This window comes from Physella acuta, unplaced genomic scaffold (assembly GCF_028476545.2).
Source record: "Physella acuta isolate Inbredline_101_S28 unplaced genomic scaffold, ASM2847654v3 ptg000699l, whole genome shotgun sequence".
Taxonomy (NCBI): domain Eukaryota; kingdom Metazoa; phylum Mollusca; class Gastropoda; family Physidae; genus Physella; species Physella acuta.
Window position 1 is genome coordinate 148,308 of NW_026732218.1, and position 144,179 is coordinate 292,486.

General features: G+C 34.9%; 2 protein-coding genes, 6 non-coding genes and 2 pseudogenes across 8 annotated transcripts; 6 read left to right on the forward strand and 4 right to left on the reverse strand.

The window, feature by feature from the left end:
- Positions 1-16,412: 16,412 nt before the first annotated feature.
- On the reverse strand, positions 16,413-16,484 carry Trnag-ucc (transfer RNA glycine (anticodon UCC)). Its single transcript has one exon. It is a non-coding gene; the product is annotated as a tRNA-Gly (tRNA).
- Positions 16,485-20,457: 3,973 nt separating this feature from the next.
- Positions 20,458-20,529, forward strand: Trnag-ucc (transfer RNA glycine (anticodon UCC)). Its single transcript has one exon. It is a non-coding gene; the product is annotated as a tRNA-Gly (tRNA).
- A 7,591-nt stretch (positions 20,530-28,120) lies between these two features.
- On the reverse strand, positions 28,121-28,192 carry Trnag-ucc (transfer RNA glycine (anticodon UCC)). The gene has a single exon. It is a non-coding gene; the product is annotated as a tRNA-Gly (tRNA).
- A 5,128-nt stretch (positions 28,193-33,320) lies between these two features.
- LOC131949492 (ras-related GTP-binding protein C-like) lies at positions 33,321-35,274 on the forward strand (annotated as a pseudogene).
- Positions 35,275-36,411: 1,137 nt separating this feature from the next.
- Trnag-ucc (transfer RNA glycine (anticodon UCC)) lies at positions 36,412-36,483 on the forward strand. The gene has a single exon. It is a non-coding gene; the product is annotated as a tRNA-Gly (tRNA).
- A 17,411-nt stretch (positions 36,484-53,894) lies between these two features.
- On the forward strand, positions 53,895-86,253 carry LOC131949493 (ras-related GTP-binding protein C-like; annotated as a pseudogene).
- A 2,628-nt stretch (positions 86,254-88,881) lies between these two features.
- LOC131949494 (EKC/KEOPS complex subunit TPRKB-like) lies at positions 88,882-89,289 on the forward strand. Its single transcript, XM_059311392.1, has one exon. It carries the CDS (start codon positions 88,882-88,884, stop codon positions 89,287-89,289), a length of 408 nt encoding a protein of 135 aa, XP_059167375.1.
- Positions 89,290-91,493: 2,204 nt separating this feature from the next.
- Positions 91,494-91,565, reverse strand: Trnag-ucc (transfer RNA glycine (anticodon UCC)). The gene has a single exon. It is a non-coding gene; the product is annotated as a tRNA-Gly (tRNA).
- Positions 91,566-101,806: 10,241 nt separating this feature from the next.
- On the forward strand, positions 101,807-102,286 carry LOC131949508 (NADH dehydrogenase [ubiquinone] 1 beta subcomplex subunit 10-like). The gene has a single exon (XM_059311401.1). The coding sequence runs from the start codon at positions 101,815-101,817 to the stop codon at positions 102,250-102,252; it is 438 nt and encodes a 145-aa protein (XP_059167384.1). The 5' UTR covers positions 101,807-101,814; the 3' UTR covers positions 102,253-102,286.
- Positions 102,287-107,504: 5,218 nt separating this feature from the next.
- Trnag-ucc (transfer RNA glycine (anticodon UCC)) lies at positions 107,505-107,576 on the reverse strand. The gene has a single exon. It is a non-coding gene; the product is annotated as a tRNA-Gly (tRNA).
- Positions 107,577-144,179: the final 36,603 nt, after the last annotated feature.

Sequence of the window (144,179 nt, forward strand, 5' to 3'; positions counted from 1 at the left end):
AGTTACCTCCTCTAAGTTTAAAATCGTTTCAAACTACATTATCTGTCCCTAATAGCCGTCACCAAACCCGTCTCTATGATTGTAAACTGTAAACAGCGTGAACCATTGCTCACCAGACCATGTGGGGGGTGGGGGGTGGTAGCGATAGAGAGGAAGAGAGGGGACTGTATGGAGCGCTTGCAGCTTGTTTTCTAACGGCTCCCAGAAGAGAATTATATATATACGAGCCGACCCGCTGCGTATCATACGCCGCTATTTAGTTTTTTTTTCTACTTTTCAGTAATTTATAATTTGTGAATTCGACAGTACCAATGCTGCCATTGAAAATATTTGCTTAAAAACACTAACCCCCCCCCCCCCCACGTGAAAGCAGCCTCCTCTTAGTTACCTCCTCTAAGTTTAAAATCGTTTCAAACTATTATCTGCCCCTAATAGCCGTCACCAAACCCGTCTCTATGATTGTAAAATGTAAACAGAGTGAACACCGCTCACCAGATCATGTGGGGGTGGGGTGGGGGTGGTAGTGATAGAGGAAGAGAGGGGACTGCAAAGGCGCGCTTGCAGCTTGTTTTCTAACTGATCCCAGAAGAGAATTATATATATAGATAGATGATTGTCTAAGTGCAGTCAATTATCTCCCATATTGAAATACAACAATGTTAAAGGGAAACTAGAAACGTAATCTCGTTAATATTTTAATATTAATAAGTCGCGAAGTACAATATTTTTATAATATTTATGAATGTTTACTTTATTAACAAAAACACAATTTGGTTGTTTAATTTAGTAATTGGAGAATTTTATTTTTGAAATTAATAAACAAAGTTACTACATACGAAAACAAAAACGCGTTGTTTTATTGCATTTTTATCCTTATAAATTAACACGATACACTTTTACGGGTGATTGGCATTTATAGCATAATGGAGAGCTAATAATTTTTTTTTTAACCTACAAGTCAACAGCCACAACAAAACAATCGCGTTATCAACAAATATTAACACCTTTATTATAACAAACTTTATACATTCAATTAGAATAAAAAATTAAAACAAACGTTGTCCTTTTAATAAAAGATTGTGTTGCTAAAATATGTAATTTCTCATTTCCCATTATAGCATTTATTTTTGTAAACAAACATTTTATTAAAAAACAGTTCGTCAGGCGGGAATTGAACCCGGATCGACTGCTTGGAAGACCCCATGCTGACCTTTACACCACGACACTATGGGAAAAGATAATTTCTAATGCACAAATTTGGGAATACAGCCTTCTGATCATTTGCTGACGGTGATTGAGTATTCTTACCTTCAACTGATGTCACACACCTTGAAGTCAAGTTTAAGTGTACTTGCGACTACAGACCAGAGCCACTGAACAACTAGAAATAGAACTTTACTGTGTTACCAAAGTGATTGATTTAGACAATGACGACGTCAATACAATACTGAAAATATCAAGTTCTTGAAAAACAACCATTAACACTTCCAGACGGTAAAACGATGATTTCTATATACCTATTTGAGGTCAACCAAAAACCACATCACAGTAGTGGGGGGATAGGGAGGTAGAAAATAAATTCAAAAAATTACTATTCGTCAGCCGGGAATCGAACCCGGATCGACTGCTTGGAAGGCAACCATGCTGACCTTTACACCACCGCTGCCGATACACGTACCAACTTAGATTTATTTGAAATTCCGATCGGACAGTGGTTGAATCGCCGGTGATTGATTTGAAGATTGACCTGCTTGGTGTCACAAGTCACTGGAAAGCCCCTGAGTCCAACCAGCTCTAATGGGTACCTGACTCACGATAAGGAAACAAAAGGCGGCTGGGCATAGAACTGATCACATTATCCCTACATATACCGAGGTCAAGTAACATGAACTGTACTTTATCTGCCCAAAAGATCGTTTGATCTAAGGAGGAATCTTAACCAAAAGTAAATTTTTTAAAATGTAATAGGCCTATGATAACAATCATTTAAAAATTAGAACATGCAACTTGATTGAAATAAGGCACTGAATTTAAAAACTAATGTAGATTTTATTTTTTTAGTATTAAAATTTAAATTTAAATCAACAATATTTTGATAGGCAAATCGAAAAATTCTCGTAAATAAGCCGGGGTTTGTTACAAAATGAAAATAAAAATATAGACAATAAAATTATAATAATTTTTTATAGGGACGTAAATGATTTATTAAAATATCTGCGATCGAGAACATAAGACATCACCCCTATCTAACCTTTATGATGTAACAATATGAGCGAGTTGAATTGTCTTGAGTGTAAGCGATATTTTCCTAACAACACAACGAATAATTTTATTGATTGCCTAAGAGCAGTTAATTATCTCCCATATTAAAGTACTAGGCATACTGCCTAGCTCCGCTTAGGTTTTCAAAAGCATTTGTTGATAATTTGAATACTAATTATTTAGTGATGGAGAAGGTATGGGGTGCTTAAATTTAAACAGTAATGCTAATATTAGAGAAGATGTTGTTGATTGTTGCTTATCATTCGTTGTAAAGAAATTATTTGAAAGTACGCAATTTATGACTAAAATGGAAATAGAACTACAAAGGTTCCATGAACAGTATATTCATTAATTTCTATTACATTGACTTTTAAAATTATTTTTTTAATTTAATTATGATACGTAGCTTAATTGGTAACTTAATTTTATACTAAAACAAATGCTATACATTGTCATTTTCTGTTTCTGTTTAAAATAGTATACAATTATTTGAAAAATTATTATTTAAATAGGTTACCTCCCTTGAAATTAGACCGAGTGACGTGTGTCTTTGTTTTCTTTTTTTAAACAAACAGTTGCTATTCTTATATAAGAAAATACGATATATGAACATATTTAACGACTACAATGGCTTTTTTCCGACGGAAATAAAGTTTTTTTGTTATCCTCCAGGGTCGGTTTACGACCTCAAATAATATTAAGGGGATCGTTCGTCAATTTCTTTATATACATCTCATATAAGGAGAATTTCACTCGCGGTCATCTTTTAGCCCTGGTCGAGGGCTTTGAGTCTGACCAACGGTTTTTCCATAGGGCCTAGTCATCTATAGAAGTGTATGCAAAACATTAGCATGATGTACAGAGGTTAAGTAACCTAAAAATTGTGTTGAAAATTCCCTGTTTTCCCCATAAAATACAAAGATTATATAGCGAAATACAACTGGTCAGTTTTGACCGCTTTACGAAGTTTTCCCAGATATGCCGAGTTTTTTGTGACACCCCTAGGTGGTCTTCTACCACCTCACAAAATATCAAGGGGGGTCGTCGGAGGAATTTTTTTTTCGTAATAGAGCTCATATAAAGAGAATTTCACTCGCGGTCACTTTTTAGCCCTCGTCGAGGGCTTTGAGTGTAACCGACAGTTTTGCCTAAAGGTCAAGCCATTGACCTAGGAGCGTGCAAAAAATTAGCCAGATATACTGAGCTTAAGTACCCTAAAGTCTGCGTTGAAATGACCCTCTGTTTTTCCCATAAAATACAAAGATTATATAGGGAAATACAACTGGTCAGTTTTGACCGCTTTACGAAGTTTTCCAAGATATGCCGAGTTTTTTGTGACACCCCTAGGTGTTCTTCTACCATCTCACAAAATATCAAGGGGGGTCGTCGGAGGAAATTTTTTTTCGTAATAGAGCTCATATAAAGAGAATTTCACTCGCGGTCACATTTTAGCCCTCGTCGAGGGCTTTGAGTGTAACCGACAGTTTTCCCTAAAGGTCAAGCCATTGACCTCGGAGCATGCAAAAAATTAGCCAGATATACTGAGCTTAAGTACCCTAAAGTCTGCGTTGAAATGACCCTCTGTTTTTCCCATAAAATACAAAGATTATATATGGAAATACAACTGGTCAGTTTTGACCGCTTTACGAAGTTTTCCCAGATATGCCGAGTTTTTTGTGACACCCCAAGGCGTTCTCCTACCACCTCACAAAATATCAAAGGGGGTCGTAGGAGGAAATTTTTTTTCGTAATAGAGCTCATATAAAGAGAATTTCACTCGCGGTCACATTTTAGCCCTCGTCGAGGGCTTTGAGTCAAACCGACTGCTTTCCTTAAAGGTCAAGCCATTTACCTATAAGCATGCCAAACATTAGCCAGATGTAAAGAGGGTTAGTGCCCTAAAGTCTGCGTTGAAATGACCCACTGTTTTTCCCATAAAATACAAAGATTATATAGGGAAATACGACTGGTCAGTTTTGACCCATTTCCCGATTTTTCCCGGACATGGCGAGTTTTTTGTGACACCCCAAGGCGTTCTCCTACCACCTCACAAAATATCAAGGGGGGTCGTCGAAGGAATTTTTTTTTCGTAATAGAGCTCATATAAAGAGAATTTCACTCGCGGTCACTTTTTAGCCCTCGTCGAGGGCTTTGAGTAAGACCGACAGGTCTGCCCTACGGTCAAGCCATTTACCTATAAACATGCCAAAAATTAGCCAGATGTAAACAGGGTAAGTGCCCTAAAATCCGTTTTGAAATGACCCTCTGTTTTTCCCATAAAATACAAAGATTATATAGGGAAATACGACTGGTCAGTTTTGACCCATTTCCCGATTTTTCCCGGACATGGCGAGTTTTTTGTGACACCCCAAGGCGTTCTCCTACCACCTCACAAAATATCAAGGGGGGTCGTCGGAGGAATTTTTTTTTCGTAATAGAGCTCATATAAAGAGAATTTCACTCGCGGTCACTTTTTAGCCCTCGTCGAGGGCTTTGAGTGTAACCGACAGTTTTCCCTAAAGGTCAAGCCATTTACCTATAAGCATGCCAAAACTGAGCCGGATGTAAAGAGGGTAAGTGCCATAAAATCCGTTTTGAAATGACCCTCTGTTTTCCCCATAAAATACAAAGATTATATAGGGAAATACGACTGGTCAGTTTTGACCCATTTCCCGATTTTTCCCGGACATGGCGAGTTTTTTGTGACACCCCAAGGCGTTCTCCTACCACCTCACAAAATATCAAGGGGGGTCGTCGGAGGAATTTTTTTTTCGTAATAGAGCTCATATAAAGAGAATTTCACTCGCGGTCACTTTTTAGCCCTCGTCGAGGGCTTTGAGTGTAACCGACAGTTTTCCCTAAAGGTCAAGCCATTTACCTATAAGCATGCCAAAACTGAGCCGGATGTAAAGAGGGTAAGTGCCTAAAAATCCGTTTTGAAATGACCCTCTGTTTTCCCCATAAAATACAAAGATTATATAGGGAAATACGACTGGTCAGTTTTGACCCATTTCCCGATTTTTCCCGGACATGGCGAGTTTTTTGTGACACCCCAAGGCGTTCTCCTACCACCTCACAAAATATCAAGGGGGGTCGTTGGAGGAATTTTTTTTTCGTAATAGAGCTCATATAAAGAGAATTTCACTCGCGGTCACTTTTTAGCCCTCGTCGAGGGCTTTGAGTGTAACCGACAGTTTTCCCTTAAGGTCAAGCCATTGATCTAGGAGCATGCAAAAAATTAGCCAGATATACTGAGCTTAAGTACCCTAAAGTCTGCGTTGAAATGACCCTCTGTTTTTTCCATAAAATACAAAGATTATATAGGGAAATACAACTGGTCAGTTTTGACCGCTTTACGAAGTTTTCCCAGATATGCCGAGTTTTTTGTGACACCCCTAGGTGTTCTTCTACCACCTCACAAAATATCAAGGGGGGTCGTCGGAGGAATTTTTTTTCGTAATAGAGCTCATATAAAGAGAATTTCACTCGCGGTCACATTTTAGCCCTCGTCGAGGGCTTTGAGTGTAACCGACAGTTTTCCCTAAAGGTCAAGCCATTGACCTAGGAGCATGCAAAAAATTAGCCAGATATACTGAGCTTAAGTACCCTAAAGCCTGCGTTGAAATGACCCTCTGTTTTTCCCATAAAATACAAAGATTGTATAGGGAAATACAACTGGTCAGTTTTGACCGCTTTACGAAGTTTTCCCAGATATGCCGAGTTTTTTGTGACACCCCAAGGTGTTCTTCTACCACCTCACAAAATATCAAGGGGGGTCGTCGGAGGAAATTTTTTTTCGTAATAGAGCTCATATAAAGAGAATTTCACTCGCGGTCACTTTTTAGCCCTCGTCGAGGGCTTTGAGTGTAACCGACAGTTTTCCCTTAAGGTCAAGCCATTGATCTAGGAGCGTGCAAAAAATTAGCCAGATATACTGAGCTTAAGTACCCTAAAGTCTGCGTTGAAATGACCCTCTGTTTTTTCCATAAAATACAAAGATTATATAGGGAAATACAACTGGTCAGTTTTGACCGCTTTACGAAGTTTTCCCAGATATGCCGAGTTTTTTGTGACACCCCTAGGTGTTCTTCTACCACCTCACAAAATATCAAGGGGGGTCGTCGGAGGAAATTTTTTTTCGTAATAGAGCTCATATAAAGAGAATTTCACTCGCGGTCACATTTTAGCCCTCGTCGAGGGCTTTGAGTGTAACCGACAGTTTTCCCTAAAGGTCAAGCCATTGACCTAGGAGCATGCAAAAAATTAGCCAGATATACTGAGCTTAAGTACCCTAAAGCCTGCGTTGAAATGACCCTCTGTTTTTCCCATAAAATACAAAGATTGTATAGGGAAATACAACTGGTCAGTTTTGACCGCTTTACGAAGTTTTCCCAGATATGCCGAGTTTTTTGTGACACCCCAAGGTGTTCTCCTACCACCTCGCAAAATTTCAAGGGGGGTCGTCGGAGGAATTTTTTTTTCGTAATATAGCCCATATAAGGCGCCGGTCAGTCGAGGTCAGTCTTGACCCCCTCCCCGTAGACTTTTCGGCCAACCGTCACCGGCCCTCGTGTTCTATCACCCCAAGGCACCATCGTGCCAAATTTGACGCGCCTGCGGCGCCGGGAAGTGCCCTATCGGGCACCCGACAACTTTGCTTTATATATATAGATAACATTATTGAAGGAAAAATGGAAAATTATTCTCGGTAATATTTAATTAATACTTCGGAAAATACAATGCTTATGTAAAGTTTTTAAGTCTAAGTATAAATGAAAAAAACATTTTGTTGTTCAATTTAGTATTAAGAGTATTTTTGCCCAAAATTAATGAATAAAATGACAATATAAGAAAACAAAAAAGCTTTTTTTTACATTATTATTGTTTAAAATTAAACGATACATTTTCAATAGAACTTCAACTTTCGTATACAATGGTCAACACTTTTTTTTCATCTTCAAACTCAACATACATTCATGAAAAAAAAAGTTAACAGCCACTACAAAAAAAGCACATCTCAATTCATATTAATAACATTACTAGTTAAATAACCAATATAAAAACCTTTAAAAGAGCAAACTTTTAGAATGCAATGAAAATAAGAAATTAAAACAAACTTTCTTTTTTTAATAAAAGCTTATGTCGCTTAAATATGTACTTTCCCATCTCCCATTATTGCATTTATTTTGGTGATCAAACAAATAATCAGAAGGTTCAAGGCTGTAGTCCCCAATTTACGCATTAGAAATTATCTCTCATATTGAATGTCGATGGTGTAAAGGTTAGCAGTCAAAAAGGGTTTGATTCGTGACTAACACATTGATTTTTAAAATTTGTTTTTTTATTTTTTATTTCCAAATACTATAATGGGAATTTTAAAATGTTGGTTAACATACATGAAAACAATAAAGTTTTGTTGAACGTTCAACCTACAGATAATTTTAAATTTACCTCATTTATTTAAATATTTGACTGTTTTTATTAAGCTTTTTCTGCTTATCTGTCAAAATCATCGTTTTTTTTTCGTCTGAAAATGACAATTGAGAGATTTGTGGGGAAAAAAATTAAACCCTGCCATTTTTAGCGTAGACCATGTCAAATGTTCACCTTAGTCCAGACTAATGTTAAACAGTCTAAGCTCAGTGTTTTCCCGTCCTAGTGTTTGTTTTCACCAGTTGCCTACTTTACTAGATCACCTTCAACCGAACAAAAAAAAATGTCCGTACGTCAAGAGGGTCATCCAAGGGTGACAGGACAAATGATCTCAAGACAAAGGATCTCAGGACAAATGATCTCAGGACAAATGATCTCAGACAAAATATCTCAGACAAAATATCTCACGGACAAATGATCTCACGGACAAAAGATACCAGGACAAAATATATCAGGACAAATGATACCATGGACAATTGATCTCAGACAAAATATCTCAGACAAAATATCTCACAGCAACATTTGAATAATGTGTACGATTTTAGTTGATTCGAAAAAAAAATTACTGACTGTCAATATGGTTTTGTTCACTTTTCTACGCATAATAATTGTTAAACTTATCAAAGCATCAAAAGATTTATTAAACTTAATCTTTGTAATAGCATTTGATTTGAAAAAGTAAAAATAATTTTTTTGTCTGAGATCATTTGTCATGGAACCCATCCAAGATACAACGTCACGATTTAAAAAAAAAAAAAACGAATTTTACAACCACCTCTCCATTATGAAATATGGTCCCAAAAACGCAGTCCTCAATCCTCCACTGTCACAAATATTCCCAAAACGTCAGCCCCCACTACCCATTGTCACATATAGTCCTAAAACGTCAGTCCTCCATCCCAGCTAATGCAGTCACACCTCAGCCTATACCCCCACTATGCCTGCGAATCGAAATTAAAAAAAAAAAAACATCAAGTTCTTTCTTAAATATATTATGAGCTTAATCAACTATAAATATTAAATTTTAGAAAAACATCCTTTTAAAAGCGAGTTACCAGCTCAGTGTGAAGTTTCAAAATTAACTTTTTAAATAAAAAGTGGTCCTCATTTCCTGAACCCCACTCCACCCTTTAGCCTTAATCAATGGCAACACTTCGACACCACATTCCACACTGATTGAGGACTACAAACAGGTCAATAGTCAAATCAATCACTGTCAAATTTATCATTAGCCAATTAAAATTTATTTTTTTTAATTGCATAGATCAAAGATGTATCTCCAAATAGATTCAACATTCCTAACCCTGTCGTATACGCAGTTTCAAGTATCGAAGACGTCTTGTAATAAACCGGGAGTGATCTCCCCTAAACTTTCTCGAATATTCTAATATAACACTACAGGGGAATGGCAACTCGGGATATAGACTTCTAGACCTGATTTTTAATCCATTTTAATTACTCAAACTTTTTAAAATAGAATATAATCTCATAGAAAAAAGAAATGCACACCAAGTGAACGCTAAATAAAGATGTGCATAATAGTGCGCAATATTATTAGTACTTTATAAATTTACATGCGTTTTTTGAGAAATCGGAAATAGCGTAAATAAGTACTTTCGGTCAACGGAAATTACTCAAAATGTAACAGAAGGTAGAAAATTAAATCTTTTACTTACATGTGAAATTTCATTTATCTATCTGAAATAGTACTCAAGTTATAGGCTTTTGAAAAATTCAAAGTAGGAAAAGTACCACTTCCTGTTATCGGAAATCGCTCAAAAGTTGAAACTGATCAACAATTTTGATAAAATACTTATATATGAAATTTCATCAACCTAGCTCTAACGGTACTCAAGTTATCGTGATTACACACGGACACACAGACAGACAGACAGACACACAGACACACGGACTAGATTGCAAAATTATGTATTTGCGAATCAGTTAGGTGTAAAACGTCGAGATTTGTAAAAATCTCGATTTTTTTTTTTGCACGATTACAAGACTTTCTCTATACGTCGTATATACGAGAAAGTAAAAACATGTTAAGTGTCTGCTTGGAGTACCGTTAATAACACCTACTAAGGCTTATCGCATTTATTTATAAGGATAAAAATGCAATAAAACAACGACTTTTAGTTTTCGTATTTAGTCAATATGTTTATTAATTTAAAAATTAAAATACTCCGAATGCTAAATTAAACAACAAAAATGTTTTTGTTAACAAAAATCAAAATAACTCATAAACATGATATAATTATTGCACTTCCCGAAGTATTAATTAATATATTAACAAGAATATATTTCTAGTTTCCCTTTAACTTATTTATATATAAATATGGGAGATAATTAACTGCACTTAGGCAATCATTGAAATTATTCGTTGTATTGTTAGGAAAAAATTCCCTAAACTAAAGACAATTTACCCATAAGGGTTAGATGGGGGAGAAATCATTTACGTCCCTATTATAATTTTTTTTGTCTATATGTTTATATTCATTTTGCAACTAAGACGGCTTATTTACGATTATATGTTACGTATGGTTTTAATTGACTTTTAATTATCAGGTATTTAATGTTATAAATCATATTAGTCGACTTACGAATGTATAGAGTAAGAAGAAGTTATCTTTTTTTATTCATATTGGAATTATTCGATATTTTAACAATGTTGACATTATACACGGAACATACAATTATGTTGTCTTGCAGTTTTCAATAAAGGTTTCAGGCTAAACTAATAATAGTAGCAAATACGGGTTTAAACTTTATTTGCATGTCATTTATTCCACAACCCGTACCAGTCTTACTTGTTTTATGTTCTATCCAATAATTTGTCAAATTTTAGACAAGTCTAATTTTATCAGAAGCGTTAGACTGGAGTCCCTAGAGCAAGAGGAAAGAAGACAGGTCAAGGAAATTCTTGAGAAGGACAATAGAAGAGGCAAGGGTTGCCGGGCTTATAAAGAGGGCTGCCCAAAACAGAGTACGGCAGAGACGTGTGACGTCAATGAAAGTAATATTACTCCATCATTGTCATCAGCTGATCCGAATGCTTTAGAATTGTTCTTTAGCCTTTACATGAAAGCGTCGGTGGTGTAAAGGTTACATTTTACAAAAAAAAATATTTAAAAACGAGTTAACAGCTGAGTAACAAGTTTCAAAAAAAAAAAAATTTAAATAAAAAGTGGTTCTCACTTCCTGGACCCCAGTCTACCAATTATCTCTGATCAATGGCAACACTTTGTCACTGTATTCCACCCCACCTCCTCCTCTCCCCCCCCCCACCCCACACCCTAAACATTAGTAAAGGTATGGAATGGATACTACTGTGACCCACGCTTTTCTTTATAGTTATTTAAATAGTAGTCTCTAATTTATTTTCTACTTTTTAGTGCATTAGTCCATAAAAGCTTGTTATTAATACGTTTGTATGATATTTTTTTGTCTACAAACCCATCCCCCACTAGAGTGATGTGGTTTTTGGCGGAACTCAAACAGGTCAATAGAAATCATCGTTTTTACGTCTCAAAGTGTCAATGGTTGGTTTTTAAGAACTTGATCTTTTCAGTGGTGTATTGACAGTGGCGGAACTAGAAAAAAAGGGCCACCCCGTAAAAATATTTTTTAGCCCCCCCCCCCATATATATGTATATATATATATATATATATATATATATATATATATATATATATATATATATATATATATATATGTATATATATATATATATATATATATATATATATATATATATATATATATATATATATATATATATATATATATATGTGTGTATATATATGCAATCACAAAATACGAACATGGGATGCTCATTGCTGGCCTCTTCGGGTTTTGAAAAACATCAATTAAAAAAATGTCATCATCATGTCATGTTTGTAAGGGCATCAGTGTGTTTTGTGAATATCAGTTTTAATTGATGTTTATTATAATAGCTGCTAGTCTCTAGTCGGTCAAAAAATAATATAAAACATGGAAACTTTAGATTAGTAATTGTGTCTCTTGTTATGTTTATTTTTATGTTTTTTGTATTTATATTATTAATTTTTAAAATATTATTAATTTAATACATCTCTTTTTTATACAATGTCATTCTTTACTAATTACTTTATAAAAAAAATAATAATTAAGAGAAATAATTGCTTTTTAATTTGTTTAGTACAAATCTATTAAAAGGAGATTATGATCACCCCTATTTGACTATTTTTTTAAAAAAGGGAAATTAGTCATGGAAATGGTTTAAACATTTGCTTATATCTTTGATAAGTTTAATTGTAGGAGAAAGTCTCGGCTTTCACAGTGGTTTAAAAACAAAGAGAAAAAGAATATACAAGAGCGTGGGGTGGTGTCTATAGAATAAAGATAATCCAACCGCAGCTTCTGTAATTTTTTACAAAACAACCATCAAGTCAAAAATGAAAGAAAATTTACTTTTTTTTTAACTATAAAAAAATGTATTAATGGTCGGCTCTGGGCCCCTAAATGGCGTGCCCCCCCCCCCGCATTGCGGGGTCTGGCGGCACTGTAGTTCCGCCCCTGTGTATTGACGACGTCATTGTTGAAATCAATCACTTTGGTAACTCAGTGAAGTTCTATTTCTAGTTTTTCAATGGGGATGAAATAACAATAAAGATACACCTTCGTATCAAGGCTACCACCCGCTTTGATAGCAGAGACGCCTTTAGCGAAAGACAACCGCCCTCCATGGACAATACAACTAGCATCTAATGTCAATAGTTTTGCGTAGGTCACCCCTTAGTGATCAGGTGACAAATGCTTATTTAAACGACACCGGTCATCACATGTCGTAGTCTGCATGCAAACAAAACAGTATTAATGGTGCTTACTCAGCTATGGCTCATTAGTTACCTAGCAGAAAGGTTTTAGGACATTATTTTCTGGTGAATTTATGTTTATTAAAGCCATAAGTGGAGCAGCAGGCAAAGAGGTTTGGAAAATGTGAAATTAGGACGCATGTTTTGTTTAATTTTTTATATTTTAAACGGCGTTTTGTGATAAATCAAGTTTAAACCATAACTATAACCCCCCCCCCCCCCCCCCACTATTTGTGAAACCTTGGAGTTACGTTTCACAAGTCTTTTGAGTAAAATAGACCAGTAAAGAATATTATTAGCCATTTTATAACTTGATGTTGAAAACTGAACAGTGAACAATGATTTAGTAAATGAAACAGTTTCTGATTTAATTTTATTATTGTTTATTGTGTACATAAAACATCGCGTACAAAACAACCCAAATCATGTTTAAAAAAAATGTGTAATACTGTTTAGTTTAAAAACATTAATATCTACGAACATCATTAACTATAACAAATGCAGTTTTCTGAACAAGTTATCTTTTGCAATGTAGAGCAGTGGTTCTTAACCTGAGTTCGATCGAACCCCTGGGGTTCGATGAGTGAGTCTCAGGGGTTCGGCGGAGGTCGAGACACACACCCGACTCACGATTGTAATGTGTCAATGCTGATCATAGAATATTATAAAGGGTTTGGTGAATGCATGAAACAGGTGGGGTTCGGTACCTCCAAAAAGGTTAAGAACCACTGATTTAGAGTGTGTATATTGCTGGTTGCTACACCATCTTTTAAAGCTGATTAGAAGTTGATTAAATGTACTCAGGAGGTTATTAATGTAGGGTACTAATAGCTGTTTACTATTATGCCACTACGTTCAACAGTTTTGTAATGTTTTGTATTTATGTCAAGTAAAAATAATACAAACTCGAGAAAGTTGGGCTAGCAGTCAAGCGCTCTTCCACCAAACCAGGTATCAGGTATTTAATGTTTTTTTTTTATAAATCATACCAGTCGACTTACGAATGTATGCAATACGATGAAGTTATCTTTGTATTCATTCTTATTGGGATTATTCGATATTTTAACAATATTGACATTATATACGGACCACAGTTTTTTTTTTTTTTGTTTTTTTTTTTTTATATTTATTAATTCAATTGTTTTAAACATTTAAATCAGTAATAATAATTTATTTGATAGTTTTACACAGCATCAAAGACATGAACATCAATTGCATATATAATAATCAAATGGAGAAAATAAAATGGCATAAGAACTAGACTAAAATAAGGTGTGCAAACTAGGTTTCTCTTGACTGCTTAGTTTACTGTGCTCCGTCTTTAACTGCAGAGTTAAGGACGGCTGCAGTTAAGGACGGAGTCAAAAGTTCACATTGTAGCCATCCATGGACCGAAATAGAAACGACCGTGTGAGAAGTGTCTCTGTAATACTCATTCTGATATCATTCTAAAATTTAGCCTGAAGCCTATCTTTATTGAAAACTGCAAGACAACAAAATTGTATGTTCCGTGTATAATGTCAACATTGTTAAAATATCAAATGATCCCAATATGAAAGAATAAAAAGAAAATCTCATCTTACTTTATACATTCGTAAGTCGACTTATAACATCAAATACCTGATTATTAAAAATCTATTAAAAAAACAATACATAATATATGATCTTAAATAAGCCGTCTATGTTACAACATGAATATAAAAATATAGACAATAAAATTATAATAATTTCCTGATAATTAAAAGTCTTTTAAAAACCATACATCTATATATACAATTCTCTTCTTGGAGACCATAGAAAACACCAAGCTGTAAGCGCGCTCCCTACCACCCCCATCCCTACATGGTCTGGTGAGCTGTGGGTCACGCTAAATGTTTACATTCGTAGAGCCGGGTTTAGTAACGGCTATTAGGGGCATATAATTTAGTTTGAAACTATTTTAAACTTAGGGGAGGTAACTAAGTGGAGGCTGCTTTCCGGGGGGGGGTATGGTAGGGGTTGGGGGAAAGGAGGGTGGGGGGGGGGGGGGGGTTTATCGTCCATAACAACCTACTGATCGTGTTTTAAAGCAAATATTTTCAGTGGTAGCATTGCTACTTTCAAATTCAAAATTATGAATTACTGTAAAGTAGAAAATAAAACAACTAAATAGCGGCATATGATACGCCGCAGGTCGGCTCGAAACTTATAATCGTAAATAAGCCGTCTTTGTTACAAAATGAATATAAACATATAGACAATAAAATTATAATAATTTTTTATAGGGACGTAAATAATTTCTCCGTCATCTAACCCTTCTGATGTAACAACCTGAGCTAGGTAAATTGTCTTTAGTATAGGGGATATTTTCCTGACAACACAACGAATAGTTTCAATGATTTCCTAAGTGCAGTCAATTATCTCCCATATTGAAATGTAACCGAATTAAAGGGAAACTAGAAATATATTCTCGTTAATATATTAATTATTACTTCGGGAAGTACAATGCTTATATAATGATTATAAATGTTTACTTTTTTGACAAAGAGCAATGTTTGGTTGTTTGATTTAGTAATTAGAGTATTTTATTTTTAAAATTAATAAACAACGTGACTACACATGAAAACAAAAACGCGTTGTTATATTGCATTTTTATCTTTATAAATTAACACGATACGCCTTTACAGATGTTCCGTGCTAAATACTGAATGAGCAGGTAATAATTTTTTTAGACTACAAGTCAATACTACAACCAAACAATCGCACTTTTTTTTAACATAACTAGTAAATTAATAACAAACTTTGTGCATGCAATGAAAATAAGAAATTAAAACACACTTTCTCCTTTTAATAAAAGCTTATGACGCTAAAATATATAATTTTCCATTTCCCATTATAGCATTTATTTTGGTAATCCAACATTTTATTAAAAAATAGTTCGTCAGCCGGGAATCGAAATTGGATCGACTGCTTGGAAGATCTATGCTGACCTTTACACCACAACACTCATTAAGGGAAGAGAAAATTTCAAATTCGGGAATACAACCTTCTCATCATTTGCTGACGGTGATTGAGTATTCTTACCTTCAATTGACGTCACACACCTTGAAGTCTAGCTGAAGTGTACGTACGACTACAGACCAGAGCCATTCAATAACTGGAAATAGAACTTCACTTATATAACTAAGAGATTGATTTGAACAATGACGTCGTAAATACACCACTGAAAATATCAAATTCTTGAAAAACAACCATTGACACTTTCACACGTAAAAACGTTGATTTCTATTGACATGTTTGGGGTCACATAAAAAAAACATCACAGTAGTGGGGGGATTGGGAGGTAGAAAATAAATTTTTCATAAGATATCACCCATATATAACCCTTATGATGTAACAATCTATGCAAGGTAAATTGTCTTGAGTCTAGATGATATTTTCTGACAGCACAACGAATACTTTCAATGATTAATTGTTTCCCATATTGAACGATAACTTTGTTACAGGGAAGCTAGAAATGTATTCTCGCTAATAATTTAATTAATACTTCGGGTAGTACAATGCTTGTATAGAGTTTGATAGTATTCGTTTTTTATTAACAAAAACAATGTTTAGTTGCTTGTTAGTAATTGGAGTATTTTATATTTAAATTTAATAAACAAAATGACTACATACAAAAACAAAATGCTGTTATTTTATTTTATTAATATCCTTATAAATTAAAAGAAACGCCTTGTAATCTTGCTTGGATTAATTTTACCAGTGTTGAGCTTAAATTATTCTTAAATGTACAACCTCAGAATTTATGTAATGACCCAGGGAAGGCAACCACATCACAGTAGTGGGGAATAGGGAGGTAGAAAATAAATTTAAAAATACTATGCGTCAGCCGGGAATCGAACCCGGATCGACTGCTTGGAAGGCAACCATGCTGACCTTTACACCACCGACGCCGATACATAGCGATCAATTTCATTCAAATTCAAATCGGATAGTGATTATTTTGACAATTTAATTTAGCATTTGGAGTATTTTAGTTTTTAAATCAATAAACAAGGTGACTAAATACAAAAACAAAAAGCTGTTGTTTTATTGCATTTTTATCCTTATATATTAATACGATACGCCTTTGTAGGTATTTCTAAATACACTCCAAGCAGACACTTAAGGGAACAAGATACCCATGTTTTCGATAAAATTGTAATTTTGCTCCCCAAAATTTTTATTTCTTAATTCGATACTAGTACCTTTTATCTATCTAACCCGAACATTTCGGACTTCTACAGCTTACGGTTATCCGTTTATTGCGATGTGAAACATGGTACCCCCCGGCAAGTTTTAACACTACTACGCGGACAGCGGCTATCTTCGAACGGGTATTACATGTATTTATGGCCCGCGAGGCACCATAAACTTTACAGCAATCTAAGGGCCAAGCACTCGTGTACCCGCTGGTGTAGTGACCTTTTCTTTTGTTCTAAAAATAAGTGAGATAGAAGTTGTTTTCTACAAAGTAAAATTTTATATCAAACTCCATATAAGGGCATGCGCGTAAAAATTATGAATGGGAAGAGATTTATTGATACGCTTGACCAATCATATTATAGTACAGTAAATCAAAATAGTTCAAGATAGGCTGCAACTAACCACGTGTGCTAGGCAGCCATCTTGTTTCTAGATAAACAAAACAATCGCCTGTCTTGTTTGTTTACCTCATTTGCGTATACTCTTCTATTTGTTGTTTTAAAGTTATACAACAACATTAAGTTTAATAATTGAAACTTTGCCTAGAAATGTACTGTTGATTATCACTGGAACAATATCAAACACTGTTTCGTACGCTTTATACTAAGCTGAAACAATGCGTCATGGACATGACTATCAGTTTGAAGAATGTACTGTCCATCCCCTTTACCCCCTTCATTCCCTTCTCCCCATTCAACCAACGGCCGGTTTATAATCTTGTTACGGCATGCTGTGATAGGCTTGAACGCGTTCATCAGGCTTTACACCGGACTGTATACGACACATATGTGTTAATGTGTATGCCCATCTCTCCGTATAGGGTTTGCTAGCAACGAATGTAAATACTAGATAGTAGTAGATAGGATAGCTGAGAAGCATTCACTTAGGCCCTGTACTTGACCCTATCTACACAGATGTGTTATTCGCGGTTGAATGAACATTGGTAATCTATGGCTCATCGGTTCTTCACGCACTATCCAGCGGTGGGGTGGGGTGGAGGGGGCGTGTCTAGCCTCAAGCGTTGTACCCAGTGTTGTGTTGTAGGCTATTATCATAAGGCAATAAACTTGTGTAAGCTACAATTTGAGTAGAGAAAGACAATATTTTGAAGTGAGAAGACCGGCTAACAAACAAAACTTGATTTGGTTTGAAGATAGCTGTTCTGAGAATACCGCTCGATTGATAGGATGTGTAATACTTAAAAGTCATACATTCATTACCTGCTGTATACATATTTTCTGCTTACATAGAAAAAATCTGTCTAAAACTTACAACATAAATCAAAGCGTATGTTATTAGACAAATGGTTCTTCCACATATAACAAGACGTTTTTTTCTGTTTTCTATAAGAGAAAACGCACAGTGCCTTTTCCCGCTCTTCTTTTCACGTTTTCTCAACTTTGCATTTTTACTCAAAATTCAACATTCAAATCGCTAAGGCTTTGGAACCCTTTGTCATACAAGAATAAAACATTCCACGTGCATTCAGCATGATACCATCTACAAAACTACGTTTGTACATTAAGTTTACTACAATACTTTAGGAAATATTGATATTTATGTAACACCACCCCCTAATTTTTGTACATAAATTTACGTAAAAATTTGTATTAAAAATTGAGTACAAGCTATCGCAATGAGTAAACGTAGAAATGTATAGTTTGGTTTGAGAAATCTAAATCTTTCATCCGCTTTTTAAAATCTCTTATGGGAACAAAGCCTTAGCGATTTGAAAAGGTGTTAGTTTTCACACCTTTTCGCGGTTTCCATGGCAACCAGTACTGCTATTGACGGCTATATATTATTTTTGTCGATAGTTTAACAACTATAATTATATAAACTTATTAAAAAACCAGACATGTGTTAAATAAAAAAAAATTTTTTATCCGTGGTGCCTATCCTTAACTATTTTTTTTAAATACTAGTCAGTAACTAGTCAACAGCCACAACAAAAAAAAAACAGGTTTTATTTTATTTCTTTAACTAGTAAAATAACAAATATAAACTCCTTTATTATAACAAACTTTGTGCATGCAATGAGAGTAGGAAATATTAAAACAAACGTTCTCCTTTTAATAAAAGATTTTGAAGCTAAAATATGTAATTTCCCATTTCCCATTATAGCATTTATATTGGTAATCAAACATTTTATTAAAAAAGAGTTCGTCAGCCGGGAATCGAACCCGGATCGACTGCTTGGAAGGCAACCATGCTGACCTTTACACCACCGACGCAGATGCACTTACCAACTTAGATTTATTCTGATCGGACAGTGGTTGAATCGACGGTGATTGATTTGAAGATGGACCTGTTTGGTGTCACAAGTCAGTGGAAAGCCCCTGAGTCCAACCAGCTCTAATGGGTACCTGACTCACGTTATGGAAGCAAAAGGCGGCTGGGCATAGTACTGACCACATTAAAGCTTTTAAAATTTAATAGGCCTATCATAACAATAATTTTAAAAAGTAAAACATGGGACTTGAATAAAATAAGGCACTGCATTTAAAAACTAATGTAGATTTTTGTCCTTAGTATTAAAATTTAAATCAACAATATTTTGATAGGTAAATCGAATGTTAAAGGGAAAATGAAAATTATTCTTGGTAATATTTAATTATTACTTCGGAAAATACAATGCTTGTATAAAGTTTAAGTATTTTTTTTTATCAATAAAAACATTTGTGTTTAGTTTAGTATTAAGAGTATTTTATGTCCAAAATTAATAAACAAAATGATAATATAAGAAAACAAAAAGCTTGTTTCTTTTTACATTATTATTGAATAAAATTAAACGATACGCTCTCATTAGCGTTAGAAGTCTACAATTAATGATCATCAATTTTTTTATAAGAATTAAAACAAACTTTCTCTTTTTAATAAAAGATTATGTTGCTAAAATATGTAATTTCCCAAATCCCATTATTACATTTATTTTGGTGATCAAACAAAAACCTAGAAGGCTGTAGTCCCAAATTTACGCATTAGAAATTATCTCTCATATTGAGTGTCGGTGGTGTAAAGGTCAGCATGGTTGCCTTCAAAACAGACGATCCGGATTAGATTCCCTGCTAACTAATTACAATTCAATATAAACGAGCTGACCCTTTATTTCGTTTTTTTACTTTCTATTTTTCAGTAATTCATAATTTGTGAATTCGACACTACCAACGTTGCGACTGAAAATATTTTGCTTTAAAACACTATCACTAGCTCGTGAAGGACGATTACCTTCCCCCACACTTTCTACTCCTCCCCACACCCCCCCCCCCCTCCCGATAAAGCAGCCGTCCGTGACGACAGTTTACAGGCGACAATGAAAAGATAATTCAGAACTTGTTTTTTTTACCTCCCCTTAGTTTAAAATCTTTTAAAAACTAGATTATCTGCCCTTATTAGTCGTTTTATTTTAACTATACAGTCAACATACCATTGTTACAGAACCACGGAAGACTTCTGCATGACTCAAGACAGGTGAAATTTATCGTTTGACGTCTATAGTGTCAATAGTTGACTTATACAAAAATGAAATTTCCAGTTGAAGTTTCTCCCCCCCCCCCCCCACCCCCGGAGTGTGACGTGGTCGATTGAGGACTACAAACAGGTCAATATTCAAATCAATCACTGTCAAATTTATCATTAGCAAATCAAAATTTAAATCAAATTGAGAGTGACCATGTATCGGCGTCGGTGGTGTAAAGGTCAGCATGGTTGCCTTCCAAGCAGTCGATCCGGGTTCGATTCCCGGCTGACGCTTGCTATTTTTTATATTTTACTTTTTTTTAAAATCTATAATAGTTAATTTGAACTTATAACGATCCTATAATAATAAACAAATATCCGCATACCTCACTGTTGATACGTAGACCGAATGACCCCAACGACCCCTCCTTACAATTCAGATAAAATTAAGTCACATGTCACATAACAACTTCGTTCTTTCTCTTACTCACCCCCCCCCCCCTCCCACAGACATACACACACATGGATATGTTGACTGTATAGTTAAAACAAAATATTTTAGCTACATTATCCTCAGCGACAAAATGTTTGTAAAGGATAAATTACAAAGACTAAAGACCCAAACTTTTGGTTTACTGAAATGGTTGTGAATTATTATAAATTTAAAGAAAATCAGTTTATTTTACTTTTCATGGCATTCAAAAAGCTTTTTATTATTATAGTTGTTTTTTGTTTTTTTTAATTTCATTAAAACGAGTTTGTATTTTTCTGGATAAATTTATTAGAAATGTGAATTTTTTCGAAAATATGCTACAATTTATCAGTTATATGTTATATGTCATATTAGTCAACTAATGGTGTAACGTGGGGTTATATTTGTATCTAATTAAGATTATTCGATATTTTAACAATGTTGACATTATACACGGAACATACAATTATGGCTTTTTCCAAACACGAACAAGCTAAACTACGAATAATCTCATACTGCTTGTGGTTTAAACTTCATTAGGGTGTTATTGGCTCCACAACAATTGTCAGTCTCAGCGTGTTGCTTTATGTTAAATCAAACTTTAGACCTGTATAATTTCAATAGTCGCCTAAGACTGGGATCCCCGGGGGAAGAGGAAAGTAGACAGGACAAGGAAATCCTGGAGAAGGACAATAGAAGAGGCAAGGGTTGCCGGGCTTATAAAGAGGGCTGCCCAAAAGCGAGTTCGGTGGAGACGTGTGACGTCAAATGAAAGTAATATTAGGTCATTCATTGTCATCAGCTGATCCGAAGGGTCAAGAATTTATCTTCAACCATTTAAATGTGAGCGTGTAAAGGTCAGTATAATTGCCTTCCGAGCAGTCGATGCGGGTTCGATTCTCGGCTGACGCACATTTTTTAATTGCATAGATCAAAGATGTATTTTCAAATGGATTGAACATTCCTAACCCTGTCGTATACGCAGCTTCAAGTATAGAAGACGTCTTGTAAAAAGGGCTAAAATCGTTTTACACCTCATGGAGACCGTCAATATTTCAGAAATAAATCGATTAAATAATTTATAAGAAAACAAAAACTGGCACTTTTAAAGCCGGGTGTGTATGTCTGTGGGAGGGGGGTGGGGTGAGTAAGAGAAAGAACGGAGTTGCTATGTGACAGGTGACTTAATTTTATGTGAATTGTAGGGAATGGCTGTTTGGGTCATTCGGTCTACGTATCAACAGTGAGGTATGTGGATATTAGTTTATTATTTTAGGATCATTAAAAGTTCAAATTAACTATTATAGATTTTAAAAAAAAGTAAAATATAAAAAATAGCATGCGTCAGCCGGGAATCGAACTCGGATCGACTGCTTGGAAGGCAACCATGCTGACCTTTACACCACCGACGCCGATACAAGTACCAACTTCCGATCGGACAGTGGTTGAATCGACGGTGATTGATTTGAAGATTGACCTGATTGGTGTCACAAGTCAGTGGAAAGCCGCTCTGATGGGTACCTGACTCACGATATAGAAACTAAAGGCGGCTGGGCATAGTACTGACCACATTATCCCTACATATACCGAAGTCAAGAAACATGAACTCTACTTTATCGCCCCAAAAGATCGTTTGATCTAAAGAGGAATATTAACCAAAAGTAAGTATTTTAAAATGTTATAACCCTATCATAACAATAATTCTAAAAAAGTAAAACAAAAATAAGGCACTGAATTTAAAAACTAATGTAGATTTTTTCCCTTAGTTTTAAAATTTAAATCAACAATATTTTGATAGGGAAACCGAAAAATTCTATTAAAAAACCGTTCGTAATATATACTCGTAAATAAGCCGGGGTTAGTTACAAAATGAAATGATTTCTCAAAATATCTGCGAACAAGACCAAAAGATATCACCCCCTTCTAACCCTCATGATGTAACGATCTGAGATGGGTAAACTGTCTTGAGTCTAGGGCAGGGGATATTTTCTTGACAACACAACGAATAATTTTAATGAGAAGTTAATTACCTCCCATATTCAACGACAATTTTAATAAAGGGAAAATAGAAATGCATTCTCATTAATATTTTGATAAATACTTGGGAAGTGCATTGCTTAAACAAAGTTTATTAGTGTGTTCTTTTTAATTAGCAAAATACATTAATAATTGTTTGATTCAGTAATTAGAGTATTTTTTTTAAATTAATAAACAACGTAACTATATACGAAAACAAAACAGCTGTTGTTCTATTACATTATTATCCTTTAAGAAAAAACGATACGCCTTCAAATGTGCTGTTACTTAATCCCCAATTTCCAAATTATTTTAATCAAATCTAAAATTAAAATAATAAAATCCTCAATTAAACGGAAAGGAAAAAAATGGAAAGTTAAAGATAATTACAACACATTAACAGACAAACACAGGATTTATGGAAGAACGTATAACAGCGATCCCACAAAAGACGACCAAGAAACTTAGGCCATACTCAACAATAAAATAATTCTCAATCCGGAAAAAATACCAATACTGCAAAACAACCATCTTTGCCACAACTGCATTAATAAACAGATACATCATTCCAAAAATAATTTTCGCAGCGACATACTCTACAATATCCAACTCGTTTATTAAACAAACAAACAAGCATATTAGATAATTCATTTTCAAAAACACTATTAGAAACATTAGCCCCAAAACCTTAATACAAAACAAATTAAATGGAGGTTTAAGGCTACACGACTTTCATACTAAAATTAAACACCTTCCGATTAAAACATCTGGATAGAATAAGGATATAACTACATTATCATCCATTAGCACAATACTACATTGGGTTAAACATAAAGAGCATTTTATAATTAAACATCACAGCACCACAGTATGGGGGAAATGACATAGGCAGCTTTTATAAAGAAACGCTTGCAACATTCCAATGAAACAAAAGCATTATTGGGGAAGACACACACAAAATATACGACATCCCAATTAAACAACAAGCGACAACCTTATACACCAGGATTAGTTGGCCCAAGGAACGCAATATAAAGATACATATTTTAGAAACCTACATAATAAACTCATTACACCAAAAGAAAGGGAATTAGCGTACAGACTGATTTTTAATACACCAGTGTTACGAAGTACAAAGTCAAATCAAAATGTTAAAATAACATGTCAAACGTCAAACAAAATATACAAGAAACCGAGATACACATTCATTTAGATTGTATGTTAGTACAGAAAGCAAAGCAAACACTTGAGAAAATATTAAAAGCCACCAATCAAACAGCCACAAGAAATAAATGAATCACACTTAACTTAATTATTGTAATTAACACGACTAGACAAAGAACAGAAGACGAAAACAGACTAGTAGCAAACGGCTATTTATAGATCGACTATGTTGGGAAATAGAAATAAATTCAGATTTTATTTTTAAAAATACACTGAAATCGATTTAAAAGGAATATTTCATGCAAAGCTAAGACATAGACTGGGAACTCTCACCTAACAAAAAAAAAAAAAAAATTAATCAGCCACAACATGGCGACGCAGCACAACAGCCAGGAACAAGCATGTATGCAGTCATCATACAGATATCGACACCAAAGAAAGAAACATCCTACCCTCAAATCTCACAACAACAAATAATCTTGCTGACATCAACAACCAAAAGGAAGTAAGAGGACAGCCAAGAACCGGAGAAAACATCAAAAGCAGCTCACGTTAATGTAGGAGAAAACGAGTCAGCAGCCGCCACCCCGTCCAAAACAACGACTGAAGACCGACTCAACAATTGCCTACTCTGCTTTTGTTTGTTCTTCGTACCACGGGCAAACTTTATGGTTAAGGTAAACTTAGACGCCTTAAACTGTCGCATATGCAAACTTACAAGATACAAACATGCTCAAACGTTTTGCAACGAAACACCCACAGGACATTTAGATACAAGTGCTCGTATTGTGAGGCTACAGACACCCACTTTACCACAAAGAAACAACTAAAAAACGCACCTCAATAGCTGGCACCCAGAGAACGAAGCAGCACACATCGAAGTTTATTGTAGACACGACTCAAACAACGAAGTGACATATATCTACAGAGATGAAGAGGACTAGTCCAACCAAGTCCAACCAACAATAAAACAGAGTTTCTTCCAGGCATCTCCCCCCCCCCCCCCCAAGAAAGTCTACCGCCCGCCCGATCGAGATGGAATTTATATAGAAAACACATATGCTTTTACAGGTTGTCAAAACAAATCTAACGTCAGTGTCATATTTTTCATATCCTCAATACTTTGCAACTACCTTTAATGATATGTTCAGAGAAACTATTATTAAATACCTTAATGTATAAACTTACAATAAATGTTTGATGTATAATATAGAATGATTATTTTGATTTACTTGCAATAAAATAGGCCTTTCAAGTCCAGAAAAAAATAGTAAACTAGACCATTTGCGGTAGAGCGCTAGGCTGCTAACACAATAGTCTCAAGTTAGAATCCAGGACCAAGTCATTAGAACGTCCCCGAGTCCACCCAAATCTGATGGGTACCTAACTCTTGTTAGGGAAAGTAAAAGTAAAGGCGGCTGGGCTAAGTGCTGACCACATTATCCCTTCATATGCCGATGTCAAGAAACATATGAACTCTCCTTCATCTGCCCAATTGATTGATAGGTCTAAAGAGAATTCTTTACTTTTTTTAATATCGTTAGTATAAGTTAACATTTTGACATAAAAAACTACATGTGCAGAGATTCTTAGTTAAGATAGAGTAAAGCTCATTTAGGATTGTATTGTATGTATCAAGACATAAATACTTTCTGCAAAGTGTGTTCTTTTCAGTATTCAAAATATTGTTGTTGTTTTTTTTTTTACTTATAAAAATATTTAAGTTACATTTTTTGGTATTTTTTATTTATTTTTAAAAAATTATTCTAGCTTTTGACACAAGCACCTAAATTATAAACACAAATATATTTGTATTTGTTTAACATCTGAAGTAAACAGAAAGCTTTTATTCAGATTTTTTTCAAGTTTACTAGCAACGTTAAATGAAAACATCCATTGTGAATGACAGTGACAATACATTTTTCTAAATTACAAAAATGGTCTTTTAAAATCTCAAGTTGTGATTTCTATTTAAAGTAAAATTGTCGCAATAATTATATACACTGCACACACTTTTTTTTACACCAAACATCACTTGGTGTTGAATGTTCTGTGTTATTTGGCACAGTTAAATTTTTATAAAATGTATGTATCGTGACATTGTGTTCAGGAAAATAGTGGTGAGCTTTTTGTTTGTGACCTTTGTCAGAAATGTATTTTTAAGAATAATGCCGAGAAGGATATAGATCTAGTTTTGAAACTGAAATCAGAGAAATGTATAAAATAAATAATACTTTTTTTGTAGCTGAAATTTTAAAACTGAAATCCAAATAATGTTGTTGTTTTTTTTTAGAAATAATGCATTGTATGTTATAGTTGTGAAATCCTAGAAATTACTTTAAGAAAATGTATTTATTTATTTTATATATAACTCTTGAGATTTTAAGTTTAAAATTTGTAAAGGTGGAATGTTGCTTTGGTTTACAGATCATCTGTATTTTTTTATTCTGATATAGACCTATATAATATGTCAAAATGTTTACAAAGCCAGTTACGTGTTTCTCATAGTGTGTGTATATAATTATATAAAATCTGTTTAGGTATGGGTGAAAGGGTTAGATTTGTTTTTGGAGAGTAAACGAGCTAATTTAAGTTTTATAAGATACAATGTTATTAACGAATGTAGTGACTCACACGTGTTGTGAGATGTATTTGTATAGAAATGTGTTGTATCCGGTGAAGGTTTTATTACAGTAGCGTTGTTTAAACTAGTGGAGTAGTTCGAAAAGATCAGTTGTCAGTGAAGCAGAAGTAGCCGAAATGTCATGGACCCAACTTGGAGGAGTCGCCCTAAAACCGAGTGAGATTGAGAGGTGTAAATGTGTCCATTTTCCACAAGGGGCCACAGGGATGATGATGATGATGATGATGATAATGATGATGATAATAATGATGATGATGATGATGATGATGATGATAATGATGATGATGATGATGATGATAATGATGCTGCTGCTGATGATGATGATGATGATGATAATGGAGTAATTCTCACACTGATCATGGACAAGCCTGCACTTGATGTTATGGGATGGCGTGGTTTGGTGGTAGAGCGCTTGACCGTTATCCCAACGGTCTCGAGTTTGTATTATTTTTACTTGACAAAAATACAAAACATTACAAAACTGTTGAACGAAGTGGCATAAAAGTAAACAGCTATCAGTACCCTACATCAATAACCTCCTGAATACATTTAATCAACTTTTAATCAGCTTTAAAAGATAGTGTAGCAACCTGCAATATACACACTCTAAGAGACTAAATCAGTGGTTCTTAACCTTTTTGGAGGTACCGAACCCCACCTGTTTCGTATGCGCATTCACCGAACCCTTTATAATAGTTCTATGATCAGCATTGACACAATCCGATCGTGAGTCGGGTGTGTGTCTCGACATTTGCTGAACCCCTGAGAGTCACTCAGCGAACCCCAGGGGTTCGATCGAACTCAGGTTAAGAACCACTGCTCTACATTGCAAAAGATAAACTTGTTCAGAAAACTGCATTTGTTATAGTTAATGATGTACGTAGATATTAATGTTTCTAAACTAAACAGTATTACACGTTTTTTTAACATGATTTGGGTTGTTTTGTACGCGATGTTTTATGTACACAATAAACAATAACAAAATTAAATCAGAAACTGTTCGATTTACTAAATCATTGTTCACTGTTCAGTTTTCAACATCAAGTTCTAAAATGGCTAATAATATTCTTCACTGGTCTATTTTACTCACGAGACTTGTGAAGTGTAACTCCAAGGTTTCACAAATAGGGGGGGGGGGGGGGGGGGAATGGTTTATAGTTACAGTTTAAACTTGATTTATCACAAGACGTTGTTTTAAAAATAAACATGCATGCGGCAGCCGGGAATCGAACCCGGATCGACTGCTTGGAAGGCAACCATGCTGACCTTTACACCACCGACATCGACATATAATAATTTGTTAATAGTGATTGAATAATAAACATTTTTATTTCTTTTAGATGTCATCTATAAATGACATTAAGCTTTTTGGACGATTTTTACCTGCCTCCGTCACAAAAAATGACGTCACACTTCAGCCTTCAAACGCCCTCAAACTTACAGTTGAATTTTTCTTAATACATTGGTATGTTTTCCAAAATCCTGTCTAAACTCTGTCAAAATAAAGTGTTCTAATCAATTTCTATTACGATTTAAAAAAAAAAAACTTTTCTAAAACAAGAAATAAAGTAAAAAATTAAAAATATAATTGCGTCAGCCGGGAATCGAACCCGGATCGACTGCTTGGAAGGCAACCATGCTGACCTTTACACCACCGACGCTGATACAATTTAGTAATCAATTTCATTCAAATTCAAATTTGATAGTGAATAATTTGACAGTGATTGATTCGAATATTGACCCATTTATAGTCACAGTCCTAGGGGGGTGGGGGTGGGGGGTGGGAGGGAGAAACTTCAACTTAAAATTTCAATATTCTAGAAGTCAACTATTACCACTAAAACAATAAATTTGAGGAATCTGAATATTGACCTGTGTAAGGTTATTCATAAACCACATCACAATGTGGGTAGGGGGAGGGTGTGGAAAGAAGGATGCGTCTAATACAGTGACAAAGTGTTGCCATTGATCAGAGTTAATTGGTAGAGTGGGGTACAGGAAGTGAGGACCACTTTTTATTTTAAAAAATAATTTTTCAAACTTGCTACTCAGCTTTTAAAAAAAAAGTTTTTATAAAATGTAACCTTTACACCACCGACGCTTTCATGTAAAGGCTAAAGATATATTCTAGAACGTTCGGATTCGTTGATGTCTGTGATTGAGTAATATTACATTCGTTTGACGTCACACGTCTCCACCGAACTCGGTTTTGGCCAGCCCTCTTTATAAGCCCGGCAACCCTTGCCTCTTCTATTGTCCTTCCCCAGGATTTCCTTGACCTGTCTACTTTCCTCTTCCCCCTCAGGATTCCAGTCTAACGCTTCTGATAAAATTAGACTGGTCTACGATTTGACAAATTATTGGATAAAACATAAAACAAGTAAGGCTGGTACGGGTTTTGGAGTCAATGGCATGCAAATAAAGTTTAAACCCGTATTTGCTACTATTATTAGTTTAGCCTGAAGACTATCTTTATTAAAAAATGCAAGACAACATAAGTGTATGTTCCGTGTATAATGTCAACATTGTTAAAATATAGAATAATCCCAATAAGAATTAATACAAAGACAACTTACTCTATACATTCGTAAGTCGACTAATATGTTTTACAACATTAAATACCTGATAATTAAAAGTCTATTAAAAACCATACATAACATATAATCGTAAATAAGCCGTCTTTGTTATAAAATGAATATAAACATATAGGCAATAAAATTATAATAATTTCTGATAGGGATGTAAATGATTTCTCCCCCGTCTAACCCTTATGATGTAACAATCTGAGCTAGGTAAATTGTCTTTAGTATATTTTCCTGACAACACAGCGAATCATTTCAATGATTGCATAACTAAGTGTAATCAATTACCTCCCATATTGATATACAACCGTGTCAAAGGGAAACTAGAAATATATTCTCGTTAATATAGTAATTAGTACTTCGGGAAGTATGATGCTTAACTAATGTTTATAAATGTCTACTGTATTAACCAACAAGCGATTAGGTTGTTTGATTTAGTAATTGGAGTATTTTATTTTTAAAATTAATAAACAACGTGACTACATATGGAAATAAAAACCCGTTGTTTTATTGCATTTTTACCCATATATATTAACACGATACGCCAAACAGGATATTGGCAAATTTGAATAAATTTGAAGCTGATAATTTCTTTAGACTACAAGTCAAAAACAGTCACACAGAGGCAAAACAAAATAAACCGGGAGTGATCTCCCCTAAACTTTCTCGAATATTCTTATATAAAATAACAGGGGATGGGAACTCGGGCTATAGACATGATTTTTAATCCATTTTAAATACTTAAAGTTTTAAAAATAGAATAAAATCTCGTAGACAAATTAATTGCACACCAAGTGAACGCCCAATAAAAAAGCGCATAATAGTGCGCAATATTATTAGTACTTTTAAAATTTACATTAGTTTTTTGAGAAATCGGAAGTAGCGTAAATTACTACTTCCAGTCAACGGAAATTACTCAAAATTTAACAGAAGGTAGAGAATTAGATCTTTTACTTACATGTGAAATTTCATTTATCTATCTGAAATAGTACTCAAGTTATAGGCTTTTGAAAAATTCAAAGTAGGAAAAGTACCACTTCCGGTTATCGGAAATCGCTCAAAAGTTGATACGGATCTACGATTTTGATATAATACTTATATATGAAATTTCATCAACCTAGCTATAACGGTACTCAAGTTATCGTGTTTACACACGGACACACAGACACACAGACACACAGACACACACACACACACAGACATACGGACAAGATTGCAAAATTATGTTTTTCCGCATCAGTGAGGTGTAAAACGTCGAGATCTGTAAAAATCTCGATTTCTTTTGTTTGCACGATTACAATACTTTCTCTATACTTCGTATATACGAGAAAGTAAAAAAGTCTAAAACCCGCAAAACTAATTCATGACAAAACACAATGCAAATTTTGCACCCTGCGTTTCAAAACAATCTTGGAAGTGGAAGTGCACGAAAACAGTATACATAGAAAGTACAAACAATCCGAAATTTGTCCTTCGAACAGAGTCTACACGGATATACTCAAACACTTCGAAGAAGAACACCCCAGCGAAACAATGTACAACTGCAACATTTGTAACGCATCCCTCCCATTAGAGGGTATGCGGCTGCATGCAGAAAACCACCACACGAACGCTCAACAGTAAAAAACAAAGAAACACTAGTTACTGGTTAAACTTAGACGTTGTTGTATAAAGAAATATCTCAGTAGGAAAAGAAGTAAGAGAACAAGCAACATGGAAAATATAAAACACTGTTAACTAACCACTGTAGACGTTTTGTATTAGCCACATAATATAACTCGTATATAATCTATATATATAATTCTCTTGTGGGAGACGCTAGAAAACAAACAAGCTGTAAGCGCGCTCCCTACCACCCCCACCCCTACATGGTCTGGTGAGCTGTGGTTCACGCTAAATGTTTACAAGCAGAGCCGGGTTTAGTGACGACTATTAGGGGCAGATAATTTAGTTTGAAACGATTTTAAACGTAGGGGGGAGGAATAACTAAGTGGAGTTTATTTTAACGGAGGGGGTGGGGAGGAGGAGGGTTGGGGTAGTATCGTCCTTAACGACCTACTGATAGTGTTTTAAATAAATATTTACAGTGGCAGCGTTGGTACTGTCGAATTCACAAATTATGAATTACTGAAAAGTAGAAAACAAAACAACTAAATAGCGCCGTATGTTATGCCGCGGGTCGGCTCGTATGTACATATATGTTCATGTAAACCTGCTCTTGCTGTCAACCCCTGCTCTAGTGGGAAAGCAGCAAGAGAGGAACACTATTAAAATACAAAAAAAAAAAAGACTACAAGTCAACAGCCGCAACAGAATAATCGCACTTTTTCTTATTAACATAACTAGTAAATTAATAACAAACCTTGTGCATGCAATGAAAATAAGAAATTAAACAAACTTTCTCCTTTTAATATTAAAAGTTTATGACGCTAAGATTTGTCATTTCCCTTGTCCCATTACAGCATTTTTTTTTTGGTAATCAAATATTTTATTAAAATCAGTTCGTCAGCCGGGAATCGAACCCGGATCGACTGCTTGGAAGACCCCATGCTGACCTTTACACCACGACACTCAATATGGGAAAAGATAATTTACAATGCGCAAATTTGGGAATACAACCTTCTGATCATTTGTTAACGGTGATTGAGTATTCTTACCTGCATTTGATATCACACACCTTGAAGTCAAGTTGAAGTGTACTTACGGCTACAGACTAGAGCAGGGGTCGGCAACCTGCGGCTCGCGAGCCGCATGCGGCTCTTTTGGTGTCAAAATGCGGCTCTCGAGTTCATGCGCAAATATTATTAATTATATTATTTTATTTTCAAAACTCATAAAAATATTTTGTAACACTCGGTAATGAACAACATAATAATAAATATAAACAATAAACTCACACTATTTAATTAGAATATTTAGTTACTACCTATTTCAATGTACTTCCTTTTAAATTGTTCGTCCCAAATTGAAAAACTCAACGTGATTGTTGATATCACGAAGAAAATAAACGAATTAAATGTAAAACTGTGAGGAAAGGAAAACCCAGCCCGTGCCTTGTTGTAAGATGTGGTTTGTTTCGAGAAATAATTACTTGTCTTTTTTAATGACCCGGAGAGCGGTAAATTACTTAATTTTGAAAAATATGAAAAAAATATCGTAATGAAACATGGAACAGTGGTTGAATCGGCGGTGATTGATTTGAAGATTGACTGTTTGGTGTCACAAGTCAGTGGAAAGCCCCTGAGTCCAACCAGCTCTAATGGGTACCTGACTCACGATAAGGAAACTAAGGCGGCTGGACATAGAAATGACCACATTAAAGCGTTTAAAATATAATAGACCTATCATAACAATCATTTTAAAAATTAAAACATGAGACTTGATTAAAATAAGGCACTGAATTTAAAAAAAAAAAAACAATAATGTAGTTTATATTTCATTAGTATTAAAATTTAAATCATCAATAGTTAGAAAGGTAAACCAAAAAAATTCTATTATAACATACACTCGTAAATAAGCAGTCTTTGTAACAAAATAAAATAAAACAGACAATAAAATTGTAATAATTTCTAAGAGGGACATAAATGATTTCTCAAAATATCTGCGAATGAGACCTCCATCTAACTTTTATGATGTAACAATCTGAGCGAGGTAAATTGTCTTAAGTATAAGGAATATTTTCCTGACAACACAACGAATAATTTTAATGATTGCCTAACTTCGAATAATCGTATTATCTCCCATGCTCTTATATAACTACGCTAAAGGGAAAATAAAATGTATTCTCGATAATATTTTATTAATACTTCGGAAATATAATGCTTATATTAAGTTTATAACTTTAAGTGCTTTATTTATTAACAAAAAATAAAGATTTGTTGTTTAGTTTAGTAATTAGAAAATTTTTCTAATCATAATTAAGAAGATGACCATATAAAAAAACAAAAACGCTGTTGTTTTATTACATTTTTATTGTAAAAAAATTAAACGATACGCCATCAACAGCGATTCCCGGAACTCAAAAAATATTGAATTTTTTTAAATTTTCAAGTTAGCAGTATATTTTATATTTATAAAAAAAATAATAATTTCGGAGTAAAATTTATTATTTATTTTAGGCTAACTGATTCCTTTAATAGTTTAGTAACCCTGTGTTTCTTGAGTACCCTAATTATCTTAAATCACAACTGTGCCGTAAATAAAAGTACTGAATATTTCGATATATGGGAAGTGATAGATTTAGATTTTAGATCGTAAGTCACATGATGAGGAAAGAAAAACACGATCTCTTGAAAACTATCAAGATATCTAAAAAAAATGTTACAGTAATTCTTTGCTGAATATAGAGAATCACATGAACAGCTAAACAGTAAAAATGTCCTTTGTGGACGATCAAGCAGACACATATGTGGGGTCATTCCCCAAAGTGTTTGGTTATGGACCTGAAGAGACTGACATTGATGGAGCAGTGAGTCCTGGGGATGAGAAGCCAAGGATTTTGTTAATGGGTCTTAGAAGAAGTGGGAAGTCATCAATACAAAAGGTTGTCTTCCATAAAGTGTCACCTAATGAGACTTTGTTCCTGGAGAGTACCAATAAAATTGTCAAAGATGATATTTCCAATTCATCATTTGTCCAGTTTCAAATCTGGGATATTCCTGGCCAAATTGATTTCTTCGATGCTGCCTTCGACTCAGAATATATCTTTGGTGGATGTGGCGCCCTAATTTTTGTTATTGATACTAAAGATGACTACATGGAAGCATTATCCAGGTTACAAATGGCAGTGACCCGTACCCACAAAATTAATGAGAATATAAAATTTGAAGTGTTTATCTACAAAGTGGATGGGATGTCTGATGACAACAAGATAGAAACACAGAGAGACATTCTGCAGAGAGCAACAGATGAGCTAGCAGACGCGGGGATGGATAATATCAGACTAAGTTTTCACTTAACCAGCATCTACGAGCATTCAATATTTGAAGCCTTCAGCAAGGTTGTACAGAAGCTGATCCCCCAGTTGGCTGTCCTGGAGAACCTATTGGACATTGTCATCTCTAACTCAAAAATTGAGAAGGCTTTCCTCTTTGATATCACCATTTGATATGCAATGTTACGAATTGTGCTGCGATATGACTGACGTTGTCATTGATATGTCTTGTATATACGGTGCTGGTGATGATGGTGCATTTGACAATGAGTCGGCTTCAGTGTTTCTTCCAGACTTTTTTCTCCGGGGGCACTTGAAATTTTCGGGGGGGGGGGGGGGGTGGGGGCGATAGACTTTCTTCGGGGAGGGGCGGACACTGTTAAAAGTATATATTTTCTATATAAATTATATTAATTTCATTTCGTTCGGAATAAACTCTGGTCGGCTTCATTTATCAAACTAAACTCCAGTACAGTGCTTTTTCTTTGGGAGGTCAACCGGCACTTAGCACTCTTATGTATACTCAGAGAGGATGGCTGCGAGAACAGAGGTGTCATTGAGTACAACTTTAAGTGTTTTCGGGCAGCTTGTGATGACGCAAGGTTGCGTCGAGCTCAGGTAGGTAGCAGAAGCAGGCTATAGCAAGTTGGTCAGACTAGTCAGAGAGAGAGAGACCAATAAGAATACGTGAACTGACCGGTCACGTGGGACGGTCAGCTGACCACTGAAGCGTGGGCCACTGTTAGGCCGGCAGATGATGATTAGCTAGCGAGGGCAGAAGGTGTTAGGTTGTAGAATGGAGCAGACGTAGTTATGTAGAGAACAGTTAGAATGTAGATAGTGGTAGGATTGGTCATGGAAGGGCGTGTTAGTAGAGTTAGTAATAGTAGTAGTAGTAGATAGTATCTAACAGGCTAGTTAGATAGGAAGTTGATTTATAATTTTAATAAAGAACTTTGTATTTGAAACTTGAACTGTGTGTTATTGGATTCATTCGTTCCGCCTTCTTAAAAATCCCCACCCTCACACAGCTATTCAAGAAGATTTTGTGGCTCGCAATAAACAGGCAAACAAAAGCACTGGCCATCCACAGATGGACCAACTTGTAAATGGACAAACGGACGGCTTGCTGGACTCTTCATTGGCTGGACAAACAAATGGGATACCTGGAGCTATCGGACATTCGTTATTAAATGGCTCTGTTTTACAGGAGGACTATGATGATTAAGTGAATTCCTAAATCCTTTCAACAGGTGAATGGATGACAATTCTATGAACCTACATTTTAAAATCTCTGTTCTCTGATGATAATAATTTAGAAATGGAACAGTGTGTGCCAAGAGTTCGATAAATCACTCATGAAATGTCACTCTAGAATTTGAAGCTGGAGCTAGAAGAAAGAAATATGCTTTATTAGTATTAGTAGCTTACATAAGCTACCCTTTATAGCTGCCACTTGTTTTTACTTTACTGAATTTCTTGGTTTAGATGTAATAAAGAGAAAAATAAATTATACATTGTTTAGTTTTTAATGCTAAAACCTCATGTGTTTACCTCTGTTTACTAATGTTTTTTGACTTAAGTAGTGATTGTCCAGACATAATAATTTCAGATTACCCAAGGCTATCTTAGATTTTTCCTAGCATGTTTCTTATGCATGTCTTTAAAACATGATATCAAAGAAAACATAACATGGAATTCTTATTTAAAGCTGCTAATTACATTAAAACATTTCAAGCATGTTTCTTAATCATGTCTTTAAAACGTCTGATATTGTCAATAGTTGACTTATACAAATTGGAAATTTCCAGTTGAAGTTTCTCTCCCCCCCTCCCCCCCCCCCCCCCCCCCCCCCGCAGTGTAACGTGGTCGATGGAGGACCACAAGGTCAATACCCAAATCAATCACTGTCAAATTAATCAATAGCAAATCATAATTTAAAACAAACTGAGCGTGACCACGTATCTGCCTTCCAAGCAGTCGATCCGGGTTCGATTCCCGAAGCTTACTTTTTTAAATTCCATAGTTATTACAACCAAAACAATCAGATTTTTCTGTTATATATTACAACTTTCGAGAATTAACAGAAATACAGGATGTAAGTTCAAATATTGATCAACTGGTGTTTCTGTAGGATGTTTTTGTTTTGTTTTTCCAAATGACAAAAATATATAAGGATGTACCTAGCCGACAATATTTTAGTTTTACAGTTTTTCACTTCGGATAAAATATAGATTAATTAATTCATAATAAACAGGATAAATCAATCAATTAATCATTCAATCATTGTCAACGTGTGATTGGTAGGCGGTGTAGTCATACATCTGAGTTTCACATTTCTTTTCCATTTTTCCAACTTGCATACGCGTCGGTGGTGTAAAGGTCAGCATGGTTGCCTTCCAAGCAGTCGATCCGGGTTCGATTCCCGGCTGACGCAAGCTATTTTTTATATTTTGCTCTTTTTTTTAAATCTATAATAGTTAATTTGAACTTTTAATGATGCTAGAATAATAAACTAATATCCGCATACCTCACTGTCGATTCGGGTTCGATTCATGGCTGACGCATGCTATTTTTTATATTTTACTTTATTTAAAAAATCTATAATAGTTAATTTGAACTTTTAATGATCCTAGAATAATAAACTAATATCCGCATACCTCACTGTTGATACGTATACCGAATGACCAAAACTACCACTCCCTACAATTCACATAAAATTAAGTCACACGTCACATAACAACTCCGTTCTTTCTCTTAATCAACCCCCCCTCCCACAGACATAAACATCCGGCTTTAAAAGTGCCAGTTTTTGTTTTCCTATTAATTATTTAATCGATTTATTTCTGAAATATTGACTGTCTTAATGAGGTGTAAAACGATTTTAGCCCTTTTTACAAGACGTCTTCTATACTTGAAGCTGCGTATACGACAGGGTTAGGAATGTTCAATCCATTTGAAAATACATCTTTGATCTATGCAAATAAAACATGTGCGTCAGCCGGGAATCGAACCCGCATCGACTGCTTGGAAGGCAATTATACTGACCTTTACACGTTCACATTTAAATGGTTGAAGATAAATTCTAGACCCTTCGGATCAGTTGATGTCTGTGATTGAGTAATATTACTTTCATTTGACGTCACGCGTCTCCACCGAACTCGCTTTTGGGCAGCCCTCTTTATAAGCGCGGCAACCCTTGCCTCTTCTATTGTCCTTCTCCAGGATTTCCTTGTCCTGTCTACTTTCCTCTTCCCCCGGGGATCCCAGTCTTGGGCGACTATTGAAATTATACAGGTCTAAAGTTTGATTTAACATAAAGCAACACGCTGAGACTGACAATTGTTGTGGAGCCAATAACACCCAAATGAAGTTTAAACCCCATGCAGTATGAGATTATTCGTAGTTTAGCTTGTTCGTGTTTGGAAAATGCAAAAAGCCATAATTGTATGTTCCGTGTATAATGTCAACATTGTTAAAATATCGAATAATCTTAATTAGATACAAAGATTACCCGACCTTACACCATACATTCGTAAGTTGACTAATATGACTTATAACATTATATAGACCTAACTGATAAATTGTAGCCGAAAAAAATCACTTTTCTAATAAGTTTATCCAGAAAAAAACTCGTTTTAATAAAAATTAAAAAAAAACTATTATAATAAAAAGCTTTTTGTTTGCAATGAAAAGTAAAATAAACTGATTTTCTTTAAATTTATAATAATTCACAACCATTTCAGTAAACCAAATGTTTGGGTCTTCAGTCTTTGTAATTTATCCTTTGCAAACATTTTAACGCTGAGGATAATGTAGCAAAAATGTTTTATTTTAACTATACAGTCAACATATCCATGTTGCAGACCCACTGAAGACTTCTGCATGATGACTCAAGACACGTAAAGTGGCTTCCCCTTACTTCTCTTCTATGGTTATTGATTCAATGCATTGCTTTATATTCACTCGATGAGTTTGTTTTGATTTTGCAATACAATTTGTATTAACAAACTTTTTATTATTACAATTCGCCGTTGGCCCTGGAATGCCCCTTTTGTTTACTGGCTCAACCCCTTTGTTGAGGTAACTAAACTAAAAGAACATTTCTTTCCTTCTCGAAGTACATTCTTTAAAGTTAAAGTCAAAGGGGAACAACCGCAAAAATATTACGTAACTCGAGACAGTATTAATATCCTCCCCTACATTTGTGAACAAAATATAATCTTCTAACTTAAAATTTTCGAATTCATTACCTTACAATATCTAATCCCAGAGTTTTTTAATTAAACTATTTGCATAAGATGTTTTGCATATGCACATACTTTTCTTTGATTATTTTATCTTGAAAAAAAGAAAGTTTTACTTAAAATCGAAAAACATAGAATTTCAGACGATACAAAAAAAAGCGTTTAATTAGTTTACGGAGCGCAGATCAGTCTTTTGGCAAAATAGTATTAATCGAAAACATTTACTTAATTACTTGCCAATTATTTACTAGACTCAATTTCAATGATTGTCTTACTACGAGTAATTTTTATCTCCCATGTTAAATTGTAACAGTACTAAAGGGAAGCTAAAAACTATTTTCGTTAATTCTTTAATTAATACTTCGGAAAATATAATGCTTATATAAAGGTTATTAATCTAAGTATATTATTTATTAACAGAAAACAACGTTTTGTTGTTTAATTAGTGTTAAAAGTATTTTGCGTCTAACTTTAAAAAACAAGGTGACCATATAAGAAAACCAAAACGCTATTGTTTTATTACATTATTATTGTTTAAAATTTAACGATACGCCGTACAATGTACTTCTAGGCTGATCTAAATATGTCATCTATTATTTTGTTAATCTTAAAACGAAGCAATCGCAATGCAGTTTATTAACCTGGCTAGATCAGGGGTCGGCAACCTGCGGCTCGCGAGCCGCATGCGGCTCTTTTGATATCAAGATGCGGCTCTCCAGCTCCTTGAACAAATACTAATAATCTTAATAAAAAAAAAAAATATTTGAAATAAAAAAAAAATGTTAGTGGCTCTTTAAAACCAGGGATATTTTGAAAATTTTAACTTTTGGCTCTTCCGCTTCAAAAGGTTGCCGACCCCTGGGCTAGATAAATAACCAATATAAAATCCTTTATAATAACAAAAATTTTGTATGCAATGAAAATAAAAAAGAATAGAAACTTTCTCTTTTTAATAAAATGTTAGGTAGCTAAACTACGTCATTTTCCATATCCCGTTACAGCATTTATTTTGGTGATCAAACAAATTATCAGAAGGCTGTAGTCCCAAATTTACGCATTAGAAATTTTCTCTCGTATTGAATGTCGGTGGTGTAAACGTCAGCATGGTTGCATTCAAAGCAGTCGGTCCAGTTTTGATTCCCGGCTAACGCATTGATTTTTTATAAAATGTTGATTCCCAAATGCTATAAAGGGAATTTTAAAATGTTGGTTAACATTCTTGAAAACATTAACGTTTTGTTGAACCTACAGATAATTTTAATTTGACATCATTTATTTAAATATTTGACTGTTTTATTTATCTTTTTACCACTTGTCTGTCAAAATCATCGGTTTTTTTTTCGTCTGCCAATGACAATAGTTGTCTTCCAGCGTGCCACTGGAAACACTCACTCCCATCCCCCGCTCCCCCACACCCACCCTGTTACTGAGGAATTTGTGGGGGAAAAAAAGAAACCCTGCCACTTTTTTTATCTTAGACCATGTCCAATGTTCACCTTAGTCCAGACTAATGTTAAACAGTATGTTTGACTTCTAAGCAGGCGATGCGGGTTTTATTCTCGGCTGACGCACATTTGTTAATTGCATAGATCAAAGATGTATTTTCAAATGGATTGAACATTCCTAATCCTGTCGTATACACAGTTTCAAGTATAGAAGACGTCTTGTAAAAAGGGCTAAAATCGTTTTACACCTCATTGAGACCGTCAATATTTCAGAAATAAATCGATTAAATAATTAATAAGAAAACAAAAACTGGCACTTTTAAAGCCGGGTGTGTGTGTCTGTGTGTAGGAGGGGGGGGGGGGATGTTGAGTAAGAGAAAGAAAGGAGTTGTTATGTGACATGTGACTTAATTTAATCTGAATGGTAGGGAGTGGTTTTTTTTTTTGGGTCATTCGGTCTACGTATCAACAGTGAGGTATGTGGATATTAGTTTATTATTTTAGGATCATTAAAAGTTCAAATTAACTACTATAGATTTTTTTAAAAGTAAGATATAAATAATAGCATGCGTCAGCCGGTAATCGAACCCGGATCGACTGCTTGGAAGGCAACCATGCTGACCTTTACACCACCGACGCCGATGTACGTACCAACTTAGATTTATTTAAAATTCCGATCGGACAGTGGTTGAATCGACGGTGATTGATTTGAAGATGGACTGTTTGGTGTCACAAGTCAGTTGAACGCCTCTGAGTCCAACCAGCTCTGATGGGTACCTGACTCACGATATGGAAATTAAAGGCGGCTGGGCATAGTACTGACCACATTATCCCTACATAGGCCGATGCAAAGAAAAATTAACTCTATTTTATCTGCCCAAAGATCGTTTGATCTAAAGAGGAATATTAACCAAAAGTAAATATTTTAAAATGTTATAACCCTATCATATCAATAATTCTAAAAAAGTAAAACAAAAATAAGGCACTGAATTTAAAAACTAATGTAGATTTTTTCCCTTAGTTTTAAAATTTAAAAATACAATATTTTGATAGGTAAACCGAAAAATTCTATTAAAAAAAACGTACGTAACATATACTCGTATATAAGCCGGTGATACAAAATAAAAATAAAATAAACCGGGAGTGATCTCCCCTAAACTTTCTCGAATATTCTTATATAACTTGGAATATAAACATGATTTTTAATTACTTAAACTTTTAAAAATAGAATAGAATCTCATAGAAAAAAGAATTGCGCACCTAGTGAACGCCAAAACAAAATGTGCATAATAGTGCGCAATATAATTAATACTTTATAAATTTACATGCGTTTTTTTTGAGAAATCGGAAATAGCGTAAATTAGTACTTCCGGTCAACGGAAATTACTCAAAATTTGACAGAAGATAGAGAATTAGATCTTTTACTTACATGTGAAATTTCATTGATCTATCTAAAATAGTACTCAAGTTATGGGCTTTTGAAAAATTCAAAGTAGAAAAAGTACCACTTCCGGTTATCGGAAATTGCTCAAAAGTTGATCAGTATCTACGATTTTGATAAAATACTTATATATGAAATTTCATCAACCTAGCTGTAACGGTACTCAAGTTATCGTGTTTACACACAGACAGATACACAGACAGACACACAGACATACGGACAAGATTGCAAAATTATGATTTTCCGTATCAGCGAGTTGTAAAACGTCGAGATTTGTAAAAATCTCGATTTTTTTTTTTTTTTTTTTTGCACGATTACAATACTTTCTCTATACTTCGTATATACGAGAAAGTAAATATAGACAATAAACTTATAATAATTTCTGATAGGGACGTAAATGATTTCTCAAAATATCTGCGAACGAGACCATAAGATATCACCCCCTTCTAACCCTTATGATGTAACAATCTGAGATGGGTAAACTGTCTTGAGTCTAAGGCAGGGGATATTTTCCTCACAACACTACGAATAATTTTAATGAGAAGGTAATTACCTCCCATATTCAACGACAACTTTGTTAAAGGGAAAATATAAATGTATTCTCATTAAAATTTTGATAAATACTTCGGGAAGTACAATGCTTATATAAAGTTTATTAATGTTTTTTTTATTAACAAAACACATTGCTGGTTGTTTGATTCAGTAATTAGAGTATTTGTTTTTAAAATTAATAAACAACGTGGCTATATACGAAAACAAAACAGCTGTTATTTTATTACATTATTATCCTTTAAAATAAAACGATACACCACTTATTTTATTTTCCACGCATATTCCAATGTTTTGATGACTATTTTTAAAATCCTCAATTAAACGGAAAGGAAAAAAAATGGAAAGTTAAAGATAATTGCATCATGTAAATATTCATTATGTACATTTGCAAAACCTTTCGTTTTCATTTGGTGTTCAAAATTATGTTTAAAAATTTGATGTTGATGTAGATCTACTTGTTTTAACTGCAAATAAAAGTATTTAAAAAAAAATAATAATAATAATTACAACAAATTAACAGACAAACTCAGGATTTATGGAAGAACTTATAACAGTGATCCCACAAAAGACGACCAAGAAACTTGGGCCACACTGAACAATAAAATAATTCTCAATCCGGAAAAATACCAATACTGTAAAACAACCATCTTTGCCAGAGCTGCATTAGTAAACAGATACATCACTACAAAAATAATTTTCGCAGCGACAAACTCTACAATTCCCAACTCGTTTAATAAACAAACAAACAAGCACATTAGAGAGTTCATTTTCAAAAACACTATTAGAAACATTAGCCACAAAACCTTAATACAAAAACAAATTTAATGTAGGTATAGGGCTACATGACATTCATACTAAAATAAACACCTTCCGATTAAAACATCTGGAGAGAATAAGGATAGAACCGCATTATCATCCATTAGCACAATACTACATAGGGTTAAACATAAAGAGAATTCTAAAATTAAACATCACAACACTACACTATGGGGGAAACGACATAGGCAGCTTTTATATAGAAACGCTAGCAACATTCCAAGGAAACAAAAGCATTATTGGGGAAGACACACACAAAATATACGACATCCTAATCAAACAACAAGCGACACCCTTATACACCAGGATTAGTTGGGCCAGGGAACACAATATAACAGATACATATTTTAGAAACCTACATAATAAACTCATTACACCAAAAGAAAGGGAATTAACGTACAGACTCATTTTTAATACAGCACCAGTGTTACGAAATAGAAAGTCAAATCAAAATGTTAAAATAACATGTCAAACGTCAAACAAAATATACAAGAAACCGAGAAACATATTCATTTAGATTGCAAATTAGTACAGAAAGCAAAACAAACCCTTGCGAAAATATAAAAAACCACCAATCAAACAGCCACAAGAAATAAAATAATCACACTTAATTTTAACTTAATTATTGTAATTAACAGAAGACCAGAGTTTCTTCCAGGCATCTCTTCGGGGGGGCGAAGCCCCCCCCCCCCCCCCCCCGAAAATTTTTTACCGCCCCCCGAACGAAATGAAATTTATATAATTTATATAGAAAATATATACTTTTAACAGTGTCCGCCCCCCGATGAATGTCTACCGCCCCCCCGAAAATTTCAAGTGCCCCCCCGGAGAAAAAAGTCTGGAAGAAACACTGCAGAAGACGAAAACAGACTAGTAGCAAACGGCTATTTATAGATCGACTATGTGGGGAAATAGGAATAAATTCAGATTTTATTTTAAAAAATACACTGAAATCGAGTTAAAATGAATATTTCAAGCAAAGCTAAGAAATAGACTGGGAACCAGTGTTTCTTCCAGACTTTTTTCTCCGGGGGGGGGGGGCACTTGAAATCTTCGGGGGGGGCGGTAAACTTTCTTCGGGGGGGACGGACACTGTTAAAAGTATATATTTTCTATATAAATTATATAAATTTCATTTCGTTCGGGGGGGGGGGGCGGTAAAAATTTTTCGGGGGGGCTAGGCCCCCCCCCCCCGAAGAGATGCCTGGAAGAAACTCTGCTGGGAACTCTCACCTAACAAAACAAAACAAAAAAAATTAATCAGCCACAAAATGGCGAAGCAGCACAACAGTCAGTAACAAGCATGTATGCAGTCATCACACAGATATCGACACCATAGAAAGAAACATCCGACCCTCAAATCTCACAACAACAAACAATCTAACCAGTGTTTCTTCCAGACTTTTTTCTCCGGGGGGGGGGGGGGCACTTGAAATTTTCGGGGGGGGGGGGGCGGTAGACTTTCTTCGGGGGGGGGGGGGGGCGGACACTGTTAAAAGTATATATTTTCTATATAAATTATATAAATTTAATTTTGTTCGGGGGGGCGGTAAAAAAATTTCGGGGGGGGGGGGGGCAAAGCCTGGAAGAAACTCTGAATCTAACCCCGTCCAAAACACCAACTAAAGACCGACTCAACAATCGCCTACTCTGCTCTTGTTTGTTCTTCGGACCACGGGCAAACCTTATGGTTAAGGAACACTTCGACGCCTTAGTCTGTCGCATATGCAAACTTACAATAGATACAAACATGCTCAAACATTTTGCAATGAAACACCCACAGGACATTTAGAGACAAGTGCTCGTATTGTGAGGCTACAGATACCGACTTTACCACAAAAAAACAGCTAAAAACGCACCTCAAAAGTTGGCACCCAGACAACGACCCAGCACACACCAAAGTTTATTGTAGACAAGACTCAAACAACGATGTTTATTGTAGACAAGACTCAAACAACGAAGTTTATTGTAGACAAGACTCAAACAACGAAGTTTATTGTAGACAAGACTCAAACAACGAAGCAACATATGTCTACAGAGATGAAGAGGACTAGTCCAACCAAGTCCAACCAACAATAAAACAGAGTTTCTTCCAGACATCTCCCCCCCCCCCCCCCAAGAAAGTCTACCGCCCGCCCGATCGAGATGGAATTTATATAGAAAACACATATGCTTTTACAGGTTGTCAAAACAAATCTAACGTCAGTGTCATATTTTTCATATCCTCAATACTTCGCAACTACCTTTAAGGATATGTTCAGATAAGCTTTTATTAAATACATTAATGTATAAACTTACAATAAATGTTTGATTTATAATACAGATCGATTATTTTGATTTATTTGCAATAAAATGGGCCTTTCAAGTCCAGAAAAAAATAGTAAACTAGACCATTTGTGTATGGGATAGTGTGGCCTAAGCGGTAAGCGCTAGGCTGCTAACCCAATAGTCTCAAGTTAGAATCCAGGACCAAGTCATTAGAACGTCCCCGAGTCCACCCAAATCTGATGGGTACCTAACTCTTGTTAGGGAAAGTAAAAGTAAAGGCGGCTGGGCTAAGTGCTGACAACATAATTGTATGTTCCGTGTATGATGTCAACATTGTTAAAATATCGAATAATCCAAATAAGAATGAATACAAAGATAATATCATCTTACTCCATACATTCGTTAGTCGACTTATAGCATTAAATACCTGATAATTAAAAACCCATTAAAAAACATACGTAACATATAAACGTAAATAAGCCGTCTTTGTTACAAAATGAATATAAACATATAGACAATAAAATTATAATAATTTCTGACAGGGAAGTAAATAATTTCTCCCACACCTAACCCTTCTAATGTAACAATCTGAGCTAGGTAAATTGTCTTTAGTACAGGGCACTATAGGGGATATTTTCCTGACAAAACAGCGAATAATTTCAATGTTTGCCTATCTAAGTGCAGTCAATTATCTCCCATATCGAAATATAATCTCGTTAAAGGGAAGCTAGAAATGTATTCTCGTTAATATTATAATTAATACTTCGGGAAGTACAATGTTTATATAATGTTCATGAGTGTTTTTTTAATTAACGAAAGCAATGTTTGGTTGTTTGATTTAGTAATTGGAGTATTTTGTTTTTAAAATCAATAAACAAGGTGACTACATACGAAAACAAAACACGTTGTTTTATTGCATTTTTATCCTTATAAATTAATACGACACGCCTTCATAGATGTTTGGCAATCGAAGCCAAATGGACACCTGATAATTTATTTTAAACAGCCACAACAAAAATATCGCTCTCTACTTAGTTAAACTTGTGTGTATTTCCATTTGGAACCTTGTGTGTCTGTTATTTTTTTTTCTTCACATTTTATACATTGTAAGTACTTTTTTATTTCTTGTGTGTGTTGCCTGGCCACGGGTGGGCCTCACGCACAACTATGTCGGAAAAATACATCAAACGGCTATTCCTGCCTAAGTTTGGCTTGGCGGGACATGCGCCAAAAACTCTAGAGATTTTCATAGAAGAAGGTTTTTCTTTAGCTACCCTCACAGCTGACGAACTAAAAAGAGAGCTATGTATGTTATGTAGCCTATCACCAGCTGAATTTGAAGGTCTGTATAACTACGGGACACTGCGTAAATGGTATGTTACCATTAGATCAAAGGAACTATATGAGAAAATGCACCTAAAAGAATTTCACAGAGATTTGCCACCTGGGGTAACATCCAGATACAGAGTGCAGAGAATATCAATAACCCACGCCGATAAATCTGGGCAAAGGGGCATGCTGAAATGGCTGCCTTCCAAGACAAGCGACGATGATATAATGGCGATTCTGAAATCTATAAGCAGTCAGGACTCAACACCAACATTTAAGAGAATAGACCAATCAAATGTGGTCCAATTCACCATCTCTCTGGAAAAAGAAGATGTGGAGAGTGTCCCACACTATGTTATACTTACAAATGAGGCCAACAAAGAAAGCAGAGTCCTTATAATCCTCAATGGGAGGAGGGTGCAATGTTGCCACTGCAACACAGACAGGCACCTGCCTAAAATGTGTGAGCATTTAAGGACTCGCGCTCTTGACGGCGTCCAGCTAGTAGATGGATAGTACAGGGCAATTGAGCGTTGGGATGCAAATGATAAAGAAGAAGTTAGGGAGCATCTAAGTAACAATAGAAATTTCTTAAAGCATTGGGACAGTTATGATGTTGACGGAGAAAGACAAAATGAAATGCTTAGAGAAGCAAGGCATAGAGAGGTAGAAGATGCCTTTGAAGTAGATGGCCAAACTGAAGCACATCATACTACTGTAGCACCGCAGCAAGTTAACGAAAGCGTAGCAGAAACCACCATAGAGGCCGAAGCCATGGAGACAATAGCGACCAGAAATTCCATAGTAACAGGGTCTCAAAAAGATGGGGATCAAGAAAATTTGGAGGCAGTCTACGAAACAATAAATGATATTCTTCAAGATAACACTAGTTCAGAAAACATAACGAAACCGCTAAAGGAAATTAAAAGCTCACAAAGTATATCAGCAACAAAGGTATCAGGTCAACTGTCATATAGTCAAGCAATCAGATCAAGTAAAAAACAATTACCTACAGTAAAGCCACCTCAAAGGGCCGTGACCAGGGCCCAACGGGATAGCAAACCAGCGGCTGGAAAGTTTGGCGTTAAAAGACCACCACCATCCAGCCCTCCAGAAACAGATGTTCGAAAGAAAACCCCAAATAATTCATGCTAACTCTGGCAACATTGAACATCAGGGGGGCTAGGGACAAACACATTATATAAACAACATAATAAATAAACACAATATTGACATCCTACTTTTACAGGAAACTAACAGTTGAACTACAGAAGAAGCAAATTAACTAGATGCATAATTAATATCGACAGTCTCAAGCTAAACATCACTCGATCAGCCCTCAAGTAAATTAACATTAGAACAGTCTTCTGTTTCCCAGGTTTTTAAAAGTGCACAACCTGAATGGTAGAAAGAGATACACACCTCACCCCCCCCCCCCCCCCACACACACACACACTTCCCCCCACTCAACCGGACTGGTGGATTTTTCAAGGTAGCGTGCCCTCTTTGCCAAGGGTCAATTTTATGCCATGGAAAGTTTTGGAATGATAGATCAGTATGTGTACTGCAGAGACACTTCTCCCATGGTCGTTTCTATTTCTGTGAACTTTTGACTCCTCAGCTAAGGACAAAGCACAGTAAACTAAGCAGTCAAGAGAAACCTAGTTTGACACCTTATTTTAGTCTAGTTCTTATGCCATTTTATTTTCTCCACTTGATTATTATATATGCAATTGATGTTCATGTCTTTGATGCTGTGTAAAATCTATCAAATAAATAATTATTGCTGATTTAAATGTTTAAAACAATTGAATTAATAAAAAAATAAAAAAAATAAAAAGGAATAAAAAAACTAATTGAGGACTGTATAGATATAGATGTTTGAAAGGGAAGAGTGTTTGCTTTTACGTGTCTCATTGTAATAACATTGCTTTTCTGATTGCTTAAAATTTGTATCATTTTAATTCTCTGTAATCCCAAATTCATTTCAGCTCTACTTTAAAAAAAAAAATTCCCCCTCTCCCCCCCCCTCGTCCCCTCAGCCCACCACGCCGAGAAAAAAAAATCCCTTGAATCATCATTTAATTACACATTTGCATTTTCAGTTTCAGGTTGGTTTTTAATTTCTATTTTTTCTTTATATTTAGACGTTTTGTATTAGATCTATGTATAAGTAAAACATCTTAAATGAATGAAAGCAGGCTACAAGTAAGAAAGAAATATTACTATTGTAAATCTATATCTGACTTTTGGAAAAAAAAGTTTAAACAAAGTGGTGATACAATGATGTCGCTAACTGTGTGTAATCGAAAGTTTCTCATGTTTAGAAATATGTATTCTGTTATGCTAAAAGTTTTCCATTTAAGCTAAACTCAAATACAAATAGTAAAAAAAAAATAAAAAAAAAAAAAAAAAAAAAAAAAAAACTATCGCTTTTTATTTTATTACTTTAACTGAAAATAACAAATATAAACTCCTTTATTATAACATACATTGTACATGCAATGAAAACAAGAAATTAAAACAAACTTTCTCCTTTTAATAAAAGCTTATGTCGCTAAGATTCCCATGTCCCATTAAAGCATTTATTTTGGTAATCAAACATTTTATTAAAAAACAGTTCATCAGCCGGGAATCGAACCCGGATCGACAGCTTTACACAACGACACTACGGGAAAAGATAATCTCTAATGCACACATTTGGGAATACAACCTTCTGATCATTTGCTGACGGTGATTGAGTATTCTTACCTTCAATTGACATCACACACCTTGCAGTCAAGTTGAAGTCTACATACGACTACAGCCTTTGAACAACTAGAAATAGAACAGTGGTTAGCTTAGGTATGACGTCATTTTATTGAAGGTGTGGGGGCGACTTTCGGACTTTCAGTCTATGTGATAACTGGTACATTGATGTTATTATATATCTTAGGATCATTCAAATTTAAAATAAAAATTTGCTATTCACGAAGTAAAATTGAGACTAGCGTCTGCGGGAATCGAACACGGGCCGACTGCTTGGTAGGACCATGCTGACCTTTACACCACCGACGCCGTTTAAATAGCTCCGATTTATTCAAAATTAAATGGGTGAATAGAGACCTAAAGCAATATAATCAGTCGTAGACAGTGAATGATTTGAAGATTTACTTCGTCAAATAACTACATCACATTTTGTGGGAGGTGGAAAGGGTGGGGGGGGGGGGGTGGCGAACAAACTGTCAATGAAAATTTCAAGTGTAAAAATACCAACCATTGACACTACCAGATGTAAAAACAATAATAATGATGGATGAGGGGGGGGGGGGGTATCACTGATCATTGGTCAAGGGGGCTCAGGGAGTAAGGACCATTTTAGAAAGTAATGTTTGAAACTCCTAATCTCAACCTTTATTTCACTTTTTAAAAGACTATTTTTGTAAACTGTAATAGAAATGAAACGTGTGTATATGCTTAAAGTTGAATCAGCTCAGCCGATATTTAAAAACAAAATTCTATATATTATGAAAAACAACGCTGCAATTTTAAAGCGGTAATTGGGGGGAGGGGGCGTGGGTTAGCTTAGGCAGTGGCGCAGCGAGGTCGGGTTTCACCCGGTGCGGCCCCTGATGGTGTCAACCCCCACCCCATAATAAATAAATAAATAAATAAATAAATAATATATATATATATATATATATATATATATATATATATATATATATATATATATATATATATATATATATATATATATATATATATATATCCCAACCCTAACTCCACAGGGATTAACATATAGATTATTACGATTAAACTAAACCGTTTTCCTCAGGAATATATATTCCAACGTTGAGTTGATGTAACTCTCCCCCCCCCCCCCCCCCCCTCGTCGTCACCCCCAAGGTGATTGCTTTAACTTGTGCTCAGATAATACTAACGATTTGCATCTATATTCGGTTATAAATTCAGCTGGGTGTTGCATGCTTTCTTTATCATTAGCAGGTTTACGTTAAGGTGTCACACCCCCCCCCCCCTCCTCCACCCGTGTCGGGATTTGTCCACTTTGTTCTTAACAGACTCTTTAATTCACTCTAATTAATCATTTAATAAAGTGAAATTATCATTTGTATGTATATATTTTGCAATTTTTTGCCTTGGTGTCACCCCCCCCCCATATGGTGTCACCCGGTGCTGTCCGCAACCCCCCACCCCCACCCCCATCGCTACGCCACTGAGCTTAGGTATGATGTCATTTTATGGAAGGTGTGGGGGTGACTTTGCGACTTTTAGTCTATGTGATAACTTGCATTGGTGAAGTTATTATATTTCATGGGATCGTTAAAATTATTTTTTTTTTAAACTATTATCGAGATTTGTAATAGTAAAAAAATTAAAAATGCAACATACGTCAGCCGGATTAACCCGGATCGACTGCTTGAAAGGCAACCATGCTGACCTTTACACCGCCGACGCCGATACATAGCTTTGCTCAATTTCATTCAAATCCAAATCGGATAGTGATTAATTAGACAGTGATTGATTCGAAAATTAACCTATTTGTAGTCACACACATGGTAGGGGGGTGGGGGTGGAGGAGAAACTTCAACCGGAAATTTCAATTTTCTAGAAGTCAACTATTGACACTTAAACAATGAATGTGAGGAATCTGATGAATATTGACTTGTATAAGGTCATCAATAAACCACATCACAATGGGGGTGTGGGGAGGAAGAGGCGCGCTATATAGTGACGAAGTGTGGCCATTGATCAGAGCTAAATGGTAGAGTGGGGTCCAGGAAGCGAAGACCACTTTTTATTTTTAAAAATAACTTTTGAAACTTGCTACTCAGCTGTTAACTCGTTTTTAAATTGTAGTTTTTGTAAAATTTAACCTTTATACCACCAGCGCTTTCATGTAAAAGGCTAAAGATAAATTATAGTACGTACGAAACAGTTGATAACAGTTATTGAGTTATATTACTTTCATTTGACGTTACAAGTCTCCACCGTACTCTGTTTTGGGCAGCCCTCTTTATAAGCCCGGCAACCCTTGCCTCTTCTATTGTCCTTCTCCAGGATTTCCTTGACCTGTCTACTTTCCTCTTCCTCTCAGAATTCCAGTTTAGCGCTTCTGATAAAATTAGACTGGTCTAAAATTTAACAAATTATTGGATAAAACATAAAACAACAAAGACTGGTACGGGTTGTGGAGTCAATGACATGTAAATTAAGTTTAAACCCGTATTTGGTACTATTATTAATTTAGCCTGAAGAATATCTTTATTGAAAACTGCAAGACAACATAATTGTATGTTCCATGTATAATGTCAACATTGTTAAAATATCGAATAATTCCAATATGAATAAAAAAAGATAACTTCATCTTACTCTATACATTCGTAAGTCGACTAATATGATTTATAACATTAAATACATGATAATTAAAAGTCTATTAAAACCATAAGTAACATATAATCGTAAATAAGCCGTCTTAGTTGCAAAATGAAAATAAACATATAGAAAAAAAAAAATTATAATAGGGACGTAAATGATTTCTCCCCCATCTAACCCTTATGATGTAACAATCTGAGCTAGGTAAATTGTCTTTAGTATAGGGGATATTTTCCTAACAATACAACGTGTAATTTCAATGATTGCCTAAGTGCAGTTAATTATCTCCCATATTTAAATATAAAATTGTTAAAGGGAAACTAGAAATATATTCTTGTTAATATTAATTGATACTTCGGGAAGTGGAATAATTATATCATGTTTGTGAGGGGTTTTTGGTAACACAAACATTTTTGTTGTTTAGTTTAGCATTTGGAGTATTTTAGTTTTTAAATCAATAAACAAGGTGACTAAATACAAAAACAAAAAGCCGTTGTTTTATTGCATTTTTATCCTTATAAATTAAAACGATACGCCTTTGTAGGTGTTCCTAAATACGCTCCAAGCAGACACTTAACTATTTTTTTTAAATACTAGTCAGTAACTAGTCAACAGCCACGACAAAACAATCTTTCTTTAACTTGTAAAATAATAAATATAAACTCCTTTATTATAACAAACTTTGTGCATGCAATGAGAGTAAGAAATATTAAAACAAACGTTCTCCTTTTAATAAAAGATTTTGAAGCAAAAATATGTAATTACCCATTTCCCATTATAGCATTTATATTGGTAATCAAACATTTTATTAAAAAAGAGTTCGTCAGCCGGGAATCGAACCCGGATCGACTGATTGAAAGACCTCATGCTGACCTTTACACAACGACACTTAATATGGAAAAAGATAATTTCTAATGCGCAAATTTGGGAATACAGCCTTCTGATCATTTGTTGACTGTGATTGAGTATTCTTACCTTCAATTGACGTCACACATCTTGAAGTCTAGCTGAAGTGTACGTACGACTACAGCCATTGAACAACTAGACATAGAACAGTGGTTAGCTTAGGTATGACGTCATTTTATGGAAGGTGTGGGGCGACTTTCGGACTTTCAGTCTATGTTACAACTGGCACATTGATGTTATTGTATATCTTAGGATCATTAAAATTTAAAATAAAAATTAAACTGAGACTTGCGTCAGCCGGTAATTGAACCCGGATCGACTGCTTGGAAGGCAACCATGCTGACCTTTACACCACCGACGCAGATGCACTAACCAACTTAGATTTATTCTGATCGGACAGTGGTTGAATCGACGGTGATTGATTTGAAGATTGACCTGCTTGGTGTCACAAGTCACTGGAAAGCCCCTGAGTCCAACCAGCTCTAATGGGTACCTGACTCACGATAAGGAAACTAAAGGCGGCTGGGCATAATACTGAACACATTAAAGCTTTTAAAATGTAATAGACCTATCATAACAATTATTTAAAAAAGTAAAACATGCGACTTGAATAAAATAAGGCACTGAATTTAAAAAAAAGATAATGTAGTTTATATTTCCTTAGTATTAAAATTTAAATCAACAATATTTTGATAGGTAAACCAAAAAATTCTATTAAAAAACCATTCGTAACATATACTCGTAAATAAGCCGTCTTTGTAACAAAATGAAAATAAAACAGACAAAAATTGTAATAATTTCTAATAGGGACATAAATGATTTCTTAAAATAACTGCGAATGAGACCATAAAACATCACCTCCATCTAACTTTTATGATGTAACAGTCTGAGCGAGGTAAATTGTCTTTAGCATAAGGGGTATTTTCCTGACAACACAACGAATGAGTTCAATGATTGCCTAACTTCGAATAAATGTATTATCTCCCATGTTAAAATATAACCATCTTAAAGGGAAGCTAAAATGTATTCTCGATAATATTTTTAATAATACTTCGGAAAGTATAAAGTTCATATAAAATGTATAAGACTATGTATTTTCTTTTTAAACAAAAAATAAAGTTTTGTTTCATAATTTAGAAATAAGAATATTTTTGTCTAATTTAAATAAACAAGTTTACCATATAAGAAAACAAAAACGCAGTTGTTTTATTACATTTTTTTTTGTTGAAATTCTAACGATACGCCATCTAGGACGCTGAACAAAGTTCAAAATATTGGCAACCTTTTTTTTAATCTTCAAGTATACAGCTAATTGTTTTTTTTTTTTTTTTTTTTTTTTTTTTTTTAAAAAAAACAAAACAAAATACAGCTAATTTTATGTAAAAAAAAAAAAATTAAATTTTTTTTTTAAAAATTCCGGAGGAAAATTTTATATTTATTTTTAGGCTAACCGCTTTCTTACATAAGTTAGTAACCCTGTGATACTTGAGTACCCTAATTATCTTAAATCACAATTGTGCCGTAAATAAAAGTACTGAATATTTAGATATATGGGAAGTGATAGATTTAGATTTTAGATCGTAAGTCACATGATGAGGAAAGAAAAACACGATCTCTTGAAAACTATCAAGATATCTAAAAAAGTTACAGTAATTATTTGCTGAATATAGAGAATCACATGAACATCTAAACAGTAAAAATGTCCTTTGTGGACGATCAAGCAGACACATATGTAGGGTCATTCCCCAAAGGGTTTGGTTATGGACCTGAAGAGACTGACATTGAAGGAGCAGTGAGTCCTGGGGATGAGAAGCCAAGGATTTTGTTATTGGGTCTTAGAAGAAGTGGCAAGCAGAGGCGTAGCGAGGGGTGGGGGGGGGGGGGGGGGGGGTGGGGGGACATATGTACCCGGGCGCCGACCTTAGGAGGGCGCCAAATTGAAAGTGTGATGGGGGGGGGGTGCAAATGAAAAGTTCGAAGGGAGGTGCAAATTGAAAATTTGCTCCCGAGGGGGGCGCCAAATTGAAAGTATGTCCCCGGGCGCCGGGAAGGGTCGCTACGCCTCTGGTGGCAAGTCATCAATACAAAAGGTTGTTTTCCATAAAGAGTCACCTAATGAGACTTTGTTCCTGGAGAGTACCAATAAAATTGTCAAAGATGATATTTCCAATTCATCATTTGTCCAGTTTCAAATCTGGGATATTCCTGGCCAAATTGATTTCTTCGATGCTGCCTTCGACTCAGAATATATCTTTGGTGGAGGTGACGCCCTAATTTTTGTTATTGATGCTCAAGATGACTAGATTGAAGCATTATCCAGGTTACAGATGGCAGTGACCCATGCCCACAAAATTAATGAGAATATAAAATTTGAAGTGTTTATCCACAAAGTGGATGGGCTGTCTGATGACAACAAGATAGAAACACAGAGAGACATTCTGCAGAGAGCAACAGATGAGCTAGCAGACGCGGGGATGGATAATATCAGACTAAGTTTTCACTTAACCAGCATCTACGAGCATTCAATATTTGAAGCCTTCAGCAAGGTTGTGCAGAAGCTGATCCCCCAGTTGGCTGTCCTGGAGTACCTGTTAGACATTGCAGTAGCGCAGCCAGGATCGTCTCATGGGGGGGGGGGGGTTCAAATTTTTACCCTGGGACAAATCGTCAAAAAAGCGTGACGTCATTTATGGGTGACCCCTAATAGAATTGGCTGTGGTTCACGCTAAATGTTTACATAACAATCGTAGAGCCGGGTTTAGTAACGGCTATTAGGGGCAAATAATTTAGTTTGAAACGATTTTAATCTTAGGGTAGGTAACTAAGAGGAGTTTACTGATTGTGTTTTAAAGCAAATATTTTCAGTGGCAGCGTTGGTACTGTCGAATTCACAAATTATGAATTACTGAAAAGTAGAAAATAAAACAACTAAATAGCGGCGTATGATATGCCGCGGGTCGTCTCGTCGTAAATAAGCCGTCGTTGTTACAAAATTAAGTTACACATATAGGCAATAAAATAATAATAATTTCTGATAGGGAGATTTTATGATGTAACAATCTGAGCTAGGTAAATTGTCTTGAGTATAATGAATATTTTCCTTACAACACAATGAATAATTTCAATGATTGCCTAATTTCTAATAATCGTATTATCTCCCATGTTTAAATATAACTACGTTAAAGGGAAGATAAAATGTATTCTCGATAATATTTTAATTAATACTTCGGGAAGTATAATGTTTTAATACGTTTATAACTTTAAGTGTTTATTTTTATTAACAAAATAACGTTTTGTTGTTTAATTTAGTAATAAGAATATTTTTGTCTACTTTAAATAAACAAATCGACCATATAAGAAAGCAAAAACGCTGTTTTTTTTATTACATTTTTATTGTTAAAAATTTAACGATACTTCTTCATTGGCGTTCATTTGTGCTTGACAAATTATTTCTTTTGTATAACCATTAAATTTGCAGTATCAGGTTGGTTTTTTTATTAATCTTTTTTATTTTTTTTTATATTTAGATTTTGTATTAGATCTATGTTTAAGTAAACCATCTTAAATGAATGAATGTTGGCTACAAGTAAGAAAGAAATATTACTATTGTAAATCTGTATCAGTCATCACAAGCCGGTGATGAAAACTATAATACTAAAGCGAACACACACAACTGACGCTGTAAATTACATGTCTGAGGCAAAAAAAAAAAAAAAAAATCAAGTTAGCAGTATTGCTGCTAACCTAAAGAGCATCATTCAACAATGTATACCTAGCCCCGGCTACCAAACAAGAAACAATCAAGTATAAAATTTAAGATACATTCAAGGAGATGAGCATGTGGAACGAGAATTTATTTGCCACAGACTTTGTGGCCAACATATAGGTCGACCAGACAAGTGGCCTGTTCGGTGACATAAAACATGTTGATTTTAATGAAGGTGACTGTACTGGTTTGCAGTCACGGGAATCTGTTGTTAAGCACTTTTTTGATGATGTGCAGACACAAGAAGATGATATTCTCAGTAGTGATTGGATGGAATCTTCTGACATTGACACCTATCTGGATGACCCCCCTAACCCCCCCCCCCCCCACCCTGCCTACGCCACTGGGACATTGTCATCTCTAACTCAAAAAATTTAGAAGGCTTTACTCTTTGATGTCGTTAGTAAAATTTACATCGCCACAGACAATTCACCAGTAGATATGCAAGTATATACGGTGCTGGTGATGATGGTGTATTTGACAATGAGTCGGCTTCATTTATCACACTAAACTCCAGTACAGTGCTGTTTCTTCGGGAGGTCAACCGGCATGTGTGTAAAGCAACAGAATGTTTTTCTTCACCATGTTTGTCATAAACTTAGTCAGCTGAACAGTAAATTCTGCTGTTTAATTTATAACTTGTGTTTTGATTTTATGCTGATTGATTACGCTTGATTTTTTGTTGTTTTTCATGTTAGCTCTAGGTTTGTGCCATATTTTTATCCAGTTTCTTGAAAAAAAAAATTGTTTTAAATGTCTTTACATAAGAAAACATTGGCAGCTTGTAAGATCGAGATGTTATTTATTGAAGTTTGTTTTTTAATTAAGAGCAATCACTGCATGTTTGATACTTATACAAGGATGAGACCATAAGTACGGTGTTTTAAAAATGGTGAATATAGTGTTGAATGAGTAAGTTAAGTAGCAAGAAATAACATAATTTTTATTGTGATTAAAAAATATGATTAAATATGTTAGTTTTCCTGCCTTTTCGTCAATACACCACTGAAAAGATCAAGTTCTTAAAAACCAACCATTGACACTTTGAGACGTAAAAACGATGATTTCTATTGACCTGTTTGAGTTCCGCCAAAAACCACATCACTCTAGCGGGAGATGGGTTTGTAGACAAAAAAATCATAAAAAACGTTTTAATAACAAGCTTTTATGGACTAATGCACTAAAAAGTAGAAAATAAATTAGAGACTACTATTTAAATAACTATAAAGAAAAGCGTGGGTCACATTAGTATCTATTCGATACCTTTACTAATGTTTAGGGTGTGGGGGGGGGAGGAGGAGCTGGGGTGGAATAAGGTGACAAAGTGTTGCCATTGATCAGAGCTAAATGGTAGAGTGGGGTCCAGGAAGTAAGGACCACTTTTTATTTTAAAAAATAATTTTTGAAACTTGCTACTCAGCTGTTAACTCGCTTTTAAAAAAAGTTTTTATAATGTAACCTTTACACCACCGACGCTTTCATGTAAAATGCTAAAGCACAATTCTAAAGCGTTCGAATCCGTTAATTACAGTGATTGAGTAATATTACTTTCATTGACGTAACACGTCTCCGCTGTACTCTGTTTTGGGCAGCCCTCTTTATAAGCCCGGCAACCCTTGCCTCTTCTATTGTCCTTCTCTAGGATTTCCTTGACCTGTCTACTTTCCTCTTCCTCTAGGGATTCCAGTCTAACGCTTCTGATAAAATTAGACTGGTCTAAAATTTAACAAATTATTGGATAAAACATAAAACAACTAAGACTAATACGGGTTGTTGAGTCAATGACTTGCAAATAAAGTTTAAACCCGTATTTGCTACTATTATTAGTTTAGCCTGAAGCCTATCTTTATTGAAAACTGCAAGACAACATAATTGTATGTTCCGTGTATAATGTCAACATTGTTAAAATATCGAATAATTACAATATGATTAAAAAAAGATAACTTCATCTTACTCTATACATTCGTAAGTCGACTAATATGATTTATAACATTAAATACCTGATAATTAAAAGTCTATTAAAACCATACGTAACATATAATCGTAAAAAAGCCGTCTTAGTTGCAAAATGAATATGAACATACAGACAAAAAAATTATAATAGGGACGTAAATAATTTCTCCCCCATCTAACCCTTATGATGTAACAATCTGAGCTAGGTAAATTGTCTTTAGTATAGGGGATATTTTCCTGACAACACAACGAATAATTTCAATGATTGCCTAAGTGCAGTTAATTATCTCCCATATTTAGATATAAATTTGTTTAAGGGAAACTAGAAATATATTCTTGTTAATATATTAATTAATACTTCGGGAAGTGCAATTAATTATATTATGTTAATGAGTTGTTTTTTTTTTTTTTTTGTTAACAAAAAAATTTTTGTTGTTTAATTTAGCATTTGGAGTATTTTAATTTTTAAGTCAATAAACAAGGTGACTAAATACGAAAAAAAAGTCGTTGTTTTATTGCATTTTTATCTTTTTAAATTAATACGAGACGCCTTTGTAGGTATTTCTAAATAAACTCTAGGCAAGACACTTAAATTTTTTTTAAAATACTAGTCAACAGCCACAACAAAACAATAGGGTTTTATTTTGTTTCTTTATCTAGTAAAATAACAAATATTAACTCCTTTATTATAACAAACTTTGTGCATGCAATGAGGGTAAGAAATATTAAAACACACGTTCTTCTTTTAATAAAAGCTTTTGACGCTAAAATATGTAATTTCCCATTTCCCATTATAGCATTTATTTTGGTAATCAAACATTTTTATTAAAAACAGTTCGTCAGCCGGGAATCGAACCCGGATCGACTGCTTGGAAGACCCCATGCTGACCTTTACACCACGACACTATGGGAAAAGATAATTTCTAATGCGCAAATTTGGGAATACAACCTTCTGATCATTTGTTGACGGTGACTGAGTATTTCTTCATTTGACGTCACACACCTTGAAGTCTAGTTGAAGTGTACGTACGACTACAGCCATTGAACAACTAGAAATAGAACAGTGGTTAGCTTAGGTATGACATCATTTTATGGAAGGTGTGGGGGGGGGGCAACTTTCGGACTTTCAGTCTATGTGATAACTGGTACATTGATTATATTATATATCTTAGGATCATTCAAATTTAAAATAAAAATCTACTATTCACGACTCTGTAAAAGTAAAAAAAGTAACAACTGAAACTTGAGACAGCCGGGAATCGAACCCGGTTCGACTGCTTTGAAGGCATATAATAACTGCCTCCGATTTTGTTCAAAATCCAATGGGTGAGTACAGACCTAAAGCTGTATAATCAGTCGTAGACAGTGAATGATTTGAAGATTTACTTCGTCAAAAAACTACGTCACATTTTGTGGGAGGTATTTAAACTAAAAAAATTACTATTAACGACTTTTGTAAAAGTAAAAATAAAGTAACAAATAGAACTTGTGTCAGCCGGAAATCGAACCCGTATCGACTGCTTGGAAGGCCACCATGCTGACCTTTACACCACCGACACCGATACATACACCAACTTAGATTTATTTAAAACTCCGATCGGACAGTGGTTGAATCGACGGTGATTGATTTGAAGATGGACCTGCTTGGTGTCACAAGTCAGTGGAAAGCCCCTGAGTCCAACCAGCTCTGATGGGTACCTGACTCACGATATGGAAACTAAAGGCGGCTGTGCATAGTACTGACCACATTATCCCTACATCTGATGTCAAGAAAAATGAACTCTACTTTATCTGCCCAAAGATCGTTTGATCTAAAAGGGGTCGGCGTGGTCGAGTCGGTAAAGCTCATGGTTGCTAAACAGTAAATTCTCGAGTACGAACCCTCGGACAGATGAGGCTCGTTAGCTGGGGACAGCCACTCTTCTAGGAGAAAAAACTCCAAAATCAAACAACTGCTGCCTTGTAGTTTGTTCTTGGTTGGACAAAGGCTATGGAAGCAAATCCAAAAAGAAAAGCAGGCTGAAATCGGAGTCAATGGCCTCTACGGTTGATAAATTCGAAAAAAAAAGTCTCGAGTTCAAACCCTCTGGCAGATAAGGCTCCCCTCCCAACACTAAAAATTAAGAACGAAGAAGAAGAAAGAAGAAGTTTGATCTAAAGAGGAATATTACCCAAAAGTAAATCTTTTAAAATGTAATTACAATAATTTTAAAAAGTACAACATGCGACTTGAATAAAATAAGGCACTGCATTTAAAAACCAATGTAGATTTTTGTCCTTAGTATTAAAATTTAAATCAACAATATTTTAATAGGGAAACCGAACAATTCTATTTTAAAATCTTACGTAACATATACTCGTAAATAATTCGGAGTTCGTTACAAAATGAAAATAAAAATATAGACAATGAAATTATAATAATTTCTGATAGGGACGTAAATGATTTCTTAAAATATCTGAGAACGAGAACATAAGATATCTCCCCATCTAACCCTTATGATGTAACAATCTGAGCGGGGTAAATTGTCTTGTGTGTAGGCCAGGGGTCGGCAACCTTTTGAGACGGAAGAGCCAAAAGTTACAATTTACAAAATTTCCCAGTTTTTAAAGAGCCACTAACATTATTTTTTTTTTCAATATTTTGCTATTTCTTATATGGATTAGATAAATAAATTTGATTTTTGATTTGAGATAAATAGCGTTAAATATGAACTTATTGTTTCATATAAAAACAAACAAATGTTTTGCACAAAAACTGTTTTAGCTAGATCTGCTATGATAAAAGAAGTAATCACATAATATAACTATATGACTATCCCAATACACTTTAGAAGCCAAAAACTTATTTTTCTTTCTTTACGGACACCGCTGGTCCAGTAGGTATCTTTCATAGCCAGGCAGGCGTTAACATGGCAAACTCTAACAGTTTGATTACTGTATCGGTCGCTTATGTCTTTGATTCTCACAAGGCTTATCTTTCACCCTACTCAACCCAGAGTCCAGTACCTTGCTCAACTGTATGAAACTAATAACTAAAATACTACGTCACTCGGGTCAAATTAATGCATACTGACAGGTAGAGGAATGCATTCTCTATAAAATAACATTCCCCATTTAACAATATTCGAAAACGTCGGCACTTCGACAGTGACAAAAATCGAATAGTCGCCACGGTGCTAGCTACAGCATAGCTGTGGGGCTGGGCCTGGTGCCCAAGCGGCTGTCGTATAATTTCTACCTTACCTATTCTCACTGTTCTCTGATGAGTGTTTTAATCCTGTTTAAAGTTGTTTTTCTTTAAGGTATAATATTTTTTATGAGATTTGAACATGAAATAATATAACTATTAATATGTGTGCATTGAACTCAAGAGCCGCACCTTGACATCAAAAGAGCCGCCTGCGGCTCGCGAACCTCAGGTTGCCGACCCCTGGTGTAGGCGATATTTTCCTGACAGCACAACAAAAAATTTCATAAATTGTCTAACTAAGAGCAGGTAATTATCTCCCATATTATAATATAACATTGTTAAAGGGAAAATGAAAATTATTCTTGGTAATATTTAATTAATACTTCGGAAAATACAATGCTTGTATAAAGTTTAAGTATTTTTTTTTATCAAAAAAAAAATTTCGTTGTTTAATTTAGTATTAAGAGTATTTTATGTCCAAAACTAATAAACGCATTGACAATATAAGAAAACAAAAAGCTTGTTTCTTTTTACATTATTATTGTTTAAAATTATACGATACGCTTTCAACAGCATTGGTAGACTCGGGTCATTAATCGTCAATTTTTTTACAAGAATTAAAACAAACTTTCTCTTTTTAATAAAAGATTATGTTGCTAAAATATGTAATTTCCCAAATCCCATTATTGCATTTATTTTGGTGATCAAACAAAAACCTAGAAGGCTGTAGTTCCAAATTTACGCATTAGAAATTATCTCTCATATTGAATGTCGGTGGTGTAAAGGTAGGCATGGTTGCCTTCAAAACAGACGGCCCGGATTAGATTCCCTGCTAACACAATAGTGTTCAATAAAAACGAGCTGACCCGCTATTTAGTTTTTTTACTTTCTATTTTTCAGTAATTCATAGTTTGTGAATTCGACACTACCAACGTTGCGACTGAAAATAATTTGCTTTAAAACACTATAAGTAGCTTGTGAAGGACGATTATCCTCCCCCACACTTTCTACTCCCCCCCCCCCTCCCGTTAAAGCAGCCGTCCGTGACGACAGTTTACAGGCGACAATGAAAAGATAATGCAGAACTTGTTTTTTTTTTTACCTCCCCTTAGTTTCAAATCTTTTAAAAACTAAATTATCTGCCCCAAATAGCCGTCACTAGTTCTACCCGTCTCTGATTGTAAACATTTAGTGTTAACTACAGTTCACCAGACTGGTAGGGGTGGGGGTGGTAGGTATATGCCTTGAGAGCGGGGAAGTAACGGCATGCGTCTTCATGGTGTCTCGCATGGTCCCCATGAAGAGAATCATATATATAGATGTTGATTCCCAAATGCTATAAAGGGAATTTTAAAATATTGGTTAACCTACAAGAAAACAATAACGTTTTGTTGAACTTTCAACCTACAGATAATTTTAATTTTGCATCATTTATTTAAATATTTGACTGATTTTATTTAGCTTTTTACCCCTATTCAGTCAAAATCATCGTTTTTTTTTCGTCTGCCAAAGACAATAGTTGTCTTTCAGCGTGCCACTGGAAACACTGACACCTCCCCCCTCCCATCCCACCTCCCCCACTCCCCCACACCTACCTCGTCACTGAGGAATTTGTGGGGAAAAACCCTGCCATTTTTATCTTAGACCATGTCAAATTTTCACCTTAGTCCAGACTAATGTTAAACAGTCTAAGCTCAGTGTAGTCCCGTTCTAGTGTCTGTTTTCACCAGTAGCCTACTTTACAACATCGCCTTCAACGGAACAAAAATTTTCCGTACGTCTAGAGGGTCGTCCAGTCCAAGATACGACGTCATAATTTTTTAAAAAACAATTTTTGTAACCACCTCTCCAGCCTCTTCATTATGAAATATAGTCCCAAAAAGTCAGCCCCCACTAAATATTGTCACATACAGTACCAAAAAGTCAGTCCTCCATTCCCCATTGTCACATATAGTCCCAAAAAATCAGTCCTCCATCCCCGATAATGCAGTCACACCTCAGGCTATACCCCCACTATGCCTCCGAATCGAAATAAAAAAAACATCAAGTCCTTTCTTAATTACATTATGAGGTTAATCAACTATAACTATTAAATTTTAGAAAAACTTCCTTTTAAAAGCGAGTTACCAGCTCAGTATCAAGTTTCAAAATTTACTTTAAAAATAAAAAGTGGTCCTTATTTCCTGAACACCACTCCACCCTTTAGCCTTGATCAATGGCAACACTTCATCACTATATTCCACCCCACCTCCCTCCCCCTCCCCCCCCCGTTATAATGTGGTTTATTGATGACCCTACACAATTCTTTGTTTGACGTCTGATATTGTCAATAGCTGACTTACACAAAAATGAAATTTCCAGGTGAAATTTCTTCCCCCTCCCCCCGGATGGTGACGTGATCGATGGAGGACCACAGCAAGGCCAATACTCAAATCAATCACTGTTAAATTAATCAGTATATAATCATAATATATAAATCATAATTTAAAACAAATTGAACGTGGTGTAAAGGTCAGCATGGTTGCCTTCCAAGCAGTCGAGTCGTGTTCGACTGACGCATGCTATTTTTTATATTTTACTTTTTTTTTTCCACAATAGTTAATTTGGACTTTTAATGATCCTAGAATAAACTAATATCCGCTTACCTCACTGTTGATACAATGACCGAATGACCCAAAAAGCCACTCCCGACAATTCACATAAAATTAAGTGCCACGTCGGCTAACAACTTCTCTCTTTCTCTTAGTCAACCCCCCACCCTTCCACACACACACACACACAGAGAGACATACACCCCCCCTTTAAAAGTGCCAGTTTTTGTTTTCTTATTAATTATTTAAATGGTTTATTTCTGAAATATTGACTATCAACAATGAGCATATTAATATGAATCAATTATCGCTTATACATCTGATAGTGTTAATTGTTGATTTGAAAGAACTTGAAATTTCAAGGTTAATATATATATATATATATATATATATATATATATATATATATATATATATATATATATATATATATATATATATATATACATATACATATACATATAGAAATAGAAATAGAAACAGAAGTGGTAATGTCTGAAAGAGGTGGAGAAAGTACAACTTCCGTGTTTCGGAAATCGCTCAAAAATGGATTGAACATTTTTGATAAAATACTAATATGATTAAAAATAACTAAAAGGGTACTAAAGTTATCGTGTTTACAGATGAACAAATAGACTAAATTGCGACTCAATCAGGTGAAAAACGATATTAGCCCTTTTACAAGACGTCTTCTATACTTGAAACTGCGTATACGACAGGATTATGAATGTTGAATCTATTTGGAGATACAACTTTGATCCAGGCCAGGGGTCGGCAACCTGCGGCTCGCGAGCCGCATGCGGCTCCTTTGATGTCAAGTTGCGGCTATTCAGCTTATTGTATTTTATTTTTAAAACTCATAAAAACATTGTTCTGCAACAGTCGGTAATGGAAGATATAATAATAAATATAAACAATTGACACTCGCTAATATATTAGAATATTTAGTTACTCCCTATTTCAATGTACTTTCTATTAAATTGTCCATTCGAAATTGTAACATTCAACTTCATGGTGGATATCATAAAGAAACTAAATGAGCTTAATGTTAAACTGGAAGGAAAACCCAGCATATGCCTTGGTTGAAGAGGTGGATTGTTTCGATTAAAAACAACCTTTTTTGGTTAAAACCATGGAAAGCGGTAAATTACTTAATTACGAAAAATCTGGAAATAAAAATATCGTGATGAAACCAATGCTACTATAAACATAAATTACTTCAGTATTACTATAAACAAAATGAAGGATGTTTTCACTGAGAGATTTGAGCAATTCAAAACAAATTCAAGCACTCTGACGTTTATAATAGACCCTTTCAACAAAGAAACTATTTATTTAAAATTATAATATATATATATATATATATATATATATATATATATATATATATATATATATATATATATATATATATATATATATATATATATATACATATATATATATATATATAATCTTTAACAAACACTATACTATTGACTATACTATTGACACAACAATGTTTGTGGCTCTTTAAAATCTGGGTAATTTTGTGAATAGTAGCTTTTGGCTCTTCCGTCTCAAACGGTTGCCGACCCCTGATCTAGGCAAATACAAAATGTGCGTCAGCCGGGAATCGAACCCGGATCGACTGCTTGGAAGGCAATTATACTGATATTTACACGCTCACATTTAAATGGTTGAAGATAAATTCTAGACCCTTCGGATCAGCTGATGACAATGAATGACTAATATTACTTTCATTTGACGTCACACGTCTCCATCGAACTCGCTTTTGGGCAGCCCTCTTTATAAGCCCGGCAACCCTTGCCTCTACTATTGTCCTTCTCCAGGATTTCCTTGTCCTGTCTACTTTCCTCTTCCCCCGGGGATCCCACACTTGGGCGACTATTGAAATTATACAGGTCTAAAGTTTGATATAACATAAAGCAACACGCTGAGACTGACAATTGTTGTGGAGCCAATAACACCCAAATGTAGTTTAAACCACTAGCAGTATGAGATTATTAGTAGTTTAGCTTGTTCATGTTTGGAAAATGCAAAAACCTATAATTGTATGTTCCGTGTATAATGTCAACATTGTTAAAATATCGAATAATCTTAATTAGATACAAAGATAACCCCACGTTACCACATACATTTGTAAGTTGACTAATATGACATATAACATTATATAGGCCTAACTGATAAATTGTAGCATATTGCCGAAAAAAAATCACTTTTCTAATAAGTTTATGCAGAAATAAACTCGTTTTAATAAAATTTAAAAAATCTATTATAATAAAAAGCTTTTTGTTTGCAATGAAAAGTAAAATAAACTGATTTTCTTTAAATTTATAATAATTAACAACCATTTCAGTAAATCAAAAGTATGGGTCTTAAGTCATTGTAATAAATCATTTACAAACATTTTGTCGCTGAAGATAATGTAGCAAAAAATGTTTTATTTTAACTATACAGTCAACATATCCATGTTGCAGACCCACGGAAGACTTCTGCATGATGACTCAAGACACGTAAAGTTGCTTCCCCTTACTTCTCTTCTATGGTTAATAATTCAATGCATTGCTTTATATTCACTCGAGGAGTTTGTTTTGGTTTTGCAATAAACTTTGTATAAAAAAACTTTTTATTATCACAATTTGCCGTTGATCCTGGAATGCCCCTTTTGTTTACTTTCTCAACCCCTTTTTTGAGGTAACTAAACTAAAAGAACATTTCTTTCCTTCTCGAAGTACATTCTTTAAAGTTACAGTCAAAGGGGAACAACCGCAAAAATATTACGTAACTCGAGACAGTATTAATATCCTCCCCTACATTTGTGAACAAAATATTAATCTTCTAACTTGAAATCTAACTTATTTTCGAATTCATTACCTTACAATATCTAATCCCAGAGTTTTTTTAATTAAACTATTTGCATAAGATGTTTTGCATATGCACATACTTTTGTTTGATTGTTTTAGCTTTAAAAAAAAAAGTTTTACTTAAAATCGAAAAGAATAGAATTTCAGAGATAAAAAAAAAACGTTTAATCAGTTCACGGAGCGCAGATCAGTCTTTTGGCAAAATAGTATTAATCGAAAATATTTAGTTAATTACTTGCCAATTATTTACTAGACTCAATTTCAATGATTGTCTTACTTGGAGTAATTTTTTATCTCCCATGTTAAAATGTAACTAAAATACTAAAGGGAAACTAAAAATTATTTTCGTTAATTCTTTAATTAATACTTCGGAAAATATAATGCTTATATAAAGTTTATTAGTCTAAGTATTTTTTTATTAACAGAAAACAACGTTTTGTTGTATAATTTGTGTTAAGATTATTTTACGTCTAATTTTAAAAAAACAAAGTGACCATATAAGAAAACTGAAACGCTGTTGTTTTATTACATTATTATTGTTTAAAATTAAACGATGCGCCTTCAGTAGTATTATGCTATTTTTATTTATTTGCTAGCTATTATTTTGTTAATCTTTAAGTAAACAGCCTCAACAAACAAAGCAATCGCAATGCAGTTTATTAACCTTGCTAGATAAATAACCAATATAAAAACCTTTATAATAACAAAATTTTTGTATGCAATGAAAATAAAAAATGAACAAACTTACTCTTTTTAAAAAAATCTTAGGCAGCTAAAATATGTCATTTTCCATTTCCCGTTGCAGCATTTATTTTGGTGATCAAACAAATCATCAGAAGGTTGTAGTCCCAAATTTACGCATTAGAGATTTTCTCTCGTATTGAATGTCGGTGGTGTAAACGTCAGCATGGTTGCATTCAAAGCAGTCGGTCCAGTTTCGATTCCCAGCTAACGCATTGATTTTTTATAAAATGTTGATTCCCAAATGCTATAAAGGGAATTTTAAAATGTTGGTTAACATACATGAAAACAATAACGTTTTGTTGAAACTACAGATAATTTTAATTTTACATCATTTATTTAAATATTCGACTGTTTTTATTTAGCTTTTTACCACTTTTCTGTCAAAATCATCGTATTTTTGGTGCGCGGAGCCTTGACCACAGATGCTTTGACCATAGGGGGTTTGACCATAGGGGGCTTGACCACAGCGGAGCTTTGACCATAAGTGTTTTGACCATAGGGGGTTTGACCACAGCGGAGCTTTGACCATAGGTGCTTTGACCATAGGGGGTTTGACCATAGGGGGTTTGACCATAGGGGGCTTGACCACAGCGGAGCTTTGACCATAAGTGCTTTGACCATTGGGGGTTTGACCACAGCGGAGCTTTGACCATAGGTGCTTTGACCATAGGGGGTTTGACCATAGGGGGTTTGACCACAGCGGAGTTTTGACCATAGGTGAAACTACAATATATACAAAATATCTGTTGAAACTACAGATAATTTTAATTTTACATCATTTATTTAAATATTCGACTGTTTTTATTTAGCTTTTTACCACTTTTCTGTCAAAATCATCGTATTTTTGGTGCGCGGACCTTTGACCACAGATGCTTTGACCATAGGGGGTTTGACCATAGGGGGCTTGACCACAGCGGAGCTTTGACCATAAGTGCTTTGACCATAGGGGGTTTGACCACAGCGGAGCTTTGACCATAGGTGCTTTGACCATAGGGGGTTTGACCATAGGGGGGTTTGACCACAGCGGAGTTTTGACCATAGGTGCTTTGACCATAGGGGGTTTGACCACAGAGGGGGGTTAACCATAATATATAGATTCTAAAATAGATATTATAAATTGTTATTTGATTTAAATTTGTGATACAATTAATACGATTTTATACATGTTTCCTGGGAAATAGAAATTAACGTATTAAAATAAAATTAAGAACGATATTTTAGTCTCCACATAAAGGTTGGTGCTATGCCTCATAGAATTAATAGAATTTATTTTAAATATAAATGGAACATAAATATTGCGACATATAACAAGTTTCACAAATAAATAATGTAGTTGTACTTGAAAATACATAAATAGAAAGGATAAAAAAGGATAAAAAAGACATGCCAACAGTGTAGTCAAAGAAGTAATAATTGTATGGCTTAGATGACTTGTATTTATATATGATGAATTAACATATTATTATATCCTTATTATTTAAAATATAATTACACAACATTTAAAATAAATCATTACAATGTAAGGACATTGCGCTTATTATCAAACGCCAGCATTGGACAAACCACCTGTGATCAAAGACCCTCTGCTGCGAAAACACCTGTGGTCAAATGCCCTATGGTCAAACCCCATATGGTCAAAGCTCCGTTATGGTCAATGCCCCGCTGTGGTCAAACCCCCTAAGCACCTAGGAACGTATTATTTTCGTCTGCCAATGACAATCGTTGTCTTCCAGCGTGCCACTGGAAACACTGACCCCCCCCCCCCCATCCCCCGCTCCCCCACACCCACCCTGTTACTGAGGAATTTGTGGGGGGAAAAAAGAAACCCTGCCATTTTTTATCTTAGAGCATTTCCAATGTTCACCTTAGTCCAGACTAATGTTAAACAGTATGTTTGCCTTCTAAGCAGGCGATGCGGGTTCGATTCTCGGCTGACGCACATTTTTTAATTGCATAGATCAAAGATGTGTTTTCAAATGGATTGAACATTCCTAACCCTGTCGTATACGCAGTTTCAAGTATAGAAGACGTCTTGTAAAAAGGGCTAAAATCGTTTTACATCTCATTGAGACCGTCAATATTTCAGAAATAAATCGATTAAATAATTAATAAGAAAACAAAAACTGGCACTTTTAAAGCCGGGTGTGTATGTCTGTGAGGGGGGGGGGGGGGTTGAGTAAGACAAAGAACGGAGTTGTTATGTGATATGTGTCTTAATTTTATGTGAATTGTAAGGAGTGGTTGTTTGGGTCATTCGGTCTACGTATCAACAGTGAGGTATGCAGATATTAGTTTTTCCCACGTTTTCTTTAACTTGCTTTCTCTGTGTCTTCTGTGTTTGTTTGTCTTTCCAATCAAATCTTGCGATCGAAATTTCTGGCACTTCCCAGTTAGCTAGCGCGCTGAAATTTTCAGGGAAGCTTTCTTTTGGATGACCATAGAATATGCAATTGTTATTATTACTAAATTGATCAATGGAAACATTTTATTGAGCATTTTAGACCGCTATATAATCTATATATATAATTCTCCTCTGCGAGCCATTAGAAAAAAAAACCAGCGACGCGTACCTCGCGCGCAGTGAAGCGAACGATCCCACGTTGCCACAGGCTTAGGGGCAAATAATTTACTTTGAACCGAGTTTAAACTTACAGGATCTAGGCCAGTTTGGGGGAGACGATATGGTCGAGTGGTTGGGCACACGATTGCTATCCCACTCGACACGGGTTCAAATCTATGTGTTCTAGTCAGTAACGTATTCACACAACGATTTTTTTTCGAGTTGTCTTTTTACGAGTTGTCTTTTTACGAGTTGTCTTCGTTTACCCAAAAAAAAAAGTAAAAAGATAAAATCGATAGCAAGATTTTAATGCAAACAGACAAAGACTAAAAAGTAGAAAATAATAATCATTAAAAAAAATAAAAAAACCCACGTTTTCTGATTGAACTAAAAAGTAGAAAATAAATACTATACATCACAATAATGCATGCGATCACTCTACTATAAGCGATCAAAAACGTGGGGCGCCGTGATTTTCTTACAGTTTCTAATACTGTTGACTCTCTACAAGCTCCCTAATAAAAGTCAATAGTATTATCTAATCAATAGTAATATAACTTTTACTTCGGCGCCCCACTTTGTTCTTTCAAATTATAATTTTTATTTATATATGCACATTCAGTAATTTATAATTTGTGAATTCGACAGTACCAATGATGCCACTGAAAATATTTGCTTTAAAACGCTACCCCCCCCCCCCCCCCCCCCCCCCGTTAAAGCAGTCTCCTCTTAGTTACCTCCTCTAAGTTTAAAATAAAATACTTTAAAAAAACTTTTTAAAAAACCACGTTTTTCTTGTGGACTAAAAAGTAGAAAATAAATTTTTCTTTTGTGCTTCCTCGAGCTGTGCAGATTCTTGTGATGACTGACAAAAAACGTGGGTACGTTCACCATCAAATTTCCCGACCAATCTGCCCGACCCACGTTTTTTGTCAGTCATCACAAGAATCTGCACAGCTCGAGGAAGCACAAAAGAAAAATTTATTTTCTACTTTTTAGTCCACAAGAAAAACGTGGTTTTTTTAAAAAGTTTTTTTTAAAGTATTTTATTTTCTCCTTTTTAGTCCGTTGCTACACATGAAAAACGTGTTTTTTTAAAAAGTTTTTTATATAGTTTATTTTCTACTTTATCTAATGACTTGATTAAGTATGACTTGACTAAGTGTTTATAAATACACGGACTAAAAATCTTGAGCGACCAGGATTCGAACCTGGGTTGTCGCGGCCACAACGCGAAGTACTAACCACTATACGATCACGGCCAGCGCGCTCACATTGATTGGGGCCGAAGTAACTGTGTCAATAGGCCTTCAGTCTTGTCGGTATCTTTAGAAATCATGTCCTCAATTTTATGGTCCTTAGGGCGTAATTAAATTAAGCTAATTACGGTCTCTAATTGCTAGTTTTTATGATTGCATCTGAAATTGTTAGGCGAAAGTAGCCTGCATGCCAAATTTCAGATCTATAGAGCAATCAGAAGTGGGCTAATTTTCGATGTCAATTTTAACAACAAACAAACAAATCCACAAATCCACAAACGCGAAGCTGAGTTAAGAAAAACGTGTTAATAGTTTCAAACTGAATTATCTGCCCCCAATAGCCGTCACCAAACTGAACATTTAGCGTGAACTACAACTCAAGTGAGGGGGGTGGGGGTGGGGGTGGGTGGGTAGCGGTAGAGAGGAAGAGAGGGGACTGCAAGGCGCGCGCTTGCAACTTGTTTTCTAACGGCTCCCAGAAGAGAATTATATATATATATATTATATGTTTGTCAAATTATTCACTATCCGATTCAAATGTCAATGGAATTGAGCGTAGGTATGTACCGGCGGCGGTTGTGTAAAGGTCAGCATGGTTGCCTTCCAAGCAGTCGATCCTGGTTTGATTCCCGGCTGACGCAAGGATTATTTTTACTTTTTTTTCCTTTTTTTTTTCCTTTTACAAAAATTATTAATAGTTAATTGTTTAATTTAAATTTTAATGATTCTAGGAAATATAATAACATCAACATGCCAGTTATCATAAAGACTGAAAGTCCCAAAGTTACCCCCTCCCCCACTACAAACTCAAAACTTTCATAAAATGACGTCATAACTATGCTAACCACTCCTTGCCCAGCCCCCCCCCCCCTACTAACCATATTTACAAAATCGCAGCATTTCTTTTCTGAATATATCAATTTCTGTCTGAAATATTTGCTGAGCTGTTTCAACACTGAGCATATCAATAGGTTACACAATTCTATTACAGTTTACAAAAATAGTCTTTCAAAACGTGAAGTAAATGCTGAGATTCAGTTTGAAACATTACTTTCTACACCGCAAAAGTGGTCCTGACTCCCTGAACCCCCCTCCCCCCTCTACCCCTGATTAGTGATTCACCCCAACCCCATCCCTCATTATTATTGTTTTTACGTCAGGTAGTGTCAATGGTTCCCAGTCTATGTCTTAGCTTTGCTTGAAATATTCCTTTTAACTCGATTTCAGTGTATTTTTAAAAATAAAATCTGAATGTATTTATATTTCCCCAACATAAATAGCCGTTTGCTACCAGTCTGTTTTCGTCTTCTGTTCTTTGTCTAGTCGTGTTAATTACAATAATTAAGTTAAGTGTGATTACTTTATTTATTGTGGCTGTTTGATTGGTGGTTTTTAATATTTTCTCAAGTGTTTGCTTTGCTTTCTGTACTAATATACAATCTAAATGAATGTGTTTCTCGGTTTCTTGTATATTTTGTTTGACGTTTGACATGTTATTTTAACATTTTGATTTGACTTTGTATTTCGTAACACTGGTGTTGTATTAAAATCAGTCTGTACGCTAATTCCCTTTCTTTTGCTGTAATGAGTTTATTATGTAGGATTTCTAAAATATGTATCTGTTATATTGTGTTCCCTGGCCCAACTAATCCTGGTGTATAAGGTTGTCGCTTGTTGTTTGATTAGGATGTCGTATATTTTGTGTGTGTCTTCCACAATAATGCTTTTGTTTCCTTGGAATGTTGCTAGTGTTTCTTTATAAAAGCTGCCTATGTCGTTTCCCCCATAGTGTGGTTTTGTGATGTTTAATTTTAGAATTCTCTTTATGTTTAACCCAATGTAGTATTGTGCTAATGAATGATAATTTGGTTCTATCCTTATTCTCTCCAGATGTTTTAATCGGAAGGTGTTTATTTTAGTATAAATGTCGTGTAGCCCTATATATCCATTTAATATGTTTTGTATTAAGGTTTTGTGGCTAATGTTTCTAATAGTTTTGTGGCTAATATTTCTAATAGTGTTTTTGAAAATGAATTATCTAAAGTGCTTGTTTGTTTGTTTAATAAACGAGTTGGGTATTGTAGAGTATGTCGCTGCGAAAATTATTTTTGGAATGATGTATATGTTTACTAATGCAGTTGTGGCTAAGATGGTTGTATTGCAGTATTGGTATTTTTCCGGATTGAGAATTATTTTATTGTTGAATATGGCCTAAGTTTCTTGGTCGTCTTTTGTGGGATAGCTATTATAAGTTCTTCCATAAATCCTGAGTTTGTTCTTTTAATGTGTTGTAATTATCTTTAACTTTCCAATTTTTCCTTTCCGTTTTAATTGAGGATTTGATTAAAATAATTTGGCAATAGAAAAGTTATGAGGAATACAATCGAGGGCGTATCGTTTTATTTTAAAGGATAATAATGTAATAAAACAACAGCTATTTCGTTATCGTATATAGTCATGTTGTTTATTAATTAAAAAAAAATACTCTTATTATTGAATCAAACAACCATTTATGTGTTTTGCTAATTTAAAAAAAACCACTAATAAACTTTATATAAGCATTGTACTTCCCGAAGTATTTATCAAAATATTATTGAGAATACATTTCTATTTTCCCTTTATCAGAATTGTCGTTGAATATGGGAGGTAATTAGCATCTCATTAAAATTATTCGTTGTGTTGTCAGGAACATATCCCCTGCCCTAGACTCAAGACAGTTTACCCATCTCAGATTGTTACATCATAAGGGTTAGAAGGGGGTGATATCTTATGGTCTCGTTCGCAGATATTTTGAGAAATCATTTACGTCCCTATCAGAAATTATTATACGTTTATTGTCTATATATTTATTTTCATTTTGTAACTAACACCGGCTTATATACGAGTACATGATACGTACGTTTTTTTTTAAAATAGAATTTTTCGGTTTATCTATCAAATATTGTTGATTTAAATTTTAAAACTAAGGACAAAATCTACATTATTTTTTTAATTCAGTGTCTTATTACGAAAACAAAAAACGCGTTGTTTTATTGCATTTTTATCCTTATAAATTAACACGATACGCTTCTACAGATGATCGGCTGATGTTACAAAATAAAGTGCAAATAATTTTTTTTTAAACTACAAGTCAACAGCCACAACAAAACAATCGCGTTATCAACAAATATTAACACCTTCATTATAACAAACTTTGTACATTCAATTAGAACAGGGGTCTCCAAACTACGGCCCGCGGGCCGGATGCGGCCCGCGAGGTCCTCTCATCCGGCCCGCGGAGATATTTTTGTCCACGAAAAAAACATTTGTTGATGAAAATTGATAGTTAATGCGGCCCTCGGACTGAAAAGTTTGGAGACCCCTGAATTAGAATAATAAATTAAAACAAACTTTGTCCTTTTAATAAAAGTTTGTGTTGCTAAAATATGTAATTTCTCATTTTCCATTTTAGCATTTATTTTGGTAATCAAACATTTAATTAAAAAACAGTTCGTCAGCTGAGAATCGAACCCGGATCGACTGCTTGGAAGACCCCATGCTGACCTTTACACCATCGACACTTAATATGGGAAAAGATAATTTCTAATTCGCAAATTTGGGAATACAACCTCCTGATCATTTGTTGACAGTGATTGAGTATTCTTACCTTCAATAGACGTCACACGCCTTGAAGTCTAGCTAAAGTGTACGTACGACTACAGACTAGAGCCATTGAACAACTAGAAATAGAACTTTACTGAGTTACCAAAGTGATTGATTTAGACAATGACGACGTCAATACAATACTGAAAATATCAAGTTCTTGAAAAACAACCATTGACACTTCCAGACGTAAAAACAATGATTTCTATTGACCTGTTTGGGGTCACCAAAAAACCACATCACAGTAGTGGGGGATGGGGAGGTAGAAAATAAATTTAAAAAATACTATGCGTCAGCCGGGAATCAAACCCGGATCGACTGCTTGGAAGGCAACCATGCTGACCTTTACACCACCGACGCCGATATATTGTTACCGTCAAATTCATTTTAAATCCCATCGGTAAATACAGACCAAATGCATTAAAATCATTCTTTGACAGTGATTTATTTGAAGATTTACGTCGTTAATATACTGCGGCACATTTCGTAGGGGGTGGAGGAGGGGGGGGGGGGGGGGGAAGGCAACCAAACTTTTTAAATTCTAAAAAACCAACCATTGACACCACCATAGGTCAGGGGTCGGCAACCTTTTGAAGCGGAAGAGCCAAAAGTTACAATTTTCAAAATTTCCCTGGTTTTAAAGAGCCACTAACATTTTTTTTATTTCAAATATTTTATTTTTTTATTAAGATTATTAGTATTTGTGCAAGGAGCTGGAGAGCCGCATCTTGATATCAGGTTGCCGACCCCTGCCATAGGTAATAACAATAATAATGAGAGATGGGGTGGGGGTGGATCACTGATCAGGGGTAGAGGGGGAGGGGGTTCAGGGAGTCAGGATCACTTTTGCGGTGTAGAAAGTAATGTTTTAAACTGAATCACAGCATTTATTTCACTTTTTGAAAGACTATTTTTGTAAACTGTAATAGAATTGTGTAACCTATTGATGCGCTTAGTGTTGAAACAGCTCAGCAAATATTTCAGAAAGAAAGGGATATATTAAAATAAGAAAAGCTGCGATTTTAGAAATATGGTTGTTGGGGGGGGGGGGGGGTGGCTGGGGGGGCTTGCAAGGAGTGGTTAGCATAGGTATGACGTCATTTTATGGTGTGTGTGGGGGGGGGGGGGTAACTTTGGGACTTTCAGTCTATGTGATAACTGGCATGTTGATTTTATTATATTTCCTAGGATTATTAAAAAAATGGTACTATCAACGACCTTTGTAAAAGTAAAAAAAGTAAAAATTAACTTTGCTTTAGCCAGGAATTTAACCCGGATCGACTTCCTGGAAGGTAACCGTACTAACCTTTACACCACCGCCACCGGTACATAGCTACGCTAAATTCCATTCAAATTCAAATCGGATAGTGAATATTTTGAAATACATATAATCTATCTATATATATAATTCTCTTCTGGGAGCCGTTAGAAAACAAGCTGCAAGCGCTTCCTTACAGTCCCCTCTCTTTCTCTCGATCACTATCACTACCACCCCCACCCCACCCCCACATGGTCTGGTGAGTTGTGGTCAGGCTAAATTAAATGTTTACAAATCGTAGAGTCGGGTTTAGTGACGGCTATTAGTGGCAGATAATTTAGTTTGAAACAATTATAAACTTACAGGAGGTAACTAAGAGGAGGCTGCTTTCACGGGGGGGGGGGGGGGGTGTATGGTCGTGGTTAGGGGAAAGGGGGGGGGTTAGTGTTTTAAAGCAAATATTTTCATTGGTAGCATTTGTACTGTCGAATTCACAAATTATGAATTACTGAAAAGTAGAAAATAAAACAACTAAATAGCGGTGTATGTAGCGGCGTATGATACGCCGCGGGTCGGCTTGTATATATATAATTCTCTTCTTGGAGACGTTAGAAAACAAGCTGTAAGCGCGCCTAGCAGTCCCCTCTCTTCCTCTCTAGGTATATCACAACCTCCCCCACCCCTACATGGTCTGGTGAGCTGTGGTTCACGCTAAATGTTTATAATCATAGAGCCGGGTTCAGTGACTCCAGACAATTTACAGCCGGGTTTAGTGATGCATATTAGGGGCAAATAATTTAGTTTGAAACTATTTTAAAAATAGTGGAGGTAACAAAGAGGAGGCTGCTTTCACGGGGGTCGGGGGGGGGGGGGGGGGTATGGTATGGGTTGGGGTTGGGGGAAAGGAGGGTGGGGGGGGGTATCGTCCTTTACGGCCTTTTGATAGTGTTTTAACGCAAATATTTTCAGTGGCAGCGTTAATACTGTCCGATTCACACATTATGAATGACTGATAAGTAGAAAATAAAACAACTAAATATCGGCGTATGATACGCTGCGGGTAGGCTCATCGTAAATAAGCCGTCTTTGTTACAAAATGAATAAAAAACATAAAGACAATAAAATTATAATAATTTCTGACAAAGAAGCAAATGATTTCTCCCCCATCTAACCCTTATGATGTAACGATCTGAGCTAGGTAAATTGTCTTTAGCATAGGGGATATTTTTTGACAACACAACGAATAATTTTAATTATTGCATATCTAATTGCAGTCAATTATCTCCCATATTATTATATAACCTTGTCTAAGGGAAACTAGAAATCTTTTCTCGTTAATAAAATTTTAATTAATACTTCGGTAAGAACAATGCTTATATAATGTTTATAAATGTTTACTGTAATAAAAAAAACAATGGTTGGTTGTTTGATTTAGTAATTATAGTATTTTGATTTTAAAATTAATAAAGAACGTGACTACATATGAAAATAAAAACCCTTTGTTTTATTGCACTTTTAGTCTTATAAATAAACACGATACGCAAAAACGTGTTATTTATGGAAAGCTCATTAGTCAGCTAATGAATTTTTTTAAATTACAAGTTAACAGCCACAACAAAACAATCGTACTTTTTTTTTACTAACATAACTAGTAAATTAATAACAAACTTAGTATATGCAATGAAAATAAGAGTTTAAAACGAACTTTCTCTTTTTAATAAAAGCTTATGTTGCTAAGATATGTAATTTCCCAGTTCCCATTAAAGCATTGATTTTGTAATCAAACATTTTATTAAAAAAACAGTCAGCCGGGAATAGAACCCGGATCGACTGCTTGGAAGACCCCATGCTAACCTTTACACCACGACACTATGGGAAAAGATAATTTCTAATGCGCAAATTTGGGAATACAACCTTCTGATCATTTGTTGACGGTGATTGAGTATTCTTACCTTCAATTGACGTCACACGCCTGGAAGTCTAGTTGAAGTGTACTTACGACTACAAACTAGAGCCATTGAACAACTAGATATAGAACTTTACTGAGTTACCAAAGTGATTGATTTGAACATTGACGTCGTCAATTCATCACTGAAAATAATGAGTTATTGCAAACCAACCATTAACACTTCCAGAAGTAAAAATGATGTTATCTATTGACCTGTTTGGGGTCACCCAAAAACCATATCACACTAGTGGGGGATGGGGTGGTAGAAAAATAAATGAAATAATACAATGCGTCAGCCGGGAATCGAACCCGGATCGACTGCTTGAAAGCAACCATGCTGACCTTTACACTAACGACGCCGTTATCAATTAGTGGCCTCCCTCTGACTTATGACAAACCCAATCAATAGCTATAGACGTACATCATTATAATCATTCGTTGACAGTGATTGATTTGAGCATTTACGTCGTCAATAAACCACGTCACATTTCATGGCGGGCGGAGGGGGGTGGCGGAAAATTTCTCATTTTATTAAGTAATGTACGAAACTGATTCTTAATATGTTGGTCGAATTTTGAAAAAGTTTTTTTGTAATATAGAAATTCTGCATCATAATATATACTCAATGTTGTCGGAGTTTAGTCAATATTTCAGAAAGAAATCAATTTATTAAGAAAATAAATTCTGCAGGGGTGGAGTTGTAAGCATCAGCATGACGTCACATTATGGGATGGGCAAGATGGGGGGTGGGAAGTTGGGGGAAGGCGTTTTGGGACTATAGGCCTTTGTGTTAATAGAGTGAAGGTTCTTGCTTGTTTTTTTTTTTTTCTTTTTTTTTTAGGTAATTTAAAATTTACCATAAAAGACTTAATTGGTAATAGGTGTAAATATAACTAAACAATGCGTCAGCCGGGAATCGAACCCGGATCGACTGCTTGGAAGGCAACCATGCTGACCTTTACACCACCGAAGCCGATATATTGTTCCCGTCAGACCTAAGCCATTAAAATTATTCTTTGACAGTGATTGGTTTGAAGATTTACGTCGGTAATATACTGCGGCACATTCCGTGGGAGGTGGGAGAGGGGGAGGGGCTAACAAACTTTTATTGAAAATTTCAAGTTCTAAAAAACCAACCATTGACACTACCAGACGTAAAACTAATAATAATGAGGGATGGGGTGGGGGTGGATCACTGATCAGGGGTAGAGGTGGGAGGGGTTCAAGGAGTCAGGACCACTTTTGCGTTGTAGAAAGTAATGTTTCAAACTGAATCAATGCATTAATTTCACTTTTTGAAAGACTATTTTTGTAAACTGTAATGGGGGTCGTCCATAAATGACGTCACACTCGTAGGGGGGAGGGGGTGGGGGGTCCGTAATTTTGTGTCGATGTGTAGCGGAGGGGAGGGGGGGGGGAGGTAAAAATCGTCAAAAAATGCGTGACGTCATTTATGGATGACCCCAATAGAATCGTGTAACCTATTGATGTGCTTAGTGTTGAAACAGCTCAGCTAATTTTTCATAGAGAAATCGATATATTAATAGAGAAAAGCTGCGATTTTAGAAATATGGTTGGGGGGGGGGGGGGTGAGCAAGGAGTAGTTAGCATAGGAATGACGTCATTTTTTGGAAGGTGTGTGTGTGGGGGGGGAGGGGGGGGGGGGGTAACTGTGGGACTTTCAGTCTATGCGATAACTGGCATGTTGATTTTATTATATTTCCTAGGATCATTACAAAAATTTTTAAAATTTACTATTAACGACTTTTGTAAAAGTAAAAAAAGTAAAAATTAGCCTGACGTTAGCCGGGAATCGAACCTGAATCGACTGCTTGGAAGGCAATCATGCTGACCTTTACACCACCGAAACCGGTATAAGGTACTCTCAATTCCATTCAAATTCAAATCGGATAGGGAATAATTTGACAAACATATAATCTATATATATATAACTAGGCATACTGCCTAGCTTCGCTTAGGTTTTAAAAAAAATTGAGCAATTGAATGATTAATTAATAGGTGATTGGCTGCTAAGGGCCTAAATTTATACAGTGGAGTAAATGAATACCGCATACATATTGATGGAATATTCGCAAACTTATTACTCGCACGGTAATTAGAACTGCAAGGGGTTTCTTAATAGTATCAATCAAATATTATAATAAATTACTTTCGCAATTAATTTTTACAATTTCAGTAAAATGTAAAACTTAATTTTTAACAAAATATTTATTTAAAACAATGCTATACTTTATGATTTTTGTTTTTTTCTTGAAATGAGTATAAAAAATATTTAAAAATTATTACATTAAAAAGTTACCTCCCCTGTTCAAAGACCAAATGACCAAATCTCGTATAATGAGAATTTCATTCACAGTAATTTTTAGCCCTCTTAGAGGGCTTTAAGACTGACCAACAGTTTTTCCATACGGCGTAGTCATCTATAGAGGTGTATACAAAAAATTAGCCAGATGTAAAGAAGCTAAGTGCCCTAAAATCCGTTTTGAAATGACCCTCTGTTTTTCCCATAAAATACAAAGATTATATAGGGAAATACGACTGGTCAGTTTTGACCCATTTAACGAATTTTCCCGGACATGGCGAGTTTTTTGTGACACCCCGAGGCGTTCTCCTACCACCTCACAAAATTTCAAGGGGGGTCGTCGGAGGAAATTTTTTTTCGTAATAGAGCTCATATAAAGAGAATTTCACTCGCGGTCACTTTTTAGCCCTCGTCGAGGGCTTTGAGTGAAACCGACAGGTTTCCCTAAAGGTCAAGCCATTTACCTAAGAGCATGCAAAAAATTAGCCAGATGTAAAGAAGGTAAGTGCCCTCAAATCCGTTTTGAAATCACCCTCTGTTTTTCCCATAAAATACAAAGATTATATAGGGAAATACGACTGGTCAGTTTTGACCCATTTAACGAATTTTCCCGGACATGGCGAGTTTTTTGTGACACCCCGAGGCGTTCTCCTACCACCTCACAAAATTTCAAGGGGGGTCGTCGGAGGAAATTTTTTTTCGTAATAGAGCTCATATAAAGAGAATTTCACTCGCGGTCACTTTTTAGCCCTCGTCGAGGGCTTTGAGTGAAACCGACAGTTTTCCCTAAAGGTCAAGCCATTTACCTAAGAGCATGCAAAAAATTAGCTAGATGTAAAGACTGTAAGTGCCCTCAAATCCGTTTTGAAATCACCCTCTGTTTTTCCCATAAAATACAAAGATTATATAGGGAAATACGACTGGTCAGTTTTGACCCATTTAACGAATTTTCCCGGACATGGCGAGTTTTTTGTGACACCCCGAGGCGTTCTCCTACCACCTCACAAAATTTCAAGGGGGGTCGTCGGAGGAAATTTTTTTTCGTAATAGAGCTCATATAAAGAGAATTTCACTCGCGGTCACTTTTTAGCCCTCGTCGAGGGCTTTGAGTAAAACCGACAGTTTTCCCTAAAGGTCAAGCCATTTACCTAAGAGCATGCAAAAATGTAGCCAGAAGTAAAGAGGGTAAGTGCCCTAAAATCCGTTTTGAAGTGACCCTCTGTTTTTCCCATAAAATACAAAGATTATATAGGGAAATACGACTGGTCAGTTTTGACCCATTTCCCGATTTTTCCCGGACATGGCGAGTTTTTTGTGACACCCCAAGTCGTTCTCCTACCACCTCACAAAATTTCAAGGGGGGTCGTCGGAGGAAAAAATTTTTCGTAATAGAGCTCATATAAAGAGAATTTCACTCGCGGTCACTTTTTAGCCCTCGTCGAGGGCTTTGAGTGAAACTGACAGGTCTGCCCTACGGCCAAGCCATTTACCTATAAACATGCCAAAAATTAGCCAGATGTAAAGAGGGTAAGAGCCATAAAATCCGTTTTGAAATGGCCCTCTGTTTTTCCCATTAAATACAAAGATTATATAGGGAAATACGACTGGTCAGTTTTGACCCATTTCCCGATTTTTCCCGGACATGGCGAGTTTTTTGTGACACCCCAAGGCGTTCTCCTACCACCTCACAAAATTTCAATGGGGGTCGTCGGAGGAAATTTTTTTTCGTAATATAGCCCATATAAGGCGCCGGTCAGTCGAGGTCAGTTTTGACCCCCTCTCCGTCGACTTTTCGGCCAACCGTCACCGGCCTTCGTGTTCTATCGCCCGAAGGCACCATCGTGCCAAATTTGACGCGCCTGCGGCGCCGGGAAGTGCCCTATCGGGCACTTGACCACTTTGCTTTATATATATAGATTCTCTTCTGGGAGCCGTTAGAAAACAAGCTGCAAGCGCCTCCTTGCAGTCCCCTCTCTTTCTCTCTATCACTATCACTACCACCCCCACCCCACCCCCACATTGTCTGGTGAGCTGTGGTCACGCTGTTTACATTTTACAATCATAGAGACGTGTTTAGTGACGGCTATTAGGGGCAGATAATTTAGTTTGAAAAGATTTTAAACTTAGAGGAGGTAACTAAGAGGAGGCTGCTTTCACGTGCGGGGGGGGGGGGGGGGGGGGATTTAGTGTTTTTAAGCAAATATTTTCAGTGGCAGCATTGGTACTGTCGAATTCACAAATTATAAATTACTGAACAGTAGAAAAAAACAACAACTAAATAGCGGCGTATGATACGCAGCGGGTCGACTCGTATATATAATTCTCTTCTGGGAGCCGTTAGAAAACAAGCTATAAACGCGCCTTGCAATCCCCTCTCTTCCTCTCTGTCGCTACCACCCCCCTCCCCCACCCCTCTCACATGATCTGGTGAGCTGTGGCTCACGCTAAATAAATGTTTACATTTTACAATCGTAGAGTCGGGTTTGGTGACGGCTATTAGGGGCAGATAATTTAGTTTGAAACGATTTTAAACTTACAGGAGGTAACTAAGAGGAGGTTGCTTTCACGGAAGGGGGGGGTGTAGGGTCGGGGTTAGGTGAAAGGGGGGGGGGGTAGTGTTTTAAAGCAAATATTTCAGTTCCCTCTATTCTTCACTAGGCATAAATCAACCTCCCCCACATGGTTTGGTGAGCTGTGGTTCAAGCTAAATGTTTACAATCATAGAGCCGGGTTCAGTGACTCCAGACAATATAATTTGAAACTATTTTAAACTTAGGGGAGGTAATTAAGAGGGGGGGGGGGGGCTGCTTTCACGGGGGGGGGGATGAGGTCAGGGGGGGGGGTTATCGTCCTTAACGACCAACTAATAGTATTTTTAAGCAAATATTTTCAGTAGCAGCATTGGTACTGTCGAATTCACAAATTATGAATTACTGAAAAGTAGAAAATAAAACAACTAAATAGCTGCATATGATACGCCGCGGGTCGTCTCGTTTTATTAAAAAAACAGTCAGCCGGGAATCGAACCCGGATCGACTGCTTGAAAGACCCCATTCTGACTTTACACCACGACACTATGGGAAAAGATAATTTCTAATGCGCAAATTTGAGAATACAACCTTTTGATCATTTGTTGACGGTGATTGAGTATTCTTACCTTCAATTGACGTCACACACCTTGAAGATCATTCAAATTTTTTTAAAAAATTTACTATTTACGACTTTTGTAAAAGAAAAAAAGTAAAAATTAAACTTGCATCAGCCGGGAATCGACTGCTTGGAAGGCAACCATGCTGACCTTTACACCACCGATGCCGATATTCATCAGAAAAGACAAAAACGATTCAACGCAGATGTATGATCATTAGTTTAACAGTGATTGAGAAATACACATATTTATTTCTTTTAGATGTCATCCATAAATGACTTTAAGCTTTTTGCACAGTTTTTACTTCCCCTCCGTCACACATCGTCACAAAAATGACGTCACACCTCAGCCCCTGAGTCCAACCAGCTATGATGCGTACCTGGCTCACGATGAGGAAACTAAACGCGGCTAGGCATAGTACTTACCACATTATCCCTACATAGGCCGATGTCAAGAAACATGAACTCTACTTTATCTGCCCAAAGATCGTTAGATCTAAAGAGAAATATTAACCAAAAGTAAATATTTTAAAATGTTATAACCCTATCATAACAATAATTCAAAAAATGTAAAACAAAAATAAGGCACTGAATTTAAAAACTAATGTAGATTTTTTCCCTTAGTTTTAAAATTTAAATCAACAATATTTTGATAGGTAAACCGAAAAAATTCTATTTAAAAAACGTACGTAACATATACTCGTATATAAGCCGGTGTTAGTTACAAAATGAAAATAAAAATATAAACAATAAACTTATAATAATTTCTGATAGGGACGTAAATGTATTCTCAAAATATCTGCGAACAAGACCAAAAGATATCACCCCCTTCTAACCCTTATGATGTAACAATCTGAGATGGGTAAACTGTCTTGAGTCTAGGGCAGGGGATATTTTCTTGACAACACAACGAATAATTTTAATGAGAAGTTAATTACCTCCCATATTCAACGACAATTTTAATAAAAGAGAAAATAGAAATGCATTCTCATTAATATTTTGATAAATACTTGGGAAGTACATTGCTTATCTAAACTTTATTAGTGTGTTCTTTTTAATTAGCAAAATACATTGATAATTGTTTGATTTAGTAATTAGAGTATTTTTTTTTTGAAAATTAATAAACAACGTAACTATATACGAAAACAAAACAGCTGTTGTTTTATTACATTATTATCCTTTAAGATAAAACGATACGCTTTCAACTGTGTTACTCTTAATGCCACGATTTCAAAATTGTTTTAATCAAATCTAAAATTAAAATAATAAAATCCTCAATTAAACGGAAAGGAAAAAATGGAAAGTTAAAGATAATTACAACACATTAACAGACAAACACAGGATTTATGGAAGAACGTATAACAGCGATCCCACAAAAGACGACCAAGAAACTTAGGCTATACTCAACAATAAAATAATTCTCAATCCGGAAAAATTGCAATACAACCATCTTTACCACAACTGCATTAGTAAACATATACATCATTCCAAAAATAATTTTCGCAGCGACATACTCTACAATATCCAACTCGTTTATTAAACAAACAAACAAGCACATTAGATCATTCATTTTCAAAAACACTATTAGAAACATTAGCCACAAAACCTTAATACAAAACAAATTAAATGGAGGTTTAAGGCTACATGACTTTCATACTAAAATTAAACACCTTCCGATTAAAACATCTGGAGAGAATAAGGATATAACCACATTATCATCCATTAGCACAATACTACATTGGGTCAAACATAAAGAGAATTCTAAAATTAAACATCACAGCACCACAGTATGGGGAAATGACATAGGCAGCTTTTTATAAAGAAACGCTTGCAACATTCCAAGGAAACAAAAGCATTATTGGGGAAGACACACACAAAATATACGACATCCTAATAAAACAACAAGCGACAACCTTATACACCAGGATTAGTTGGCCCAAGGAACGCAATATAAAGATACATATTTTAGAAACCTACATAATAAACTCATTACACCAAAAGAAAGGGAATTAGCGTACAGACTGATTTTTAATACACCAGTGTTACGAAGTACAAAGTCAAATCATTCATTCAGATTGTATATTAGTACAGAAAGCAAAGCAAACACTTGAGAAAATATTAAAAACCACCAATCAAACAGCAACAAGAAATAAAGTAATCACACTTAATTATTGTAATTAACACGACTAGACAAAGAACAGAAGACGAAAACAGACTAGTAGCAAACGGCTATTTATAGATCGACTATGTTGGAAAATAGAAATAAATTCAGATTTTATTTTTAAAAATACACTGAAATCGAGTTAAAAGGAATATTTCAAGCAAAGCTAAGATATAGACTGGGAACTCTCACCTAACAAAACAAAACAAAAAAAAATTAATCAGCCACAACATGGCGACGCAGCACAACAGCCAGTGACAAGCATGTATGCTGTCATCACACAGATATCGACACCATAGAAAGAAACATCCGTCCCTCAAATCTAACAACAACAAACAATCTTGCTGACATCAACAATCAAAAGGAAGCAAGAGGACAGCCCAGTACCGGAGAAAACATCAAAAGCAGCTCAAGTTAATGTAGGAGAAAACGAGTCAGTAGCCACCACCCCGTCCAAAACACCGACTGAAGACCGACTCAACAATTGCCTACTCTGCTTTTGTTTGTTCTTCGTACCACGGGCAAACTTTATGGTTAAGGAAAACTTAGACGCCTTAAACTGTCGCATATGCAAACTTACAAGATACAAACATGCTCAAACATTTTGCAACGAAACACCCACAGGACATTTAGATACAAGTGCTCGTATTGTGAGGCTACAGACACCGACTTTACCACAAAGAAACAACTAAAAACGCATCTCAAATGCTGGCACTCAGACAACGATGCAGCACACAGCGAAGTTTATTGTAGAAAAGACTCAAACAACGAAGTTTATTGTAGAAAAGACTCAAACAACGAAGTTTATTGTAGAAAAGACTCAAACAACGAAGTAACATATGTCTACAGAGATGAAGAGGACTAGTCCAACCCAGATGCGTAGCGACGGGGGAGGAGGGGGGTACATATGTCCCCGAGCGCAGACCCTAGGGGCGCCAAAATAAGCTTCTTTTAGCTGCTATTTTGAATTATAAATATAAAATATATATGGGGAGGGGGGGGGGAAGACGCCAAATTGAAAGTTTGTCTCCGGGAGGGGTCGCTACGTCTCTGGTTCAACCAACAATGAAAAATAACAGCAATGTTTCAAATGACAACCAACCAACACCATAAGAGCTTAAACCAGGGGTCGGCAACCTTTTGAAGCGGAAGAGCCAAAAGTTACAATTTTCAAAATTTCCCTGGTTTTAAAGAGCCACTAACATTTTTTTTTGTTTAAAATATTTTATTTTTTTATTAAGATTATTAGTATTTGTGCAAGGAGCTGGAGAGCCGCATCTTGATATTAAAAGAGCCGCATGCGGCTCGCGAGCCGCAGGTTGCCGACCCCTGGCTTAAACAATCGTAAATTTTGTTTATTAAATCCAAGCTTTTTATCTGGTAAAAAGCAATTTTAAAATATTGCTCGTCTAGTAATTCTATTAATTAGAATCACTAAGCATTTAATTTTTGATCATGTCTTTGAAATTGTATTAAAATAAATCGGGAGTGATCTCCCCTAAACTTTCTCGAATATTCTAATATAATACTACGGGGTATGGCAACTTGGGACAATATTTTTAAATCCGTTTTTAATTACTTAAACTTTTTATAATAGAATATAATCTCGTAAAACAAACGTTTATTGAAAATTTAAAGTTGAAAAAAAAACCAACCATTGACACTACCCGACGTAAAAACAATAATAATGAGGGATGGGGTGGGGATGAATCACTAATCAGGGGTAAAGGTGGGAGGGGGTTCAGGGAGTCAGAACCACTTTTGCGTTGTTGAAAGTAATGTTTCAAACTGAATCTTAGCATTTATTTCATTTTTTGAAAGACTATTTTTGTAAACTGTATTAGTGTAATAGAATTGTGTAACCTATTGATATGCTTAGTGTTAAAACAGCTCAGCAAATATTTCAGAAAGAAATCGATATGTTAAGAAAAGAAATGCTGCGATTTTATAAATATGGTTGGGGGGGGGGGGGGGCTGGGCAAGGAGTGGTTAGCATAGGTATGACGTCATTTTATGAAAGTTTTGAGTTTGTAGGGGGTGGGGGGGGGGGTAACTTTGGGACTTTCAGTCTTTATGTTAACTGGCATGTTGGTTTTATTATATTTCCTAGGATCACTAAAATTTGAAATAAAAATTAACTATTAACGACTTTTGTAAAAGGAAAAAAATAGAAGAAAAAAGGTAAAAATGAGCATTGAGTCAGCCGGGAATCGAACCAGGATTGACTGCTTGGAAGGTAACCATGCTGACCTTTACACCATCGCCGACCTTAGCTCAATTACATGGAAATTCAAATCGGATAGTGAATAATTTGACAAACATATAATCGTAAATAAGCCGTCTTTGTTACAAAATGAATATAAACATAATAATACAGACAATAAAATTATAATAATTTCTGATAGGGACGTAAATGATTTCTCCCCCATCTAACCCTTATGATGTAACAATCTAAGCTAGGTACATTGTCCTTAGTGTAAGGGATATTTTCCTGACAACACAACGAATAGTTTCAATGATTTCCTAAGTGCAGTCAATTATCTCCCATATTAAAATATAAACTAGTTAATGGGAATTTAAAAATGTATTCTCGTTAATATTTTAATTAGTACTTTAGGAAGTACAATGCTTATATAATGTTTATGAGTGTTTATTTTATTAAATAAAATAATGTTTGATTGTTAGATTTAGTAATTGAAGTATTTTATTTTTTTAAATTAAAAAACAACGCAACTACTCAAGAAAACAAAAACGCGTTGTTTTATTGCATTTTTATCCTTGTATATAAACACGATACGCTTATCGTGTGTTGGAACGCTAAAATCTAATGAAGACCTAATAATTATTTTTCATTTCCATACAAACAAAATGGCGGCCCACATGAAAGTAACTCATACACTTTACGAAGACTCAAAAATAACTCTAGCATTAATTGCTGATTAAATAATAACTCTAGCATTAATTGCTGATATACTGTCATGCAATATCCTTAGGCAAAATGTCGTGAGTGGTTTAATCGAAGCAAGTCTTCTTAAAGCTAATATATATGGTGATTGATCCATTTCAAGTATTGGAGGCAGCCAACAAAGCAGTCCACCTTCAACGTACAAACTCACTGGTAACAAAGAATGTGCAATCAGAGATTTTATATAGTCTTTCATCAAGCAAACATATTTCTGAATCTTTTCGATCTTTTGGTGTATCAGATTCAGAAAAAAGTGTGTTTGTAGCTATTGTGGATGACACTGATTTCAATACATTGAACAAAATATCTGAATTGCTTGGGAAAGATCCATCTGATTTAGATCAACTTCCGAAAATAGCAGACACAAAATTAATCACAAAGGTATATAAACTAACAGAAGAGGAGTTATCAAACTTTTCTTTACTGGATTCTCTTGTGGCCAGCATATCTTCGAAAGAAATAATAACAGCAGGGAAAGGAAAAGACTAAATGTTATTATCATCTCATCATAATAAATCTTGTTTGTAGAATGAAAAAAAAAATTAAACTACAAGTCAACAGACACAACAAAACAATTGCGCTTTATTTTATTACCTTAACTAGTAAAATAAAAACTATAAACTCCTTTATTATAACAAAGTTTGTACATGCAATGAGAATAAGAAATTAAAACAAACTTTCTCCTTTTAATAAAAGCTTATGTGGCTAAGATCAAATTGTTGTATCTGTTATGGATCTACATGGATCTTAGCCATTTGGGCTGGCTACCGGGGTCGAGAGGCGGTCAATCTACTACTCAACTCCTCAAGCAATCAAATGCAAATCTCGCCAAATCGCTGCGGGGTTGCGCCCACACATCCCTCGAAGTGCACATGCCCTCGAGATGAGTCACCCAGTACTTGTATTGGGTGGCTTCAAATGTACGAGTGGCTAATTTTTCAATTTCTATTCCTCAGCCTGACGACACCAACCTAGGAGAAATCTTAGGTGGGAGGCTCCGTCACAATCGCCAGCAAATCAACTCATCATCTCTCAAAGATCAACTACGCAAAACACAACTACCTCGCTATCAACAACCTCACTATCACTCTGACGACACCCACCTAGGAGAAATCTTAGGTGGGAGGTTCCATCAAATACGAGCAAATAAACTAACCACCTCTCAAAGGTCAACCACTCAACTTACCTATAATAAACACTCGTCAACAGCTTCACTTTGCCCATTTCAACTACTTGACCAAGCCCAAATTCTTCACATCTACAATCCTCGACTCAGCAATATAAGGAATACTTCATTCTTCAACGTCATCTCGCCCACCTCAATTACTCGACTACGAAACAATTTCACTCTTTTTCAAACCACAATAAACAATAATTCAAAGCAACCCACTTTAAACGATATCTCAACACAAGGACCCCAACTCAACTATTCTCTCCAAGCTCCACTCCATCGAACAACTCTACTATCAAAGACAATACACGAGACTCGCCCTTTCACCAATGCATCATACCTCATCGATTCAACTCTACCATCACGCCACGACACCAAACTCATCCCTTCATCAACGGAACATCCCTCACTGATACTCTCGAACTACATCTACCAACTAAGATTCAAACACTACCTAATCAAGATTTTTATACACGCAAAAAGAAAGGCCAAGAACTACGAGAAGCGATGATGTTTCGTCATGTACTCTATGTTATTTGTAAAGAAACCGGAAATGAAAACAAGAAATCAGAAGAAGATGGAAAAATGAAACCAAGAAAACAGAAGGAAAATCAAGAAAATTACATTGTAAAATTTTAAGTATGCAATGCTATGTATTGTATGTATTTTATCATGTAACCTGTCCACACAGCTAGCTCCTGGCTCGAATGGAGTGAGCTGTGTGGAAGGAAATCTATTAAACAAAAAAAAAAAACCAAAAAAAAAACAGCGACAACAAACTAAGCAATCACACGTTATATTTTTAACATGATTAGTAAAATAACAAACATTTGGCATGCAATAACAATAAGAAACTAAAACAAACTTTCTCATTTTAATAAAAGATTATGACGCTAAAATATGTAATTTCCCATTCCCCATTATAGCATTTTTTTCGCGTAATCAAACATTTCATTAAAAAACAGTTCGTCAGCTGAGAATCGAATCCGGATCGACTGCTTGGAAGACCCCATGCTGACCTTTACACCACGACAATCAATCGGAACTGGGCCCCTAAACGTCCTAGGCCCCCCCCCCCCCCCCCGCATTGCGGGGTCTGGCGGTATTGTAGTTCCGCTCTGCCCCATGCTGACCTTTACACCACGACACTCAAAATGGGAAATAATAATTTATAATGAACAAATTTGAGAATACAACCTTCTGATAATTTGTTGACGGTGATTGAGTATTCTTACCTTCAATTGTCGTCACACACCTTGAAGTCTAGCTGAAGTGCACGTACGACTACAGACTAGAGCCATTCAACAACTGGAAATAGAACTTCACTTAGATAACTAAGTGATTGATTCGAACAATGACGTCGTAAATACATTACTGAAAATATCGAGTTCTTGAAAAAAAAAACAATAACACTTCCAGACGTAAAAATGGTGATTTCTATTGACCTTTTTGGGGTCACCCAAAAACCACATCACAGTAGTGGCGGACGGAGTGGTAGAAAGAAAGTAAATAAAAAATACTATGCGTCAGCCGGGAATCGAACCCGGATCGACTGCTTGGAAGGCAACCATGCTGACCTTTACACCACCGACGCCGATGCATAACATAGCTCAATTTGATTGAAATTCAAATTGGATTGTGATTATTTTGAAAGCTTCGAATATTGACCTATTTGTAGTCACACTCCTGAGAGGGGGGGGGGAGAAACTTCAACTGGAAATTTCAACTTTCTATAAGTCAACTATTGACAATAAAACAAGGAATTTGAGGAATCGGAATATTGATCTGCGTATGGTCATCCATAAACCATATCACAATTAGTTGAGGGGAGGGGGGGGGGGGGAGAGAGAGAGGAGGAGGTGGGGTGGAATATGGTGAAAAAGTGTTGCCATTGATCAGAGATAAATGGTAGTGTATGGTCCAGGAAGTAAAGACTTGCTACTCAGCTGTTAACTCGCTTTTAAATAGAAGTTCATGTAAAATTTAACCATAACACCACCGACGCTTTCATGTAAAGGCTTAAGAAATATTATAGACCGTTCGAATCAGTTGATGTCTGTGATTGAGTAATATTACATTCGTTTGACGTCACACGTCTCCGCCGTACTCTGTTTTGGGCAGCCCTCTTTATAAGCCCGGCAACCCTTGCCTCTTCTATTGTCTTTCTCCAGGATTTCCTTGACCTGTCTACTTTCCTCTTCCTCTAGGGACTCCAGTCTAACGCTTCTGATAAAATTAGACTGGTCTACGATTTGACAAAAAATTGGATAAAACATAAAACAACTAATACTAGTACGGGTTGTGAAGTCAATGACATGTAACTAAAGTTTAAACCCGTATTTGCTACTATTATTAGTTTAGCCTGAAGCCTATCTCTATTGAAAACTGCAAGACAACATAATTGTATGCTCCGTATATAATGTCAACATTGTTAAAATATCGAATAATACCAATAAGAATGAATACAAAGATAACTTCATCTTACTTTATACATTCGTAAGTCGACTAGTATGTTTTATAACATTAAATATGTGATAATTAAAAGTCTATTTAAAACCATATGTAACATACAATCGTATATAAGCCGTCTTTGTTACAAAATGATTATAAACATATAGACAATAAAATTATAATAATTTCTGATAGGGAAGTAAATGATTTTCCCCCATCTAAACCATATGGTGTAACTATCTGAGCTAGGTAAATTGTCTTTAATATAGGGGATATTTTCCTGACAACACAACGAATCATTTCAATGATTGACTAGCGCAGGGAATTACCTCCCATATTAAAATACAACCTTGTTAAAGGGAAACTAGAAACGTATTCTCTTTAATATTTTAATTAATACTTCGGGAAGTGCAATAATTATATCATGTTTATGAGTTATTTTTTGTTAACAAAAACATTTTTGTTGTTCAATTTAGCATTTGGAGTATTTTAATTTTTAAATCAATAAACAAGGTGACTAAATACGAAAACAAAAAGTCGTTGTTTTATTGCATTTTTATCCTTATAAGTTAATACGATAAGCCTTTGAGGTGTTTATAATTCAACTCCAAGCAGACACTTAACACATTTTTTAAAATACTTTTAACAGTTTGTTTTAAGATTTAGTTGTAATCGGGTATTGATTATTTGTCTGTTGATGTTGCTTTAAGTTAAGACTAAAGAACAAGAACTAATTCCTGTTATTGATTTTAATATAAGAATGCTCAATCTTCTGCACTAACAAATAGATTGTTTCAGGGTAGAAAATGATACTTGTAATAAATATTTTCTTGTCTCAAAAAAAAAAAAAAATACTAGTCAACAGCCACAACAAAACAATCGGGTTTTATTTTTTTTCTTTAACTAGTAAAATAACAAATATAAACTCCTTTATTATAACAAACTTTGTGCATGCAATAAGAGTAAGAAATATTAAAACAAACGTTCTCCTTTTAATAAAAGCTTTTGACGCTAATATATGAAATTTCCCATTTCCCATTATAGCATTTATTTTGGTAATCAAACATTTTTATTAAAAACAGTTCGTCAGCCGGGAATCGAACCCGGATCGACTGCTTGGAAGACCCCAAGCTGACCTTTACACCACGACACTAAGGGAAAAGATAATTTCTTATGCACAAATTTGGGAATACAACCTTCTGATCATTTGTTGACGGTGAGGGGGGGGGGGGGGTTATCGTCCTTAACGAGCTACTTATAGTGTTTTAAAGAAATATTTTCAGTTGCAGCGTTGGTAGTGTCGAATTCACAAATTATGAATAACTGAAAAGTAGAAAAAAAAACAACAACTAAATAGCGGCGTATGATATGCCGCGGGTCGGCTCGTTCTATTTAAAAATCTTACGTAACATATACTCGTAAATAATCCGGGGTTCGTTACAAAATGAAAATAATAATATAGACAATAAAATTATAATAATTTATGATAGGGACTTAAATGATTTCTTAAAATATCTGAGAACGAGAACATAAGACATCACCCCCATCTAACCCTTATGATGTAACAATCTAAGCGGGGTAAATTGTCTTGTGTGTAGGCCAGGGGTCGGCAACCTTTTGAGACGGAAGAGCCAAAAGTTACAATTTAAAAAATTTCCTAGTTTTTAAAGAGCCACTAACATTATTTTTTTTCAATATTTTGGTATTTCATATATGGATTAGGTAAATAAATTTGATTTTTGATTTGAGATAAATAGCGTTAAATATGAACTTATTGTTTCATATAAAAACAAACAAATGTTTCGCACAAAAACTGTTTTAGCTAGATCTGCTATGATAAAAGCAGTAATCACAAAATATAACTATATGACTATCCCAATACACTTTAGAAGCCAAACACTTATTTTTCTTTCTTTACGGACACCGCTGGTCCAGTAGGTATCTTTCATAGCCAGGCAGGCGTTAACATGGCAAACTCTAACAGTTTGATTACTGTATCGGTCGCTTCTGTCTTTGGTTCTCACAAGGCTTATCTTTCACCCTACTCAACCCAGAGTCCAGTACCTGGCTCAACTGTATGAAACCAATAACTAAAATACTTCGTCACTCGGGTCAAATTAATGCATACTGACAGGTAGAGGAATGTATTCTCTATAAAATAACATTCCCCATTTAACGATATTCGAAAACGTCGGCACTTCGACAGTGACAAAAATCGAATAGTCGCCACGGTGCTAGCTACAGCATAGCTGTGGGGCTGGGCCTGGTGCCCAAGCGGCTGTCGTATACTTTCTACCTTACCTTTTCTCACTGTTCTCTGATGAGTGTTTTAATCCTGTATAAAGTTGTTTTTCTTTAAGGTATAATATTTTTTATGAGATTTGAACATGAAATAGTATAACTATTAATATGTGTGCTTTGAACTCGAGAGCCGCAACCTTGACATCAAAAGAGCCGCCTGCGGCTCGCGAACCTCAGGTTGCCGACTCCTGGTGTAGGCGATATTTTCCTGACAGCACAACAAAAAATTTCATAGATTGTCTAACTAAGAGCAGGTAATTATCTCCCATATTATAAAATAACATTGTTAAAGGGAAAATGAAAATTATTCTTGGTAATATTTAATTAATACTTCGGAAAATACAATGCTTGTATAAAGTTTAAGTATTTTTTCTTATTAAAAAAATTTTTGTTGTTTAATTTAGTATTAAGAGTATTTTATGTCCAAAATTAATAAACACATTGACAATATAAGAAAACAAAAAGCTTGTTTCTTTTTACATTGTTATTGTTTAAAATTAAACGATACGCTTTCAATTGCACTGTGACGTTTTGATCAATGATCGTCAATTTTTTTTACAAGAATTAAAACAAACTTTCTCTTTTTAATAAAAGATTATGTTGCTAAAATATGTAATTTCCCAAATCCCATTATTGCATTTATTTTGTTGATCAAACAAAAAATTAGAAGGCTGTAGTTCCAAATTTACGCATTAGAAATTATCTCTCATATTGAATGTCGGTGGTGTAAAGGTCAGCATGGTTGCCTTCAAAACGGCCCGGATTAGATTCCCTGCTAACGCAATAATGTACAATATAAACGAGCTGACCCGCTATTTAGTTGTTTTACTTTCTATTTTTCAGTAATTCATAATTTGTGAATTCGACACTACCAACGTTGCGACTGAAAATAATTTGCTTTAAAACACTGTCACTATCTCGTGAAGGACGATTATCCTCCCCCACACTTTCTATTCCTCCCCACCCCCGTTAAAGCAGCCGTCCGTGACGACAGTTTACGGGCGACAATGAAAAGATCAAGCAGAACTTGTTTTTACCTCCCCTTAGTTTCAAATCTTTTAAAAACTAAATTATCTGCCCCAAATAGCCGTCACTTATTCGACCCGGTTCTACGATTGTAAACATTTAGTGTCAACTACAGCTCACCAGACTGGTAGGGGTGGTAGATATATGCCTTGAGAGCGGGGGAGTAACGTCATGCGTTTACGTGGTGTCTCGCACGGTCCCCATGAAGAGAATCATATATATAGATGTTGTTTCCCAAATGCTATAAAGGGAATTTTAAAATATTGGTTGACCTACATGAAAACAATAACGTTTTGTTGAACGTTGTAGCCCTAATGACCCAAAAAAAAAACCACTCCCTACAATTTAGATAAAATTAAGTGACACGTCAGCTAACAACTTCTCTCTTTCTCTTACTCAACCCCCCCCCCTTTCCACACACACACAAACATTTTATCACTGAGGATAATGTAGCAAAAAATGTTTTATTTTAACTATACAGTCAATATTTCCATGTTGCAGACCCACTGAAGACTTCTGCATGACTCAAGACACGTAACGCGGCTTCCCCTTACTTCTCTTCTATGGTTATTGATTCAATGCATTGCTTTATATTCACTTGAGGAGTTTGTTTTGATTTTGCAATAAAAGTTTGTATTTATTTGCAATAAAATTTGTATTTAAAAATTTATTTAGTATCACAATTGTTAATGGCTCAACCCCTTTGTTGAGTCAAAGGGGAACAACCTTGGAAATATTACGTAACTCAGGACAGTATTTTTTTTTTTGTAAACACAATATTAATCTCTTAACTTATTGTCGATTTCACTACGTCATAATAAATAATTACAGGTTTTATTTTAAATTAAATTATTTGCATAAGATGTTTTGCATATACACATAATTTTGTTTACTTGTTTTGACTTTAAAAATTGTTTTACTTAAACATCGAAAACAATAGAGTTTCAGTCGTGACAAAAAAAAAGCATTAAATCCATACACAGAGAGCATTAAATCCAAGATATTTACTTAATTACTTGCCAGTTATTTACTAGACTCACTATATTTAAAGTTGACGAGCTTAGTTAAACATCTTAAGCGTCTTAACATACGTCCGTGCATCAGTGAGGATGTTTAAACTAAAAAGGTAATTAAAAAAAGAATTTAAAAATCAGGCGAAAAGAGAATAAGAGGATAAAATATGTGAAAAATGAGAAAGAGATATCCTAAACTTGATTGTCTTTAATAGGCACAGGACAAAATTTGTTATTGTTTTTATTTAAATTAATGATTCAGGAATTTTAAAAAACGTAGTCTTTTGACAAATATTTAAAATGTAACGGAATTAAAAGGCATTATTCAATTGGGATCTTAAAATTGTTTCGATTAAAGCTAAAAAAGCAATAATTTCTTTTATACATCTGCCTAGAGGTAGAGCACTAGACTGCTAACCCGAAAGTCTCGTGTTCGAATCCGGGTCCAAGCCAGTAGAACCAGCTCTGGTGGATACCTAACACGCCATATGGAAACTAAAGGCGGCTGGCCATAGTGCTGATCACATTATCCCTTCATATACCGAGGTCAAGAAATATGAACTCTACCTCATCTGCCCAAAAGATCGTTTGATCTAAAGAGGAATACTAACCAAAAGTAAATATATTAAAATGAAATAGGCCTATAATAAAAAAAATAAAAAAAAATTAAAACATGCGACTTGATTAAATTAACGAACTGAATTTTAAAAAAAAAAACTAATGCAGTTTATATTTCCTTAGTATTAAAATATAAATCAACAATATTTTGATAGGTAAACCAAAAATTCCAATAAAATATCATACGTAACCGTAACATATACTCGTTAATAAGCCGTCTTTGTAACAAAATGAAAATAAAAAATACAATAAAATTGTAATAATTTCTAATAGGGACATAAACCATTTCTCAAAATATCTCCGAATGAGAACATAAAACATCACCTCCGTCTAACTTTTATAAAATAACAATCTGAGCAAGGTAAATTGTCTTGAGTATAAGGGATATTTTCCTGACAACCTAACGAATAATTTCAATGATTGCCTAACTTCGACTACATTTTGTTATCTCCCATGATGTATATAACATTGCCAAAGGGAAGCGAAAGGGTATTCTCCATAATATTTTAATTAATACTTTGGACAGTATAATATTTATATAAATTTTATAAGTCTAAGAGTTTTTTTATTAACAAAAAATAACGTTTTGTTGCCTAATTTAGCAATGAGAACTTTTTCTAATATTAATCAATAATTTGATCAAATAAGAAAACAAAAATGCTGTTCTTTAATTACATTTTTATTGTTTTAAATATTACGATACGCTTTCAATGGCATTTGTTCCAACGCATATTCGAATTTCTTTTAAATCTTCAAGTAAACAGCCACAACAAACAAAGCATATCTCAATTAATTTTAATAACATTCTTAGTTAAATAACCAATATAAAAACCTTTACAAAAATTTAAATCATTTTTAGCATGCAACGAAAATAAAAAAATTAAACAAACTTTCTCATTTTAATAAAAGCTTATGTTGCTAACATATGCAGCGGTTATCAAATAAAACGAGCTGACCCACTATTTAGTTGTTTTACTTTCTCTTTTTCAGTAGTTCATAATATGTGAATTCGACACTATCAATGTTGTGACTGAAAATATTTTGCTTTCAAAACTCTATCACTAGCTCGTGACGGATGATAATCCTCACCCACACTTTCTACTCCTCCCTACCGCAACCCCCCCCCCCCCCCCGTTAAAGCAGCCGTACATGACGACAATAAAAAGATCAAGCAGAACTTGTTATTACCTCCCCTTAGTTTCAAATCTTTTAAAAACTAAATTATCTGCCCCTAATAACAGTCACGAATTCGACCCGGCTCTACGATTGTAAACATTTAGTGTTTACTAGAGCTCACCAGGCTGGTGGGGGTCGGGGGGGGGGTGGCTATATGCCGAGAGAACGGGGAAGTAACGGCGTGCGTCTACTTGGTGTCTCGCATGGTCCACATGAAGAGAATCATATATATATAGATGTTGATTCCCAAATGCTATAAAGGGAATTTTAAAATGTGCGTTAACCTACAAGAAAACAATAATGTTTTGTTGAACCTACAGATAATTTTAATGTTGCATCATTTATTTAAATATCTGACTGTTTTTATTTAGCTTTTTACCACTTGTCTGTCAAAATCATCGGTTTTTTTTTTCGTCCGCCAAAGACAATAGTTGTCTTCCAGCGTGCCACTGGAAACACTGCCCCCCCCCCCCCTACCCCCATTCACCCCCACTTCCCTTCCTGAGAGATTTGTGGGGAAAAACAAGAAACCCTGCCATTTTTTTTTGTCTTAGACCATGTCAAATTCCTCCTTTCTCCGTACTAATGTTAAACAGTCTTAGCCCAGCGTAGTCTAGTTCTAGTGTCTGTTTTCACCAGTAACCTTCTTTATTAGATCTCCTTCAACCGAAAATAAGTTTCCGTACGTCAAGAAGGTCATAAAAAATACATTTTTTAAAAAACGATTTTACAACCACCTCTCCATTATGGAATATGGTCCCAAAAAGTCAGTCCTCCATCCCCCACTGCCACACATAGTCCCAAAAAGTCAGCCCCCACTACCCATTGTCACATATAGTACCAAAAAGTTAGTCCTCCATCCCCCATTGTCACATATAGTCCCAAAAAGTTAGTCCTCCATCCCCCATTGTCACATTTAGTCCCAAATAGTTTTTCCTCCATCCCCCATTGTCACATATAGTCCCAAAAAGTCAGTCCTCCATCCCCCATTGTCACATACAGTACCAAAAAGTCAGTCCTCCATCCCCCATTGTCACATATAGTCCCAAAAAGTCAGTCCTCCATCCCCCATTGTCACATATAGTCCCAAAAAGTCAGTCCTCCATCCCCCATTGTCACATATAGTCCCAAAAAGTCAGTCCTCCATCCCCCATTGTCACATATAGTCCCAAAAAGTCAGTCCTCCATCCCCCATTGTCACATATAGTCCCAAAAAGTTAGTCCTCCATCCCCCATTGTCACATATAGTCCCAAAAAGTTAGTCCTCCATCCCCCATTGTCACATTTAGTCCCAAATAGTTTTTCCTCCATCCCCCATTGTCACATATAGTCCCAAATAGTTTTTCCTCCATCCCCCATTGTCACATATAGTCCCAAAAAGTCAGTCCTCCATCCCAGATAATGCAGTCACACCTCAGCCTATACCCCCACTATGCCTGCGAATTGCATTTAAAAAAAAAAAAAGTCCTTTCTTAAATGTATTATGAGCTTAATCAACTATAACTTTGAAATTTTAGAAAAAACTTCCTTTTAAAAGCGAGTTACCAGCTCAGTATCAAGTTTAAAAATTTACTTTTTAAAATAAAAACCCTACTCCACCCTTTAACCTTAATCAATGGCAACACTTCGACACCATATTCCACCCCACCTTACCACCAACCCCCTCCCCCGTTGTTATGTGGTTTATTGATGACCCTACACAAGTCAAATTCCTCGTTTGACATCTGATAGTGTCAATAGTTGACTTATACAAAATTGAAATTTCCAGTTAAAGTTTCTTCACAGAAATACAGGATGTAAGTGCAAATATTGATCAACAGGTGTTTCTGTATGATGTTTTTGTTTTGTTTTTCAAATGATGTCAATATATTAGGTTGTACATAGCAGACAATATTTAAGTTTTACAGTTTTTAACTTTGGATAAAAGCTGGCTTAATTAATTCATAATACACAGGATAAATACATTAATTAATTACTCAATCATTGTTAACGTGTGATTGGTAGGCGGTGTAGTCATACATCATAGTTACACATTTGTTTTCCATTTTGGTATGTTCATCGACGTCGGTGGTGTAAAGGTCAGCATGGTTGTCTCTCAAGTAGTCGATACGGGTTCGATTCCCGGCTGACGCACATTTTTTATTTGCCTAGATCAAAGTTGTATCTCCAAATAGATTCAACATTCTTAACCCTGTCATATACGCAGTTTCAAGTATAGAACTCGTATCGACTGCTTGGAAGGCAACCATGCTGACCTTTACTCCACCGACGCCAATGCACGTACCAACTTAGATTTATTTAAAATTCCAATCGGGCAGTGGTTGAATCGACGGTGATTCATTTGAAGATTGACATGTTTTGTGTCACAAGTCAGTGGAAAGCCCCTGAGTACACCCAACTCTGATGGGTTCCTGACTCACGATAAGAAACTAAAGGCGGCTGGGCATAGTTTTGACCACACTATCCCTTCATATATTGAGGTCAAGAAACTCTACTTCATCTGCCAAAAATCTATAAAAAATGTAGCAGGCCTATCATAACAATAATTTTAAAAATTAAAAAATAAGGCAGTAAAGTTAAAAACAAATGTAGATTATATTTCTGTGGTATTAAAATTTAAATCAACAATATTTTGATAGGTAAACCATAAAAGTCTATTAAAAAACCATTCGTAACATATACTCGTATATAAGCCGTCTTTGTTACAAAATGAAAGAAAAATATAGGCAATTAAATTATAATAATTTCTGATAGGGACGTCAATGATTTCTCAAAATATCTGCGAACGAGACCATAAGATATCTCCCTATCTATCCCTTATGATGTAACAATCAAAGATGGGTAAATTGTCTTGAGTGTGTCGATATTTTCCTGACAACACAACGAATTATTTCAATGATTTTCTTACTAAGAGCAATTAATTACCTCCCATATTAAACGACAACTTTGTTAAAGGAAAAATAGAAATGTATTCTCATTAATTTATTAATTAATACTTCGGGAAGTACAATGCTTATACAAAGTTTATTAATGTTTTTTTTATTAGCAAAACACATTGATGGTTGTTTAATTCAGTAAATAGAGTATTTTATTTTTAACATTAATAAAAAATGTGACTATATACGAAAACGAAACAGCTGTTGTTTTATTACATTATTATCCTTTAAAAAAACGATACGCCTTTAATTGTATTGCTGGATCTTCTTCGATTGTTCTGCTGATTATTTTAAAATCCTCAATTAAGGACATAAACAAGAAATGGGGCACGAAGAAGAAGAGCATCATTCAGCATCACCCCAAAATAGTGGAAATTTCAAGTTTCAGAATGTTGCAATGGCTTTATTTAAAGTTTTCGACGGGCCAGTGACTTATGTACGAGAGAAGGTGGTGTTACCTATTCAGAGCAGGAACCAAACCAAGTATTATCAAAGGCATTTCAATAGGGTCCCAACAGTGGACCAGTGTGATGAAGAAGATCCAGTTTGCATCTATGAAGCTGACCAGCAGTTCCACAGAGACAGGATGGTTGACAGCGATATTGTCAGGATTCTGAGGCAAAGAAAGATTGAATGCTATGCGTGGGAAGGTCCTGATAAAAAATACAAATGTCAACAGATTGATGAAGATTATAACCAGGCGCCTGTTAACTGGTTCATCAAATATAGTGATATGAGAAGCGGGAAAGGTGCTTTATAGGCCTACATGAAACAGAAACATAGACTTATTTGGGAGAGAAGGAATCCAGGTAAAAAAAATTACACTGAATAAATAGTTCTATTCAAGATATTAGGTTTTAAATAAATGAACTAATTAGAATGTGTATACTCGCTGTTGATGTCAAGTCTATGAAAACGTAGTTGATTAAAAGAAAAAATTGTGTTAACAGTTCAATCTGATTTGCCAATATTTTTATTTTCATTATTGATTCAACTGACCTAAAAATAAGGACAATTTAAACAATTTTCCTGTTATAAAAACTTAATTCATCTTGTTTTCAGTGCTTTAGTTTTCAAAATAGCCATGTTTTGAAACTTTTTTAACTTGCTGATTTTCAGTTGAATAAAAATGTGTAACTTGTCTTAAAAAAAAAAAAAAAATAAAATAAAATCCTCAATTAAACGGAAAGGAAAAATATGGAAAGTTAAAGATAATTACAACACAATAACAGACAAACTCATGGAATAACTTATAACAGCGATCCCACAAAAGACGACCAAGAAACTTGGGCCGTACTTAACAATAAAATAATTCTCAATCTGGAAAAATACCAATACTGCAAAACAACTATCTTTGCCACAACTGCATTAGTAAACAGACACATCATTCCAAAAATAATTTTCGCAGCGACATACTCTACAATTCCCAACTCGTTTAATAAACAAACAAACAAGCAAATTAGATCATTCATTTTCAAAAACACTATTATAAACATTAGCCACAAAACATGAATACAAAACAAATTAAATGGAGGTATAGGGCTACATGACATTTTATAAAGAAACGCTAGCAACATTCCGAGGAAACAAAAGCATTATTGGGGAAGACACACACAAAATATACGACATCCTAATCAAACAACAAGCGACAACCTTATACACCAGGATTAGTTGGCCCAGGGAACACAATATAATATATATATATATATATATATATATATATATATATATATATATATATATATATATATATATATATATATATATTAGAAACCTACATAATAAAATCTTTACACCAAAAGAAAGGGAATTAGCGTACAGACTGATTTTTAATACAACACCAGTGTTACGAAATACAAAGTCAAATCAAAATGTTAAAATAACTTGTCAAACGTCAAACAAAATATACAAGAAACCGAGAAACACATTCATTTGCTTGTACATTAGTACAGAAAGCAAAGCAAACACTTGAGAAAATATTAAAAACTACCAATCAAACAGCCACAAGAAATAAAGTAATCACACTTAACTTAATTTTTCTAATTAACACGACTAGACAAAGAACAGAAGACGAAAACAGACTAGTTGCAAACGGCTATTTATAGATCGACTATGTGGGGAAATATGAATAAATTCAGATTTTATTTTAAAAAATGCACTAACACCGAGGTAAAATGAATATTTCAAGCAAAGCTAAGACATAGACTGGGAACTCTCACCTAACAAAACAAAACAAAAAAAATTAATCAGCCACAACATGGCTACGCAGCACAACAGCCAGTAACAAGCATGTATGCAGTCTTCACACAGATATCGACACCATAGAAAGAAACATCCGTCCCTCAAATCTCACAACAACAAACAATCTTGCTGACATCAACAACCAAAAGGAAGAAAGAACCGGAGCAAATATCAAAAGCAGCTTAAGTTAATGTAGGAGACAGCGAGTCAGCAGCCGCCACCCCGTCCAAAACACCGATTGAAGATCGACTCAACAATTGTCTACTCTACTTTTGTTTGTTCCTCGGACCACAGGCAAACCTTATGGTTAAGGAACACTTCGACGCTTTAAACTGTCGCATATGCAAACTTACAATAGATACAAACATGCTCAAACATTTTGCAACGAAACACCCACAGGACATTTAGATTCAAGTGCTCGTATTGTGAGGCTACAGACACCCACTTTACCACAAAGAAACAGCTAAAAGCGCACCTCAAAAGCTGGCACTCAGACAACGACCAAGCACACACCAAAGTTTATTGAAGACAAGAATCAAACAACGAAGGAACATATGTCTACAGAGATGAAGAGCACTAGTCCAAGCCAGAGGCGTAACGACGTGGGAGGAGGTAAGTACATATATCCCCGAGCGCAGACCCTAGGGGCGCCAAAATAAGCTCATTGTAGCTGCTATTTTGAATTACAAATATAAAATATATATATGGCGGGGAGGGGGGGAAGACGCCAAATTGAAAGTTTGTCTCCGGGAGGGGTTGCTACCTCTGATTCAACCAACAATGAAAAATAACAACAATGTTTCAAATGACAACCAACCAACACCATAAGAGCTTAAACAATCGTAAATTTTGTGTATTAAATCCAAGCTTTTTATCTGGTAAAAAACAATTTTAAAATATTCCTCGTCTAGTAATTCTATTAATTAGAATCACTACGCATTTAATTTATGATCATGTATTTGAAATTGTATTTAAATAAATCGGGAGTGATCTCCCCTAAACTTTCTCGAATATTCTAATATAACACTACGGGGTATGGCAACTAGGGACAATATTTTTAAAGCCATTTTTAATTACTTAAACTTTTTATAATAGAATAGAATCTCGTAAAACAAACGTTCATTGAAAATTTCAAGTTCTATAAAAAAAAAAACATTGACACTACCAGACGTAAAAACAATAATAATGAGGGATGGGGTGGGGTGAATAGCTGTTCAGGGGTAGAGGTGGGACGGGGTTAAGGGAGTCAGGACCACTTTTGCGTTGTAGAAAGTAATGTTTGAAACTGAATCTCAGCATTTATTTCAGGTTTTAAAAGACTATTTTTGTAAACTGTAATAGAATTGTGTAAGCTATTGATATGCTTAGTGTTGAAACAGCTCAGCAAATATTTCAGAAAGAAATCGATATATTACGAGAAGAAATGCTGCGATTTTGTAAATATGGTAAGGGGGGGGGGGGGGGGGAGGGGGCTGAGCAAGGCGTGGTTAGCATAGTTATGACGTCATTTTATGAAAGTTTTGAGTTTGTGGGGGGGGGGGGGTAACTTTGGGACTTTCAGTCTTTATGATAACTGGCATGTTGATGTTATTATATTTCCTAGAATCAGTAAAATTTAAAATAAAAATTAACTATTAACAATTTTTGTAAAAAGGAAAAAAAAAGTAAAAATAATCCTTGCGTCAGCCGGGAATCAAAGCAGGATCGACTGCTTGAAAGGCAACCATGCTGACCTTTACACAACCGCTGCCGGTAAATACCTACGCTCAATTACGTTGAAATTCAAATCGGATAGTGAATAATTTGACAAACATATAATCGTAAATAAGCCGTCTTTGTTACAAAATGAATATAAACAAAAAGACAATAAAATTATAATAATTTCTGATAGGGACGTAAATGATTTCTCACCCATCTTACCCTTATAATGTAACAATCTGAGCTAGGTAAATTGTCCTTAGTATAGGGCAGGGGTCGGCAACCTTTTGAAGCGGAAGAGCCAAAAGTTACAATTTTCAAAATGTCCTTGGTTTTAAAGAGCCATTAACATTTTTTTATTTCAAATATTTTATTTTTTTATTAAGATTATTAGTATTTGTTCAAGGAGCTGGAGAGCCGCATCTTGAGATCAAAAGAGCCGCATGCGGCTCGCGAGCCGCAGGTTGCCGACCCCTGGTATAGGGGATATTTTTCTGACAACACAACGAATAATTTCAATGATTGCCTAAGTGCAGTCAATTATCTCCCATATTTAAATAAAAATCGGTTAAAGGGAAACTAGAAATATATTCTTGTTAATATATTAATTAATACTTCGGGAAGTGCAATAATTTTATCATGTTTATGAGTTTATTTTTTGTTAACAAAAGCATTTTTGTTGTTTAATTTAGCATTTGGAGTATTTTAGTTTTTTAATCAATAAACAAGGTGACTAAATACGAAAACAAAAAGTCGTTGTTTTATTGCATTTTATCCTTATAAATAAATACGATACGCCTTTGTAGGTGTTTCTAAATATACTCCAAGCAGACACTTAACACATTTTTTTTAATACTTGTAACAGTTTGTTTTAAGATTTATTTGTAATCGGGTAATGATTATTTGTCTGTTGATGTTGCTTTAAGTTAAGACTAAAGAACAAGAACTAATTCCTGTTATTGTTTTTAATATAAGAATGCTCAATCTTCTGCACTAACAAATAGATTGTTTCAGGGTAGAAAATAATACTTGTAATAAATATTTTCTTGTCTCAAAAAAAAAAAAAAAAAAATTTAAATACTAGTCAACAGCCACAACAAAACAATCGGGTTTTATTTTGTTTCTTTAACTAGTAAAATAACAAATATAAACTCCTTTGTTATAACAAACTTTGTGCATGCAATGAGAGTAAGAAATATTAAAACAAACGTTCTCCTTTTACTAAAAGCTTTTGACGCTAAAATATGTAATTTCCCATTTCCCATTATAGCATTTATTTTGGTAATCAAATATTTTTATTAAAAAAGAGTTTGTCAGCCGTGAATCGAACCCGGGTCGACTGCTTGGAAGACCACATGCTGACCTTTACACCACGACACTCAATATGACAAACTATCTATATATATAATTCTCCTCTTCGAGCCGTTAGAAAACAAGCTGCAAACGCTCTCCCTACCTCCCCACCCCTACATGGTTTTAGTGAGCTGTGTTCACTCTAAATGTTTACAAGCAGAGCCAACGATTTTAAACGTAGGGGGGGGGGGGGGGGGAGGGGGGGGGGGAGGAAGGGGGGGGGAGGAAGGGGGGGGGGGGGGTTATGGTCCTTAACAAGCTACTTATAGTGTTTTAAAGAAATATTTTCAGTGTCAGCGTTGGTACTGTCGAATTCACAAATTATGAATTATTGAAAATTAGAAACAACTAAATAGCGGCGTATGTTATGCCGCGGGCCGGCTCGTAATTTATAATGCACACATTTGGGAATACAACCTTCTGATCATTTGCTGACGGTGATTGAGTATTCTTACCATCAATTGACGTCACACACCTTGAAGTCTAGCTGAAGTGTACGTACGACTCAGACCAGAGCCATTGAACAACTAGAAATAGAACTTTACTTAGTTAACTAAGTGATTGATTTGAACAATAACGTCGTGAATACACCACTGAAAATATCCATTGACACTTCCAGACGTAAAAACGATGATTTGTATTGACCTTTTTGGGGTCACCCAAAAACCACATCACACTAGTGGGGAATAGGGAGGAAGAAAATAAATTTTAAAAATACTATGCGTCAGCCGGGACTCGAACCCGGATCGACTGCTTGGAAGGCAACCATGCTGACCTTTACACCACCGACGCCGATATATTGTTGCCGTCAAATTCATTTTAAATCCCATCGGTAAATACAGACCTAAAGCATTAAAATCATTCTTTGACAGTGATTGATTTGAAGATTTACGTCGTTAATATACTGCGCACATTTCGTGGGGGGTGGGGGAGGGGGGGGGAGGCGACCAAACTTTTATTGAAAATGTTAAATTCTAAAAAACCAACCATTGACACCACTATAGGTAATAACAATAATAATGAGAGATGGGGTGGGGGTGGATCACTGATCAGGGGTAGAGGGGGAGGGGGTTCAGGGAGTCAGGATCACTTTTGCGTTGTAGAAAGTAATGTTTCAAACTGAATCACAGCATTTATTTCACTTTTTGAAAGACTATTTTTGTAAACTGTAATAGAATTGAGTAACCTATTGATGTGCTTAGTGTTGAAACAGCTCAGCAAATATTTCAGAAAGAAATGGATATATTAAAATAAGAAAAGCTGCGATTTTAGAAATATGGTTGGGTGGGGGGTGGGGCTGGGCAATGAGTGGTTAGCATAGGTATGACGTCATTTTATGGTGTGTGTGTGGGGGGGGGGGGTAACTTTGGGACTTTCAGTCTATGTGATAACTGGCATGTTGATTTTATTATATTTCCTAGGATTATTAAAAAAAAATGTTACTATTAACGACCTTTGTAAAAGTAAAAAAAGTAAAAAAAACCTTGCTTTAGCTACGCTCAATTCCATTCAAATTCAAATCGGATAGTGAATAATTTGAAATACATATAATCTATCTATATATATAATTCTCTTCTTGGATACGTTAGAAAACAAGCTGCAAGCGCCTCCTTACAGTCCCCTCTCTTTCTCTCGATCACTATCACTACCACCCCCACCCCACCCCCACATGGTCTGGTGAGTTGTGGTCAGGCTAAATTAAATGTTTACAAATCGTAGAGTCGGGTTTAGTGACGGCTATTAGTGGCAGATAATTTAGTTTGAAACAATTTTAAACTTACAGGAGGTAACTAAGAGGAGGCTGCTTTCACGGGGGGGGGGGGGGGGATGTAGGGTCGTGGTTAGGGGAAAGGGGGGGGGGAGGTTAGTGTTTTAAAGCAAACATTTTCAGTGGTAGCATTGGTACTGTCGAATTCACAAATTATGAATCACTGAAAAGTAGAAAATAAAACAACTAAACAGCAATGTATGTAGCTGCGTATGATACGCCGCGGGTCGGCTCGTATATATATATAATTCTCTTCTTGGAGACGTTAGAAAACAAGCTGTAAGCGCGCCTAGCAGTCCCCTCTCTTCCTCTCTAGGTATATCGCAACCTCCCCCACCCCCACATGGTCTGGTGAGCTGTGGTTCACGCTAAATATTTACAATCGTACAGCCGGGTTTAGTGATGCCTATAAGGGGCAGATAATTTAGTTTGAAACTATTTTAAAAATAGTGGAGGTAACAAAAGGAGGCTGCTTTCACGGGGGTCGGGGGGGGGGGGGGTATGGTATGTGTTTGGGTTGGGGGAAAGGAGGGTGGGGGGGGGGGTATCGTCCTTTACGGCCTTTTGATAGTGTTTTAAAGCAAATATTTTCAGTGGCAGCGTTCATACTGTCCGATTCACACATTATGAATGACTGATAAGTAGAAAATAAAACAACTAAATATCGGCGTATGATACGCTGCGGGTAGGCTCATCGTAAATAAGCCGTCTTTGTTACAAAATAAATATAAACATATAGACAATAAAAATATAATAATTTCTGACAAAGAAGCAAATGATTTCTCCCCCATCTAACCCTTATGATGTAACAATCTGAGCTAGGTAAATTGTCTTTAGCATAGGGGATATTTTTTTGACAACACAACGAATAATTTTAATTATTGCCTATCTAAGTGCAGTCAATTATCTCCCATATTAAAATATAACCATGTCTAAGGGAAACTAGAAATCTTTTCTCGTTAATAAAATTTTAATTAATACTTCGGTAAGAATAATGCTTATATAATGTTTATAAATGTTTACTGTAATAAAAAAACAATGATTGGTTGCTTGATTTAGTAATTGGAGTATTTTGTTTTAAAATTAATAAAGAACGTGACTACATATGAAAATAAAAACCTTTGTTTTATTGCACTTTTATTCTTATAAATTAACACGATACGCGTAAATTTGTTTTTTTTTTTTGGTAAGCTGAATAGGCAGCTAATGATTTAAAGTCCAATGAATTTTATAAAACCTTCAAAAATGACTTAATACTGCTTTTACACGCTACATTTCAGGACATACATGAAAGAGAGGATTGTGCTACAGATTTTAACAGGGCATATATAACACTCATTCCCAAAAATGATACGGACAGGACAAAAATTATAAATTACAGACCTATATCTTTACTTAACAGTGATTATAAAATATTGACAAACACTTTAGTTAAGAAACTCGAACCCTTCATATCTAAATTAATACACCCCGATCAGCAGTATAGCATACCAGGTAGAAACATACACAACCACACGCACTTAATCAGAGACATCATACATTATAGCACGCAGAAAGACACACAACTAGCGATTCTTAGCATCGACCAACAGAAAGCGTTCGACAGAGTAGATCATACATGGTTAATAAAAACAATAGATGCTTACAACCTAGGACACTATTTTAAAACATGGATAAAAATAATATATAACAATGCACATAGTCATTTATTAATAAACAACAGTGTTACAAGCGCTTTTCACATACAGAAATCAGTTAGACAAGGTTGTCCTTTATCTCCCCTACTATACATCCTAAGCTTAGAACCCCTACTAGAAAACATTAGACAGGACAACTCGATTAAAGGACTGTACATTCCAAACACAATAGGCAAGAAAATACTTGCATACGCAGACGACACTACTTTCTTAGTACAAACAGAAAAAGCAATACAGACTGTAATAGAAAAATTCAACAACTTTGGGAAAGGGAGCGGGGGAAAAATAAACGCAGAAAAATCAAAAGTAATGGGTATAGGTAAATGGAAAGGTAAAGATAACTATCACATAGACATAACAATAACTGACAAACTCAAAATTTATGGAATAACCTATACTAGCGATCCCACAATAAACGACCAAGAAACTTGGACCACACTGAAAAATAAAATAAATCACAATCTGGAAAAATACCAATACTGCAATGCAACCATTTTTGCCAGAGCTGCATTAGTAAACAGATATATCATTCCAAAAATAATTTTCGTAGCGACGAACTCTACAATACCCAACTCATTTATTAAAAAAATAAACAAGCACATTAGAGAGTTTATTTTCAAAAATACGATTAGAAACATTAGCCACAAAACCTTAATACAAAATAAATTAAATGGAGGTATAGGGCTACACGACATTCAAACTAAAATAAACACCTTCCGATTAAAACACCTGGATAGAATAAGGATAGAACCACATTATCATCCATTAGCACAATACTACATTGGGTTAAACATAAAGAGCATTTTAAAATTAAACATCATAACACCACACTATGGGGGAAATGACATAGGCAGCTTTTATAAAGAAACGCTAGCAACATTCCAAGGAAACAAAAGCATTATTGGGGAAGACACAAAAAAAATATACGACATCCTAATCAAACAACAAGCGACACCCTTATACACGAGAATTAGTTGGGCCAGGGAACACAATATAATAGACATTAAAGATACATTTAGAAACCTACATAATAAACGCATTACACCAAAAGAAAGGGAAATAGCATACAGACTGATTTTTAACACAACTCCAGTTTCACGAAATACAAAGTCAAATCAAAATGTTAAAATAACATGTCAAACGTGTAAACAAAATATACAAGAAACTGAGAAACACATTTATTTAGATTGTATATTAGTACAGAAAACAAAGCAAACACTTGCGAAAATATTAAACACCACCAATCAAACAGCCACAACAAATAAAGCAATCACACTTAATTTAATTAACACGACTAGACAAAGAACAGAAGACGAAAACAGACTAGTAGCAATGGCTATTTATAGATCGACTATATGGCAAATTAGGAATAAAGTCAGATATTTTTTCACAAAATACACGGACATCGAGTTAAAAGAAATATTTCAAGCAAAGCTAAGACATAGACTGGGAACTCTCACTTAACTGAGAAAAAAAAAAGAAATATACAGGAAAGAAATAAATAAAGTATTAATTTTAATTTAGACAGTCTCAAGCCAAACATCACTCGATCAGCCCCCAAAGTAAATTTACATTAGAACAGTCTTCTGTTTCCCGGGTTTTAAAATGCACAACCTGAATGGTAGAAAGAGATACCCACCTCAACCCCCCCCCCAACACACACACACACTCCCCCCCCCCCCACTCAACCGGACTGGCGGACATTTCAAGGTAGCGTGCCCTCATTGCCAAGGGTCAATTTTATGTCGTGGAAAGTTTTGGAACGATAGATCAGTACGTGATTACAGAGACACTTCTCCCACGCTCGTTTCTATTTCTGTCCATGGGTGGCTACAGTGTGAACTTTTGACTCCGCAGCACACTAAATTAAGCAGTGAAGAGAAACCTAGTTTGCACAACTTATTTTAATCTAGTTCTTATGCCATTTCATTTTTTCCCTTTGATTATTATATATGCAATTGATGTTCACTGTTCATGTCTTTGATGCTATGTAAAATCTATCAAATATATTATTATTACTGATTTAAATGTTTAAAACAATTGAATTAATAAAAAAAAAAAAAAAAAAAAAAAATCTACCCCCTCCTCTCTCCCCCTCTATCCACTTTACCCCCAGACATGATAACCCCACAATCCCTTTAACTGTTCCAACGACCCCACCACCCACCGCAACATCAATATCCAGAACTTATTTAAAGTTCTAAATCTTGTCTCTTTCCCCTCATCTTTCACACTGCAACCTTTTGAAAACTAAATGCGACCACTACAACACCCTTTCAACTAGTCAACTTAAGTTGTTTCCCTACATAGAAAATGTTTCACTGTCCCATTGACCCTCTCTGAAAAATTTCCTTTCCTCTCCCCACCCAGACTTCTGACACTTTCATTTGACCTTCACCCCTTTTACTGTCATCCTTTGCAATTTTTTTTATAATCAAATACATGACATTATGTAAATATTCATTATGTACATTTGCAAAACCTTTCGTTTTCATTTGGTGTTCAAAATTATGTTTAAAAAACTTGATGTTGATGTACTTGTTTTAATTGAAAATAAAAGTATTTAAAAAAAAAAAAAAAAAAAAAAAAACCACTAAAAAAAAAAAAAAAAAAAAAAAAAAAAAAAAAAAAAAAAAAAAAAAAAATGATTTTTTAAAATTACAAGTTAACAGCCACAACAAAACAATCGTACTTTTCTTACAAACATAACTAGTAAATTAATTACAAACTTAGTCTATGCAATGAAAAAAAGAAATTAAAGCGAACTTTCTCTTTTTAATAAAAGCTTATGTCGCTGAGATATGTAATTTCCCATTAAAGCATTGATTTTGTAATCAAACATTTTATTAAAAAACAATCAGCCGGGAACCAGGATCGACTGCTTGAAAGCAACCATGCTGACCTTTACACTAACGACGCCGTTATCAATTAGTGGCCTCCCTCTGACTTATGACAAACCCAATCAATAACTATAGTCATACAACATTATAATCAGTCGTTGACAGTGATTGATTTGGGCACTGACGTCATCAGTTAACTACGGCACATTTCATGGCAAGGGGGAAGGGGGTGGCGGAAAATTTCTCATTTTATAAAGTAATGTACGAAACTGATTCTTAATATGTTGGTCGATTTTTGAAAAAGTTTTTCGTAATATAGAAATTCTGCATCATATTATATTCATTGTTGTCGGAGCTCAGTCAATATTTCAGAAAGAAATCAATTTATTAAGAAAATAAACTCTGCAGGGGTTGAGTTGTAAGCATCAGCATGACGTCACATTATGGGATGGGCAAGATGGGGGGTGGGAAGTTGGGGGAAGGCGTTTTGGGACTATAGGCCTTTATGATAATAGAGTGAAGGTTCTTGCTTGTTTTTTTTTCTTTTTTTAGGTAATTTAAAATTTACCATAAAAGACTTAATTGGTAATAGGTGTAAAAATAAATAAACACTGCGTCAGCCGGGAATCGAACCCGGATCGACTGCTTGGAAGGCAACCATGCTGACATTTACACCACCGACGCCGATATTCATCAGAAAAGACAAAAACGATTCAACGCAGATGTATGATCATTAGTTTAACAGTGATTGAGAAATACACATGTTTATTTCTTTTAGATGTCATCCATAAATGACTTTAAGCTTTTTGCACAATTTTTACTTCCCCTCCGTCACACATCGTCACAAAAATGACGTCACACCTCAGCCCCTGAGTCCAACCAGCTCTGATGGGTACCTGGCTCACGATGAGGAAACTAAAGGCGGCTAGGCATAGTGCTTACCACATTATCCCTACATAGGCCGATGTCAAGAAACATGAACTCTACTTTATCTGCCCAAAGATCGTTAGATCTAAAGAGAAATATTAACCAAAAGTAAATATTTTAAAATGTTATAACCCTATCATAACAATAATTATAAAAAAGTAAAACAAAAATAAGGCACTGAATTTAAAAACTAATGTAGATTTTTTCCCTTAGTTTTAAAATTTAAATCAACAATATTTTGATAGGTAAACCGAAAAAATTCTATTTAAAAAACGTACGTAACATATACTCGTATATAAGCCGGTGTTAGTTACAAAATGAAAATAAAAATATAAACAATAAACTTATAATAATTTCTGATAGGGACGTAAATGATTTCTCAAAATATCTGCGAACAAGACCAAAAGATATCACCCCCTTCTAACCCTTATGATGTAACAATCTGAGATGGGTAAACTGTCTTGAGTCTAGGGCAGGGGATATTTTCTTGACAACACAACGAATAATTTTAATGAGAAGTTAATTACCTCCCATATTCAACGACAATTTTAATAAAAGGGAAAATAGAAATGCATTCTCATTAATATTTTGATAAATACTTGGGAAGTACATTGCTTATATAAACTTTATTAGTGTGTTCTTTTTAATTAGCAAAATACATTGATAATTGTTAGAGTATTTTTTTTTTAAATTAATAAACAACGTAACTATATACGAAAACAAAACAGCTGTTGTTTTATTACATTATTATCCTTTAAGATAAAACGATACGCTTTCAACTATGTTACTCTTAATGCCACGATTTCAAAATTGTTTTAATCAAATCTAAAATTAAAATAATAAAATCCTCAATTAAACGGAAAGGAAAAAATGGAAAGTTAAAGATAATTACAACACATTAACAGACAAACACAGGATTTATGGAAGAACGTATAACAGCGATCCCACAAAAGACGACCAAGAAACTTAGGCCATACTCAGCAATAAAATAATTCTCAATCCGGAAAAATAGCAATACTGCAATACAACCATCTTTACCACAACTGCATTAGTAAACATATACATCATTCCAAAAATAATTTTCGCAGCGACATACTCTACAATATCCAACTCGTTTATTAAACAAACAAACAAGCAAATTAGATAATTCATTTTCAAAAACACTATTAGAAACATTAGCCACAAAACCTTAATACAAAACAAATTAAATGGAGGTTTAAGGCTACATGACTTTCATACTAAAATTAAACACCTTCCGATTAAAACATCTGGATAGAATAAGGATATAACCACATTATCATCCATTAGCACAATACTACATTGGGTTAAACATAAAGAGCATTTTAAAATTAAACATCACAGCACCACAGTATGGGGGATATGACATAGGCAGCTTTTATAAAGAAACGCTTGCAACATTCCAATGAAACAAAAGCATTATTGGGGAAGACACACACAAAATATACGACATCCTAATTAAACAACAAGCGACAACCTTATACACCAGGATTAGTTGGCCCAAGGAACGCAATATAAAGATACATATTTTAGAAACCTACATAATAAACTCATTACACCAAAAGAAAGGGAATTAGCGTACAGACTGATTTTTAATACACCAGTGTTACGAAGTACAAAGTCAAATCAAAATGTTAAAATAACATGTCAAACGTCAAACAAAATATACAAGAAACCGAGATACACATTCATTTAGATTTTATATTAGTACAGAAATCAAAGCAAACACTTGAGAAAATATTAAAAACCACCACTAGTCCAACCCAGAGGCGTAGCGACGGGGGAGGAGGGGGGTACATATGTCCCCGAGCGCAGACCCTAGGGGAGTCAAAATAAGCTCATTTCAGCTGCTATTTTGAATTATAAATATAAAATATATATATGGCGGGGGGGGGGGGGGAAGAGAGACGCCAAATTGAAAGTTTGTCTCCGGGAGGGGTCGCTACGTCTCTGGTTCAACCAACAATGAAAAATAACAACAATGTTTGAAACGATAACCAACCAACACCAAAAGGGCTTAAACAATCGTAAATTTTGTGTATTAAATCCAACCTTTTTATCTGGTAAAAAAACAATTTTAAAATATTGCTCGTCTAGTAATTCTATTAATTAGAATCACTACGCATTTAATTTATGATCATGTCTTTGAAATTGCATTTAAATAAATCGGGAGTGATCTCCCCTAAACTTTCTCGAATATTCTAATATAACACTACGGGGTATGGCAACTCGGGACAATATTTTTAATCCATTTTTAATTACTTAATTTTTTTTTTATAATAGAATAGAATCTCGTAAAATAAAACGTTCATTGAAAATTTATAGTTCCAAAAATGAACCGACCATTGACACTACCCGACGTAAAAACAATAATAATGAGGAATGGGGTGGGGATGAATCACTAATCAGGGGTAGAGGGGGGAGGGGGTTCAGGGAGTCAGGACCACTTTTGCGATGTAGAAATTAATTTTTCAAACTGAATCTCAGCATTTATTTTACGTTTTGAAAGACTGTTTTTGTAAACTGTAATAGAATTGTGTAACCTATTGATATGATCAGTGTTGAAACAGCTCAGCAAATATTTCAGAAAGAAATCGATATATTAAGAAAAGAAATGCTGCGATTTTAAAAACATGGTTGGGGGGGGGGGGGCAAGGAGTGGTTAGCATAGGTATGACGTCATTTATGAAAGTTTTGAGTTTGTAGGGGGGGGGGGGGTAACTTTGGGACTTTCAGTCTTTATGATAACTGGCATGTTGATGTTATTGGAATCATTAAAATTTAAAATAAAATTAAGCTATTAACGACTTTTGTAAAAGGAAAAAAAAAGGAAAAAAAAATGTAAAAATGAGCCTTGCGTCAGCCGAGAATCGAACCAGGATCGACTGCTTGGAATGTAACCATGCTGACCTTTACAACACCGCCGAGGGTAGCTCAATTAAATTGAAATTCAAATCGTATAGTAAATAATTTGACAAACATATAATCGTAAATAAGCCGTCTTTGTTTCAAAATGAATATAGACAATAAAATTTTAATAATTTCTGATAGGGACATAAATAATTTCTCCCCCATCTAACCCTTATGATGTAACAATCTGAGCTACGTAAATTGTCCTTAGTATAGGGGATATTTTCCTGACAACACAACGAATAGTTTCAATGATTTCCTAAGTGCAGTCAATTATCTCCCATATTAAAATATAAACTAGTTAATGGGAATTTAAAAATGTATTCTCGTTAATATTTTAATTAGTACTTTAGGAAGTACAATGCTTATATAATGTTTATGAGTGTTTATTTTATTAAATAAAATAATGTTTCATTGTTAGATTTAGTAATTGAAGTATTTTATTTTTTTAAATTAATAAACAACGCAACTACTCAAGAAAACAAAAACGCGTTGTTTTATTGCATTTTTTTCCCTTGTAAATAAACACGATACGCTTTTCGTGTGTTGGAACGCTAAAATCTATTTTTCATTTCAACTAGCAAAAACAAAATGGCGGCCCACATGAAAGTAACTTATACACTTTACGAAAACTCAAAAATAACTCTAGCATTAATTGCTGATTCAAAAATAACTCTAACATTAATTGCTGATATACTGTCATGCAATACCCTTAGGCAAAATGTCGTCAGTGGTTTAATCGAAGCAAGTCTTCTTAAAGCTAATATATATGGTGATTGATCCATTTCAAGTATTGGAGGCAGCCAACAAAGCAGTCCACTTTCAACGTACAAACTCAATGGTAACAAAGAATGTGCACTCAGTGATTTTATATAGTCTTTCATCAAGCAAAAATATTTCTGAATCTTTTCGATCTTTTGGTGTATCAGATTCAGAAAAAAAAGTGTGTTTGTAGCTATTGTGGATGACACTGATTTCAATACATTGAACAAAATATCTGAATTGCTTGGGAAAGATCCATCTGATTTAGATCAACTTCCGAAAATAGCAGACACAAAATTAAGCACAAAGGTATATAAACTAACAGAAGAGGAGTTATCAAACTTTTCTATACTGGATTCTCTTGCGGCCAGCATATCTTCGAAAGAAATAATAACAGCAGCGAAAGGAAAAGACTAAATGTTATTATCATCTCATCTTAATAAATCTTGTTTGTAAAATGAAAAAAAATAATTAAACTACAAGTCAACAGACTTTATTTTATTACCTTAACTAGTAAAATAAAAACTATAAACTCCTTTATTATAACAAAGTTTGTACATGCAATGAGAATAAGAAATTAAAACAAACTTTCTCCTTTTAATAAAAGCTTATGTGGCTAAGGTCAAATTGATGGGATCCTTCGTGAAGAACAAGCTGGCTTTAGGGCCAACAGGTCATGTAACGACCAAATATTTGTCTTGCGCACTATTGTGCAACAGTCCCTTGAGTGGAATTCGTCTCTCTACATCAACTACATAGATTTCGAGAAAGCATTTGATAGCATCCACCATCCATCATTATGGAAGATACTAGAGCTATATGGCTTTCCAGGAAAAGTCATAAACATACTTAAGGACATGTACTATGATAACCAATGCTGTGTGCGACACGAAAATCAGCAAAGTGAATGGTTCAAGGTAAAAACAGGAGTCAGACAGGGCTGTGTCATCTCACCTGTCATCTTTTTGGTGGTAATAGACTGGATTATGAGAAGAGCCACTGAGGATACGCCAAGAGGAATTGTTTGGGAACTTACCAACCACCTAGAGGACTGTGACTTTGCTGATGACTTGGCTCTACTTTCACATGCCCAAAAAGACATCCAAGCGAAAACCACAAGAATAGAGCAAATTGCCAAAAGCGTTGGGCTAAAGATAAACTCCGGAAAAACCAAGCTAATGAAAATAAAAACCAAAAGTGCTCTCAAGACCTTTGCGAATGGAGCAGAGCTAGAAGAGGTCGAAGACTTTAAGTGTGGCCATTGATCAGAGCTAAATGGTAGAGTGGGGTCCAGGAAGCGAAGACCACTTTTTATTTTTAAAAATAACTTTTGAAACTTGCTACTCAGCTGTTAACTCGTTTTCAAATTGTAGTTTTTGTAAAATTTAACCTTTATACCACCAGCGCTTTCATGTAAAAGGCTAAAGATAAATTATAGTACGTACGAAACAGTTGATAACAGTTATTGAGTTATATTACTTTCATTTGACGTTACAAGTCTCCACCGTACTCTGTTTTGGGCAGCCCTCTTTATAAGCCCGGCAACCCTTGCCTCTTCTATTGTCCTTCTCCAGGATTTCCTTGACCTGTCTACTTTTCCCTTCCTCTGGGGACTCCAGTCTAACGCTTCTGATAAAATTAGACTGGTCTAAAATTTGACAAATTATTGGATAAAACATAAAACAACAAAGACTGGTACGGGTTGTGGAGTCAATGACATGTAAATTAAGTTTAAACCCGTATTTGGTACTATTATTAATTTAGCCTGAAGAATATCTTTATTGAAAACTGCAAGACAACATAATTGTATGTTCCATGTATAATGTCAACATTGTTAAAATATCGAATAATTCCAATATGAATAAAAAAAGATAACTTCATCTTACTCTATACATTCGTAAGTCGACTAATATGATTTATAACATTAAATACCTGATAATTAAAAGTCTATTAAAACCATAAGTAACATATAATCGTAAATAAGCCGTCTTAGTTGCAAAATGAAAATAAACATATAGACAATAAAATTATAATAGGGACATAAATGATTTCTCCCCCATCTAACCCTTATGATGTAACAATCTGAGCTAGGTAAATTGTCTTTAGTATAGGAGTATAGGGGATATTTTCCTAACAATACAACGTGTAATTTCAATGATTGCCTAAGTGCAGTTAATTATCTCCCATATTTAAATATAAATTTGTTAAAGGGAAACTAGAAATATATTCTTGTTAATATTAATTAATACTTCGGGAAGTGGAATAATTATATCATGTTTGTGAGGGGTTTTTGGTAACACAAACATTTTTGTTGTTTAGTTTAGCATTTGGAGTATTTTAGTTTTTAAATCAATAAACAAGGTGACTAAAAAAAAAAAAAGCCGTTGTTTTATTGCATTTTTATCCTTATAAATTAATACGATACGCCTTTGTAGGTGTTTCTAAATACACTCCTAGCAGACACTTAACTATTTTTTTTAATTACGAGTCAGTAACTAGTCAACAGCCACAACAAAACAATCGGGTTTTATTTTGTTTCTTTAACTAGTAAAATAACAAATATAAACTCCTTTATTATAACAAACTTTGTGCATGCAATGAGAGTAAGAAATATTAAAACAAACGTTCTCCTTTTAATAAAAGATTTTGAAGCAAAAATATGTAATTACTCATTTCCCATTATAGCATTTATATTGGTAATCAAACATTTTATTAAAAAAGAGTTCGTCAGCCGGGAATCGAACCCGGGTCGACTGATTGAAAGACCTCATGCTGACCTTTACACAACGACACTTAATATGGGAAAAGATAATTTCTAATGCGCAAATTTGAGAATACAGCCTTCTGATCATTTGCTGACGGTGATTGAGTATTCTTACCTTCAATTGACGTCACACATCTTGAAGTCTAGCTGAAGTGTACGTACGACTACAGCCATTGAACAACTAGACATAGAACAGTGGTTAGCTTAGGTATGACGTCATTTTATGGAAGGTGTGGGGCGACTTTCGGACTTTCAGTCTATGTTACAACTGGCACATTGATGTTATTGTATATCTTAGGATCATTAAAATTTAAAATAAAAATTAAACTGAGACTTGCGTCAGCCGGTAATTGAACCCGGATCGACTGCTTGGAAGGCAACCATGCAGACCTTTACACCACCGACGCAGATACACTAACCAACTTAGATTTATTCTGATCGGACAGTGGTTGAATCGACGGTGATTGATTTGAAGATTGACTGTTTGGTGTCACAAGTCACTGGAAAGCCCCTGAGTCCAACCAGCTCTGGTGGGTACCTGACTCACGATAAGGAAACTAAAGGCGGCTAGGCATAGTACTGACCACATTAAAGCTTTTAAAATGTAATAGGCCTATCATAACAATAATTTTAAAAAGTAAAACATGGGACTTGAATAAAATAAGGCACTGCATTTAAAAACTAATGTAGATTTTTGTCCTTAGTATTAAAATTTAAATCAACAATATTTTGATAGGTAAATCGAAAAATTCTATTTAAAAATCTTACGTAACATATACTCGTATATAAGCCGGGTTTTTTTTACAAAATAAAAATAAAAATATAGACAATAAAATCTATATATATAATTCTCTTCTGGGAACCGTTAGAAACAAGCTGCAAGCGCCTCCTTGCAGTCCCCTCTCTTTCTCTCTATCACTATCACTACCACCCCCACCCCACCCCCACATTGTCTGGTGAGTTGTGGTCACGCTAAATGTTTACGGGGGGGGGGGGGATGGTGTAGGGTCGGGGTTAGGGGAAAGGGGGGGGGGTTAGTGTTTTAAAGCAAATATTTTCAGTGGCAGCATTGGTACTGTCGAATTCACAAATTATGAATTACTGAAAAGTAGAAAATAAAACAACTAAATAGCGGCGTATGATACGCTGCGGGTCGGCTCGTTATAATAATTTCTGATAGGGACGTAAATGATTTCTCAAAATATCTGCGAACGAGAACATAAGATATCACCCCCATCTAACCCTTATGATGTAACGATCTGAGCGAGGTAAATTGTCTCGAGTGTAGGTGATATTTACCTGACAACACAACCAATAATTTCATTATTTCCAAATTAAAATTATCTCCCATATTATATCATTGCTAAAGGGAAAATGAAAATTATTCTTGGTAATATTTAATTAATACTTCGGAAAATACAATGCTTGTATAAAGTTTAAGTGTTTTTTTTATCAATAAATACATGTGTTTAATTTAGTATTAAGAGTATTTTATGTCCAAAATTAATAAACAAAATGATAATATAAGAAAACAAAAAGCTTGTTTCTTTTTACATTATTATTGGTTAAAATTTAACGATACGCTTTCAGTAGCATTTAAAGGCTTTGTTCAATTGTCATCAATTTTTTTCATGAGAATTAAAACAAATTTTCTCTTTTTAATAAAAGCTTATGTTGCTAAAATATGTAATTTCCCAAATCCCATTATTGCATTTATTTTGGTGATCAAACAAAAACTTAGAAGGCTGTAGTCCCAAATTTACGCATTAGAAATTATCTCTCATATTGAATGTCGGTGGTGTAAAGGTCAGCATGGTTGCCTTCAAAACAGACGGCCCGGATTAGATTCTCTGCTAACGCAATACTGTTCAATATAAACGAGCTGACCCTTTATTTAGTTTTTTCACTTTCTATTTTTCAGTAATTCATAATTTGTGAATTCGACACTACCAACGTTGCGACTGAAAATATTTTGCTTTAAAAAACTATCACTAGCTCGTGAAGGACGATTACCTTCCCCCACACTTTCTACTCCTCCCCACACCCCCCCCACGTGAAAGCAGCCTCCTCTTAGTTACCTCCTCTAAGTTTAAAAAAGTTTCAAACTAAATTATATGCCCCTAATAACCGTCACTAATTCGACACGGCTCTACGGTTGTAAACATTTAGTCTTAACTACAGCTCACCAGACTGGTAAAAGGGGTTTGTAGCTATATACCTAGAGAGCGTGGGAGTAACGGCATGCGTTTACGTGGTGTCTCGCATGGTCCCCATGAAAAGAATATATAGATGTTGCTATAAAGGGAATTTTAAAATATTGGTTAACATACAAGAAAACAATAACGTTTTGTTGAACGTTCAACCTACAGATAATTTTAATTTTACATCACTTACTTAAATATTCGACTGTTTTTATTTAGCTTTTTACCACTTATCAGTCAAAATCATCGTTTTTTTTCATCTGTCAAAGACAATAGTTGTCTTCCAGCGTGCCACTGGATACACTGACCCCCCCCCCCCCCCCTTGCCCCCATTCACCCCCACCCCCTTCCTGAGAGATTTATGGGGAAAAAAGAAACCCTGCCATTTTTATCTTAGACCATGTCAAATTTCCACCTTTCTCCAGACTAATGTAAATCAGTCTAAGCTCAGCGTAGTCTAGTTCAAGTGTCTGTTTTCACCAGTAGCCTACTTTGCTAGATCTCATTCAACCGAACAAAAAAATGTCGACGTCACATTTAAGAAAAAAAAAACTATTTTACAACCACCTCTCCATTGTCAAATATGGTCCAAAAAACGCAGTACCCCATTGTCACATATAGTCCCAAAAAGTCAGTCCTCTCCCCATTGTCACACATAGTCCTAAAAAGTCTTCCATCCACCATTGTCACATTTAGTCCCAAATAGTTATTCCTCCATCCCCCATTGTCACACATAGTCCCAAAAACTCACATCTGATAGTGTCAATAGTTGACTTATACAAATTTTCAGTTGAACTTTCTTCTACCCGCCCCCCCCCCCCCCCCCCCCCCCCCCCGGAATGTAACGTGGTCGATGGAGGACCACAAACAGGTAAATATTCAAATCAATCACTGTCAAATTAATCATTAGCAAATCATAATTTAAATCAAGTTGAGCGTCAATAAAACGGCGTCGGTGGTGTAAAGGTCAGCATGGTTGCCTTCCAAGCAGTCGATCCAGGTTCGATTCCCGGCTGGCGCAGTTTACTTTTTCAAATTCCAACTTTTGAGCATTCACAGAAATACAGGATGTAAGTTCAAATATTGATCAACTGGTGTTTCTGTATGATGTTTTTGTTTTGTTTTTCCATATGACGTCTATATATTAGGATGTACATAGCAGACAATATTTAAGTTTTACAGTTTTTAACTTCGGATAAAAGCTGGCTTAATTAATTCATAATAAACAGGATAAATACATTAATTAATTACTCAATCATTGTTAACGTGTGATTGGTAGGCGGTGTAGTCATACATCATAGTAACACATTTGTTTTCCATTTTGGTATGTTCATCGACGTCGGTGGTGCAAAGGTCAGCATGGTTGTCTTCCAAGCAGTCGATTCGGGTTCGATTCCCGGCTGTAACACATTTTTTATTTGCCTAGATCAAAGTTGTATCTCCAAATAGATTCAACATTCTTAACCCTGCCGTATACGCAGTTTCAAGTATAGAACCCGGATCGACTGCTTGGAAGGCAACCACCGACGCCGATACATGTACCAACTTAGATTTATTTAAAATTCCAATCGGACAGTGTTTGAATCGACGGTGATTGATTTGAAGATTGACCTGCTTGGTGTCACAAGTCAGTGGAAAGCCCCTGAGTACACCCAACTCTGATGGGTAACTAACTCACGATATGGAAATTAAAGGCGGCTGGGCATAGTTTTGACCACATTATCCCTTCATATGCCGAGGTCAAGAAACATGAACTCTACTTTATCTGCCCAAAAGATCGCTTGATCTATGGAGGAATCTTAACCAAAGTAAATCATTTAAAATATAATAGCTCTATCATTACAATCATTTAAAAAAGTAAACATACGACTTGAATAAAATAAGGCACTGAATTTAAAAAAAAAAACTAATGTAGTTTATATTTCCTTTGTATTAAAATTTAAACCAACAATATTTTAATAGGTAAACAAAAAAAATCTGTTAAATAAAATACGTTACACATACTCTTAAATAAGCCGTCTTTGTAACAAAATAAAAATTAAAATATAGACAATAAAATTATAATAATTTCTAATAGGAACGTAAATGATTTCTCAAAATATCTGCGAACGAGGCCATAATACTAACGTCACCCCCACCTAACCATTTTTGGTGTAACAATCTGAGCTAGGTAAATTGTCTTGAGTATAGGCGATATTTTCCTGACGACAAACCGACTAATTTTAATAATTGCCTTACTGCGAGCTATTTATTATCTCCCATGTTAAAATTTAACAGCGTTGAAGGGAAACTAAAAATAAATTCTTGTTAATATTTTAATTAATACTTTGAGAAGTACAATGTTTATATAAAGTTTATTAGTCTAAGTATTTTCTTAACTATAAACAAACGTTTTATTGTTAAGTTCAGTAATAAATGTATTTTATGTCTAACATTAATAAACAAGGTGACCATATACGAACATAAAAACGCTGTTGTTTAATGACATTTTTATAGTTAAATTATAAATGATATGCCTTTTAGTAATGTGAGTGTTTGCTTAAGAGGTAACTAATTATTTTTCTCTAATCTTCAAGCAAAAAAAAATAAAAAAAAATCATTAAGCAAACAGCTACAACAAACAATGCGATCACACTTTATTTTATGACTGTTAAAATAACAAATTTGAAAAGCTTTAAAATAAACAACTTTTTGTATTCTTTGAAAATAAGAAATTAAAACAAACTCTCTTTTTAATAAAAGCATATGACGCATGAGGCTCTTTTGATGTCGAGATGCGGCTCTTCAGCTCTATGCAAAAATATTAATAACGAGACAAATAGCCCGTTGAGGGAGAGATACAACGGGCGCTAGGTTGATAATGTCTTTTCCTCTAAATCGAAACTAAAAACAAAATCATCACTTCAACTTTAATTTTAACCAGAAACGAAAAATGTCATTGAATCGGCATTGATCAGAATCGGCATTATTACCGGAATTAAGCTTGATCTGCGCGTAGTTATTGCTGCATATTGATACTAAACATAGTCGAAGTCATACCCCTAAACCTTGCACCTTTTGAATTTAAAATCCCTCAGTGAGCTCATACTTTGTTTTGTTTATAGTAATGCTGAAGTAATTAATGTTAATAGTAGCGTTGGTTATTTTTCGAAATAAAGTAATTTACCGCTCTCTGTTTTTTCAACAAAATGAAGTAATTTTATTTTAACACTTTTCATGCATGGCATATGCTGGGTTTTCCTTTCTTTGCAGTTTTACATTTAGCTCGTTTACTTTGTGATATAAAAAAAAATAATTAAAAAATCAGACGAACATAGAATAATAGGATAAAAATTGTGAAGAGTGAGAAAGGAATATTCTAATCTTAATTGTCTTTAAAAGACAGAGGCCTAAAAGAAATAGGTTTTTAGCGCAATTTCCATTCTGGAGAATTGCGTTTATTAACCCGTCATTTCTGGATGTATGAATGTATCAATGAATGGATGGATGGATGGATGTGTGTCCGCAGCTTTAAGTCGTATCTCCTCCTCAACGAAGCAATATCGATGACTAGTTCCAAAAGCAATTATGTTAAGCAAGTTACGAGGATGAACATAGGCCATAACAATTCCGGGTTTCTTTCATGGATTTCCCGGAAAAGCCAAAAAACCTCGAAAAAAAAGCAGTTTTTGGCCAATATCTCGGCAACCAGACCACTTAGCGACTTGAAACATGTACCAATCGATTCCTGCCATAATTTAGAACAATATTGCCGAAGAAAGTTTTCAAAAATATCCTTTCGTTCGGTCACAAAAAATTTTTTGAATTAATTAAAATTTGGACCGAATTAGTAGGCATTTTATGCAATCACACCACACGCGTCATCACGTTCAATAGTTGCGCCATCACGTTCAATGGCTGCGACGTCACGTTCGGTAGCTGGGCGCGCAATGGTTTTTAGTCATGTTACTCTATTGTAAATAAAACATGTAAAATACTGAAATTTTTTAAAATAAAAAACGTTTTAATAACTAACCAATGGTTTTACTAACCCTGCTCTTGATTTACGCTACGACAGAGTTTTTTTTTAGATAACACAAGGAAATTGCGCTAAAATTGTCACTAGACTTTTTTTAATTACTTGTTTCTACTAATGAGTCAGTCTTTTGACACATGTTAAAAATACAACGGAACTAAATGATTATTCAATTGGGATCTTAAAATTTTTCGATTAAGGCTAAAAAAGCAATGATTTCATTTTTATACATCTACCTAGGCTGGAGGTCTCGTGTTCGAATCCTTGGTTCAAGTAAGTAGAACATCCCTGAGTCTAACCAGTGCTGATGGGTACCTAACTCACGATAACGTAGTTAAAGGCGGCTAGGCATAGTACTGACCACATTATCCCTTCATATGCCGAGTTCAAGAAATATGAACTCTACTTCATCTGCCCAAAAGATCTTTTGATCTACAGAGGAATATTAACCAAAAGTAAATCTTTTAAAATGTGGCAGGCCTATCATAACAATAATTTAAAAAATTAAAACATGCGACTTGATTAAAATAGGGCACTGCATTTAAAGACTAATGTAAATTATATTTCTGTAGTATTCAAATTTAAATCAACAATATTTTGATAGGTAAACCATAAAAGTCTGTTAAAAAACCATACGAAACATATACTCGTAAATAAGCCGGGGTTTGTTACAAAATGAAAATGAAAATATAGACAATAAAATTATAATAATTTCTGATACGGACGTAAATGATTTCTTAAAATATCTGCGAATGAGACCATAAGACATCACCCCCATCTAACCTTTATGATGTAACAATCTGAGTGGGGTAAATTGTCTTAAGTGTAGGCGATATTTTCCTGAAAACACACGAATAATTTCATGGATTGCCTAATTAAGAGCAGTTAATTACCTCCCATATTTAAATATAACAATGTTAAAGTGAAAGGTAAAATTATTCTCGGTAATATTTAATTAACACTTCAAAAAATACAATGCTTATATAAAATTTATAAGTGTAAGTACTTTTTTATCAACAAAAGAAACATTTTGTTGTTTAATTTAGTAATAAGAGTATTTTATGTCCAAAATTAATTAACAAAATGACAATTAATGAAAACAAAAAACCTGATGATTTTTTACATTATTATTGTTTAAAATTAAGCGATACAATTATAATTGCGATAGGTCTCCGTTGTTTGCTAATCAACAATTTTTTTTTTAAATCTTCAAATACAACAGGGGTTCCCAACCCTGTTCCCGCGGGCGTCATGGCGCCCGCTGAACAATTCGTATGTGCCCGCCTCTCACTATTCGACAGAGACAGAATTTTTTTCAAAAACATTATTTTAAATTATGATTTATTTTTTTATTCATTTGTCACAGTTTTAATTTTTTTTAACTGCCTAGGTTTATTAAATATGTTCGATACTTGTCCCAACTTGTCTAGCGGCGAGCCAGACTGCACTATTTACGTTTTGTAAATACATTTCTCTATGACTATAAGAAAATAAGAAAATAAATAATGGAAAATGACAAGTTATGGAAGGAGTTTGTCGATTTAAAATAGGTGGTGTCCGCCACCCTACCGATATTTTAGAATGTGCTCTAGAGTAAAAAAAGGTTGGGAACCCCTGAAATACAAAATAGCATTCATACAAAAAAAGAAAAAAAACAACTAAAAAGGCACTACAAACTAAGTATATTTCAATTCATATTAATAACATTACTAGTTAAATAACCAATATAAAAACCTTTAAAATAATGAAAATAAGAAATTAAAACAGACTCTCTTTTTAACACGTTTTTCTTAACTCAGCTTCGCGTTTATTTGTTTGTTTGGTTGTTTGGATGTTTGTTGTTAAAATTGACATCGAAAATTAGCCCACTTCTGATTGCTCTAGAGACCTGAAATTTGGCATGCATGCTACTTTCGCCTAACAATTTCAGATGCAATCATAAAAACTAGCAATTAGTGACCGTAATTAGCTTAATTTAATTACGCCCCAAGGACCATAAAATTGAGGACATGATTTCTAAAGATACCGACAAGACTGGAGGCCTATTGACACAGTTACTTCGGCCGCAATCGATGTGAACGCGCTGGCCGTGATCGTATAGTGGTTAGTACTTCGCGTTGTGGCCGCGACAACCCAGGTTCGAATCCTGGTCGCTCAAGATTTTTAGTCCGTGTATTTATAAACACTTTTTTAAAAACCACTTTTTCATGTGTAGCAACGGACTAAAAAGGAGAAAATAAAATACTTAAAAAAAACTTTTTAAAAAAACCACGTTTTTCTTGTGGACTAAAAAGTAGAAAATAAAATTTTCTTTTGTGCTTCCTCGAGCTGTGCAGGTTCTTGTGATGACTGACAAAAAACGTGGGTCGGGCAGATGGGTCGGGAAATTTGATGGTGAACGTACCCACGTTTTTTGTCAGTCATCACAAGAACCTGCACAGCTCGAGGAAGCACAAAAGAAAATTTTATTTTCTACTTTTTAGTCCACAAGAAAAACGTGGTTTTTTAAAAAGTTTTTTTTAAGTATTTTATTAATAAAAAATAATGTTGCTAAAATATGTACTTTCACATCTCCCATTATTGCATTTATTTTGGTGATCAAACAAATAATCAGAAGGCTGTAGTCCCAAATTTACGCATTAGAAGTTATCTCACAAGTTGCATGTCGGTGGTATAAAGGTTATCACGGGTGCCTTCCAAGCAGTCGATCCGGTTTCGATTCCTGGCTAAGGCATTGATTTTTGTTAAAATGTTGATTCCCAAATGCTATAAAGGGAATTTTAAAATATTGGTTATCCTACAAGAAAACAATAACGTTTTGTTGAACGTTCAACCTACAGATAATTTTAATTTTACATCATTTATTTAAATATTTGACTGATTTTATTTAGCTTTTTACCGCTTATCTGTCAAAATAATCGTTTTTTTTTTTTCATCTGTCAATGACAATAGTTGTCTTCCAGCGTGCCACTGGAAACACTGACACGCCTCCTCCCCCGCTCCCCCACACCCACCCTGTTACTGGGGAATTTGTGGGGAAAAAAATTATAACCTGCCATTTTTATCTTAGACCATGTCAAATGTTCACTTACTCCAGACTAATGTTAAACAGTCTAAGCTCAGTGTATTCCGGATAAAAGATGGATTAATTAATTCATAATAAACAGGTTCAATAAATAAATTAATTACTCTATCATTGTTAACGTGTGATTGGTAGGCGGTGTCAGAGGCGTAGCTACTCTTCCCGGCGCCCGGGGACAAACTTTCAATTTTCACCCCCCCCCTCGAACTTTTCAGTTTTACCGCCCCCTCAAACTTTCGATTTGCACCCCCCCCCCCTCGAACTTTTCATTTGCACCCCCCCCCCCCTCAAACTTTCGATTTCCACCCCCCTCCTCGAACTTTTCATTTGCACTCACTCTCCTCCCCCGTTAAACTTTCAATTTGGCGCCCCCCCCTATGGTCGGCGCCCGGGGACATATGCCCCCCCCCCCTCGCTACGCCTCTGGGCGGTGTAGTCATATATCTGAGTTTCACATTTGTTTACCATTTTTCAAAATTTCATACGCGTCGGTAGTGTAAAGGTCAGCATGGTTGCCTTCCAAGCAGTAGATCTGGGTTCGATTCCCGGCTAACGCATTCTATTTTTGTACTAGGCATGCTGCCCAGCTTCGCTTAGGCTTTCGAAAACATTGAGAATTCGAAAGCTTAATTAATTCGCCCGAGGGTCGGTCTACGACCTCAGGAGTTATGAAGAGGTTCCTACGTGGACATTTTTTTCCGATTTATAGCTCATATAAGGCGCCGGTCAGTCGAGGTCAGTTTTGACCCCCTCATCGTAGACTTTTTGGCCAACCGGTCCCCGTGTTCTGTCGCCCCAAGGCAAGATCCTGCCAAATTTGAAGCGCCGGGCACCCGACAACTTAGCTTTATATATTATAGAGATTAGCAAATTGCATAGGTAAACACAGATTTCAATAAAGTAATTAAGGCCTGAAATAATTTAGTATAGAAATGTTTTATTTTAACAGATTCTAGATCTAGGTAGGGTCTACATCTAGTTTTTCCGTAGATCTAGATCATCTAGATCTAGATCTAGAATCTCTAGATCTAGAATCTTAATAGAATTTTTTTAAAGTTTAGCCCGAGCAAAATTGTATTGTATAAGTTTTATAGCGTACGTAGATTTAAATTAAATTTGAATGAAATAGTTCATTTCTTTTTATTCTAAACACGGCAGATGACGTCATTAGTTATTGTATAAACATTAGTGACGTCACTGTTTTATGCATTCTTTTTCACAATTATAAACGCTTTTCGTGTTGCATAAAAAAAACTGTTTCTCTAGATTCGAATACGCTTTTTTTTTCTTCTTTACATAAAATTGTGGTTATACATTTAAAACATCTAACATATTATTTTCAACAAAAGTCCGTATAAAGTTATCCATATATCGCTGCCGATTCTGACGTGATATCCGGCGAAAATATTTTGCGGACAGACACAGAGAGAGAGAGAGAGAAGTGCGCGCATGGGGAATTATATTTATATATTAGGATGTTTTACTTTTAAAAAATTCTATAATAGTTAATTTGAACTTCTAATGATCCTAGAATAATAAACTAATATCCACATACCTCACTGTTGATACGTAGACCGAATGACCCAAACAACCACTCCCTACAATTCAGATAAAATTAAGTCACACGTCAGCTAACAACTTCTCTCTTTCTCTTACTCAACATCCCCCTCCCCTCCCTACACAACACAAACACCCAACTTTAAAAGTGCCGTTTTTTTTTTTTATTAATTATTTTATTAATTTATTTCTAACATATTGACTGAGCTCTACTATCAACAATGAGTATATTAATAAGAATCAATTATCGCTTATACATCTGATAGTGTCAATTGTTGATTTGCAAGAACTTGAAACTTCAAGTATAACATATATATATATATATATATATATATATATATATATATATATATATATATATATATATATATATATATATGATCGTCGTACGGCATGCATCTTTGTAAAAGCCTATATTTGTCGTGTGTGATTCTCAATAAACTTACAGGTATATTCTCAAATGAGATTAAGGGAAGTAATATTTCAAGTCCAATCGGGCGATAAAAATATAGATCTAGAAACTGGTAACAAAAATCGCTTGTGTTTCCAAGAAATAGAAACACATAGAAGGGGAAATGTCTGAAAGAGGTGGAGAAAGTACAACTTCCGTGTTTCGGAAATTGCTCAAAAATGGATTGAAAATCTTTGATAAAAAACTAATATAATTAAAAAGTTCGTTCAAATAAATAAAAGGGTACTCAATTTATCGTGTTTACAGGTGAACACAATTAGACTAAATTGCTACTTAATCAGGTGAAAAACAATTTTAGCCCTTTTTACAAGACGTCTTCTATACTTGAAACTGCGTAAACGACAGGGTTAAGAATGTTGAATCTTTTTGGAGATACAACTTTGAACGATGCAATTAAAAAATGTGCGTCAGCAGGGAATCGAACTTGGATCGACTGCTTGGAAGGCAACCATGCTGACCTTTACACCACCGACGCCGTTGCACATTGTGTAACCTATTTGTGTTAAAGAGCTCAGCCTATATTTCAGAAAGAAATCGGTATATTAAGGAAAACAGAACTGCAATTTTAATGCGATGGTTGGGTGAGGGGGGTGGGCAAAAGTGTTTTGCTTATTTATGACGACATTTTATGGAAGGTGGGGGGGGGGGTCCAATTCGGGACTTTTATTCTACGTGATAACGGGCGTTGATGTTATTTTATTTCCTAGTATCATTAAAAAATATAAAAATTCAAATCGGATAGTGAATAAGTCGTCTTTGTTACAAAATAAATATAAACATATAGACAATAAAATTATAATAATTTTTTGATATGACGTAAATGCTTTCTCCCCCAGCTAACCCTTATAATGTAAGAATCTGAGCGAGGTAACCTGTCCTTAGTACAGGGGATATTTTCCTGACAACACAACAAATAATTTCAATGATTGTCTAAGTGCAGTTAATTATCTCCCATATTGAAATACAACTATGTTAAAGGGAAACTAGAAATGTATTCTCATTAATATTTTAATTAATACGTCGCGAAGTACAATATATATATTATATTTATTAGTGTTTATATTATTTACAAAAACAATGTTTGCTTATTTAATTTAGTTATTGGAGCATTTTGTTTTTGAAATCAATAAACAAGGTGACTACATACGAAAACAAAACATTAATAATGAGGGATGGGGTGGGGTGAATCACTGATCAGGGGTAGAGGTGGGAGGGGGTTCTGGGAGTCTGGACCACTTTTGCGTTGTAGAAAGTAATGTTTCAAACTTAATCACGGCATTTATTTCACTTTTTGAAAGACTATTTTCGTAAACTGTAATAGAATTGTGTAACCTATTGATGTGCTTAGTGTTAAAACAGCTCAGCAAATATTTCAGAAAGCAATCGATATTTACACAAAAGAAAAGTTACGATTTTAGAAATATAGTTGGGAGGGGGGGGGGCAAAGGAGTGGTTGGCATAGGTATGACGTCATTTTATGGCGTGTGTGTGTGTGGGGGGGGTAACTTAGGGACTTACAGTCTATGTGATAACTGGCATGTTGATGTTATTATATTTCTTACGATCATTAAAATTTAAAATAAATATTAACGACTTTTGTAAAAGTAAAAAAAGTAAAAATGAGCCTTGCGTCAACCGTGAATCGAAACCGGATCGACTGCTTAGAAGGCATCCATGCTCTCCTTTACATCGCCGACGCCGATACATAGCCACGCTAAATTCAAATTCAAATTCAAATTCAAATTCAAATCAGATAGTGTATAATTTGACAAACATATTATCGTAAATAAGCCGTCTTTGTTAAATGAATATAAACATACAGACAATAAAATTATAATAATTTCTGATAAAGACGTAAATGATTTCTCCCCCATCTAACCCTTATGATGTAACAATCTGAGCTAGGTAAATTGTCTTTAGTATAGGGGATATTGTCCTGACAACACGACGAATAATTTCAAGATTGCCTAATGAAGTGCAGTCGCATTATCTCCCCTTTAAAAAATATAATCTTGTTAAAGGGAAAGTAGAAATATATTCTCGTTAATATTTTAATTAATACTTCGGGAAGTACAATGCTTGTTTAATGTTTATGAGCTTTTTATTTATTAACAAAAACAACGTTTGGTTGTTTGATTTAGTAATTGGAGTAATTTGTTTTTAAATTCAAGAATTAAATTTACTAAATACGAAAACAAAAACCATTATTTTATTGAATTTTTATTTTAAATAAATCAACACTATACGCCTTACAGATGTTGTATGATTGGCTGTGACTAAACACCTAATAATTTTTTTTAAACTAGACGTAAATTTAAGGGATTTCGTTATATTAATTTAACAAATGAAAAAAAAAAAAAAAAAAGTCAACAACCACAACAAAACAATCGCACTTTACTTTATTAACATTACTAGTAAATTAACAAATATAAACTCCTTTATTATAACAAACTTTGTTCATGCAATGAGAATAAGAAATAAAAACAAACTAAGTCTGTTTAATAAAAACTTATGACGCTAAAATATGTAATTTCCCATTTCCCATTATAGCATTTATTTTGGTAATCAAACATTTTATTAAAAACAGTTCGGCAGCCGGGAATCGAACCCGGATTGACTGCACCGACACTTAATATGGGAAAAGATAATCTCTAATGGGCACATTTGAGACGACAAACTTCTGATCATTTGTTGACGGTGATTGAGTATTCTTACCTTCAATTGACGTCACATACCTTCGAAGGCAAGTTGAAGTGTACGTACGACTACAGCCATAGAACAACTAGAAATAGAACAGTGGTTAGCTTAGGCATGACGTCACTTTATGGAAGGCGTGGGGAGGGGGCGACTTCGGGACATTCAGTCTATGTGATAACTGGTACGTGGATGTTATTATATTTTATAGCATCATTAACAATTTAAATTTACTATTAACGACTTTTGTAAAAGAAAACCCCACCTTGGTACAGTGGCTGGTTGCCGCCTATGCTGAAGAAGGGGCGACCATCTTGAGGAACATGAACATCTTCTACGCCATGCTGCAGATGGAGGACCTGAGCATGGTGGAGATCATGAGCGAGACACTCTTCAAGCCACAGAGTCTGCTGAGCCCTAAAACCTACTGAGAGGGAGAGATGTAAATGTGTCCATATTTTCTACAAGGGGCCACAGGAGTGATGATAATGATAATGATGATGATGATCATGATAGTGATGATGATGATAATCATGATGATAATGATGATGATGCTGATGATCATGATAGTGATGATGATGATAATCATGATGATAATGATGATGATGATAATGATGATGATGATGATGATGATGATGATGATGATTATGATGATTATGATGATGATGATGATGATGATGATGATAATGATGATGATGATAATGATGATGATGATGATTGTGATGATGATGATAATGATGATGATGATAATGATGATGATGATGATGATGATGATGATGATGATGATGATGATGATTATGATGATGATGATGATGATGATGATGATGATGATTATGATAATGATGATGATGATAATGATGATGATGATGATTGTGATGATGATGATAATGATGATGATGATAATGATGATGATGATGATGATGATTATTATGATAATGATGATGATGATAATGATGATGATGATGATTGTGATAATGATGATAATGATGATGATGATAATGATGATGATGATGATGATGATGATGATGATGATGATGATGATGATGATGATGATGATGATGATGATTATGATAATGATGATGATGATAATGATGATGATGATGATTATGATGATGATGATAATGATGATGATGATAATGATGATGATGATGATGATGATGATGATGATGATGATGATGATTATGATAATGATGATGATGATAATGATGATGATGATGATTGTGATGATGATGATAATGATGATGATGATGATGATAATGATGATGATGATAATGATGATGATGATGATGATGATGATGATGATGATGATGATGATGATGATGATGATGATGATAATGATAATGATGATGATGATGATAAAAATGATGATGATGATTGTGGAGAGATCTCACACTGATTATGGACAAGCCTACACTTGATGTTATGCGATGGCATGGTTTGGTCGTAAAACGCTTGACCAGTATCCCAACGGTCTCGAGTTTGTATTATTTTTACTTGACAAAAATACAAAACATTACAAAACTGTTGAAAGAAGTGGCATAAAAGTAAACAGCTATCAGTACCCTACATCAATAACCTACTGAGTACATTTAATCAACTTCTAATCAGTTTTAAAAGATGGTGTAGCAACCATCTATATACACATTCTAGAACAGTGGTTCTTAACCTTTTTGGAGGTACCAGTTTCATAAGCGCATTCACCGAATACTTGGGTTTCGATCGAACTCAGGTTAAGAACCACTGCTCTACATTGCAAAAGATAAACTTGTTCAGAAAACTGCATTTGTTATAGTTAAATGATGTACGTAGATATTTATGTTTCTAAACTAAACAGTATTACACGCTCACTTTCTCGTATATACGAAGTATAGAGAAAGTATTGTAATCGTGCAAAAAAAAATCGAGATTTTTACAAATCTCGACGTTTTACACCTCACTGATACGGAAAAACATAATTTTGCAATCTTGTCCGTATGTCTGTGTGTGTATGTGTCTGTGTGTCTGTGTGTCCGTGTGTAAACACGATTTCTTGAGTACCGTTACAGCTAGGTTGATGAAATTTCATATATAAGTATTTTATCAAAATCGTAGATCCGTATCAACTTTCGAGCGATTTTCAATAACCGGAAGTGGTACTTTTCCTACTTTGAATTTTTCAAAAGCCTATAACTTGAGTACTATTTCAGATAGATACATGAAATTTCACATGTAAGTAAAAGATCTAATTCTCTACCTTCTGTTAAATTTTGAGTAATTTCCGTTTATCGGAAGTAGTAATTTACGCTACTTTCGATTTCTCAAAAAACTAATGTAAATTTTAGAAGTACTAATAATATTGCGCACTATTATGCGCTTTTTTATTTGGCGTTCACTTGGTGTGCAATTAATTTGTCTACGAGATTTTATTCTATTTTTAAAACTTTAAGTATTTAAAATGGATTAAAAATCATGTCTATAGCCCGAGTTCCCATCCCCTGTTATCCTAATATATAAATCCCCACGTTCGCACATCTCTCTCTCTCTCTCTCTCTCTCTCTCTCTCTCTCTCTCTGTCTGTCCGCAAAATATTTTCGCCGGACATCACGTCAGAATCGGCAGCGATATATGAAGAACTTTTTACGGACTTTTGTTGAAAATAATATGTTAGATGTTTTAAATGTATAACCACAATTTTAGTTAAAGAAGAAAAATAAAAATTAAAGGCGTATTCGAATGTATAGAAACAGTATTATTTATGCAACCGGAAAAGCATTAATATATGTGAAAAAGAACGCATAAAACTGTGACGTCACTATTGCTTATACATTAACTAATGACGTCATCTGCCGTGTTTAGAATGAAAAGAAATGAACTATTTCATTCAAATTTGATTTAGATCTAGATTCTACGTACACTATGAAATGTATACAATTTTTCCGGCCTAAACTCATAAAATTTATTTTATGTATTTGGATTCTAGATCTAGAGATTCTAGATCTAGACTAAATCTAAATCTACGCAATAACTAGATCTAGACGTAGACGCTAAGATCTAGATTTAGACTCTAACTTCTCTAAAATCAATTCCAAAAATAAATTTCTATATGTGGACTAAACTATTTCAAGACTTATTTTTTTTATACAAAATCTTTGTTTGGAACTGGCTAATTTGGGATAAAAAAATTAATTTGAAAGAATAGGCATATTCGCGTAAGTTAAGATTTTAAAATACGTGTTTCATTCTCCGTATTTTATAAGGTGCCTAAATAGCGGAGATGTTAGTGTACATTAAACCACGCAGATGGTGCGGGTTCGAGACACAGCAAGTCAACTTGGTTTATGTACTCTTTTTTATTATGCTCGGGCTAAACTTAAAAAAAAAATTCTTTTAGGAATCTAGATCTAGATCTAGATTGTCGGGTGTCCGATAGGGCACTTCCCGGCGCCGCAGGCGCTTCAAATTTGACATGATCTTGCCTTGGTGCGACAGAACACGGGGGCCGGTTGGCCGAAAAGTCTACGATGTGGGGGTCAAAACTGACCTCGACTGACCGGTACCTTATATGAGCTATAAATCGAAAAAAAATGTCCACGGAGGAACCTCTTCATAACTCTTGAGGTCTTAGACCGACCTTCGGGCGAATTAATTAAGCATTCAAATTCTCAATGTTTTCGAAAGCCTAAGCGAAGCTGGGCAGCATGCCTAGTTTTATATAAGAATATTCGAGAAAGTTTAGGGGAGATCACTCCCGGTTTATTTAACATGATTTGGGTTGTTTTGTACGCGATGTTTTATGTACACAATGAACAATAACAAAATTAAATCAGAAACTGATTCATTTACTAAATCATTGTTCGCCGTTCAGTTTTCAACATCAAGTTATAAAATGGCTAATAATATTCTTCACTGGTCTATTTCACTTAAAAGACTTGTGAAATGTAACTCCAAGGTTTCACAAAAAAAAAGGGGGGGGGGTTATAGTTATAGTTTAAACTTGATTTATCACAAAACGTCGTTTTAAAAAAGAAACACATGCGTCAGTCGGGAATCGAACCCGGATCGACTGCTTGGAAGGCAACCATGCTGACCGTTACACCACCGACGCCGATACATAGAAAAGCTCAATTTCATTCAAACTCTAATCGGATAGTGATTAATTTGACAGTGATTGATTCGGATATTGACCTATTTGTAGTCACACACTTGGGGGGGGGGGGGGGGGGGGGGGGGGAGAAAGTTCAACTGGAAATTTCAATTTTCTAGAAGTCAACTATTGACAATAAAACAATGAATGTGAGGAATTTGAATATTGATCTGCCTATGGTCATCCATAAACCATATCACAATTTTTTTTTTTTAATTTGCTACTCAGCTGTTAACTCGCTTTTAAATAGAAGTTCTTGTAAAATTTAACCTTTACACCACCGACGCTTTCATGTAAAGGGCTAAAGATACATTCTAGACCGTTCGGATCAGTTGATGTCTGTGATTGAGTAATATTACGTCCATATGACGTCACACATCTCCATCGTACTCTGTTTTGGGCAGTCCTCTTTATAAGCCCGGCAACCCTTGCCTCTTCTATTGTCCTTCCCCAGGATTTCCTTGGCCTGTCTACTTTCCTCTCCCTCTCAGAATTCCAGTTTAACGCTTTTGATAAAATTAGACTGGTCTAAAACTTGATAAATTATTGGATATAATATAAAACAAGTAAGACTTTTACGGGTTGTGGAGTGAATGACATGTAAATTAGTTTAAACCCGTATTTGCTACTTTTATTAGTTTAGCCTGAAGACTATCTTTATTGAAAACTGCAAGATTACATAATTATATGTTCAGTGTATAATGTCAACATTGTTAAAATATCGAATAATCCCAATAAGAATGAATACAAAGATAACTTCATCTAACTCTATACATTCGTAAGTCGACTAAAATTATTTATAACACTAAATACCTGATAATTAACATACGTAACATATAGTCGTAAATAAGCCGTCTTTGTAACAAAATGAACATAAACATATAGTCAATAGAATTATAATAATTTCTGATAGGGAGGAAGTAAATGAATTCTCCACAATCAATCTGAGCTAGGTAAATTGTCTTTAGTATAGGGGATATTTTCCTGACAACACAACGAATAATTTCAATGATTGCCTAGGTGCAGTCAATTATCTCCCATATTGAAATATAAGATCGTTAAAGGGTAACTAGAAACGTATTCTCATTAATATCTTAATTAATACTTCGCGAAGTATATTTATATAATGTTTATGAGTGTTTACATTATTAACAAAAATAATGTTTTATTGTTTGATTCAGTAACCGGAGTATTTTATTTTTGAAATCAATAAACAAAGAGACTAAATACGAAAACAAAAACGCGTTGTTTTATTGAGTTTTTATCCTTACAGAATTAACACAATACGCCTTCTTAAGTGTTCGGTCAAAGTGGTTGTTAAATAGCTGATAATTTTTTTTTAACTACAAGTCAGCAGCCACAACAAAACAATCGCGTTTCAAACAAATATAAACTCCTCTATTATAACAAACTTTGTACATAGAGTTTCTTCCAGGTATTTTTGCCACCCGCCCCCCCCCCGAACGAAATATAATTTATATAATTTATATAGAAAATATATACTTTTAACAGTGTCCACCCCCCCCCCCCCCCCCAAGAAGAAAGTCTACAAATATGTAATTTCCCATTATAGCATTTATTTTCTAATCAAACATTTTATTAAAATAAACAGTTCGTCGGCCGGGAATCGAACCCGGATCGACTGCTTGGAAGACCCCATGCTGACCTTTACACCACGACATTATGGGAAAAGATAATTTCTAATGCGCAAATTTGGGAATACAACCTTCTGATCATTTGCTGACGGTGATTGAGTATTCTTACCTTCAATTGACGTCACACACCTTGAAGTCTAGCTGAAGTGTACGTACGACTACAAACTATAGCCATTGAACAACTAAAAATAGAACAGTGGTTAGCTTAGGTATGACGTCATTTTATGGAAGGTGTGGGGGGCGACCTCGGGACTTACAGTCTATGTGATAAGTGGCACATTGATGTTATTAAATATTTTAGGATCATTAAAATTTAAAATGAAAATTTACTGTTCACGACTTTTGTAAAAGTAAAAAAAGTAAAAATAAGACTTGCGTCAGCCGGGAATCGAACCCGGGTCGACTGCTTGGAAGGCAATTATACTGACCTTTTTACGCTCACATTTAAATGGTTGAAAATAAATTCTAGATTCTTCGGATCAGCTGATGACAATGAATGATTAATATTACTTTCATTTGACGTCACACGTCTCCACCGAACTCGCTTTTGGGCAGCCCTCTTTATAAGCCCGGCAACCCTTGCCTCTTCTATTGTCCTTCTCCAGGATTTCCTTGGCCTGTCTACTTTCCTCTTCCCCCGGGGATCCCACACTTGGGCGACTATTGAAATTATACAGGTCTAAAGTTTGATATAACATAAAGCAACAAGCTTGAAGCTGAGACTGGCAATTGTTGTAGAGCCAATAACACCCAAATGAAGTTTAAATCACAAGCAGTATGAGATTATTAGTAGTTTAGATTGTTCGTGTTTGGAAAATGCAAAAAGCCATAATTGTATGTTCCGTGTATAATGTCAACATTGTTAAAATATCGAATAATCCGAATTAGATAAAAAGATAACCACAACTTACACCATTCGTTAGTTGACTAATATGACTTATAACATTATATAGGCCTAACTGATAAATTGTAGCATATTGCAGAAAAAAATCACTTTTCTAATAAGTTTATCCAGAAAAAAACTCATTTTAATGAAATTTAAAAAAAAACAACTATTATAATAAAACGTTTTTTGAATGCAATGAAAAGTAAAATAAACTGATTTTCTTTAATTATATATATATATATATATATATATATATATATATATATATATAATTCTCTTCTTGGAGACGATAGAAAATGCCAAGCAGTAAGCGCGCTCCCTACTACCCCCACCCTTACATTGTCTGGTGAGCTGTGGTTCGCGCTAAATGTTTACAATCGTAGAGCCGGGTTTAGTGACGGCTATTAGGGGCAGAAAATTTAGTTTGAAACGATTTTAAAGGTGAGGTAACTAAGAGGAGTTTACTTGCACGGGGGGGGGGGGGGGAAGGAGGGGGAGGGGGGTTTATCGTCCTTATCGAGCTACTGATAGTGTTTTAAAGCAAATATTTTCAGTGGCAGCGTTGGTACTGTCGAATTCACAAATTATGAATTACTGAAAAGTAGAAAATAAAACAACAAAATTGCGGCGTATGATACGCCGCGGGTCGGCTCGTTTATAATAATTCACAACCATTTCAGTAAACCAAAAGTTTGGGTCTTTAGTCTTTGTAATAAATCCTTTACAAGCATTTTGTCGCTGAGGATAATGTAGCAAAAATGTTTTATTTTAATTATACAGTCAACATATCCATGTTGCAGACCCACTGAAGACTTCTGCATGACTCAAGACACGTAAATTGGCTTCCCCTTACTTCTCCCCTATGGTTATTGATTCAATGCATTGCTTTATATTCACTTGAGGAGTTTGTTTTAATTTTGCAATAAAATTTGTATTAAAAAACTTTTTATTATCATAATTTGCCGTTCGCCCTGGAATGCCCCTTTTGTTTATTGGCTCAACCCCTTTGTTGAGGTAACTGAACTAAAAGAACATTTCTTTCCTTCTCGAAGTACATTTTTAAATTTACAGTGAAAGGGGAACAACCGCAAAAATATTACGTAACTCGGGACAGTATTAATATCCTCCCCTACATTTGTGAACAAAATATAATCTTCTAACTTAAAATCTAACTCATTTTCGAATTCACTACCTTACACTATTTAATCTCACAGTTTTTTTTAAATTAAACTATTTGCATAATATGTTTTGCATATGCACATACTTCTGTTTGATTGTTTTAGCTTGAAAAAAAGAAAGTTTTACTTAAAATCGAAAAGAATAGAATTCCAGACGATACAAAAAAAAGTGTTTAATCAGTTCACAGAGCGCAGATCAGTTTTTGGCAAAATAGTATTAATCGAAAACATTTACTTAATTACTTGCCAATTATTTACTAGACTCAATTTCAATGATTGTCTTACTTGGAGTAATTTTTTATCTCCCATGTTAAAATGTAACTAAAATACTAAAGGGAAACTAAAAATTATTTTCGTTAATTCTTTAATTAATACTTCGGAAAATATAATGCTTATATAAAGTTTATTAGTCTAAGTATTTTTTTTATTAACAGAAAACAACGTTTTGTTGTATAATTTGTGTTATGATTATTTTACGTCTAATTTTAAAAAACAAAGTGACCATATAAGAAAACCGAAACGCTGTTGTTTTATTACATTATTATTGTTTTAAATTAAACGATGCGCCTTCAGTAGTATTATGCTATTTTTATTTATTTGCTAGCTATTATTTTGTTAATCTTTAGGTAAACAGCCTCAACAAACAAAGCAATCGCAATGCAGTTTATTAACCTTGCTAGATAAATAACCAATATAAAAAACTTTATAATAAAAAAATTTTTGTATGCAATGAAAATAAAAAAATAAACAAACTTATTCTTTTTAATAAAATCTTATGTAGCTAAAATATGTCATTTTCCATTTCCCGTTACAGCATTTATTTTGGTGATCAAACAAATCAACAGAAGGCTGTAGTCCCAAATTTACGCATTAGAGATTTTCTCTCGTATTGAATGTCGGTGGTGTAAAGGTCAGCATGGTTGCCTTCAAAGCAGTCGATCCAGTTTCGATTCCCGGCTAACGCATTGATTTTTGATAAAATGTTGATTCCCAAATGCTATCAAGGGAATTTTAAAATGTTGGTTAACATACATGAAAACAATAACGTTTTGTTGAACCTACAGATAATTTTAATTTTACATCATTTATTTAAATATTTGACTGATTTTATTTAGCTTTTTACCGCTTATCTGTCAAAATCGTCGTTTTTTTTTTTCAATAGTTATCTTCCAATGTGCCACTGGAAACACTGACACCACCACCCCCCTCTCCCGCTCCCCCACACCCACCCTGTTACTGAGGAATTTGTGGGGAAAAAATGAAACCCTGCCATTTTTTATCTTAGACCATGTCCATTGTTCACCTTAGTCCAGACTAATGTTAAACAGTATGTTTGTCTTCGATACTCGGCTGACGCACATTTTTTAATTGCATAGATCAAATGGATTAAACATTCCTAACCCTGTCGTATACGCAGTTTCAAGTATAGAAGACGTCTTGTAAAAAGGGCTAAAATCGTTTTACACCTCATGGAGACTGTCAATATTTCAGAAATAAATCGATTAAAAATTAATAAGAAAACAAAAACTGGCACTTTTAAAGCCGGGTGTGTATGTCTGTGGGAGGGGGGGGGGGGGTGAGTAAGAGAAAGAACGGAGTTGCTATGTGACATGTGACTTAATTTTATGTGAATTGTAGGGAGTGGTTGTTTTGGGTCATTCGGTCTACGTATCAACAGTGAGGTATGTGGATATTAGTTTATTATTTTAGGATCATTAAAAGTTCAAATTAATTATTATAGATTTAAAAAAAAGTAAAATATAAAAAATTGCATGCGTCATCCGGGAATCGAATCCGAATCGACTGCTTGAAAGGCAACCATGCTGACCTTTACACCACCGATGCC

What these genes read in the sequence shown, in the direction of transcription:
- LOC131949494 (XM_059311392.1), top strand. Translation starts at nt 88,882, where the DNA reads ATGGTGATTGATCCATTTCAAGTATTGGAGGCAGCCAACAAAGCAGTC.
- LOC131949508 (XM_059311401.1), top strand. Translation starts at nt 101,815, where the DNA reads ATGGGGCACGAAGAAGAAGAGCATCATTCAGCATCACCCCAAAATAGT.